General features: G+C 40.9%; 7 protein-coding genes across 13 annotated transcripts; 5 read left to right on the top strand and 2 right to left on the bottom strand.

The window, feature by feature from the left end:
• Positions 1–2,207: 2,207 nt before the first annotated feature.
• On the bottom strand, positions 2,208–6,051 carry LOC6549292 (UDP-glucuronosyltransferase 2B13). Its single transcript, XM_026981059.1, has 4 exons — positions 5,850–6,051; positions 3,767–4,022; positions 3,254–3,700; positions 2,208–3,193 (listed from the first exon to the last, which is right to left on the bottom strand). Exons 2-4 carry the CDS (start codon positions 4,020–4,022, stop codon positions 2,304–2,306), a joined length of 1,593 nt encoding a protein of 530 aa, XP_026836860.1. The 5' UTR covers positions 5,850–6,051; the 3' UTR covers positions 2,208–2,303.
• A 5,272-nt stretch (positions 6,052–11,323) lies between these two features.
• On the top strand, positions 11,324–28,530 carry LOC6549290 (chondroitin sulfate proteoglycan 4). 2 transcript variants are annotated; one of them, XM_026979898.1, is made up of 12 exons: positions 11,324–11,637; positions 14,077–14,777; positions 20,001–20,197; positions 20,264–20,494; positions 20,588–20,769; positions 20,829–21,417; positions 21,632–22,660; positions 23,119–24,518; positions 24,577–24,730; positions 24,794–25,457; positions 25,526–26,429; positions 26,495–28,528. In XM_026979898.1, the coding sequence occupies exons 2-12, from the start codon at positions 14,690–14,692 to the stop codon at positions 28,200–28,202; spliced, it is 7,146 nt and encodes a 2,381-aa protein (XP_026835699.1). In that variant the 5' UTR covers positions 11,324–11,637; positions 14,077–14,689; the 3' UTR covers positions 28,203–28,528. The 2 variants fall into 2 exon arrangements, with proteins under 2 accessions (XP_026835699.1, XP_001974379.2); XM_001974343.2 differs by having other exon boundaries at positions 11,475–11,617; positions 26,495–28,530.
• LOC6549293 (protein grindelwald) lies at positions 28,520–30,830 on the bottom strand. The gene is made up of 3 exons (XM_001974346.3): positions 30,008–30,830; positions 29,223–29,531; positions 28,520–29,148 (listed from the first exon to the last, which is right to left on the bottom strand). Exons 1-3 carry the CDS (start codon positions 30,402–30,404, stop codon positions 28,967–28,969), a joined length of 888 nt encoding a protein of 295 aa, XP_001974382.2. The 5' UTR covers positions 30,405–30,830; the 3' UTR covers positions 28,520–28,966.
• Positions 30,831–31,764: 934 nt separating this feature from the next.
• Positions 31,765–43,401, top strand: LOC6549294 (putative mediator of RNA polymerase II transcription subunit 26). Of its 5 annotated transcripts, none has more exons than XM_026980540.1 (10): positions 31,766–32,409; positions 39,101–39,163; positions 39,227–39,365; positions 39,707–39,821; positions 39,880–40,221; positions 40,288–40,851; positions 40,914–41,033; positions 41,986–42,449; positions 42,864–42,972; positions 43,032–43,400. In XM_026980540.1, the coding sequence occupies exons 1-10, from the start codon at positions 32,334–32,336 to the stop codon at positions 43,146–43,148; spliced, it is 2,109 nt and encodes a 702-aa protein (XP_026836341.1). In that variant the 5' UTR covers positions 31,766–32,333; the 3' UTR covers positions 43,149–43,400. The 5 variants fall into 5 exon arrangements, with proteins under 5 accessions (XP_015012076.1, XP_026836341.1, XP_026836343.1 ...); XM_026980542.1 differs by having other exon boundaries at positions 31,767–32,409; positions 39,880–40,122; positions 40,609–40,851; XM_026980541.1 differs by having other exon boundaries at positions 31,767–32,409; positions 40,609–40,851.
• An 18,261-nt stretch (positions 43,402–61,662) lies between these two features.
• On the top strand, positions 61,663–66,755 carry LOC6549611 (leucine-rich PPR motif-containing protein, mitochondrial). Its single transcript, XM_001974348.3, has 5 exons — positions 61,663–61,907; positions 62,358–62,883; positions 62,944–64,252; positions 64,314–66,035; positions 66,101–66,755. Exons 1-5 carry the CDS (start codon positions 61,768–61,770, stop codon positions 66,640–66,642), a joined length of 4,239 nt encoding a protein of 1,412 aa, XP_001974384.1. The 5' UTR covers positions 61,663–61,767; the 3' UTR covers positions 66,643–66,755.
• A 629-nt stretch (positions 66,756–67,384) lies between these two features.
• LOC6549612 (pre-mRNA-splicing factor CWC22 homolog) lies at positions 67,385–71,921 on the top strand. The gene is made up of 3 exons (XM_026980417.1): positions 67,385–68,121; positions 68,350–69,655; positions 69,722–71,921. The coding sequence occupies exons 1-3, from the start codon at positions 67,519–67,521 to the stop codon at positions 71,782–71,784; spliced, it is 3,972 nt and encodes a 1,323-aa protein (XP_026836218.1). The 5' UTR covers positions 67,385–67,518; the 3' UTR covers positions 71,785–71,921.
• A 3,900-nt stretch (positions 71,922–75,821) lies between these two features.
• LOC6549613 (40S ribosomal protein S26) lies at positions 75,822–76,583 on the top strand. Of its 2 annotated transcripts, none has more exons than XM_026980928.1 (2): positions 75,822–75,941; positions 76,022–76,583. In XM_026980928.1, exon 2 carries the CDS (start codon positions 76,033–76,035, stop codon positions 76,375–76,377), a length of 345 nt encoding a protein of 114 aa, XP_026836729.1. In that variant the 5' UTR covers positions 75,822–75,941; positions 76,022–76,032; the 3' UTR covers positions 76,378–76,583. The 2 variants fall into 2 exon arrangements, with proteins under 2 accessions (XP_026836729.1, XP_001974386.1); XM_001974350.3 differs by having other exon boundaries at positions 75,830–75,941; positions 76,025–76,583.
• Positions 76,584–107,647: the final 31,064 nt, after the last annotated feature.

Below are 107,647 nucleotides of genomic sequence, written 5' to 3'. Positions count from 1 at the left end.
CGACATTTTACTTTTCAAGATCTGAACGACACCGGCTTCAGATATTTGCTATTTTGATGTTGCTGCTGTTTTGCCACTTTGATGTCGCTTCATGGCTAATGGACGCCCCTCACATGACCTTGCAATGGGCCCTAATTTGTCACCTCAGTTGACCAAAACAAAAACTCAGCTTAAATTACATTTAAACGACCATTTCAGTTGCCGCTCGCTTAATTACAGTAGATGTGTCGACAAACTTGAACACACAGCGAAGCCTCGTCTCTAAGAAAATATTTCTCTAAGATATTTCTCGAACTACAGAAAAATGGCAACACAAGTCTTCGTCACGTGCTTAATGCTAATCTCGATTTGGAATGAGCGTTTTGAGCGTTTTCAACCTCGTGGTGGCCCTCTGCAGCTTGGCCCCAGCATTTAGTAGTAGTAACAGGAACCAAGCCCCAAAAAGAAAACATCGAAATCCGAAGTTGCTTGCGTGGTTTTTGATTGTTTTTGCTAAGACTTAGACTCATGTGATCTGTACAGCTCCAGCGTCGAGTGGCGACTTTTATTTCTTTGGTTAACAATAATTAATAACTGCAATGCCGGGCCATACACATGTATTACTTTCGGCTATGGACAAACACTTGCTAATTGTCAACACGGATGTGGGGCTCATTGCCCCTCAAAAATCCTTATTTCATGTGACCGATAAAAAATGAAGGGGAATTCCTAAGCCGGTTCTAATCGTTAGTGTACGGCGCCAAAGTTACGAACTTGAACCTGGTATTTTCGACGGTTTTTATAGGTTTCGGTATCAGAAGAGCCTCTCATGTCATACAGCGGCCATTGGCCAATCTTCAGCCTCGAGAATATAGTGTGCCAGGCACTAAATCGACTTTTTTACTGCTCTTCAAATGGCGTCAAGATCTGCCAAGTTTCGAGGTCCGGTTTAAAGCATTACGTAAAAGCGACGCACACAGAAAAATAAATAAATATCGATTTAATGATATTGAAAACAATTCATATACAAAATGAGGCAAAAACGAGTATGGATTCCGTTAGTCAAAAATAATAAAAAGCTGCCTCCATAAAGCCGCTCAAGTGTCGAACATTATGCCAAACTAATTTCATGATTGAGAGATGGGGCGAAGATGCGGTTGGTAATTTATGTATCATTCAAGTTTACAATTCATAATCCGCAAACAAAATGTATTTATTTTAAATGAATTGCACAGACTTAGTTCAACCGGTTCCTCTTTATCAGCGCAAAGTATGGTGGCCATGCAGTGAACATTTTAAATACCTCAAATAATCTTGAATAATAAACGGACAATACTTTTAACTAGTTAGATCTAGCGGCTTGCCATTCAAAAAACATAAGAATGTAATACATGCAGACTGAATTTCCGAACTCTTTTGTTGCCACTCTTTGCTCTCCACTTTATTCTTAACTGCTGCATAATTTAATTTTGTTTTCTATAATCCACGAAACGTGCTATGTGTGGGTGTAGGATTCAAGACTGGATTGTTGATTGGGCCGGCAACAAACAAACCACTTTCAGCTTCAAAAAATTTATTGGTATTTTACGATTTTTGTAATATGTTATGTCTCGATTTCAATAGCAATAATCATTTAAATATTAAATTGGTTTAAAAGTTATTTGAGTAACAGGCTGGAGTGCTGATGTCTCAATATAAATTTTAAGCCAAAAATCTACACAAAGACATGTAACAGATCAGGCTTTCGTTTTAATTAATTCACCTCAGCCACGTTGCAAAATTGTTTTTAGGTCCAATAAGCATTGTTATTTGAATTATTACAATACATACATAAAAAAAATCTGCTGGTCGAGTTGCTTAAGCTGCTTTAACTTTGTTAGCTTAAGTCATTTTACTTACATTTTAAAACCTTACTGCTCCTTAACTTAAATTATCCAGTTTTGTACGAAACCTAATTTTACATTACATACAGTAAAATGACATTTTACAATACATTTCTTATTTTTCTCGCCCCAATAAGAATGCTAATAATATTTATACCACGCATCTTACGACCCCACTAAGTAGGCAACAGAAAATAATATTACTAACGAATGGCCGAAAATATTTGCATACTTCGCGGCAACTTATTTAAATAATATTTTAAATTTTGTATTTATTTTATTAAATCCTACACTTTTCTGATTCATTGAATATCAATTATTACTATCAATTGAAAACATTAAATATATTAGCAACAATCAGCCCGTGTAATTGTGAACAATGTGATCTAAAAATATATCACAATAAATAATCTCTGCGACTAGTTGAGACATAGCCCTCTCCTACAATCGCTTCTTGCTCTCGTTCAGCTTGCCGGAGGATTCCCCTTTGAGCCACCACTTGTGGACCCTCCTGATCATCCGCCATGGCAGCCAGATGGCGAGGAATGCGCCCAGCAACAGGCAACCCAAGACGTCGAGGAGCAGATACTGATGCAGGGGGATGAAGGCGCCCTGGGACTTCAGATGCCGCGCCCCACGATGCCGGATTATGTACTCGATCCAGAAGGTGGCCTCGTCCAGCGGATGTATGGGATTATCGCGGAATCTCTGCGAGACCTCCAGAGCACTGCGTTTGTACTGAGGATCGTTGATCAGAGTCTCGATATTCCGCACCAAGTCATCAACGGTGAGTTTTGAGAACACCAGGGACCGGGCATAGCCCTCCCTCACCGATTTGATAGTATTCCGGTGCTGATCCCCGTACAGGGGTATACACAGCATCGGAACACCCCAGTAAATGCCCTCCTGGGTTCCAAAAATACCGCCGTGCGTGATGAAGAGCTTGACATTCGGATGGGCCAAAATGTCGTTCTGGGGCATCCATTTCTTGATCATCACATTCGAGGGCAGTTCACCTATGGAATCGTTCTCGAACTTCCAAATCACTTGCTGCTTGAGCTGGCCGAAGGCCTTGAGAATCTGAGCCGTTGTTTCCTGTGGCAAGTCAGTGCTCTTTACATAGGAGCCCATGCTGAAGTAGATCACACCGTAGGTGGCATTATCCAGGAAATTCTGCAGGTCAGTGGGCAACTTTTTGGGCTTCTGAATGTGCGCTCCTCCCACGTCTATGAGTCCTGGCATGCTGGGCCTCGGAAGATCAACACTGCGGTGAGCATTAATCAGGACAAGCGAAATATTTCGCTCTAGGTCCAGAACATTAGGTAGAGGGCCTTTAAAGTAAGAACGGGAATAAATACACAAGTTGCTAGGGTTATGCCACACTCACTCACCTTCTATCGATCCCTGGAAATACTTCTCGGCCAATTTTTGCATTTTGGGCATGTAAACCCATCGTCTCATGACCACATCGTACAAAGATAGATAGGCATTATAAGCTCGCTGGCCGAAGGTCATGCGATCTGTATGGGAAAGGAGTAGGTGGGGAATCAAGGACCATGGCGTTAGGATTCCCATTGCATGATCTATATTATCAGCATAGCCCATGGTGCCAATTGTGACCACTGGGCAAGTGAACTTCCTGCCGAACATTAGAAAGGCCTCGTGGAAAAACTGCTCTAGGATGACCAAGTCATAGTGAACGTCCTTGCTCTCAATCAGTTGCTTCACTTTGGGATCCTTGAAAGCGTGCTCCGTGGTCATAAGTCCAACGGTCCAATAAAGCTCCAGGTTATTGAAATCGCTAGCGAATCGCATCGTGAATATGTTCTCCTTTGGAACTATATTAATATAAATTATGTATTTTAAATACAGCAATTTGTATATGTTTTGTATATATTACTCACAGTGTTTGGGTATATCAAAGGACGGACTGATGATAATCTCCGTCAGATTTTCGTGGGGATGCTTTGTGGGATGGTTATTCACACTGGTCACATGATGTCCTTGTCGCAGAAGATCGTTCTGGAAGTGCTCCAGCCAGAGCCAATGACTTGGGGCTGGAAACGGGCCCATAAAGAGTATTCGAGAGGCAGATCCAAATTCCATTAGTCCGATCAGGAAGATCAACATCCAACATTTCCACTGCAGCTGCATCTCCATCTGATTTGAAATCAACATTGACAATTAACAACCTCAATTAAATTGTACGCCGTCGCGTTATTAGCGTCAAATTAACATTAGCTGCAGTTTATGTTCGGTGTTTGATTTCGTTATTTGCATAAAGCACTTTGCTTTGCACATTCTGATTGCAAATGAAAGTGTTATTGATGGGATTTCTGGTTTGATGGATCGCGAGATCAGGTGAAAAATTAGTATGTTGCACATGAAAGGGAAACTGCTACAATGGCATAATTAATTACGCCCATGTTCTTTGGTAACTTGGCATAAATAAATATTAAATCTATATCGCAACTAATATGGAATTCATATCTGATCTGCTCTTTGTCGCATTTGATCAAGCTTTTCAGCGGCTTATAGACTTAGTTCGTTAAATGAACACACCTTTCTGTCAGAGAATTGAATCTGATTGAAATGCAGCACGGTAATTTCATCATTTTGAAATTAGCAATTAATATTGAAGTGGACCAGAAAGCTGGTTAGTTTACCTGCCTTATATGGTTAGTCTCCCATTAATACCATTAATACCATTCAGGTGTTAGTTTCCAGACATCGTAAAAATCCTGCACATCGCAGTTTTATTATGTTTTGCCTTTTCTAATCTTATTTTCCATGTCGCCATTAGAAAGATAGTCGACATAATTGGACAATAAAAAGATTGTACTTGCTTACTTGACCTTAAGACCAATTTATCGAGGCGTTAAAATAAAATTGGGTTTAGTTAAATTTAAACCTACGTTTCGTAATTTAATCGCATTACGTTTGAGTACAACCATTCGCAATGTATTTGGGTATTTTGTTTAATTAACAATTTAATTTTATTCAACAGTATTCAAGCGTATGTTATTCCCGCCTTAATATAATCTATTTGACACACTGTAACAGAAAGCTAACTGCAATTCAAGTAAACATGCCACAAGTTGTCGTCATTGAGGCGTGCTGATAAATAGCATGTGGAAATAATTTTGTCATCGCAGCCCGCATTTCGCATTGCATTTTACTGTTATACTTAATAGCGAAAATCTATTTCCTTATAATACAGCTACAGCTCAGAGCATTTCGGTGCTGTATTCCAACTGAATTCCAACTGAAATGCAAGCTGTGTAACTATGTTTTTAGAGGCTTTGGTCAAGGTTGCACGTTGTGGAATAATTGTTTATAATTCGTTTATTACGTGCGAACACTAATTGTTTATAGTTGGGATTCAAATTATTTAATTTTAATGATTTTGAGTGCTGGTGGATAAGTCTTGTAACACTTTTAAAGGAATGATGTAAGCTTTTTGAAAGTAAAACTTTATTTGTGTGTTAGCTGAATGTGAAAGTTTTTGTGATTATGAAACGGCTACTTTTGTTGTTATTTTTATATAAAAATCAACAGAAAATACTCTATAATGTTTAACACAACCATTTTACATTATCGGAATTGAAGAATGCAATAAAAACTGGCTACGAGTTTTTTAATGACCTAATTATATCAATTATAACAATTTAATCTAACAGAATAATTTTTAATATTCTCCTCTAGCTCGAACTAACTAAAATTGTTGAAATGCAGCTTTTGGTGCTGGATTTAAAATTTAAATTTGAGTGTTTGTAATTTCTGTAAATCAAATGTCTTGCGAAAAATTGTTGGGTTATGCAAAAACATTTAAGCGAGTCAGCAAAATAATATTCAAAAAAAATAGAAAATTCAATTTGATTATTGAATGTGGTATTGCAAGACTTATTTTCAAACACAAGAATTGTAGATTTATCAACTTATTTGCGCATTTCAAATGCATGAATATTTCCAGACATATGTACATACTTCAGGTATGATTTATATTCCTTGTTTATTTATTAATCCCAAGTGTATTCAGCTGCACAGCAATAGCACCGGAAAATAGTTACACTTGGAATTAAACAAAATTAGCACGTTTCAAATTCAAATGCAAGTTTACCGCGCAACGCGACCGCTGAGCACCAAAGTGCGGTTATCACTAAACTCGGCGGCACAAAGCCCCGAACACCTCAACTTAATCAGCATTAGCCTCAGTCGAAGTCGAAGTCGAAGTCTCAGCCGACGCCAGCAGATACATTATGCATATACAGACAAAAGCTTAGGTGTATCTGTGAGATTCGAGTGGTAGTGCCGCCCTGGCACAGAGATATAAAAATACAAAAGCAAATAAATCGGCGGCGCTCATTGTTTGCCCTAATCTTATTTGATTTTGATTGTCTCGTATGTGCGCTGGGATAATTGCAATATTGATACAGATGATTGCAAGTGTTGCCGAAATAATTATTACCTGTCAATTTCACCCCTTCCACATACTGATGACCTCTCACGTATCGATCGACAGACCAGCAATTGCAAACATATAATTTGTACTGCGAAATAGAATTGGCCAATGAACTTTTGAAAACCGGGGTTCAAAAATTCATCGGAGTGCGAGTTTTGACAATTAACAAACAACGAACAAGTCAAACAAGAATTTGGTGTTATCGACAGAACAAAGAAACCAATTCTAATGCATTAGTAATTTAATAAATTAAGCGACAGATTCTGAGGTACAAAAAAGCTTTCTTCTTATATCCTTTTTTAGTCAAAAATGATTAGTAGACACGAAAGTAATTGTTAACCTGCTAGAAAAATATTGTTGTTGCACAACATTTCGAATATAAAGAGAAACGTTTTAAGAACGATAACATAAAGACTTTATTTCTAGCATTCAAAGTCTCATTAACCAAGAATACAATTAAGAAATAAAATATTAAAATATAACCCTTTTCAGGATCTTGGATAAAATCACGATTTGGTACGTGAGAAAGCCACTTGCTTTTCCAGGGGATTTCCGTAGCCAATTACTAACCGCATTTCCTTGTTCGTCAGAATTGAACAATGCCCATCGATTGAGTTTGTCGAAAACGTGTTTTATTTGCAAGCGGAAAGGAAGCCCGACATTTTTGATGGGTACATTACATTTAGTATAACACGAATAAAATGCAATGTTATTTGTGCATTCACCTTGGGAGCGGTCAAGTTCACTCCACGATAACTCATATCATTTAATGATAATTAATGTTTGTTGACTTCTTATGGCAAGAGAGCAAATAGAGAGGATAAATGCCAAGATAACACAAATGTCATAAAGCCCACTGAGAACATGCAGCAAATTAAGAAAAGCAAAGAAATGAATATAAGGCAAACTGGAGGAACGCGAAGTCGCCTAAAAAAGGGCACACAACACAAGATGCCGAAACATTTCATTGAAAATTGGCACGCTTCATTGAAGCGAGTCACAAAAAGCTGAAACCGCTCTTCGAAAGAGGCGGAAGGGGCGAAAGGGGCGCAGGGCGTGGCTGGGCATGGGCGTGGGCGTTCACCCAAACCGGCAACGATGATGGACGACCATGCTCCAGGCGCAGTTTTGATGGCAACTCAAGACATGGCCAAGAACGGCACTTTTGATGCGAACGATCGCCAGGAGAGACCACCAAACCGAAAAGAAAATGTTCATTCATAAGATCGCAGTGGACATGCCACAATGAAAATGAATGGCCTGTAACAAAAATGTTGGCGGAAAAAGCGAGGAGAAATGGTGGTGGAACAAACAGCTCATTAATAAATCATTGAATATACCTAATTCAGCAGCGTTATTGAAAAGGTATTGTTGATATAATTAAATAATTTGACTAAGTTAATAGAAAATATGTTTTGTGGCGGTTTTAAACGGAGAACTACACCTTAAAAAATGCGTATAATGCGAAACTCGTAAGATATCTGCATTCTAGGAGTAAAACTAGCTTTGAATCCAATGATTCACTCTGAATCATTTACGAGGTGCAAACGACAAGTTGTCTAAAACACCAGACACCATAAAAGATTGCTGTGATCAATGAAACCGGACCATTAACCATTTCAGCCCAGCCCAGCCCAAATGAGGTGGACTAAAATGGGATTAAAATACAGAGAACTATTTGTCAGTTTGCGCCAATTTAATGTTTACTTTGCACTTCACTCCACAGCCAAATTAGGGTAAATCAAACATAACCATAGACCGAGACCTCTGTATCTCATGCTAGCCATTAGTCTGCATCTATCTATGTATCTATCAATCAATTAAGGCAACGTGCGCGTTTCCCAGGCGCGCTTTAGATAAAGAGACCATCGAGCATAAAATGGGAACCAAACCCCACGATGACACTGACGATTTCCAGCAAACGATGGCCTTACAATTCGATCGTGTTGCGTTGCGCGGGGCAATTAAAAATTTCACCCAAATAGCAAACGTTGCGCATGATTAGTCAACGAATTTGAGAAGTTCGATCCGAACCCGCATCGGGGAAAACTCGAATCCGACGCAGTCAGCGGGTGGTCGAAGTGCCCACGATGGCGGAAAATTGTGCGCTTGAAGGGAGAGAATCTTGTTTTGGCAGCTGTCAATGTGTCAATATTAATTTAATATGTCGAAAGCAGAATTCAGCACAATTTAAAATTGAGTTATAATGTGACAGACGAGATGGTCTCGAGATGTGTGCTACTCTAGGGGTTGTGGACAGAACTCAAGTGGTTGCAGATACTCGCTGGTTCAGTGACCACCCCGCAATCTCAATCTTTCGCTGTGTTTCTGTTGGCCTTAAGCTCCACCAATTTGTTAATGAGCAAATTACATGGTCATTGCATATAAATCCCTAGTTCACTACCTTTACACAACATAGAACATGAACCAGAACACAAGACACGCCCTGAAAGTGATTCACTGCCGAAGGAACTCCCCTATTTACCAGGAATTTCTAGCATTTGGTAACGTATAGGCAAACAACTATAAAAACTGTTGAGGCGTAAAAGGATACCCCATGGAATCTACTTATGCTAGGTGTACTTGCCACTTCCTTTCTAGATAGCACTTCCAGTGGTTACAAGAAAGTACACGATTGGGAATCCTTCAAGGTTTGTGTGAATTACTTCTCAAGTGGATTCGGAAACATTTGAACAATTTTCCTTAAAACATTATAAGTCTTAAGGAATTGCTCAATTAAATTTGCTAGTTTCTGTCTGTATACTCCTTGTATAATCCCATCATCCAATATTCTGTCAAACTAAACGCCCCTTTTTGGAGGTAGAACTTTGACACATAGCCCCTGTGAGTTGTCTTTATCTATTGGTATATAGAACACAAATGTTAGCAGTGGATTATGATAGTCTATGCAAATACCCTGAAACATGGCTGTACCACTTGACAACACTGAATGCAAACAGCACGTGAACATTGAAGTTTTCCTGCCACAAACATAATGCATTCGAGAAACATTTGACTGCGTATCTATCTCACTGGGGCTTTATCGTCGATTTTGCTTTGAATGTTTTTTGGGATTGCACCCAAGGCATTTTCAGCATTTCTCGTTCTGTTTTCGACGGTGGTGCTCTTTGCTTCCCTGGAGCAATTAGTAAAAGTGCAGTTTTATGTGTTTATTTTTACATATGCCACAGCTGTGTGGCCTAACCTAGATCCACGTAGACGCTCTCGCAGCCACTCCTCCGGAACACTTTTCCCGAACACAAATTGTGCGTGATATGGAGCCGTTGCTGTCGCCGTTATCAGGAACAGCCCCTAAGGGTTTCCTTTCGCGCTGCAGTTGTTCTCAGCCTTAAAAGAGGGCGTGTGGTCGAAGGCACACTGGGAGAAATCGATATGTTCAAATCAGAGGGTGCAAACTATATTGGAATCAGTTTATAGAGGAAATGGAAGCACAGTTAAGGAGCCACTACCACTGAAATTCTTGTCCTTTTTGAATTTTATTATAGTAATTATATGTTTCCAGCATTTCAATTTCAATTTAATCTTATGTTGACAGATCATCATGTCATTTAAAATCAATTTCGTTAAAGCCATTCTTTTCTACGGTGCAATAGCTTAGGAGTTTCCCTAGGTGATTTTGTGTGATTTAATGCACTTAATTTATTAATGAGCTGACCACGGCGAATTCTTCATTCGCAACGCCTGATTTATGTGGCATCTGCTGTAGTAGGAATTTTTGAGGGCCGTCAGGGAGGTCGAATGATCGCTGGGTGCGGGTCGCCGTTCGCTGGTTCCTGGTTCCTGGTGTCAAAGGGTTCATTAGCACGCCAAAAGGATATTTACACAACAGGACAGACGGTGGGCATAACAGCGAGCAGGGACCGTGTGACTTATGTAACTTAATAGGCTGATGAAAAATGGTTGAGATTTTTATCACTCGGCATCCAGAGACATCCAGAGAAAGGCAAACAACATGTGGCAGAGTCGAAGGCAAAGGCGATGGCCCAGCCAAATTGAAGCCACATGTGTGGGTGCACAGAAAAAAAAGTCTGCTGCACAATGAATCTAAAAGTTGGTGTTCTGGTCTTATAACAATTCCAGCTATAACTTCAATATATCTATTGTGTTAGAACTTTGATGGGTAGTGAAATTACTACGATACCAAATTCGGTGAAATACATCATTTTCTTAAGCTTTCCTTGATAATTTAAATTATATTGTTTTTTTTTCCATGTATGGGACCCCTGCTATCCACAATGAAGATGAAGATCATCAGAGAGCAGCGGCCAAGCACCGCTAAACAAATTGAAAAATTTCAAGTCCTCAGCCTCTTGGCGCTTGCAATTGCTCAATCCGCGTATTTTCGCGTGCTGCTCAGGAAAATGAAAACGAAAAGGAAATGGAAAAGGAAAAGGAAAAGGGGGAAAACGCGGAGAGCACCCAGCAATGAAAATGAGCAGCTGAACGGCAGAGTGTCATCAGCGACGTATCAGTGATGAGCAACGAGTCTTCCAATTTTGGCAAAGGGGTAATGGTTTTTCGTAGAATCCTATAGTATAGAATTAATGATGCCTTAAGTTCTGAAGAGTGTACACTTTAACAGCTATGATTCACTTGTAATACCAAGAATATGTGACACACTGTATCATATAAAGACAATGTCTAAAATTTGAATCCCTTAACTTTGAGTTGATAACTCTAATATTCCGAGCTCAACTCAACTGAGACTAGTAACTATGCTTACTATTATAAAATTTTCCCTTAATAAATGAAATACTGAAACTTTTGATGGTGTCTTTGACTGAAAGCTACATTTAACAACCCTAAAGCGTGTATCCTTATCCCGACCTGCCAGTGGATTCCCACACATATCCCTTTCGCATCCCTTGCCTGCGAGCGGCCAGCTCATCACTGCTATCTAGATAGAGATACATTTTGGGCCCGCGTTCGCGTTTGCGTTTGCGTTCGCGCGTTCGCAGAGCGCACAAAAGTCACTCGCGGGTGCGCCATGGAGTGGTGGCACCAAATCGACATCGGAGGCATCGAGGCATCGGAGGCCTTTCAGGGAACGGGAACCATGGGGTCTGGTCCGGGTCTCATTGGGCACTTCGAGCGAGCGCACTACTGCGTGCGGAATTTTCTTTCCTCTCGGCTCAGTCTGTGAGAAATCGTTGGCGTGTTCGGTTCGTTTGCTTATCGGAAAGTGGAAAATTCGGTTGGTTCTTGGCGCGGGTGGCGGCAATCGGAAAACGCGGAAAACTCTGACCACGCGCCCCTTAGAGTTTTTCCAAACGTGAGTGGCCCAGTGGATGTGTAAGAAATAGAAACTTAATTTATTTTTAAGTTTCTGGTTTTCCTCCCCATGTTTACGGTCGGCACTCTTCTGTCAAGAATTCCGGCTAAAAACTCATTGTGAATGAAAGCGTTTGTTGTTGTGCGTTGGTAGATAAATCTTAAAATACGAAAAAATACGAAAAGATACAGAACTTTGCAAATTGACCGTGAATACCGCACGTTCTGATGAATCTGTGAAAATTGCCAAAGGGCCAAGTCAAACAAAGTCAGTGATCTCAACGGAAGTAAAAGAACGATGTGTGCACAAGCAGCTAAGAAAAATTAAATATAAATCATTTAATTTTAAGGCAAGGGTGTGAAAAATGAGGTGCTGAAATCGCGGACAGCAAGTCGAGAAAGTGAATGAATAAAAATGTGGAAAATAAAATTAATTGCCAAAAGACCAATGTTAGACACAGAAATGTTGATCTAATTAAATAACAACTTGGAATTAAATTTAATATGAATTAAAAATCCTGAAAATGGCATTCAAGCGTTGCTATCGAAATAAGATGAATAAAGAACAATTGGTTATATAACCCATGCAAAATAATGATATGAATGCAATATGCACAAAGTATAAAATTATTATTTAAAATATTAAATATTTTTTTACATTGCAAAAACTTTCCCAAACTCAAACTGTACCCATTTGACTCCGCCCGTGGATATATGCACCAATAAAATTCATATTTGTGACATATGGTGCTGAAGTCGCACCAGAGCACAACTCCATTCATCAATCGCAGTACTCGGCGATCATAAATCAGAGTGCCCGAAAAGAGTGTGACTAAATCACCGACTGCAACTGAGATGGAGTAGGAAAACTCTGCACACCTTGGAGGCCTTTTATGAGTTAGGAAAGCGTACAAATCGGCGTGGGTAGCGACGCCTACCAATTTTCCAAATGAAAACGCCGTTTTCATGGCTTATCAAATCAATTTTCGATTCTGTAGAGCGGTATTTTGTTGGCCTTTTGTTTTCACAAAAGTTTGTGTGCCACCAATTTTTAATTACCATAAAAAATATAAACTAGTATGAAAGAACTTTCCCAAAGTGCATGTAGCGGCAGCTGGCAGACTCCGACTATCCGGTAGATACATTTATTAATTTTTATGTTAATGGGGAGAAAAAGTTTGGGCGCAAAGAGGGAACACGCGTCTGTCATAAAATGCACCCTGCCGATTGTCACTTTATTTTTTTTTTTTTTGGTTTCGGTGTCGTCTGCAGCGGCATGGCGTTTCAAATTGTGTTTTGACTGCTGCGACGGGCTATAAAAGTATTCAGTATTCGGAACGACAAGAACTTGGGTGGTGCTTATAAAAATTAACAAGCTGAATTAGCAGAGCGAACTTAACGAGAATGCAAGACCACGACGGATTTTCCTGGAGGCTGTATCTGTGCAATTGACCTCATGATGTCGAACCTGCCGCGGTTTCGTGCTGCATTTCGCGTCGGAAAATAAATGCATAAACATAAGAGAGTCTGGCGCAGTATTTTTAGATACCCCCGGCGTAAATAATTCATTTTCCAGTCACAGTTGTTGACGTTTTGGCGTCGCCCGAAGTTTCCTTTTCCTCAGGGGACTTCTCCCTCCGAAATTACGAGTCCCTCTCGATTTGCATTCTAAACTTGAAAGAGTCCTATTTTTGGCCTATTAACGTTTCTCGGCTATCGGGAATGAAGGCCCCTGAACTTTGACTGCTGTTGCAAAATTTTGAACTAGAAATTCCACTTTATACAAGACCAAATCCCCAGTATTGCTGCGAAAGAGCTTAAGCTGTCCGGCCACTTAAGGCCACTTTTTATGGATGATCCCCCGCTCCGTCACCACCAAAAAAATACAATAAATTTTACTCAACTGTGCAGCAATTTCCACTGAAGTGGAGGAGCAGAGTCAATTAAGTCTCCATAAAGTATCTGTAGATACGCTAATCAATGGTATACATTCGTATCTTCATATGTAACCCCGAAGCATCGGGGTCCCGGGTACTTGAATTTATTTGAGATTTGTTTGGCTTAAAATCTACGGCAATTAAAATAGCAAATGAATAACTCAAGTGGAAGCTGTATATAATAACCAAGGAATATACAATCAAATTGAGCATATCAATGAAAATAAACATGGCAGAGCGAGCGAATGAATCTCTCTCTCTCTGTGTATCTAAATAACTCATTATAATTATTATAGTTTATTAAAAAAGACTTACAAACGAATTATTACGAGGTTCCAAGGGAGTAGTGATAAGCATTTTCCACTATCTTGAATCATACATACTTAGTGGTTAATACTGGTAGATGGCTTGTACCCAACTGACCAATTAAAAATGCATAAAACGTGCCATATACATACCAGTGAAAATTTAAATAAAAAGGAAAGCAAAGTCGTAATGCCCATAAATCTATTTCCAATTACAGTGAAGTGCAGTTGCCAAGAAAAATAACAAATAAACGACTAGGCGCATCAGTCGTCGGTGTCCAATGTGTTTATGATAAAACTCGAACGGAATTGAAACGTAATCGGGCGAAAGTTGGCTGCCAAAGTGTGCGTCTAAAAGGGCGAGCAAGTTAAGAGGAGCAGCCGCTTCAAAGCAATCCAGTCAGTCAGTCAGTCGGCAACATTCGAGGTGATTCCCCTTCCTGTATGACTTCTGTCAACGAAATGACATGCAGCATCTGTCTATGTGGCCAGCGGGCCAGGACGTGATGCTGTGCCGCTGCTAGAGAGGAAACCTCGATGTTCCGATGTCTCGATGCCCCCGATGATGCTATTTTTATGAGGCCCCCAGACTACGAAGACGACGACGGATGCGTGGCCCCATGAAAAATCAATTAACACGCAAAATTATTAAAGACGAAAAACAAAGTCGAAAACGAACGAAGCGCGAGTGGTACTTGGGGTTCCGGATCTGTGAGTCCCAGTTCCCCATCCTCCAAAGCGATCCGATCCAATCCGATCCGATCCGCTCATCCTTACCAACAGCCACACACCATCTTCTCGCGTTTATAACTTCAAAGCAGCTGCAACGGAATGTCGCGCCTCCGTGGATTAGGATTCGGATGGCTATGGCTGGCATGGCTCGCCATATTGCAATTGCAAACTGTCGCAGCCATGAAAGGTGAGTTCAAAAAAATCAACTTTTTAGTAAAAAGCAGCCAACAAGAAGCTGCGACACAGAACGTACAGTTAATTAAATGTTACGACAGTCAGGTAGCCAGAGATACGCGCCCCAGAACTTAATACCGCGCATAAACATGAGATTTATCATGGCAAATGATCAACGCACGATTTATGCTCATTACAAATATGGCCAGCCACGAATTGGCTAGTAAAAAAAGAAAAAAGCGGTCCAGAGAGGCAGAAGCAGCTGAAGCCAAATTGCATTTACTTTGGCTGCCATCGAAGCCGACATAAATAAAAGTCAAAATAAAGAGTTGCAAATGGTGCAGTGCCACATACATTTTGGTGTTACTCGCGTGCGCCAAGCCACAGATACAGTGGGCCAGCTGAGGGGAATTCCAATCAAAAAAGACTAAAATATCAAAAACGTAACATTTTTGTATATATGTTTTTTTATGATTGGATGTACTTTCTCAGAGACAAGATTTTATTTAGTTAAGCTGTATATACATTTTATTTTGGCTTGACCGAAGATTTGATTCCTTTGAGTTGGCCCACACTTAAAGCAAATCAACTGGCTCTGTAGCTATTCCCACGAGTATTTCACAGTGACCTGTTGAACTTTGAGAGATTTATGTCAATCCATTTCTCTGACTAATTTGACCAACTGGTCGCTGTCGGCAGAGGCCCACAGGCTTCCTTCCTGTTGCTATCTATCCCAGATATATAGTATTTATGTATAGCTATCCCCGCAGTTTGGCATTCGCAATGCTCCATGGCAACCCTGGCAACCCTGGCCGGCCCATAAAATCCAACTACTTAACTACAATGCGCCGCTGCAGTGCACTTAACGCATTTTTCACGCTTGACATTTGACTTGGGGCGCACTTTTCTCGTTGTCGTCGTCGTTTATGCTGCTCTGCTGCCTTTTGTTGTTGCTGGCCCTGGGGAAACGCAGAGTATCTGAAACTGAAAAACTCAAAGTATCTGTGCGGTGCACCGCAACAGCCATCCAAAGTCAGGCGTGCTCTTAATTTTCGTTCTATCTGCACAGTCAGGGAGACACATGCACGGTATATATTTTGGTCTTGGCGCAAATGTGTTTTTAATGATATTTTTAGTTGGCATGTGACGTCACTTGGGGGCTAAAAAGCCAAACGTGAATCATCCGCGGCAGGCGAAAATTGTTTTCATCGCTTCTTTTTAGTCTGCATTTTTTGATTTTGTACACAAAAATAGAATTCCATTTCCAAAGGAATAATACATACATACAGTTTTAAATGGGTTATAAATACTGCATAACTCTATTTTTACTTGAAATATATCTATCTGCTTATCAACTGTGTTAAAATAATTATCTCTCTAGAGATATTCTTTTTGATGTGTGCATGTAATTATATATTTTCATTTATACGTGAAATGTAAATCATTTACACGCGCAAAGCGTTGTGCCAATTTTAACATAGACGTGTGTGGATACAAATGTATCTACACTTTTGTATCCGTATTCGTATCTGTATCTGGTGCGCGCCATCTGCCAAGCTGTGTGTCGCCTCTTGATTATTCATTTGCATTTGCAATATAAATATCAACACATGCCCAATGTTAACTGCAGTCGCAGTAAAAAGCGGTTGCCTGCATATAAAATACAACAATTTATTTTGGCGACAATGTGTGTTCTGCTCTTAGAGCCCCCTGAGTCATGAGAAAATGTGTCTTTATGACTGGCCGATGCGGTGCTCAATTGTCGATAGTTGAAGCCTACCCTTCGCAGATAATTGTATAATTGAGTTTTATGCGGCCCCAGAGTCTAATTATGCCGAAGATGCTAGCAATAGCTACACATGTTCGCCCATTGAAGATTATAGAACAAGGGAAGCGGCAGGGAAATGCCGCCTCAAAGGGGTTTTCTAGTGTGGTTTTTATTTGATTTAGATTGATCTCTTAAGCCATCCGAGGGCCTTCGGAATGTGGATGCGATTGTGAATGGGCGAAGAAACTATTTTAATGTCTGCTTGGAAGATCACAGGAATTACTGCAATGATTATGGCCAGCGAAGAAATTAAAGGAGTCTTTTGGGAATTCTTTAGAAGCAATATTTCGAAGAACGAAACTTAAATGGGTTCCATCTGTGGGAAATATCCAACATACAGCATTTTTAGTAAAGATTTACCAAGCTGAAGGAGAAATCTTCATACGATCAGCTTTTGTTAGCCCGATCACCCAAACTGTTAGCCAATAAAGCATACAGCTCTTGCGCGACCATCAATTTGCCTATTAACGTCCATAAGCAGAACTCGCAGCTCCATAAATATAAAATGCACGCAGCCAACGAAAATCCACTCAAGATCACGTAATAAGCCCACAAATCACGAGCTCCACTAATAAACTCTGACATTATTAGTGAAATGAAAACTACGAAAGGAAAAAATAATTTATAAATTGCCAATGTCAGATAAAGTTTTAATGAACAGCGACTTCAGCGGGCCACCAAAGGAGCATTAATTAAAGACCAAAAAGAGAAGCGAAGCAACGACATGATCATAAAACCTATAGAAACCCGAATAGCTGCAAAGCTATGGGGACACCGAGCGACATATAACTCAAATAAAATAAACATTGGCCATAACATAAATATTCGCTGGCTACCTAGCCAGCTCCACCGCCGTGCTGCATAAAAGATAAACATAAATTTAGCATTTGATAGGGGAGTTGCATTTGATGTCGGGGTTTTCTTATGGTTTTCCCGAGTGGGTGGAGAGGTGCCCGGCATCTGTGGCCATAAGTCTTGCGTCGTGTGCTCGCCACCGATGTTTTCCCCATTTTTGGACGGACTTTTCCTGATGATGTCTCATTTGTTGCCGCCCGACATTTGGAATGACTTCTGACGCTGATGTTGATGGTGATGTTGGGGCTGCTCCACTCCGACTGCACCGCATTTTGTTGATGCAAATTGCATTTATTGTTAAGCATCCAACTTCCTGAAAGGCATGTGTTTGCCCTCACAAAGGGTGTTTATTCCTCGCGAGATTGGCAAGAAGAAAGGCAGTTTTTGACAAGCATTTAGATGTTGACTTTCCACTTAAGGTCAAAAACTGAAGTTATAGGATTGGTCTATGTCTGTCTAATTGGACAGTGGAATTATGGGCTTACAAATTTATTTCTATAAAGGCATTTTTATTAATTGCATTTAATAGCTCGAGGATGTTTTATAAACGAAATATTAAAATAGTCTTTTCTGAATTGCAACAAGTACTATTTTATTGGAGATACACGTTTCTTGCTGGTTTCATTGTTTATCACGGAAAATATGTCCGCCACGAAAGCTTTTAAGCCTCCATTATATTATCGCAACAGTGGACTTTTTAAAGAGTATTCAAATGTTCGGTGACGTATGGAATATGGACATGGCATATTCCGTGTTATTGTTTCGCCAACGATAACGCCTCCGCATCTCGGATCGCCTTTGTTTTGGGTTCAGGCACGCGCATCTTCTCAAAATGAAAAAGTAGCATTTACAGCGGCAGCCGAGCATTAATGTGGGTCAACTGCCTGGGCCGCAGATGGGAAAGTGTTTTTCCTATGTTTTCCGCCGCTTTTGACGCCTGATTGCTGCTAATTGGCGTCAAAATGGTACGGCCAAAGCATCAATAGTTGACCATTTGTTGCCCATATCGCTTTGTGTCTGTTTATCCGGCAGTCTGCTGCTTGTCTGCCATTCGTATGCAACTGTTTCATGTTTATCCTACGATTTCTATGTGGGTTAGGTCAATATGTCGTCTTAACAGCAGCGAAGAACCCACATAAACAAATGGCCAGCAGACATTTTCCCTTTTCCCGCAGGGTGTTAAGAGAAATTCTTAAAATATTTATCGCGTCCCGCGCAAAGTTGAATTCCATGTTTTGACAAATGTGTGCTTCCAAAATAATTTATTGCACAAACGTACGACAGAATGTAGAAAATCATTAATCATGCAATTTTTACGAGGTGGGATTGACTCGAAAGTCAAACGAGAAATGGGAAATTATTCATACAACGTTCGAAGTTGTCAGGTTCCTTGCTTTATTCTTGAGATACGTATGTTCCCCAGAAAAACACGCTCCACTCAAGCCCACTACTAATTACGCAAATCAAGATACAAAAGATGGCTCTCAATAGATAGCCTGATAAATGACTGACTGACTGAGTGACCTCGACAGACATTGACTGACAGCCCGACAGCTGATGGCCTGATCTAAAACGATCCACCGATCTGGACAAATTTGTATACGGATTGCAATAGAAGGCGGTTGCCAATCAAATTGGCGGCAGCTCTTGCAACATTATGAGCACTGGTCAGTGTATCTTATTCCATCAGCTGCAACTGTGTATATATCTATGTCTATCGGTGAATTGAGTGTGCATATATAATTTGAAGAAATTCAAAAATGTAGTAAGTGTAAAACTTATATATATGAGATTCTTATCTTAGTCACCACAGCCAGAATTCATAAGAATGCCATAATTATATTTATACCGGTAACTCGTAGAGTAAAAGGGTATACTAGATTCGTTGAAAAGTACGTAACAGGCAGAAGGAAGCGTTTCGGAGCATATAAAATATACATATATATTCTTGATCAGGATCAATAGCCGAGTCGAACTGGCCATGTCCGTCTGTCCGTTTGTCCGTATAAACTCAAAATAGTTTTGCCACGCACAGTCTACCGCCCACAAACTGGCCAAAACTGTCACGTCCACACTTTTAAACATTTTTTTTTTCATTTCCTAATTTTATTCGCAATTTTTACCGATATTCCAGAAACTTCCACTAGCTGAGTTACGGGTATCTGATACTAGGGGATCTCGACTACAGCATTCTATATTTTCTTTTTAATTTTTTTTGTTGTATAATGTAGAAAAAAAATTAAAAACTGTACCAAGGCTGAAGTTCTATACTCCATAACTCAACTTATCTTAATCGGATTTTTAAGTGGCATAGTAGGGGAACTCGAATATAGTTGTATTGTAGGTATGATCAATCAGATATTCAATAGCTCTGACTTAGGCATGTAATGTTCTTAAATTTTAAATAAATATTTTTAAAATTTTAAAACTCAATGTGGCTTAGCTCGAAATAGAGATACATACCGCAGTCCCCCACATGCCACATTATCTCCGCCAACGAGCGATTTCAATTGCATGGGCAATCCTATCCATGTCTATCCTATCCACCCACAGTGTCCCTCTTCGGCGATGGCTACGTATCGATGCCGCTGCAGGAGGCCAAGATGTCAACGAACATCCGCGTCAAGTTTCGCACCAGGCAGGAGAACGCCTTCCTCTTCCTGGCCGCCGGACGGACCGACTACTGCCTGCTGCGCCTGGAGAGCGGTCTGATCAGTTTCAGCTATAAAATCGAACGGGATGTGGTGCAGGTGAGCCATCGATCGAGCCATCGATCCCCTTACATATGAGCGCAATTACAGCGATTCCGGTTACAGTTGCGATCGCCCAAAAAGCAAAAACTCAACGATTTGGAATGGCACGATGTGGCGGTGCAGCGGTTCGAGAATAATATCACCTTGCAGGTGGACGGCTACATAATGCGCAAACAGCTTCCAGGCGATCTTGCTGCCCTCAATATCCACTTTGGAACATTTCTGGGCGGCGTGGGGGACTTTACGGCCGAGTTCTTGGATGGTGTTATCGGTTTTCGGGGCTGCATATCGGATGTGAGTAATAGTCAAGTGGTTAAAAAGTGGGTTGTGTTATAAATTTGGGATGCTCTGTGGCATAAGGTAATAAAATGAGTTATTTTTAATTAGGTCTTCTACAACAACATCAACATCATCAAGCGCGCCAAGGACCGCACGAGCCACACCACCAGTACTGGAGTATCCTGGACTTGCAGCACTGAGTTCGATGGGTCCAGCCAGGACAGCATTAGTTTCATGAGGAACGATTCGTATTCACTGATGATGAAGGAATCGCACGCTGTGGGAGAAACGTGGGTTCCAGGGAAACCAATCTGCTTTCCTGCCTATTTAATATTTCTCTTTTTCACAGCCTTTCCTTGCAATTCCGCACTATGGCTACTGCTGGCGTTATTTTCTTCAACGGCGGCTTTGACTTCATACTCCTCGAAATAGAGGATCAGCACTTGAAGGTGACCTTCAACAAGGACGGCAGTCTGGTGCAGTTCATGACAAATGAGCACATATCCGATGGCAAATGGCATCGGGTCTTGTTGCGCTACAACGCCGCCATTGCGGAGCTAATCCTGGACGATGCCACGAGCGGCTATCGGGGAACTCACGCTAATGAGACTAAGGCGAGCATAAATCTCGAGAAGAGCGTCTTCTTTGGCGGCGTCCAGGAGGAGATGCGCCGCCGGCTCATCAGCAAGGGACTGCGGATAAACGAGATCAGCTTCAAGGGCTGCATGCGCGACATCCGGGTCAACGACCTTCCACTGGGCTTCTCCGAGATGGCCATCTCGCGCAGTCTGGCCCTCAACTGCCTGTGGCAGTATCCGTGCGTGGAGTTCAATCCCTGCCTGAAGAGCGGAATCTGCAGTCAGCACGGAGTGGACGGCTTCATCTGCTACTGCGATCAGTCCTACTGCATCAAGGCCGATTTTCAGGGACCTTTTAAGGTATGTACAAAACCTTCAAGTTAGTAGATACATTTAGTAGATACATTTAAAGGTGTAGCTTTTTCAAACTGTATTGAGTTAGTTCATGCGAGATCGAATTTTGATTGGGCTAATATATGTAATGCTATTGTAGCTCCTGGAATCTTAGTAATAATCTCTTTATTTTAGTAACTAACATAGTTTTGTATCCATTTTCATTTACATTCCGCCACAGATCTTCACCGAAACGAGTCCAGAGCTAGAGCTCCTCTATGTCTCACCCATGCAGCTCCTAGAAGGTGGAACTGCCTTTCTATCACCCCATTTCATAGACATTATACTCGACCTACGACGCTATCCAAGTCTGAACGAACAGTCCATTATTTTCCATGTGGTACATCAGCCGAAGTATGGACAACTCTTGCAGTACTCAGCTGAAAAAGCCCTATTTGTGCCCTGCCGCACATTTAACCTGGTTGATTTGGCCACAGATAAATTGAAGTACGTACACAATGGCCAGGAGAACTTCAATGATCATGCCACATTGGATATGCAGATCTTTGGCGATGTGCACAAGATACCGGAGAATATATTGGGCAAACATAGGTTTCTTTTACACGCCAATATAACGCCCATTAATGATCCACCGCAATTAAGACTGCATTCGCATAAAATCCTGCGAGTGATCGAGGGAATCGAAAGGGTACTGGACGTGGATTTATTCAACATTGACGATCCGGACAGCGAGCCTGGAAATCTGATCTACACCATATTGCCGGCACAGAGTCCGCAGGAGACCTTTGGTTGTTTTATGGTTGGAGGTGCGACCACATCAGCCTTCTCCCAGGCCGAAGTGAATGTGGGAAAAGTATCGTATCTGTACAACTCCACTACAGCGGAATCCTTTAGCTATGAACTGCAACTGCAAGTATCCGACGGCATCGAGACGAGTGAAACTGTTTATCTGCCAGTTTCGGTACATCCGCTGGAGCTTCGATTAGTCAATAACACGGGCCTCATAATGATCCACAAGAGCTCCTTGCCAATCAGTCCCGCTAATCTGTCGATTGGCACCAATGCTGTAGATGACCACATCGACATTCGGTACGATATCGTAAAGGCCCCGCAGCATGGAGTTCTCCAGCGGCTGAGGCAGATTGATGGCTCCTGGGTGAACGTGGACTGGTTCAGCGATAGCCAGCTGCTCCTTGGCCACATTCGCTATTTGCACAGCAGCGATTTTCCCTGGCAAGACGAATTCAAGGTGTGTATGGGGGATAAAAGCCAAACACGAGCTGGGCCGTAAATGGGCGGTGAGCCAACACTAGACTGCATGTTTTGGGCAGATGAAAGTATTTGGGTACCTCAGTTTGTGTGTCCAGTTTTAGAAAAGTTTTTTATGAGTCGGTCAATAGGACCATTCTATTTTATTATTTTGTTTTAACTCAGCTGCATAAAAAAGTGCCTAAATTAATCAAACATATAATTTGTTGTGCATGTTTGCCAATTATTTGGTTCTTTAGGTATTTATATTAATACCTAATATTATTATAATATTATAAGTTTATATTATTAAGTATATTATTGAGTTTGCCAATTTTTTCGTTCTTTATGTATTTATATTAATACCTAATATTATTATAATATTATAATACCGGTCTCGGTCCTGCTTGTTTGCTGTCCAGTGTAGCCCATAAATTTGCATTGATTTCACTTTCACAGTTTATTGCCTCGTTCGGCTTTGTGACCACGCAAACTTTCGACTTCCGCATCACATTCACGCGCCTGCGCATAACGAGCACCAGACCCTCGCAGATATCGATCAATGGCAGCCGGGAGATTCTGCTGACCAGCGATATACTCTCGTACGAGACCACGCCCATCGGGAGCTTTTCGCGCAGCGTGATTTACAAGATAACGAAGCCAACTCGCTACGGGGGCATCTATGTGGAGGGCTCGCGGAAGGCGGCCAAGAAGCTGGACTCCTTCACCCAACAGGATATAGAGAAGCGCAGAATCCGATATCAAACACATCACACCAGCTACTCCAGCTTCAGTGATCGTCTGGAGTTCGTGGTTTCGGTTGCCGAATGCGACGATGTGGCGGGAGCTCTGGAGATTAGCTACAGACCGCCCGATGAGCTAATCCACAAGCTGGGCTATCAAATCCACGAGGCTCTGCAGGTGCAGGAGGGCGAAAGGGCTCTCATCACCAAGAATCACTTTGGGATACGCTTCAATATCTACGAAAGTCTGCAGTTTCAGGTTTCCTCGAGCCCGGAGCATGGTGTTATATGCAAATACGATGAACAGACGGGTCTCACCACGCCGGTGGAAATGTTTACACTGGAGCAACTGTTCCGAAATGATATATACTACTGCCATGACGATACCGAATCCACGAGGGACACATTTGAGTTGCTCATCCTCTCGGGAAACGAAACTGATCTTCAGTTTGTCTCCAATATAGAAGTGCACATAAAACTAGTAAACGACAATGAGCCCTATCGCACGGCCATCGAGCGCGTATTCCATGTGGTCAGGAACGGCATTCGGACCCTTAATCCCACAGTGCTTCAGTATCTGGATGCTGATGTCAATACCAATCACACGGATATCCACTATATCCATGTATCTAGCACCAATGGGGCTTTCTACAAGAGTGGTCACTACATCGATAGCTTCACTCAGGACGATATAGCAAACAGGAGGATTATGTTCCAGCATACAGGGGCGGATTCTGGAACGGCGTCTTTCATAGTCACCGATCGTGAGCATGAGGTCAATGGCTTGCTGGAGATCCGTGCCTCAGATCCCTTCGTCTCCATGATGGCCACTAATGCATCCATAGTCCAGGAGGGTAAATTTGTCGTTCTCAAGAACAAAGACTTTATTTTGGAAACAAATTTGGATATGAAATTGGACGAAATCTACTACGAAGTGATTAAGCCCCCATCGTATGGCATACTCATGTACTTGAGCAGGGCAAATGAGGGAGAGAATGGCACCACCGTCTATAAGGCAACGAATTATACGTCCCTGAGTAATTTTACCCACTTGGATATTGAACGGGAGAGATTGGTCTACTGGAATACGGAAATCGCCTCAATGGATAAAGTTCGGTAAGAAATAGACCGATTTTATTAAACAAGTTGTGTTCAATTTATGTTTAACTCACAGATATCGGGTACATATCAAGAACATTACAGCTGAGGGAGAGGTCATGTTCCGGATTTATCCATCTGCGTATTGGGAGCCCCTGCAAGTGAAACAGAACCACACGCTTTACGTGGAGGAATCCACAAGTGTACTTATCTCCAGAGATGTCTTAGAGGTAGATATGGCTATATCAGAAATCATATATATTCATTACCCTTCAATTACTTTTCTTCCTTAGGTGGTTCATCCCAATATTTCCCCCGGAGACATTACTTTCCTAGTAACTTCTTCTCCCATGCATGGTTACTTGGAAATGCAGTCCATGTCTTTCGATGATGAATACAACTGCAAGGTGTTCGATCAGTCTTCTGTGAACACTGAAAAAATGTTTTATATTCAAGCAGGAGTTAACCAATCCACAGACTACTTTGTGTTCGATGTTACCAATGGCATTACGTGGCTAAGGCAACTGATGATAAAGATCGTGATCATACCAGAAAAGCTGTATATGCACTCAAATATTATTTCGGTTGTGGAGGGAAAGACCGTCCAACTAAATCCCACGGATATACAGCCTTATTCTGAATACTACCGGGGAAAGATTCTGGAGTACATAGTGACCATTATACCGAATTCCGGCCACGTTTTGGCTGGGAATTCGAAAGTCAAGAGGTTCACTCAAAAGCAACTCGAACAGGGTAGCATTCAGTATGTGCACAATGGAAGCGAGAATGCCACCGATAGCATTACATTGGTGGCCATGGCCAGGAACAAGGAAAGTGTGCCTTTCGAGCTGGAATTCGCTGTGGTCCAAGTGAACGATGAGGAGCCCATGATGGTCACCAATACGGGTCTGCAAGTGTGGAACGGAGGACGCTATGTCATCAGAAATACTGACCTGTGTAAGCTGCAAAATATTATTTAACCTAACTCAAGTTAAAATGTTCAATTTTGTATGATGATTTTTCAGTGGCTCAAGACTACGACACTCCACCGGAAAATCTAACCTTTGTGGTGCATCACATATACGGCGGTTACCTGGCAAGAAAATCCGCACCTCACCAAAAAATCGAACAATTTACCCAGGCTCAAATAAACCTAGAAGAAATATATTTTATGCACGACTCCAACTCCAGGAGAAACGAACTATCCTTTGTGGTAACAGATGGCTTATTTAACACCACCACTCAAATGCTGAATATTGAGATTAAGCCGATTGAAATTCTGGCCGAGCACAATGAAAATCTTCATGTTTTTCCCCTAACCAAGAAGCAAATTCTGCGAGATTACCTGCACTTTAAATGTTCCGATGAGGAGCGAGAGATCAGATATAACATTACAGTTCCTCCAAGTCTGGGTCGCATAGTGAATGAGTTTATAGATAATGGTTTCACGAAGGAAGTCAGTGAATTTACCCAAAACGATGTGGATAATGGCCATATATTCTATGAACACACAGCTGTTATCATGGAGTTCAGGACCAACGATTCATTTTACTTCGATGTGGTTGCTGAAAGAAGCGATCGTCTATTGAATCAGAAATTCAACATTGAGATATCGGTTTCCTCAGGAGGCTTACTCAGATTTCTGCCAGTTAATAAGCTCAACGTAGACGAAGGCGGTTCGGTGCCTATTAGGCTGGATTTTTCAAAGATCTTGGAGTATCTGAAGACCAAAGCTGGCATAAATAATCCGGAGTTGTTCATAGAAGCCATCCAAAAACCCACGCACGGCAATATTGGTCTGGGTCATGAGTTCAAGCACATGCAGAGATACCACCCAAGCGATTTCTTTACCAAGAAGGTCTACTACATACACGATCATTCGGACACTTTGGAGGATACCATACTCATGTCGGTTTACCTGACACAAGGGTGAGTCTTCAATGCATTTAACTTGAGTAAACAGTTATTGTAATAAGATATGTTTACATTTTCAGGAACATTTTTCTGTGCAATTTGACAATTCCCGTTTCCATCAACCCCATTAACGATCAACCCTTCCATTTGATCACCCACCTGCCCCAAATGACAGTCGTCGAGGGCGAGAATCGCACTATAACCAGAAATGACTTGCTAACCGAAGATGCGGATACACCTCCTGAAGAAATCATATACGACGTGATGAGTGGTCCTACTTTGGGGGTACTCAGAAAGATTACAAACGACGGACACCCTGAGGACCTATTGGCTTTCTCCAATCAGTTCACCCAAGCGGATATTAACAACGATCGCATTATTTATGTGCACTTTGGAATGCCACAGTCCACGACATTTTGCTTCACCGTATCCGACGGGCAATCGAATCCTGCATACGAAATATTTACCATCAAAATAGATTCCATAAATCTGAGACCGTCAGCAGTGCAAGCACCAGTGAAGGTTCAGCAAGGAGCTACCACTGCACCCATGAGATTGGATCATATCGGAGTGTCAACAAATGTGCATATGGAGAGGTTGTCTTACAACGTCACAAACTCGCCGCTTTATGGCATTATAGTTTACAAACATCAGCCAACTTTGAGGTTCACGCAGCAGCAGCTGGAAACATCACAGATAAGCTATATGCAAACGGACCTGAACCGATCCAATGACTCCTTCCAGGTGAGTGCCTATGTTCCGGGCACCAACTACGTTGCTCAAGTGGATGTGGTGATGGAGGTGGAGCCCGTCATACAAATCAATGACATAGTAATGAAGGAAGCTGATTCCTCAGGAGGTAAACTAAAGCTTATCACCTCTTTGGACAACGATAATCCTCTGTCGTTGAAACTCAACAAATTCAACCCAAAGTTCGTGATCACTAGGATGCCGTCAACTGGGCAAATCAGAAAGATAATTCGCAGCACTGGACTGTCAGCCGATGGCCAGAGTGATAGATCCACGAACATATTCTCCTATAAAGAGCTTCGAAGTGGCGTGGTCTATTTTGTGCCCCATGAATCTGTCGAGGAAACAGAAGCTGATAATGACAGTTTCGATTATCAGTTGCTCATTAAAACAGTTCAGCCGGCACAGGCCACCGTATCGATTGAGTATAGAAGTCGTGTTGAGGAAACCGAGACGGTTCATTTGGGCAGTGCAGGATTGTCCATAAACTATTTGGCCATAGGATGTGCCGTATTTATCCTGCTGATCTGCCTGTTTATCGTGCTGTTGATACTTAAAATCAGGAAACTGAGGAAGCACAAGGCAGATATATCCAAGGATCAGCCGCCAGCGCTACCGTGTCCACCAGACTTGACTTCTGTGAGTCCGCAGCACCACCTGCACCACCATCATGGCCACCATTACGCAAGTTCCGAGGCGGATTCCGTGCCGGCGACTGGAAATTCAACACCGTTACCGGGTTTCAGCAATATTCCCCATTGCAAGATAATACCCGTGGAGTCGTATAAACATGAGTATCCCGATTACGATCCCGATGAGGAGGAGACGGACGATCAGTGCGATCCGCAGCAAATGATGCTGCCACAGAGGTATAATCCCTATCACCTGGAGCACGATGCCTGGAGCTCGTCCTGCGATATGGCGAATGATTTTGCGGGCTATGCCTCTGTGCCGCAGAGTATTTCCGGATCGGTCAGCTCACCGCCCTCGGCCCCGCCCACAAATCCACTACTTAGGCGGAATCAGTATTGGGTGTAGGTATGGCCGTAAGCTCTGCAAAAAAGGGATCAATGTAAGTGTTTCCAATTCGATCGGAATTAGTCCTAGGCTATTTATTTACGTATAAGCTTACGTTTAAGGCTGATTTATGAGATTCGTTAGGAAAAGTGAAGCATTTTATACTCGAGAACATTAATTATAGTATGGAAAGAAACACACATACATATCTGGCGTGTCATATACAAACGATTAGCATTAAGGACGAGAACAAGAGTTATACTCAAAAAGCCAACTTAACTTAGCCTTAGAATTGTGTTTGCCAACGTGGAATACTTTATACAATAAATGACAATACCTTTAAGTGTAATTCCTGGTTTTATTTCCAAATTCAAATATATCTCAGATCGATTTATTTTGCATTCGATACCATTTTAACCGGTAGGGAGCTAGAATATAATTCGTAATATTTTTACAAATTAATCTTCGATCATAGTTGTGATGTTGTATTATTGTTTTTTAAGGAAAATAGTAAATGTATAATTCCTTAACTAATCATATACAGATCGAATATAAGTTTTCAAGGCCGCATTGGTTTATCAAACATATGTTGCATGTATAGAGCAACATATATAAACCTCCTGTTTTCAAATTACACCTACAATCTACGGATATGCTTATGTATTACATATCGAAAGAAGACTTCTTGCTTAAGAACTTATGAAAATATCACTAGTTTCAATGTGGTGCACATTTTGCTTTCGCTGGACTGATTTGGAGTAGGAGTTTTAAGTACGTTTATGGCCTTAGAAAGCGACGGCGACTGTCGCTGCTGAGGGTTTCTCAGAAACCGGCGTTACGACCATGGCCTGATTATCGTATCCATATCCGATCTCCGTCATAACCGTTGTGGGCGTGGTGCTGTTTTCCGCCGGATAGCGAGTGCTCACCGGCGTTGTCATAGTCACCACGGAGCCCTCGGCGGCACCTGTAATAAATCATTGCAGTTATAGTGGGTACTCTTTATTGGGAAAACCCGGACAGGTAGATCCTTACACTTACCTGCCACACTATAGATCTGTGATTGCGCTCGCTCAAGGTCGCTGCCAGGATGGTTAATGGCATTCAGGTTCTGTATGGTGGTAGCATTGAGATCCTTTCCATTTGCAGTGGCCGGATGGGGGTAGGCCTTCGACTGGAGACGGCGCAACAGCTTCTGGAAGCACCGATTGCTCATCAGCCATCGGAGGAACTGGAACGCACAGCGAAGCGCAATCAGGACGAGAAGGATAGTCAGCAGCAAGAGGATCAGCTGCTGGGTATTCTGGATGTCCAGCATCTCCGCTTTCAACGGCTCGAATGTCTTGTATGCTGTGGGTAGATTTTGAATCATAAGCGAAAATTTTTATTATTATTAACAGTATCAGTTTTAAATAAATAATTCACAAAAGACGGGAACGTTTTCTTCCCCATCTAACATTGATGGCTTGATAATAACTCTGTGTAAGTAGCAGATAAAAATTGCCACTGCAAATATGAACTGACTGTATTTTGCCGATATAACTTTTACAAGGCGAGTTCCGTAAGATAGTAGATCTCTTTCAAAACAGTTATAAAATACTATTATAAGCAAATCAATTTAAATATGCACATACTATAAATCTTTAAATTAGCCTCTTTTTAGTAAAGTCATGGGTGATGAGTTAATCACCCGCTCAAGCCACTGTAATTGAAATACAATTGAATCCGGCTGGAAAAACCTGAACTCGCATGAAACCTGCCAAATTACCCTATGTATTGTGAGTTTATCTGAGGTAATCTTTGGGGAATCTTTGGATTCTACTTGCCTGAGCATTCCTTGGCGCACAGGAACGCATCGTAGTTGTGGGTTTGGTTATTGCAGACCGCGATGCACGGATGGCAGCTCTCCGTTGCAACATAGCAAAATTCATTGACCGGATGACAGATCGTGCCATGGCAGTCCTTACTCTCTCCATTTGCCGCAGCTACCAAGGAAAAGCTTGGGATCAACGGAGCTCCACCAATGGAGAGCGATAGGGCACTCAACTTCCTGACCGACATTTGAGGTGTTTTATAATGGGTGCTTAATTTATTTGTTATGGGTTTTGTTTGGGTTTTCAGCGAGCTCGTTCCGCTAAGTGTGATCGAAGCACTGTTGCAACTCTTTCCTCCTTGGATGGCTTTTGTTTTGTTATTTTTAAACGTATCCAAAGTATGATTCATACACCAGTAACGCGGCCCAGACGCTAACTGACTAACTTCTTTTTTAATTGCTGGCTTCTGGAGTCTGAGTATTTTGCGTTGCCCTTATACGTACAAACGTGTGTATTGGTGCAAACGAGTTTATCTTGGCCAAGTTTCACGGCATGCTTCATAGTATTCCTGCTAGTTTCTCCACATTTTCACACTTTTTCCTAGGGGATATCCGAAGACTTCAATTTCTTATTTATTTCTGTATTTTATGCACCAATATTATATGATTTCACTCCGTTATTTTAACATTTTACGTTGTTAGCCAGCGCTCAGCGACGCGTTTTGAGCCACATTCAACTCGTTACTGGCTGAAATGCGTCGATCGCTCGTTGTTACCAACCACTCAGCACTCACACCGAGGCATCTATCTCAAATATACACTCATCCGCACCGTGACTTGACTTTTGTTTACCTTTTTCACTTCGATGACTTTGTAGATGCAAAAGTATCTCTATATCTATGCTGTGGCAGGTAACCCAAGTATTTGTGTGTCTGCTATCGACTGTTTATTTTCCGACTGTTGAGTGAAATACTTCCCGACTTCGGAATACTTTGATCCCGGCTTCAGTTGCTTAAATTTCGGCAGCGATTTGACTAATAAAAACAAATAACAACGCGGGAGCAGAACCTCAACAAGCTTTATTAGAGAATTTTACTGACTCACTTACAATACAATAATGAATGAAATTGAAATGGATATTTTAAACAAATTTCCAAAACTCGTTGATAATAAAATTACATATTAAAACAACAAATAATTTTAAGATATCTTTTTTTAAAAATATGTATTCTATTGACGCTCAAAACTGGTTTCTTCAGTATCCCAATATAATTTATTTTGTACGGTTTTAAAGTTTTCTTTATAAAACTTTCTGTATAAAAACTGGACATATTTTTTTACATTTTAATAGTAATACCCTCTTTTTACAACTAACTTGCAGTCAAGCATTTTATAAATAATTTTTAATTTACAAAATTTCTATTAGCACGATTATTTATCTGACATTTTTGTAAGTGTAGGATTTGATGAGGATGGAAACCTGGCTGAACTAACGTGATGGTGCATGTCTTTACTAAATAGCGAATGCCAGATACATAAAGAAAACAAATACACATAAGGAAATTCGTAGTTCCGGGCTTATTTATGCAAAACTAAATAAATAAAATACAAAGATAGATATATATAAATATATTTTAAATGCATTTATAAATTAACTGTAAAATGGCATCTTTGTGGATTTATTTTTGAAACCTTTTTGAAACTTGGCAGCACTGTTTGGTTTTTTTCTCTCTCTCCTCTCTCATAAATTTATGCTCGCTTCCATTGCAGTGCCGCTTTCGAGATACATTTGTATCTGGTTCCAGTGCCGCTTGCAGTATTATTGTGGCTTCCAGTTTGCTGGACTGGATGGCCAAGTCAAACAACATCCATTCGCTGAGCGGCTTTCGCTGTTGAATGAGCTGTTTTGCTGCTTTCGTGGAACGACGACCGCCGGTTCGTCGCGTATCTTTGAGATACAATACCTAAATCGAATCGAATTTTGTACTGCAGCTGTCGTTGTTGCGCGCGTGTTGTTAATTGAAATGGTGGAATTATAAGCATTATTTCTCGTGTGGAAGTGTGAAAGTGAAATAGTTGCACCAAGAGCGACGCAATTAGATGAAAATATAGCTTACTCACGCTCTGTATCCCCGTGTACTTGTATCTATTTTGCGAGCCCGCTTCAACAAGTAAACCAACATAAATTAAAAACCACTGGAGTGGAAGGCGCGTCCTTGAGCTACCCAATTTAAACACCTGTTTTAGAACGAGATACAGATATTCAAAAGCGATTTGAGCCACCGAAAGAGACAGCCAAAGGCTGTTAGAAAGAGAAGGGCGGCGAGAGGCGGAGAGAGATGAATAATTTCACAACCACAACAGCAGCCGCACCACCAAAGGAAGCGCTGCCCCGATCAGGACATGTTAATGAGGGTAAGCATGGGTTAAGAACCGAACCGAAGCAAACCATTTCGAAATCGGTTGAACATGAACAATTTCGTACGGGGCCTTGGATAATTGGAAATTGATTGGGTTTGAGTGAAGCTATTGAGATGAAGGGGCGAAAGAATTGGGACGGGGGCATGAGCACCACATAGATGTGATTAGTTTGAGGTATTTTAAAATTCCTCTTCAACGTTTCCTTCCCCTGACTTGATATATTCTTAACGATATACCCTCTTACCGCGATCAAATTTATTTTGTTGTATTGTTTGTATTCATTCATAAGGAAGTCAGTGCCCATAGTCTTTTCAGGCATTCTTAACCATTATTAACTTTTTAATTCGTAAAATATATATTGACTATTTCTTCTTCTTTAAAAATGGAAATGAAACAAAAGTTTTATTTTACTTTTAATTAATGCAACTAGAAATGGCTTAAGTCCATATATATCCAAGATATTTCTTATTAAAAATGTTCTTGCACTTTCCATACCCCACTTCAACATCTATATCCCATTAATTCCACCTATCCGATGTCTTTGAATACCGACATCAGCCAAAAACAAACACTCGGATTCTCAGAACTTTTTCTGTGTCGTTTGCGCCTGGGCGTTTGAGGGTAAGCTATTTTCCTGTTGATTCACATGTAAACAAAGCATATGGTGCACGTTTTCCCTTATCGCATTCGACTTGACCTTATGTAATAACGAAACATTTGCATAGAAAAAATGTTACAACATGAAGAGCTGGCTCATTCAACTCCCTGAATAAGCTCAATTAATTGAAAACGAATACGAAATGCTCGATGACAAAGAAATGGCGGTTGTGCAAATCTCTCTCTCTACCAGGTGAATAGTATTTGTTGTTATGCTAATGAAAAAGATTGCCCAAAAACGAAAAAATAATACACAGAAAACGCGAGCCCACAACAACTTTCTCGACTCACAATCACTAGAAGTTGGCGAGTTTCCTAATTTTTTGGGGGGCTTTGAAAGTCTTCATGAGACGATAAACAAAAACAAAGACTGCCAGTCAGCAGCTGAAGAAACCGCAAAGTACAGACCAACGACCGAAAGCGGACAAAGCTGTGAAGAAGAGATTTCAGTTGAGAAATAAACAAACAACGCGCTCTTATTTAGTTTTCTTTTAGAGCAATTGAGGGGAAGCCGAGCGATCCCCGCTACAGAAAGGGAAAATACGTACTCATTTTCTTCTTTTTGGAGGTGCAAAAAATGATTGCCGCGAGCACTTTCCATTTAATGAATGCACCCGAAGAAAAATTGGTAATCCACCATTATAAGCAATTTTTTTCATAAAAACTTTAATCGATATAAAAAATTTCGCATTGCGACACTGTATTACGATACTTTAAATAGCGATGAATATAGAATCGGAAATAAAAGACAAAAAAATGAGTAAAATTCAAAGCGCTTGTAACTTTAAGTTCCAGCTAAATTAACATTTCTGGAGAAGGCTTATGACTTTAAAATCATTTTTGTTTTACTAAAAAATGTATTTAGTAAGGTTTCTATTGAAGTTATAATGCTAATTTTTATCAGATTTTGCACAGTGCAAACATGCAAAAAGGCTGTTTCCCAGCATTTGTATCTTAAAGATGCAGCGCGTGCAGCAGGCAACAGCTGACGGTTAGCCGAGGGGATTGCAGCCGCTTCATTTGCGCCCAAGCACGCATGACAAAAGACCCCCACAAAGAGTCGGCCCTCGGTTTGAAATAGCCGTGCCTCCGACTGAAACTCACTCAACTGCTGGCCTCTTTTTCCCCTTTTTTCGCCAACCAGCCTGACTGACTGACAAGTGAAGGGGCTTCCTTGGGAAGAGGGGGCCAGGATGGAAAGGGGGCTTCGGGGGGTTTGGGGGCAGCCCCAACGGCAAGAGAAACAGCAGCAGTTGCATGACGAGCCGCCTGAATGCAGTTTATTTCTTTCTTGCGTTTTTATCGCAGCATGCCAGGAATGATTCACTTGCCAGGCCACGATGACAGGATGTGCGAGTGCCAGGAAGGAGGTCTCCTCCATTTGGATTTGGTGCTTAACATTTCTATGGGGATAGCACTTAAAGGAAGCACAAGCCTCACTCTGCTCCTCTCCGTTTTATGGCGCTTTGTCCTGACTTGCGTTGGCCTACAAAACAACTTTTCTTGAAGCCCAAATAATAGAGTTTCCAAGGAGCCCGAGGAGTTCCAAGCTGCCCACCTCAAGTCCTTGTGCTTACAAATGAAAGTATGAATAACTAAATCGAGCTAGGCAAAATATTGCACTTGTACTTAAGACACACATTTAGGTAATGTAAGGAAGAAGTAATACTTCGAGGATAAATTGCTGTCCCCTTTAGTGGGAGAAACTTATTCATGATTTATTTTCTTAACTATGCCTGATTCAAGCATTTGTATTTAACATCTTAAGTGGTTAAGTGAACAATATAATTTTGTTTGAAAACAGTATATTTCTCAGGTATATGTTTTTGTTTATCATAGCTTCCAACAAATGTGACTCACAAGATTAAAGCTAAGAGCTGGCAATATGTAACGAATAAATATTTTCAGGGTGTTTATTGATGTTTACAACGGCCTTAGCGACGTGTAAAATAAATAACTACAAATATTAAGGAACCAACAATTACTTACTTGTTTACAAACTCTGAATACTTACAGTTTCAGACTGTCAGACTAAAAAGAAAACTTCTTCGTTTTAAAAGCAGAGAAAGCTTGACTGGCTTAATTCATAAGTATCGTAGCATGAAACAGAAATTAAGGCAATTTGGACTTTGTTTTGTTGCCACAACACCGCACTTGAATAGACAATTATTGGCCTTTCTGCTTTGGATATGCATAACTTGGCTTATGAGTGCCTGAGAGGCAATTCAATCAATCAGCGGAAACCGAAAATGAACCCGAAATGTGAGTTCATTTGAATAAAATACATTCGGGAGGTGATGCAGCCGGGCTAAGGTCAATGTGAGGCTGGCTAAATATACTGCCGGTGTGCATCCGTATCTGTGTGTGTGTGCCGTATCTGTATCTGTCAGATGCAACATTCAAATAGTCGACATTGCGGGCCGCATTTCTCGTCCAGTGGCAGTGGCAGTGGCATGTTCAACAACCTTGAGTCAGGTTTTTCCACTTTCGGCGCCGCGTCTTCGCTGCTGCAGTTGCAGTCGTTGCAGTCGCAGTCGTCAAGCGTCAACAGCATTTTTTTCCACGCCGCACACACATATTTTCCTGGATTTTGTTCGGGGGCTCTCTCATAAATTTTCCCGTCAAACTGCTTTCTAATTTTGGCTTTCCTCACTTGTTTATAGTTTACTTAATATATGCATATGCAGAGGCTTGTACATTCATTACCATTTCGGATTGTGTAACTCTTCACGCGATCCGCGGGCCATTCATGCGGCTCAACCATCTGAACTTGGCTGCCAATCAGGAATAATGAATCGGCGAAATGGGGAAAACCAGACCAAAAGTAAGGTGGCGAAGCCCTACAAGTGCCAAGAGGCCCATGCAGAAACACTGTGGGCTGAAAATGGACTGGCCAGCAAGGTTAATTGAATGTGGCAGGCAAATTTGTAAAGGTTGCAGTGCAAGCACTTTCGGCCAAATTGCAAAGAGACGGCAGCTAAGCAATTGTTGCTGCACCTAAATAGTTAGGGCCCCATTTAACGGAGTTCCTCGGGAGTGAATAGAAACCATTTGATTATGGTTATTGATTTAAACATTTTAATATGGTTATGATTGCATAACCCGAACTACTTTCCTTTATAATAAATAATATAATAAATATATGTTTAGATCCTGGATCAACATTTAGGCACATTAATTGAAACAAAAAACTAAAAACAATATTTTACATCCAAATCAAACAAGAGACCATTATCAACAGTTTCGAATCAACCTTCACTCAAACGATTTCTTCAGAAAATTCTTCCCCTCCCCGCCACCTGCTTTCACCCCCGCGGAGCGAATTCTCCAGAAACCTTAAGCTCCATGAATCATGCATTTCTTGACTTACTAACCCGTTCTCAGGTCGTTCTTTTGGTCATGTCAATAAAATGCTTTTGCTGACCCACATTGCACCACCCATTGTGGTGCGAATTTTTGGGGCAGCAGAGGTTAGGAGTTTTTATTTTGTTTTTGCCAAAAACTCGTTCCATGGCCGCTAAAAAATGTACATATATCTCTCATATGGACACCCACAAAAAGTCAGCTGTCAGCGCCGGAACAGGAAATCGAAAGAATTTTAAATTTGTCGTGTGACTTTATGGCTCTGGCAATAATTTTCCTAGACTTATGTTGCACGATTTTAATGACTCGGTCATTTCCTCTCTGTTAAAAAAGAAGAATTTTGCAACGGCCAGCGTATGGAGTACAGTAAGTTAGTTTCAGCACAGGTTTTCTTTGTGTTGTTCTCATACACACATTTTTTTCTGTATTTCTGTATAATTTGTTTTCGTATTTTGCCCGTTGCCCGTTGTGCATAATAAAAAGCCGCGCTTGGACGGGGAATTATAACGCAAAAGTGCAGAGACGTAAGAACAACGAGAATATCGTATACACACATACCGCCACTTATTCGACACTTTGTAAGCCATGCTGCATATGCTGACAGTATAAAACAGCAAGACTGAGCTCACTTTATGCAATCGAAGATTTGCATACCCTATAAAACTCGCCCAAAAAGGTAAAGGAGCCGCCTAATGAGGAATATACAAGGGACAACCAAGTTCACAAAACATAAGAAGAGATTATCCACACACTTGTGCCAAGTCAGGCAGATTGTATTCGGATTCATGATATATCCAGCATGGAAACCCCCTCTTGAAGTCAGTGCAAACAACTGTCTCGAATTACCACACTCTTCTGTGGCATAAGCATAGTGCTGAGAGATCTGGGGGAGGCGAACCAAAGTTGAGCATGGGATTTGGGGCCGGTGGGGTAAGCAACCTGAGCTGAGCAATCAGGCCGAACCACTCAGCGGACCGAGCGGGCCAAGAAAAGCGCGAGCTGGCAAAAAATAGATACTTTGTATTTCTTGTATTTATGCAGCGGCACAACATACACTGTTTTTTTTCAGTAGCATGCCCGTGCATATATATAGAATCCGCTTAGCTATGTACTTACGGGTATATAGTGCTTGTGTGCAGTCAGAAATCAAACAACTAAATTGATTACGAGTATGTCTGCCATCGTTTCTGTGCTCCTGCTGCAAGTGCAGTTTAATTTCGAATTGCAGTTAATTAAGTGCAATCGGCACTAAATGCATTAGCTGCCCTGAAAGTCCGAACCATAATTCATTTTCAACTGGAGTGTTCTAATTGCACTCGCCCTGGTGGCGTAGAAATCTAGGGCCAGAGTTCAACTAATTGCCAGCTGACAGTTTCAAGTCAAAGAACCTTTAAATTAGTGTCACCATGGGGTGATCGGAGTGTCCAGATAAGGAGGTTATGTGCGTTAATAGACGGGCTGAATGGAAAAAGCTAAGTGAGCTAAAAGTGTGGGAAGTTCCGGAAACTAAGGGCTCTACAGTGATTAAGTAAGAGTTTGCTTGTAAAAAATAAAAAAAGTAAAGAAGCTAAAAAGTTGGTACTTAAATAGTATTCATAAGGCAGAAAAAAACAATGACAACATTTAAGATTTTTTTAACGTAACTAAATAATAAAAGTAGAATATATATTTCATGCACTCAAAAGAAAAAGTTGAGCTTCACCCTCTTTTTTAAGAAACTCCGCTGTCATTGTCTATCTGTAGATAAATTACATATCTACCTAAACACAAACTATCACTTCGATAACAAGACCTACTTGAAAATACAACAACTTGCCCACTTTGCCACACTTCCACTTTCCACAGACAGTGACTGAGAGTCGAGGCTTCCTCACTAAATGAAATGATAAATGACAGCAACTCAGAAGCGGACAAGAACACCAAACCAGACGGTTTCAATTGCGTAGATCGTCCATGTGTGCAGTGGAAAAAAATATATATGACCATATGAATCATCTGCTTTTAAAGATTTACCAATATTTTTGTGTATTTATTTAGAGCTGTTTATGCACACAGTACTTTATTTTATTTAATTGTTTATAATAAGTGTGCTTTTGAATAATGAAAAATTCGAGTTGAAAGCGCTCAAAGGCTATACAAAACTATAGAAATAATAAAGCATATCGGATGTATTTTTTCTGCCTGTGTAAGCAAATGAGCACACCACCGAACTCGAAAAAAGCAAAGTATTAAAAACATATATAAATAACCCCAAGCGAACCCCAAACCGAATTCTACGCACACAATTAAGAGGCTGTTTATACCACGCTTTCGCTTATCAACGAGCACTGATCGCTCTATGGCGGTTTAATCGATCAAAATGCTACCCCAACTTCTTGATAACTTTCCCACTCCAGCTGCATTACATCTTCAATGGAATTCCTTTGTTTAAGGCCTGGTTTGTTCCCGATTCGAACGACTGCATCTCGAAGGTGACTCATCGGTTTAGTGAGGCATCAAGTGGAGCAAACCGAATTTACGATCTTGCAGGGTTTCATTAGAGATTTGGCCGGTAATCCGATAGTTCCAGCATTGAATATCACTTGTTATTAGACACTGCAACGAACTGTCATAAAAAGGCGATTCAAGGTACTCAACTGTTTTTTCCATCAATTTCCCATTGCAGTGTGCAAGGAGTGGCTCGTGCGTGAGGATGGCGCTTTGGCCTATAAACTCCAGTCCCAAGAGAGTAAGTACCCGACTAAACTTAATGGCTAGCCATCAAACTAATGCACCAAATCATTACCCCCAGTTAATGACTTCTACAAGGGAAATCGGTACAGAAACGCAGTGGTTCGCGAGGACTTCCCAACTGCCCTGCACGAACAAATCAAGGAGAAGGAACAGGCACAGCGAAGAGTCGATGCCTACAGAAGGCGTCTGACAGAGCAGTAAGTTTTAGAAATATTAAAAAAATAAAATACAAAATTTGAATATCTTTAAAACCCGGACGAACTGCACAAACTTCATTTCTATGCATAAAAGTTGCAGCATAACTATTCAATGGAAACTGGTATTCCAGTTCTTGTACGCCTATCATTAATAACACACCTAAACAATTTGCAGTTTTCCCTATTCAAGACTGGAAAACATGTTGGCAGTTTCTTAATTACCCTATTTGTAATCAGTAATTGTTAAAAGAACAACAGCAGTGACTTTCAAAGACCGAAAATCGTAAAAGTCATGCGGCACTCTCTCAGTTTCAATAGAACTAATCACAATATCTCGACAGGGAGGAGCATGACAAGCGAGTGGCCAAAGAAATAGCTGACAAACTGGAGCGAGATCTGCAGGAGCAGCAGCAAAAGGAGCTGTTGCAGAGCGAGATAATAGCCAAGCAAATGCAGGTGGGTACCTGGGATATCTTGCCAATATCTTATCCCCGCGGTATTCACCCCATTGCAGGAAATCTATGTGAATTTGCCGCCCGTACCGCCGCCTGCAACACGGGACAAGAGTCGTCCGCCGCCCCGTCCCGCCAAAGCAAGTATACACCTGCAACAGCAGCAGCAGACACAGCAGACACAGTCGACACTGCCGCAACATCAGCCAGAGCCGAGCACCTCGCAGCAGGCTAGATATCACAGTCAGCAGCAGCAACAACCGTTGCAGCTGCAGCAGCAACACTTCTCACAAACAGACAACTATGTAGGGCTATCGCTTATACCAAATATTGTTGAGTTGCCAGGGGCAGCGGCAGCATGCACCACTCCCAGTAGAAATGCACAGGCACACAATCAGCTGTTGGTGAGTGATGTGTTATCATCGCCACAGCAGCAGCAGCAACATCACTCACGTTTTCACCATGCACAGCAGCAGCAGCAGCAGCAGCAGCAACATCAATCATCATCGCCGGCACGTCGGGCACCAACAAATGCCACCACATCCGCAATACCTAACATGCCCAGCACTTCATCCATAACTCAGCACCCACCCACACACACCGCACACTCGGCTGACATCGATGAGCTGGTGGACTACGCCGATGTTGCTGACAGCATTCGCGACTACAACATCGCTGCCACGACCAACACAGCAACATCGGCCGGCGTTGTCGATGCAGCTGCAACATCACTCCAGAAACAACGCTCCCCGTCACACGAGAATCTCCTAAGAACCGAACCGAAATTTCAGAAACTGTCGCCCGAGAAATACGATCAGCTGGTGGGCAATTTCGGTTTGGGATCTGGAAATGGATCTGGATCGGGATCGGGATCGGGATCGGCCAAGGCAGCTGAGAGACACATGCAGCAACACGCCGATGACATTGAGCTCTACGTTGACCCGTGCGACTATGCGAGTCTGCGCGAGATCGGACTGCCGCTGGAGGAGATTCAGGAGATGAGCAAGAAGCTGAAGCAGGAGCAGAAAGATGAGGTAACAGTGTTGGTTTTGAATGACTCAAGAGTTCCCGGTAGCTAAGTTGGCCTTTCTTTTAGTTGCTGGCTCGCCGTCTGCAGGCCATTGAGTCGAAGGACTGTGTGCGTCAGGAGCACAGGGATCGCCTGCTGGCCATTGAGGCACAGGACAAGGAACTGGCCAAAATGCTTCAGGATAGGGTAAGGCAGACGATCTACTTAAAAATTACAGACTAATACGAGTCTAATGTAGATAAATAAAATATATACTTGCAATTCTCTCAAATGTAATAGATACAGGATCGTTAGTTTTATGTTAGAAGGAAATTCGGACTTACTTTTAAACTAACTAAGCTTTTCCCTTACTTTATTCCAAATTTAATTTCCCTACTGGTACTCAAAACCTAGATGAATTCCAAGAAATTGTTTTCCTGTAGGTACAACTACTTAGGAATCCGAAAGGTAACGTGTTTCAATTCAATGTAACATAATTGGATTCTATCCTACGATTGCAGCTATCCATAATAAACACATATCAATACTCAAATTATTTTAGTCTTGGCTTGTTTATGATTTTTATTACACTCTTTCAGAGGCTATATTGATTTCATTCAGTAGTTTGCAGGAGACATTTTCGACCATATAAAGACGAGTTGATTAAGTCATGTTCGCCCATTTCTATGCAAACTGTTCTATAATTTTAAATATATCAGCAACAAGCAAACGTCTTCTTTCTATTTGTAAATGGAAAAAAATTACATTCCTTGTTTTTGAGCATAAAGAGTTTTAAAACTGGTATTTTTTGACCATATATAATTTTGGTTCGAGCTTAAACAAAATCAAACAACGTTATCATATAAATAGCTTCATAAAATCATTAGAACATTAATTGAAAATATTAAAAAGGAAATAATAATTTCCTTGTTTTTGTTCATACAGAGATCTTATACGGTGTATTTCGGTTGTTCTAAACATGTAGTTACTGTAAGGGTATATAAACTTCGGCTTGGCAAAGTTTATATTTTCTTGTCTTGTTTATATTTTGTGGTTTTCATGTTTTTCTTACACATTTTCGCCGATATTCATTGAAATTTAAATTTGAATTGCTGTGTGCAGAGTTGACATTACAAAAGCAAGTTTAATGTCTTTCCAGGAAAAGGCCAAAGCCAAGAGGGCCAAGGAAAAAGCTCGTTTGCGAAAATCGCAACAGAAGGAAGCCGCAGAGGCTGCCAATGGAAACGGTAGTCTGCTTTGTGGCACCAATTCCCACTGCGGTCCACTGCTACCACTGCCCCCGGATTGCCTCTCCAGCAATACCAATCAGTCGCAGGCCGACATCGATGTGGAGGCCTACTCCAATCCCATAGACGTGCTAAACAGTAGTCGTGAACAGCGGCCCCACAACGGACCTTTGACCAATGGCAGCCTGACCAGAGATGGGGGCTCGGGCTCCAATCACAGTTCCATGCAGAGACAACAAAGGAACATGGTGCCCATTAGGGGAGAAGATGATATCTACACACTGCCCGTGGACAGCTGTAGGCCAGGTCCAAGGCCTCTCTCCTTGCACGTGACTGAGGCAATGCAACCAGTTCATAGCCACAACTCCATGACCAGGTGAGTTGAAAGTGGTGTACCCATCAGTCGTAGTGTAAGTGGGTGTACTAGATGGAATGGATGTTTCTGACCCTCTAAAGCCGCCTATAAATTCTTAATCTAAGAGTTAATAGGTGATATAAGGCAAAACTAACAAAACTGTCCACAAAAATTGTCAATTGTCCGTATCTCTGCAAGATGCTCAATGAAGTCAGAGAGGCGCGAGTAATAAATGTAACCACCGGTAGGTGGCGCTCGTGGCTACTCTGGGAAGCAAGCCTTTTAGCCGAGTAAGAGGTATCTGATAGTCCAGGAGCTGATCTATAGAGTTCTCTCTTGTTTTACACATGTATTTATCTACTCCTAACTGAACTTCCTATTGCCCACAGTGATTTACAAATGCTTTGAGTAACCTTAATATTGGATTTACCACAGATCCGAGCATTATGGATCAGAAGCCGGATCGCACGACAGCTCGCATCAGAGTGGCCAGGACGTTTCGCCCAACATGAAGTACTCCAAGTCCGGCAATTTCGGTATATATGTATAAGAAGGCCCTCCGTAAAATGTATCGCTATATATTGATGTATATTTCCATTTCAGATCAAAGTGCCAGTCCCACGCCGCCTTACATGCCAATTCAAGGTACTCGAAGATCAAATTCAAGTGAAGATCGTAAAAAGAAGTCCAAGGACAAGTGCACTCATCAGTGAACCATAATCACCTATTCATTACAATGCCTATATACATACATAAGTTTTGTACTCTCTTGACAATGAAATTGTTCAGATCGAAATCATAACTTTTATCGGTTTATTCAATCTTTCTCACATTGTATCTCTAGAACTTAGAAGTAGCTTGTAGTTTAAATTCATTTATATCATGTATAGTTAAATATGTGGTTTCAGTGATAGTTTTGATATACAAAATCATTGGCCTAACAATAAATGTTTTTTAAAAAGAAAGATAAATCTTATATCTGAAAATGGTGTTTTTTAAAGAACTATTTTAATTGAACTACAGCGGAAATAAAAAATAAAACGTATATGCGTATTAAAATGATATAATGAAGTACAATCTATTGTTATATTTGTAAAGCTCGATCAAGTTCATTCAAGGCCAAAAGTATTTGATCTGCGCTTTAAAATCACCATCACATTATCTCAATAAATTTTGTGGATGTTGTATCCTATATTTAGTTATGATTTTTTGAAAATTGAACTCCATTCACTAATAATTTCAAAATGCTATCAAAATTCTTCCGGCCTCCATTGCAGATATATTTTTAGCACGCACACTCTGAATAACTTCTGTTTAAGAACTCCAGCTTATGAACAGGGTCAGTACATCCGATCCAAGAGTAATTACTCCAAGAGTAATATCCAATCACCCATAACGAGCAGAACAGCATTTTTCTGTTGAAGAAATTGGGATCTTAGGTTATACAGTTTGTAATAGTTTTGTGTGAGCGTTTACCTTCTGGATAACTTTTCTGAACTTCCGATACTCGTGCCTTCAAAGTAATTTTGTTTTTGCCTTATTTTTTACTAACATCAGCAAGTTTGCGTCCAATACCGGAGATCAAAACTTGTGAAACTGGTATTAAAAGTCACAAGTTAGGGTCTCAGGGAATCAGCCATACAAACATTTGCACATGTCACCAATGCCAATATTTACATATGCCCGGTTGCATTTACATACTTAAGGCATTTGTAATGAAAATGAACGAGAGTCCGGCTCAGAGCACTTTTTTGTTGCCCACAATCAAAATTTGTTGCACCACCAACTTTTGTATGGCTGGGATTGGGTGGAGCAAGTGGTGCAGTTCGATTGGGATTCTTTAATCAAATGCGGCTTGTAGTCAAGCAAAGAAAGCTAGCACATTGTATAGTATGATGTGTAATTACTACTATACAACCTACTACCTCAATTTGCCAGAGAGAAAAAGGTCCTTGGTGTAGTCCTTTTTGCTAGGTGGTTTGGTTTTTAAAGGATCTTCTGGATTTCTTTGGTTCGGTTTTTGGTTGAAAAGATGTTGGCAAACAAGAAGGAAAATAATGCGGAGAAATCATACTGAGAAACGCCTATAAAGGAAATATGTTCAATTTGATTGGCAAATAATACATACATAAGATTAGTCTTTGAGTTAATTATTTGTTGTGTAATTGAAATTGAAACTGAAGTTTGTTATAACATATCAGCTTTCTTTTTATGCCGTTTTTAATTATATTGTTGGATATTTAGTTAAACTGATCGTTTTAATTTGATTTTAAGATTAATTATTGCATGTTTGAATAATAATTATTATTTTTATAATTCGTTTGGCCTTAAATGGATCTTTATTGATCTTCTATTTAGTCAGCTGTTACTTTGGAAGTTATGTGTTTCCTTGTAATCCTTTTTTAACTTGAACTTTATCCATACTCCGCCGTTATTTGATTTTTTAGTTTGTCATTGATTTTGTTGCCAAAAACCAGTTGTTTGCATTGACAGACTCCCATAATGCCGGTCTTGTAACAGATATAAAACAGCACAAGTTCGGATTTACGGGTTTCTGTTAATGGTCCATATGTAAGTATGCACCATTTCATGTTATAAGAAATCATTAGGGCGGTCGTGAAATTCAATTCGTCTCGATGAATCAAGAAGCAACCCCTTTTGTACGAGTAAACGCTTTTATCCATTATGTGAAGTTGTGAAATTCCGGAGGGAAACTAGATGTGGAATCCTCCAAGTGAACTGTAAGGTTAAAGTAAAGGTTTAATATATATCTAACTATTAAACGTTGTATAATAGTTACCTTGAACATAGATCTTCGATTAAGGTAAAGTCTGTTGTCAAAATCTGAAAGGGGATTTAATTTTATTCAGAAAGAATATTTTTGGTTAAAATTATGTTATTTATCTTTTCCTCTAAACAAGTAAAGTTTCCAATAAGAAAATATTATTTAAAAAATGTTATCTAGACAGTCAACGATTTAATAGTCTAGATAATCGAATTAAATTGAATTGAATTTGATAAAAGCGTAAATGGAAAAGCTAAAAACAATTAAGCTTATTCGTTATTACCCCTGCGTTTACCATTTATGTTTATGGCAATTTGCTGATTGTTGTCACATCAGTTTCGGATAATCTGCAAAAAATAGAAAGATGAATGCAGAAAATTAATGTCACAACATTTGCGAAAATCCATATTAGATTGGTTTCTCTCGTTTAAATCTTAGGCCAAGCGTTCCGTATATTTGAATGTTTATTATTTGCTTGCACATTGACCATGAATAAGCACCACAGAGAGCGTTGTGAAAGAACAATTCCACTTGACTTGGCCTAATCCCCCATAGATTTGCTCCTCGGCCACGTAAGCCGATCGGGCAGCTCGCTGCAGTTCGATTCAATTGCAACAAAGAAAAGCGAGCAATGGAAAAATTGCATTACATATTCATCTTTTTGCACGAACGTGGAAGAATCACCAAAAAAAAAGTAGTAAAAAAAGAACATAAGAAATAGTTGGACGCGAAGCTAACTATGTAAGCTGCACGGAGAAGGGGTATATACAGATGGGGGTATACGAGTATACATTATGTGCAGCTGTGGATTGGGTGAGGAAACGTTGCTGCAGCTGAAGCTCAGAACCGAAACTGAGGCTGAACCTGAAGCTATAGCTATGCCACTATGCTCGGCTGAGCGGCGGCAGAGCGGCGACTGCGGCTGTATCTATCGAGTGTTTTGGCTATATGTGTGTTGTTGTCCCGAGTTCCCTGTTCCCTGTTCCCAGTTGCCAGTTGCCAGTTCCATGTTGCAGCTACCATACTACATATGTACTAGTGGGGGTACCGGGCTCTGGGTTCTGGGCACTGGGCTTGGATTCTCGGTGCTGGGTACTGCTGATGCGATTCTCTAGCCGTCTTCACCCATTGGCCCTGCCACTTTTCCACATGTTTTCAATGCTTCTTTCGGTGGTAGCAGACAGTCGTCTGGAGCGCAGTTCGTTGGCTGTACCTATTTTCGCGTATTTCAGCCAGGACCTGCCTCAACAAATTCACAGCAGACAGACGCTACACACACACACCAGCGCACACCAGCGCACAAGCACACAAATACCAGCATGAGGGGCTGCTTTCTGGTTTCCTTCCTATTAAAAACCGGTAACAGTCCGCCGCAGCAGCAGAAGCAGCAGAGCAGCGCTGCAAATTTTTGCAACATGCTTTTTTTGCAACTCGTTCTCGGTTCTCTTAAGCTCTCTTAACCCTCTCGATAGCGCTCTCTGTGTGTTTACCTTTGCTATTTAACTTAACATCAATTTTATCAAAAATATCACACATACGCCATGTGGGCTTCCCTCATAAATTTTTACTGGCCAAATTTAAATTCATTTATTTGTTGGTTGGCCAATTGTATTAAAAGTTCGTTATGTACGCTCGGAAAAAAGCGTCATCCATTGGCCCTTTGCTCATTAATCAAAAATACATTTTCATTTGCGTCCAGTCGGCAGGATGCAATCATCTGGAAACTGTTTGCTTTTCCTTCACTCGCTGCTTGTCAAGCGGCGTTTTCGCCATTAATTTTCTTTTATCGCTGTTAGCAGAAAATTAAATTAAAACTGCGACATTTGCAATGTTCATTTGCTGTGATTGAGCGCTTTTGGTGCTGGGATAGTTTATTAAAATGCCTGAGAACAACTAATATAAAATATATAATTTTGTTTATTTAGAAATTACGGAAAATGCTTCCAAAATAGGTGTATATTTCATTGTACGCAAAAAGTCTTTCTTGATTTGTAATTTACTCTAATAATTTTCGATTTCTGATATATTCAATTATGTATTAAATTTGCTGTTAATGCGCAAATCATCCGAACGCGTGATATTTGATTTGATTTCCCCATTAACGACGACACCATCGTGGCAAAAAACCAAGGCCAAAGCTCCTACACACAAACAAGCCAATGCCACACACGCATACACATGCAGAGCGAGGAACCTACACGCAGACAGATCAGAAGCGCCTATCTGTGTGGGAGTTGCACGAAATTATGCAATACGCTAAGCTCTTTGTGCACTTCTAACTCTTTGGCTCTCTTTGCAGAGAGAGACCTGTGATTCTTACTCAATGCCATTGTCATGGGAGTCGAGGGGGGTGGAAAGGGGAGGAAAACAGAGAAGGAGTTGCAGCTTGGGGGAAGCGGGAAGGGGGTGGGCAAAAAAGAGTGGAGCAGAGTCAACATCATCCAACCAACCAATTCAATTAGACTCCGCTGCTTGGCCTTCGCTGCTCCATGCCCCCTCCCTCCTCCACCTGCAACAATCCCCCTTTTTCGCCCTTTCCTGCCACAGACAACAGCGAAATGCGGAGTTGCGCGATGGCAACCCTGTACTGCAGATGGGAGAGTCGAGAGTTGCAGAGTTGATTAACCTTTGGGCGTTCTGTTTTGCAACTCCGTTCGTGGAGCTGCTCCGATTTAAATGCTGTCCCAAGTGGCGTTTGTGTTGGTGTGCCACGCTTGTTTGTGTTGTTGTGTGCCTTATGTGTCTCCTTCCGCAGTGTCTGATGCTCCTCTTTTTCTCCGTGTGTACGGCTGTGTGTGAGTGTTGTTCGCAGCCATGTTAGCAGCCATTTTTAATGGCCATGTACGACTATACGACGGATCCAACAACAGCGGAGAGAATCCGGAGAACGAACCTCCATCTGCAGTTCAGCTCACTTATGCTTCATTCACTCTAAGCCGCCAAACTCCTTCTAGCCCACAACATAAACATACACACTGGGAGAAAAGCTATTGGTCTTGGATAGGGGAAAATACTTGTTTTCTCAATAGTTTGAACTTGAGATAAGAAAGAACTATACTCAAATTTATTTTGCCATTAAAGGACAATTTATATAACAATTTATTTCACTTTTTGTTTTTTAAAGTTATTAAATTGCCATTATTATATTACTATAATAAGTGGTAGTCTCTTTAATCATTTTAGCAAAGAAAAAGTAAGCAGTTCCTAAGTCGAAATATTTTTTACGTTAGAACCTGCTTTCAGGCACTTGTCCTTTATCCTTGTGATGTAAACTTTCTACTTTTCCTGCACTTTTTCGTCCTTCCAGCGCGTTGGTAATTGTAATTGAAATTTGGCGTTGAAGCGAGTAAATGCCGCTCTCTATGCACACAGCCCCTCTCGCTCCCTCTGGGCGCTGCCATCTCACTCGCACCGTTCCTGCACTTTTATTACAGTTGCCGCTTTTTGGCCAAAACTTGTTGTTGTTTTGGCCTTTCGCTCCGCTGTTTCGCTCTTCCTGTTTGTTGGTGTGGGTCATGGCTGCCGCGTCATGCTACGGTTCCTCCTAACTTCGCTTTGTTTTTCCTCTTCTTTTTACGTTTCCCTTGCCTTTTTCATGTTTTCATTTTATTTTTTGGTTTTTGGGTACATTGACTGCTTTTTTTATGGCCGAGTCTGGGTCTGGGTCTGGCTTTTTGTGCTGTTTCTGGGCCTGGGACAGCCGCACTTGCCGTGTTTTGACTGGCGTTTTGTCGCTCGGTTGTTAGCTGCAGGCCCACAGTTGTGCAATATTTTTGTCGCCAATTAAATCATATGGCAGATGACGCGTGTCCCTCAACGTTTTGTAATTCTGAGATTCTGAGGGCATTCCTTGGATTTATTTCCATTCCTTTTCCTTGGGGAAACCCCATTGCTTTTTAAATATACCCAAATATTCACTAATAACTCATTTTAACAATGAGCATCCCAGATTTGCTAGGAAATTCCTTACACCTTCGATAATAATTAAAACCAAACCTGCCATTCAGTCTCCTAAGGATCGGCCAATCCCAGTGCAGAATCCAAGATATAAACACCAATTGATCGATCGATCCCAGTGGCCCTTGAGGCTGGGACCATCTCAACCTGTTCCCTCGGCTTCCACGCATCTTCGCCGTCTTGGGCTCTTCTTTGGGCCTGTTGTGACAGCAGGAGAAGAGTATCTTTGGCTGCGATTTGTATCTGCACACTCGTATCTCTTATTGGCTGCTGTTTATTTGCTCGTGCGTTCGCTTATTGAGTTTGCGTTTGCTTTATGTCTGGGCGAAGGCGAAGACGATGGCGATGGTGATGGTGAAGGCAAAGGCAAAGGCGTTCAATGAACTCGCAAACTCGGAAACTCTGCAACTGAAAACCCTGAGACAAGACTCTCCAGACAATCGCTGGCAAACTTTTTCCCTTCTTTCAGCTGCTTTCGTTTTTGGAGTTTGTCGCGAATTATCCGCCGGATGGTCAATGGTTCAGTGGCGGAACAATGGAGAAGGGCTTTATTGAATTTTATCCTCTTTTTAGTAGTTTTTTCCTAACTGGCAGTCTTATTACTATAAACATCAGGTTCAGTAAATACTGGTAGCAAACAAGAAAATATTGTTTTCACTTAAGCAATTTTTATCAGTCAATTCCTGCACGTATTTCAATTATATTTGCTTATTCCAAACATTTTTGGTTGTTGAAATTAGGTGTACAACGTGGGAAACTTTTTTATTTCCAAAATTTTTGACTTCAAGGTGTTCGTTATAGAAGAAGATATTAAATCCTTTGTTAATCATAATTTTTGTGAGAATTTAAATCTATCAAATTTTCATATTCAGTGAGTGCAAAAAATCTTTGTAGTATTCCAGGTCATTCTATTTAAACAAAAAGCTCCCAATAATTATTCTCAGTGGAAGATTAAGCACCTAATTGAAACCGAAAGAAATCCCCAGATATTGGACGAAAAAGTGCATTAAAACCTGGAAGGAGCAGAGCGGGGAGTGGGGCACCCCGGAGATATTGAAATAACTTTCGGGGCAACAATGGAGGCGGAAGATAAGCGGCGCAGTATTCCTTCCTTGATATTATTTGGCACTGCAAAGGGGAGCGAGCGAGACGGGTGGCGCGGGCGAAAGAGAGGGCGCACGTGAGCAACCAGACACGGACACTGGCAGGCAGGCTGCCTCATGTGGCAAGATGAAAAAACTTCAATGTGGCAGTGGCAGTATTCCAGTGCGAAGTAGCGTAGAATGACGTAGCCGGAGGAGAGCGGCGGCACACAAGCGAAATCGAGGAAGCGAAAAAGCGACGCCGGCAGCAGCAGCAACATGCAATTCCAAAGGTCAATGACACGCAACTTGCAGCGCAGCAGCAGCAGCAGCACAGCAGCAGCACAGCAGCAACAGCAGCGAAGCGCGCTGAAGAGAGCTTAAGAGAGTGCGCTCTTCGGCTCTCTTCAGCAACAGCTTTTCGTGCTTAAATTTTTTGCATTGTACAATTCGAACTATTTCATGTTTGCATTAAAAAAGTGATTGCTTACGTTATTGGGCTTTTTCAAAAATTATTTAAAATATTCTAGATTAGATGCAATTTGTTAATAAATTAGTTTTTAGGTTATACGATTTCATTTTAGTTAGGTTTAATTAGAGATAACTACTCCAGCCAATCCTTTCTCTCTTTTAGATGAGCTGTGAAGTCAATTCTTTCGGTAAATCCCAATTTTGCAATATTTTCTTCGAGTGCACTCTTGTTGGGGAGACCGCTGACGATTTCATTCACTTTGCATATTTGCGTACAAACACACAGGCAAACAGGAAATACGCGCAGCTTACACACATTTGCTGCTGTCTTTTTGTTTGTTGCCTTTTCATTTTTGTTGCACGTAATTTCTCATTGTAGTTGATTGCATTTCACGCCCCCCTTGTGGCGCCCACAACTGGCATTTGTTCAGAGCCCACCCACATGTGCCACAAATTACTTTTGCAAATTTTCATATGCCAGAAAAGCCGGAGAGAGCATCCGTTGTCTTTGGCTTGAGTGAGTTATGAGCGCGAGTGCCGAGATGCGGAGATTTCGATTCTGCTCGACTTTTCGGCCAGTGTGCGTGGGTGCAGGTCATAAATCTGGCACAAAATTGCAATTATTTCCATTAAAACGAGATCTCTTTCCTGTGGGAGCAGCAGTCTCCTCGCAGTTGACATGCCAAAGTTTGAACTTAAGAAGGGGCAGGAAAGTTGTCAAGAATGCCAGTGAAAAAAGGTGCAAAAGTGGCGAAATTAAATTAGTTTTTGAGACGTTGATGATATAAGTTAGTAATCAGTTACCAAAATTTGGGCTTAAGACCCTCTTCGAACCTCTTTTATGTAACTTGATTTAGCATATACGATTCTGCAGTTAAAGTGACTTCTGTTGACACATTTTATATTTTATTGACTGGAAACGATTAAAAAGAGACAATGTGGCAAGCTTTACTAAAGGAAAATCGGGTTAATTGAACAATTAACACATGCCACCGCCGATGAGAGATAGCCACAAATGCAATTTCCACCATGAAAACCCATAAAATATTGTTGATTTTTTCGGTTTCTATACCTTTTAAGAGTTTAAGAGTGTTGTGTGTGTGAAGACAACCAGCAACGTGCAGGGCAAACACAACAAACACAGAAAGGCAGCGAAACAAAGCGTTTGCGCTAAAAAGTTGGGTTAGGTTAGGGACGCCACATGCAATGGGCCATGGGAGGTGGTTGGGGGCAGAAAGGGGGTGAGCGAAACGGGTTCAAAATCCTATGCAACATGGCAACTAAACAAAAGCCAGAAGGTAGACGAACCAAAGTCGCACCACATCAAGAATCCAATAGAGCGTGGCAAGCGGAAGGGGAGTGCGGTGCGAAAGGGGTTCAAAACGGGGTTAGGCTGGGGAAAGGGGGCTTCGAGGGGAGCGGCAGAAGAATGTGAGTGTATGTGCCGAGGGGGAAGAACGGCGTGAAGAAGCGGCAAAAAAGCGGGAAGAACAGTGGCAAAAACTCGTTTTATGGCTGTTGCAGAAAATGAATGCAACGTCACTGGCTCGGGGGAAGGGGCTACAAAAAGGGGTCTGCAAAAGTCAAAGAGAAGGCCAACATTCTGGCGAGCCAGAATCCCAGGGGTCGAGGATCGTTTAGAGCCAAAACCTGAATTTCATCTTCGTCATTATCAACTTCGTTTCAATGCCAATGTCTGTCTAGCAACACGGAAAATCCTGAGCCCATAAACGGACCTTAGATTTTGCCAATAAACGCACTTTCAGAGCTACACACCATTTGGAAATTTAGAATCTCGTAAATCAACAAACAAGATCATTAAATCGTTGCATGTCGAGCTTTATTTGCATGTGCAAAGAAAATAGTAATTTCAAATACCTCGGATTTCAATTAAACAACACCATTAAACTATGCAGCTACGATGTGTGTATACAAATTAAACATCATCCTAAGCTACCGAATAATTTTCTTTAAGTGTATTTCTCTCCGATACCGCTCCACCAACATTATTCTGCCGCCTTTGTTAGTTTCCGAGTGCAATGCGCTAAGCAACTCTAGTCCAATTAGCAAACGAAGCTAATGTAAATACACAGATCTAATTACGCATACGCCGTGTAGACCAAACAAACAAATTTTCCCAGAAGCTGAGGAAAATTGTCTGCTAACCGGTTGCAGTTCCTTCACTTATCCTTTCGTCCCGTCTCCTTGCTCCTTCTGTTGGCCTCCTCAAGGCAGCTGCCAATTAACTCCACTTCCTCCTCCTTCATCGTTTCAAACTCCTTTCTACTCTGTCTTTTCTGCTTTCTTTATTAGAAATTAGTCCTATTTACGTATTTAGCCATTTTGTATCTTAAGTCGTATTATTAAGAAAAGGGTTCCAATAAACCTAATTATTTTTATTTGTTTAGTTTTTTAGTGCAATTTTTAATTGTGCTACAAATCTCAATAAAATAATAAATACTAAAGTTAGACCATGCGCGTCGAATCGATCCTATAATGTTTATTCAGAGACGTAAAAAAATAAGTTTTTACACTTTTGTATATTGCCTGAGTATTTAGTAGAAATGCATTCCTCTTTTTCACCAAAACTCGTTGAACTGCACTTCTTCTTTAACTCGAGTTTGGCGTTCTTTCCCTTTTTTATTCAACTTTGTTGCATTCAATTGGCTTCTTTGGCGAACTTCCGCCTTCTGTGGAGTTTTGTTCAGTTCGAGCTCATTGCCTGTTTTTCTGACTTTGTTTCGGGCCAATTCTTTAGAAGTTTCTTCCTTGGCTGGCGGCATAAATTAGTTGTACCGTTAAATGTAGCAACTTGGACAGCAGCAGAAGATCGGAGAAAGGGCTAAGGATAGCGACTATATAATTTGCAGGCCATTTCTGTTCGACACAAGCGAACGATTGCGTTTTTACAAGGGATCTGCTGGTGTTGAACGAAGGCAGTAATTTGGACTTATGTTTATGATAACATCTGATGAAATTGAGACCTACAAAATTGGTTACATGTTTCGGCAGTGGTCCACTTAATAATCAGAAGGCTCTAAAATTGCGCAGAAAATTACTTTGTAAGCTTCAAACGCATTTTACGTGCTCGATAGTGATTCACTATCTACAGTACGGCTTCCTTCCGTGTTCAGGGATATTCGGGTAAGTCCTTTTGATACATGAATAAATCAAGTAAAAGTTTTCTTAAGATGCGTATTATGTCACACAGCCAACAACCTGTAGAATCAAGAAAATTCACTTCATCCAACCCAAGTGAGGATCGACTCTAATTTACTTCTTTGATTTGAAGGACGCTAGAATCCTGTGAAGTTGATTGCGATTACGTTATCGGGATTGCATTGTACAACAATAGTCTGATCTCTTTAAAGATTTTGCTGGATTGATCCTTAGATGAACCGCGAAATGTATTCAAACTTAACAAAGATTCGACCCTCACACATTGTGGTAATTACCACCAATTACCAACTAACACATCTATTCGGAAATACTTGGCAGTGAAGTAACAGAAATGGCATGTTTTGTGGAACAAGTCTAACAATATTTTTTGGTGTACTGAAATTTATTGAGTATTTGTTTGCCGCGTAATCGTTTTTTGCCAGCACCAGCTTTTCACATCAATTTAAAGTTTACTCATTTAAACAGGGGCTTGTGAGAATTTATTTATTGCTGTCGGTTAGTCCACTTTTTTAACGATTAAAATTGCTTCTATTGTTTAGGGTCGCTCTAGGAATACATTCCGTAATGTACTGCATTTCGTTGTAGTCGTGGAATCAACTCGGATTACACACTGAACGAATGTACAGAATGCCAAAAGTTAATAGGACAAATATTTCAGCCATATGGAATTGTTATTTCTTTACATACTTTACTTTCCCATGCTCTTAACGAAATAATCATTTCATAAAAGTAGTAATTGTATTGTAATTGTCTATAGTATCTATGCTCCAGCTGGGCAGTTATCGGAACCGTCTCGATTTCAGACTTTTGTAGATATGTATATTCGAAAACTGGTGTGTAACAAAAACGGAAACAAAGCCTTAATGAAACCGAAGACCAAATGGGGAACCAGGCGAAGGAAGGGGTCATTTTCTATGGCTAATGAGAAACAGTTGGTTGGGCTATGCATGTTTATATTTACATATATGATTGTATATAAAACGCCTTTATATATTACACTTCGGTGTGTGTATCCAAGCTGGTAGTGTTTGCAAATGTGTGTCACAGTGGATGACATAATTCAAAGTGAAACGGATGACATTCATTACGAGGCATTTGAACGAGACCAGCGACAGCAGCAGAAAAACGTACATATGGAAATGTTTCGAAAATTGCAACGTAGACAAAGCTAACCCTTTATACGACCTGGAATGCAATCTCTATATGTTCGTTCCCCCTGACTCTCGTTCACTTTCTTAGTTCCTCTTGGCCATTCCCTTGTATCTTGCGTTGCGGATTCCCCCTTTTGCTTGATGGTCATGCTCTGAATACGGTTTAGTTTCTTTTTGCACAAGTACAGTTATGGGACAAGTTCGGAACCTTTTTTCGAGAGGGTGATCCGCCTGCACATGCGCACCAAAGTCAATCAAGCAGTTCGCCAAGGGTTAATCCGTTGTCGACCCTCCGGTGCAGTCAATCTACCGCTCTGAATTCATCTCCGTTCCAAGTGCTTGGCAACAAAAAAGATACGATGGGGGAACATCTGAGAAAAGGGGACACAGGACAGAAGGAGCCGCGGGTGACCAGGATTATGGTCGTTAGTTATTGATGACACAGCAGGAGACCGAGCTTTGAACAGGTGCATTTAGTGCGGCACTTTGTGAAAGTCAACATGGCGTATACGCAATTCTGACCAGCAATTTGTGACATCAGCAAAGTCACCTGAGGGTCTGTGTTTGCTGGATTACAGAATCTCATAACGTTCTATTGAGATATACATATTTAAGCACACATGCTCTGATGGCAAATGGAATGTTTACAAGCTTTCCGAGCAATTTAGGCAGAAATCACTTAAATATCGTTTACAGCTTTAGCTTAGGAATTTTCGCACAATTTTCTGAAAATTTCATAGGAAACGTTACTCATTTTTGTGTTATTAATATCTACATAGACCGCTTTGTCCAGCAGCAAACATTGTTCTTCACTCTTTCTGCATCTAAGCATCAGCCACATTTTTCAAACATTCCTTAGCAGCTTTTCATCAATTTCTGATGCATTTTGAACTTTTAAGCCAGCCTCCTAATCCGCTTCTATCTCACTAACAGGCAACGTGGCGTATGCGTTATATCTTTTAACTGAAATGCTTTGACAGAAAATAAAAGATGGAGAGAGGCTTTAATTGTGCCTTAAGCTGCTTATGAGTCCCGTAGCCTCATCTCTCAGCGCTATTTCGAATTTTTAGCGGATGCAAGTGGCGAAAAAACGATGCAGAGGAAGACATCGTATTCCGTGGATACATAGATACAGAACAGAGCCAAGAACATGGACTTTAAGGGGGCGACGGGGATTGAAGTACTAGAACTTGCTTTGTTGCTGCGGCTAGTTCTTAAGGGAATAATTTCTGTCCCCCATACTGGAGAAACTTGTATTGTCCTCTTTATAGTATCTTATCGCATCAAAAGTAGTTTCTTACTGCTTTGCGAATCTAACCCTTCCTCACCGTCTTACTTTGTACGCCCCTTTGAGACTTAATGAATAAATCAGATTTGAACTATTATGATTCAATATTTGCCCATATTGATTCCCAATTTGGCTGCATTTTTCTGGCGACAGAGAGGTGGAACGTGGAATCGGAGAGGAGGCCGCCATTGCTGGCTAGGTTCGGCATCTCAACGCACGACGATGATGCGATGACGTCGTTTCCATGGCTGCCGGAGTACAGTCATAGAAAGAGAGGGTCTGGTGGCGAGCGAAAGAGACGGCAGCAGATGGTGGCCAAAGGGGGCTGGGGAAAAAACTTTATATAGACAACGCATCGCATGCATAAACTACAGAATTCCTTTTAAAGCGTAAAACTGCATCCGATAGATACAAAGATGCTCACAGACACAAACTCACACACAGACCAAAGATACAAGCTGAGAGACTTTTCCTCGGTCTATTCACCCATCTGTGAGTGCCGCACTTCGTTCGTAGATGTGCGCTCTCAGCGACTTATTGGTGTGCGTTTCTCTCCGTGTATTTACTTTTCACATTGCATTGCTCATATTTACTTAAAACTCAATTTGCAAACATTTTCCTCAGCCCTTTGTTTGCTCAAGTTTCAGTTGTGGTTCTTGTTTCTTTTCACCAGCCAGCTTTCCTTTTATTTCGTATTTAATACACATTACATTTTTATAATTTATACAAGAAGGAGAGCATTGAAAATCTACAGGTAGTAACTCAGTTGGCAGAGAACGGCTCTTAAGCTAATGAATGTAATTGAAATAAATTTTGAAGTCTTATAATTAATAAGAATCCAGTTAATCCTGAACATATTTCAGTCAACAACTAGGAATTAACATTTACATTTAGTAATATGTTCTTAGCAAACTGTTGTGGAATAAATATATATCAAATGCGCCAAGGAATTTATAATTCAGAACTGAATGTCATTTTAATATATCAAGCGATGCACCTGTTCACTCAATGCCTACAAATTGTGTGTGGTGTGTGTTGTGTTGAATGTATATTGATCTCGTTTGAAATCCAACTGATATTCAAACAAGTTCTCCAGTTTCGAAAGCAGCTAATGTGGATTTCACAAACAAAATCAAGGTTATATATTATCCGTAAATCGATCCCACTCATAACTCCAATCCTATAGCAGCTATACTTTCCGCCTTTGAAGCTTTTATTTCTAAGTGCTTGCTAAACAATCGAATTATTTGTATAAACAGCCATGACATCAGCAACTGCTGACAGCTGAGTAGAGTCGAGTGGGAGTTGCATGGTTGCAATGGGAGCGGTGGCACCAACACAGCTGCAGGATGCACAAAATCAATGTCAAAGCCTGCTGAGTTTAGTTCGGCGGGGCAAGGACATGGGGCATGTGGCATGGGGACAGTGCGAAAGAGCGAGCGGCAAGCTCAGAATCACCGCTTGACTGGCAGCATATGCACTGTGGTTCAGTGTGGTGCTGTGTGGTGCTGTGTGGTGCTGTGTGGTTCTGGATGCCCCAAGTACCTCCTGTACCTCCTGTACCTCCAGTATTCCCCTGGCACATCCTCCTCATATGTGCTTCCCCAACTGGTTTCCAGCTGTGATGACTGCTGGGCGATTCGAAGGGCACGAAAACGGGTCGGGAGGGGACTGGACTGGAGAGACAGGAATAGTTCTCCAGCAATGTTAGTTCAAGGGCGGAATCAAGGCTGAGCTCGGTTTTGGAGCTCCATGCTATAAATAGCGGCTCTCTCTGTCTATCCAGACGGCATAGTGGCCTCTCTGTCGCTCAGTACACCACACGGCGTATACGCAATAGCTGCAACTCACCACAGAAAAGGAAATTGCACGGCATGTCCTTCGGCGTTCGCTCGGTCCTTGTTGTTGGCATTGTTGCATGCGGCTTGGCATCCTCTTTGCACTTGAACCATTGTCCTTTGGCACCTCTACCCATCCCTTTTGCACTTGCCCAACAAAAAATGTGCAGTTCAAATGGTACGAAAGCAGGAAGTAGGAAAAGTACTGTCATTTCTTGTATATTTTTTGCCTTTTGCTTGCAAAGTTTTCAAGTCCTGAAAGGATTCTATAAATTCACATTTACTTTGATTTTAGTTTTTCAAATGGTAAGCATTCCTGCTTATGGTGCTTTTATGTCCTTTGTTCGATATCATTTATATATCAAGTTTTATCGTCTCTTTTTTTATAAAGTTTCAATTTTAAAGTCTTTTATGAGCTCAGTAAGATCAGGTTTTGTTTTTAGAAATGTACTTAAAGTAGTCTAACTATTTTAAAGCTGATTGCAAGAAAAGTTTCAATTACAGCCATTCTATTTAATAATTGAACAGTCTCCGCAACTTTTGTTTATTGTTTTGAGTTCTGATTTCTATGGAAATGCTGATGATGAGTAATTCTAGTTGTAGATACACAACATGAGCCAATGGCCGAGAGAGGGACAACCACCAAGTGCAATGGAATGCCACTGGGGTTCGCAGAGAATTTAATAATTGCACTGCCCACTCCACTTTAAATACTTCACTCAAGGTCGAAAGGAAACGCCGTCGGACCATGAGTCAGAATTTTTAATTCATGGGAGTAAGATTATAAAATATGAACAATGCAACTCTTTCAGGATAAAAATTTCTACATTTTCTACATATCACAGCACAAGTTCAAAAACAAAAGAGTATCATAGCGGTTCTACTGAGTTTTGAGACTCAATGGGTTCTGAAAAGCTTTGAAACTCGAATGGAAACACTTTGGAAAGCCTTTTTACATATGGAAAGGAGAAAAGACTTGATTTTTATTCACATATTAGGTGTTCGCAATGTCGAAAACTACTTGAGAAGCATGCTGTGTGGCACAAAAGTGAAGCTACTGGCTCCACAGCTTGCTTTAAATACAAAAATGTATTGGAAAACGCGAATAATCTGTTTATTATCATTATCAGTCAAGGAGGAAGCCATTGGAGGCAAAGGCCGAGTGCATTCAACTGTCGTTGGCATGACGCGCATTTCAATTTTATAAATAAAAGAGGAAAAAGGCAGCAAGAGAAGGGATGGAGCGGGAAATTTGAAATTTATTAAAGTTCCCTACTTTTGTAGATATATTCGAATATTCTCCAGTAAATGTACTTTTAATTATATTTTTAAGTACTTTTCGAGCTGCTTTTTCTTTTCGCAGGCGAACAAAAGCGCCCGAACACCACTGCAATTTGCCTTGAGTTGGAGTATCTGTGTGTGCTGCGGCTGCCTATGTGTGTGTGCATGTGCATGCGCACTGCCAATTGCAATTTGTTGTTGTTGGCTTTCGTAGGGCCCCTGCACGTTGTTTTTGTTCTTTATTCGCTTTTGGCCTGCACTTTGCCTCTGCCTCTCGCTGTGTGCATGTGTGCATGTGTGCGTGAGAGTCGTGTGTGTATGGGTATGACTTCATTTCCTTTGTCGTAGGTCATCATCAATTGCACAGAAAATGCGTTTTAATTGCCTTCAATTGGGTTTCGGCCGGAAAATTGCACAGCTCCCTCTGTTTTATTTAAGATTGATTTTATAGCATAAATAAAAATGGTTCGTAAACATAATTCAACCATAAAATCTACTAAAACGTTTACAATTTAATAATTTACATGTAAGAAAAAAACAGAAGTGTGTAGTTTTTTAAGCTTTGTCACATAATGCACGATTGAAGTTCATTACAAAACAGGGTTTAAAATTCCGCGATTCCTTCTGCGATTGAGATTTAATAAAGGTTTTAAGTGCTCCCAAAACGGGTGTTATCAGAAAACAACTTTTTATTGCATTAATTGAGTGTTTAATTTGTTTGTTAATAATAAGTGGTATTTTGTTTTAAATAGTTGGTTACATATCACGCACGTTTTCTTCATTTTTCTCTGTTACCCGATCACCATTTTAAGTATGACAATTTGTCGAGTTCTTTGATTTCAGTCAATATTATTTGTTATTTATTAACGTTTTTATTGCATTTAGCGCTGCATTACCGCCAGCTCCAAGCATTGCAAACTCGCGTCCCACACTGACAAAAGGGTAGAGAACTTATTCACCAACGCATTTCGCTGTCGCTGCCAGGGTTGCCACCGCGCAGAAGGCCCCACAAAATAGGGAAAAAAGAGTGCGGAGACGGGCAAAAATGGTAATAAAAGCAAATGAATCGCACCAAGTGCATCCAATGCACACATACAAACACACACATACAAAGGCTTGGCGAAGGGGGTCGTCAGTGGAGGAGGGGAGGGGGAGGGCAAGCCGGCCGCTTTTTGCGTGGCAATTTGTTTGTGTGTATTGCAATTTCTGACTGCACTCTCCCGTTCTCTTGCTGTCTCTCCCTCTCTCTCTCACACTCCCTCTCGTTCTCTCTCACACAGACATGCACGGAAATACTTAAGATTTGAGCTACATATATTTTTTAATATATTTTCCCTTTGTAATGTGCATTTAATCAATTTTCTCGCTTACCAGTGGCGCAAAAGGAGAATGCAGCCAGACATCCAAGGTTGTTCGTTTATTTCTTATTTTTGATACGACACACTCGATCGCACCTGTCAAATGCAAGTGATTTCCCCCTCAAGACCACAAGAATCCGTCACAATTCGCAGTGTAGTTACGCACACACATACACGCAGCCAATACGAGTACACCCACACGCACACAGCTGCAGCGGGAAGAGGAAGCGCGATTCGCGAACCGCCGTGTGCAACGAGACTTTTGCAAATGAAATGCAATGTTCAGTTCCCAAATCGCCACAAAAGAAAGCTACGTCGACGTCGACGTCGACGCTGACGTCTGCTGCAAAAATGACGCTCCGCAACAGCGGCAAAAATTTTTGCGAGTTGAAAGAGAGCTTGCAGTTTCTCTTAGTCAGGTGGATTGTAATTGCATGTGTGCGCGAGTCCTCTCTTTTTTTCCGGTGCATTTGCAGCTCACTTTTGGTTTTGCAAACGCAAACACAGCGCTTATCTGCGGCTTATACGTTAAAGAACAACTTTTAGAAAAGCGTATGAAAATGTTGCGAGAAATTAATATTTAGGTCTAATTCTGCCTTTACATAAATTCCAATTTTACGCTTTACATTTAAAGCGCTTTTTTCTTATTTATCTTTCGATATTGAAACATCAAATATAACCAAAACAAAGGTATTTTTAAATAAAAGTCCTCGTTTTCACAAAATTCATTTGAAGTTGGCTAAGCTGACAGCTAGAGGGCGCTAGGCAATGCTCAAATATCCCTCGGTTTGTGTATCCGCTAGGCTAGATTGACTCATCACACCGAAAATATCGATTGTCGCAGGCAAACATCGATAAGCCCGAACAGACATCGGTTTCTGCCGCACTCGTGCGAACGTAATTTTAATAATAAGCTCCATTTATTAATTAAAACCGAGCGATTCCGCCATGGCATCCATCCTGAGGACGGGCAAACTACTGCGCTACTTCGCCGGCTTCACGCGAAACGTGCTCGTGAACTCGGTGCGCGAGAACGAGGCCAGCAACCTGCTGAACAATGCGCCCTGCATGTGCGGCCAGTTCCAAAAGTGAGTAAAATCTGGCCACAAAGTGCCGGCATTACGCAATGCAGTCGTGTATTTATGAAAATAGCGGGGAACCATCCACTTTCCAACGATTGAGGCCCGAAAAGTGGTGGACATGCCCTCAGGATCACCGCAATGGTAGCCGACTTGGGTCCCACGTATTTACATAACCTCATCCGGATTGGGAGCGCCTACTATGTGGTCATCCAATTTTGGCCCTAGTCGAGCGTTTTTCTTGCAGCATGTTGAGATCTGTGTGTAGCGTAGCTTAAATGTCTCATTTATATTTCAGAAAACATCACGATTTAATAACAATTAAGCTCAGTCGAGCAGATCATCAGAAAAAAGGTTATAAAGCTTTTAGGAGAAGGAATAGTTATAGCCAACTAATTTTTTCAAATTCATTACTTTCCCTGAATATTATAAATATTTGGTTTTTTATATTCCACTTAGTGGTTTTGCTACGAATGCGGCGGCGAAAGCTGAGCTGAGCTTGGATAAACAGATTCGCCGGCTGGACCAGGATGTTCGCCGGATTGGTCGCATCTCCCGACGCGATCTGGAGGAGGTGCTCGATGAGATCCGCACACACAGGACGGCCACCAGCTCGCAGTCGCTGCTGGTGATTCGCTGCTGCGGAAACCTGGTGCCGGAGGAGCTTCCCGAGGTCAGAACGGCTTTGGTCCAGGAGATCTGGAAGACGCTGAATGCGCTGAACGTACCCATGGACATCTCCCACTACAATGCACTGCTTCGGGTTTACTTGGAGAACGAGCATGGGTTCGCTCCCACCGATTTTCTGGCGGAGATCGAGGCGAAAGGCATCGAGCCCAATAGGGTGACCTATCAGCGGTTGATTGCTCGCTATTGCCAGCAGGGAGACATCGAAGGCGCCACTAGGATTCTGGAATTCATGCGGGCTAAAAGTCTTCCCGTCAATGAGAACGTCTTTAATTCTCTCATCCTGGGTCACTCGCAGGTGGGTCACAAAAAATACATGGTAGTCATGTTTTTATCTAACTTTTAAACAACCCGTTAGGCCAACGATTTGGAATCCGCCAAGGGCATCTTGGGAGTGATGAAACAGGCGGGCTTGGAGCCCAGTGCTGACACCTACACCACTCTCCTGTGCGCCTTTGCCCGCCACGGAGACCTGGCTGCCTTAAAGGAAACCCTAACCGAATGCGAGCAGAAGGAGATCATTTTGCTGGACAAGGATCTGCTGGACATTGTGTACACCCTTACTGTCAACGGCAATGTCGAGAACGTGGATGAGGTTCTGACAAAGCTTCGTCTCTCGCGTGGCTTTAATCAGGATGCAGTGAACGTGATTCTGCGGCTGGTCAACAAGGGGCACGAAGATGTGGGATTGAAACTCCTTCGAGTGATGCCAAGAAGCAGTCGTGTGAACGGCGAGCCCGTTGATGTCGGAGCCTTCTTTATCAGGCAGATGGTTAAGGCTAATCGGCCAGTGGAAAAGATCCTGTCCATCTGCAAGAGCCTTCAATCCGAGGGTCTCAATCCCAAGGCTTTGACTATTGCCACTGAAGCTGGCTTGACCAATGGTGTGGTCAATAATGCCCTTCCCCTGCTGCAAGAAATGAAAAATGCCGGTTTGCCCATTAGACAGCACTACTTCTGGCCTTTGATCTGTTCCGCGGAATCGAATCAGGTTTTGGAAATCGTGCGTCGCATGCAGCAGGAGTTTTCAGTGTTCCCCAACTCCGAAACGGTCAGAGATTATGTCATTCCCAACATGAAGGAAAAGAACTGGGAGAGAATCGTCACTTCTTTGAGGGATGCTGGAATTCCCAACTCCACTGCTGTCACCTCGACCGTCTATTCCGCCTTAGTGACCCACCAAATTGCCGAAGCAGCCAAGATTATGGAGAAGAACAGGGCTTACTATATGCCCTTCTTGTTCAAACAACCTTTGATTCTGGCCCTCAGTCACACGAACGATTATGCCTCCTTCATCCGATGTGTCCGCCAAATTCATGAGGGATTGCAATTTAGGCAAGGCAAGGAGGAGGAAGTTGAGCAGGTAGAAGGCGGAGCTGCTGTTCCGACGGAGCGCATCACTCCCGATGTTGTTGGTGCAATAGTCCAGGAGGCAACCACTTATTTCCGACGAGATCGCGGAGCCACGCTGGAGAAAATCCTCAATGGTTTGGTCAAGCAGGGATTGTCCATTAGCAGTGCCAAAGCCACCCAGCTATCCGAGCAATTGGGTTCCGAACTGACTCCAAGGATTTCCGAACTGCTGGGTAAACTGAGCTCGGGAGAACTTGAACCGGTTCCTCTTCCAAATAGCGGCAAGAGAAGCTTGGATTCGCTGTCCATCGATGGTAAGTTATGGCCCCTTTTGTCGTTAAAAATTATACCTAAGGCCTATGTATTTTTATACAGAACTCGAACGCTTCATAGTGAATGTGGAGGGCAAGGGAGAAAATGCCAACAACATCAAGAGGCAACTTCTGAACGCCTGTTTCCGTTCCCAAAACTTGGAAAAGACCCTCCAGGTCATCGAGAAATTCGAGGCCGAAAAATTCCAGATCCCCGTTGGCATTTATGCCCAGCTCATCGATCTCTACACGCATCACAAGAAAAGCTCAGAGGCATTGGAAACTTACGGCAAACTTAAAGCGAACGACGCCACTTTCCAGTTGGATAACTTTAAGTCTGTTCGTCTGGCTGATCTTCTCTTGCAAGAGGAACGCGTGGATGCTGCTTTTAAGGTACTGGAGGAGAACAAGAAGGAACTTCCTATTGCTGAGGCCGAAGGAAGCTTTAATTACGTGAGCACTGTGTGGAGAATTTTGAACTCACTAGCCGAGGCTGGTCAGCCGGAAAAGCTGCGTAAATTATTTGATGCACTTGTGGGTGCCAATTATATTGTGCCCACCAATGTGCTGCTGGGTCCACTGATCAAGGTTCACTTGGTCAAGGATGATATTCCCAAGGCAATCGAAGCTTTCGAAGAGATTTGCCAAAAGTATAAATCCACTCCTTGGAAGAACGAGCTGGCTTGCCGCCTAATACAGAAGGAAGATGCTACAAATCTGCAGAAGTTAACCGACTTGAGCACTGGCATCCATGGTGAAGTAAACAGCCTTTACGATCTGGTCTTCTCCTTCGTGGAGTGCGGCCGTGTAAGGCAGGCCAGGAAGATCCTGGAAACCCCCGGATTGCGTACCCGTCCTCAAAGAATCAGCAGTGCCTGTGATCGCTACAAGAATGAGGGACTTCTGCAACCCCTGGAAGGTCTTATTGAAGCCACGAAAGACCTGGCACATATCGACAGAAATAAAATTTACTACACCCTCCTTCTAAGCTACGACAAGGCAGATGAGGCGGATAAGGCTCTTGGATTGTGGACTAAAATGCAGGAGGAGAATGTGGCACCGAATGATGCTTTCCTCTTGAAATTGGCAGAAATCCTAAGGAGGAAAAATATTGACGTGCCTTTTGTGGTGCCAGAGACCCAAAAAGAACAAAACAAAGCTAAGAAAAGTAAAGCACAAGATGCAACGACAACAGAAGCTGCAACAGAAACAGCTAAAGTAGCAGAGGAACCCAAGGAGAAGCCTGCGAGAAAGGAGCCAGCTAAAACGGAAACAGTAAAGCCAGCCAAAGCCGCCTCCCATTTGACAGGCTTCCGCAAAGCAATCCTTGCCAATGATCCTGATGCAGCTATTTCGCATAGGCAAAGTGTTCTGAGTGGTGAGAAAGTTGGAGTCTTGGACACCTCTCGACTGATTGAACTCCTGGTTCGAGCTGATCGCTTAACAGAGGCCACCAAATATGTCGAGGAGCTCCTGGGAGATAAGCTGCACCCACAGCCAAAGATCTTCAAGTTTTACCTGAACAAAATTGCTGCTGCAGGCGATTTGGAAACACTGCAGAGAATTGGCAAGCAGCTCAATGAGGAGCAGAAGCGTCTGGTTTCTTTTGACAATCGATTTTGCCATGCTAATATAGTGGCTGGAAAGACGGAGCAGTTCCTCAAGCACCTGACCACGGAAATTGAGGCAGCCAAGACACCCGAGGAGGCAACCAAGCTGGCCGAGAAGTTCCCACGCGGAGGAGCCGTAGGCATTTTGGAAAAACACCCGGAACTTGTGCCGCAATGTAGGTCTTTAGAAACGTGGTATTATACAAGTGCTAAAATTATAAACATTTCATATCATTTCCAGATCAATCCCTCGCTGAGAAGTTTGCTGCTCACAATCAACTAGGGCCCATGAATGTCCTGTGGATGCATCTCATTTCCAGTGGCCAGGAGGCGGCTTCGAAAGAGATTTGGGATAAGCACCTGTCCAATGCCCCAAGGCTGATGTTCCAGCGCGTTTTGCAGACGGCTCGCGAGCAGCAGGACGAAAATCTCGCCTCCACAATCATTTCCCAGCTGAAGAACAGCAAAATCTCCGAGGGAGCGATCGGAAACGCGTACTCCTGCCTCATCGACATCCAGACTACCAAGGGAAACTCTGACAAGGCCATGGATGTGTTGGCCAATGCCATTAAGGACGTCTCCTTGGAAAACATCAACAGGACAGCTCTGCTTCGCTTAAAGCAGGCGGTGGAGGAGAAATCCCAGAAGTTCCCCTACACGATCCCCGAGAAGCGAACGAAGGCCGACGACTCCAGCTCGTCGTCCTCTTCATCCTCCAGCGACGACGATGTGTCGCCATCGGTGCCCGAAACCGTTCCACCCAAACCGGACAGCAAGGCTTAGAGACTCCTGAGAAAGGACCTTCGTTATTTTAGCCCGTCGTGATTAAAGCCTATTTTTAAAGTATGTACTATGGATAAACGCTTTGTAAACTAAAATAAATCTAGTTGTTTTGTTGCGAAAGTGTGTCAGTTATTTTTCTGGGGGATTAACTGGGCGATAAAGGATCTTTTTTACGAACTTTTGAGATTCGTAAAAATTCAGTTTGGATTTCTGATGAAAAATGCATACTTAAAAATCGTTTCAGTCTCCCTCCCAAAGGAAATCCTCGAAATAAGTGGAAACACGCATGCTGTTTTAAGATTGGAGTTAAAATCAGTGTTTTCAAAGTTCGTGTTCTTTTTTCCGGAATCCTTGGTTAATTTTCGGGACGATATTTGAAATTTCTGCATTGTTTGGTTCCCATAAAAAAAAACTTAATTGAAGGACCCATATAACAAAAATTTAAACGCATTTATGTTACATTATAGCAATATGTATATATATTATAATATATTATATTATATATAAATATATATTATATTGCAATTTAAATATTAGGCATGCAAGTCATAGAGACTCGCTGTGTTCAAAAATGTATGAAAGAGTTTAATTTTTGAAATAATTTTCAATAATTTTAATGTGACATTTTTCTATCAAGAACTTGGGTATAAGCTTATATTTAAATATGTTTATTACTTATAAATTCGGATGTGGTTAAAGAAAAAGCACTATCGGTGACTATCGAAACTAAAACGTCGAAATCATAGATTTAAAACTCATATATCGATAACGCCGTCACTGGTGTCCCAGCTCTAGTTCAATCGCCGCGTTGTGTTTTTTGCTGCAAAGTAATTTTCATCGCAGTTTTCCCAGACAAATTTCCGACTTAAGCGCGCGATGGGAGAAAGCGAAGCCGAAAGCGACTCTAGCAGCAATTCCAGCAGCAGCGACACTTCCAGCGGCAGCGACAGTGACGCCAGGAGCGAGTCTTCGTCCTCCGAAAGCAGCGAGCGCGAGGAAGAGGAAGCAAAGCAGAAGGAATCCGCCAAAGATGCCAAGAAAACTAACGATAGGGACAAGGGGGAGAAGCGTGACGCGGAGAGAGAAGCTGGAAAGGATGAGGATCCTGCTGAGCAGAAGAAAAATGCTGCCGAAGAGCCCTCTTCGGAGCGCCAGCGCATTTCCCATTCTGCTGGCGTGGAAAAGCAGCAAGAAGAAGCAGCAGCTGCGGCGGCGGAAAGCGAGAAATTAAATGAAGCGGAAAAAGTAGAAACACCTGTCCAACGGAAAGAGGGAGGAGAAGCCGCAGGTACTACGAAAGAGCTGGAGAGCTCGAAGACCCAAGGGGATCATGCTGCTCGGGAATCAGAAGAGCGCAGGAAGGATGAAGACCAGCCGGTGACCACCAATGGAAGCAGCAAGGAGTCGCCGGTGGAAGCAGCTGCTGAAACAGTTGAACCTCCCACTGCAGACCACATAGAGGAGGGCGAGATAACCGACGTAAGTCCTTAGAGATCCTAATGTTTTACATGATTAGTTAGGATGCAGTATTCTGCAGTATTCCGGTCTACTATGTATTTCGTCATCAATGAAATTCGATATATTTTTTATCAAAAGGTAAACATATGTAAACATTTTTAACAATATTTCTTAGTTCAACGCAATATTTGATGAGCTAGTTTTTTCTAAGAAAATCCTACATATAATTTTAATCATTTTATTTTTCAGAAAGACGAAGATGACAAACAGACAAAAGAGAGTAAGAATCCCGTCGCGGCTAAGAGTCCATCCGAAGAAACCCACCGAAAACAAAGCCGCAGCCCGGATGGCAAACGACGACGGCCACGATCATCCAGCAAGAGTCCATCACCCAGCAGCCGACGTCGTCGTCGCTTGAGGAGCAAAAGCAGCAGAACCCGGAGTCGCAGTAACAGTCCCATCCGTCGGAGATCGAATTCATTGGAGAGAAGGCGCGTTGAACGACAGAGACGTCACGAGGAGCGAGATAAACGTGATGAGGAACGGGCCAAGGAGCGTGAAAAGCGACATCAAAAGGGTGACAACTCAGGCAGCATGCGTAGAGATGACTCCAGGGAAAAGAAGAGGTCGCCAGATCGCAAAAGAGATCGATCCTCCTCCAGTCCTGGATCCAAATCATCGAAGACCGCTCGCAACACCGAAACCACGAATGCAGATAATGATACCGTTACCGAACCGGCTGCAAAAATTACTGAGCGGCAACGAAAGACCGTGGATGTGTTGACCTCTAGGACTGGAGGTGCCTATATTCCGCCGGCAAAGCTGCGCATGATGCAGTCGCAGATCACGGACAAAGCATCCGCTGCCTATCAGAGAATCGCTTGGGAGGCCCTTAAGAAATCGATCCACGGTTACATCAACAAAGTCAATGTAACAAATATAGCCATTATCACCAGAGAGCTCTTAAGAGAGAATATCGTCAGGGGAAGGGGCTTACTTAGCAGGAGTATCATCCAAGCACAGGCTGCTTCGCCCACATTCACCCATGTATACGCCGCTCTGGTGAGCATTATAAATTCAAAGTTTCCGAATATAGGAGAGCTCCTCCTCAAACGTCTGGTCATCCAATTTCGTAGGGCGTTTCGACGCAATGATAAGTTTGTTTGCATGTCGGCCACACGATTCATTGGTCATTTGGTCAACCAGAGAGTGGCTCATGAAATTCTGGCTCTAGAAATCCTTACCTTGCTGGTGGAAACGCCAACGGATGATTCTGTAGAGGTAGCCATCGCTTTTCTGAAAGAGTGTGGTATGAAACTGACTGAGGTTTCGTCCAAAGGCATTGGGGCCATCTTCGAGATGCTGAGAAACATCCTACACGAGGGAAAGTTGGACAAGCGAGTACAGTATATGATTGAGGTGCTGTTCCAGATTAGAAAGGATGGCTTTAAGGATCATCAGGCTGTTGTTTCGGAACTAGAGCTCGTTGAGGAGGATGATCAGTTCACCCATCTGATGATGCTAGATGAAGCCACTGAAACGGAAGATATACTAAGTGAGTTTATCTATGAAAAAAGTTAATTTACATTAAAATTCTAACCCTTTTAACGTTTTATTTCAGATGTTTTTAAATTTGACGACAATTATGCCGAAAATGAGGAAAAATACAAAGGGCTGAGTCTCGAGATCCTGGGCAGCGACGATGGCAGTAGTTCAGGGTCGGGCTCTGGATCAGATTCGGATAGCGATTCGGACGGAGAATCAGGATCCGATGCGGAAAAGAAAGCGGAAGGTGGTGACATCATTGACAGCACTGAAACCAATCTGATTGCCCTGCGACGCACAATATACTTAACAATCAACTCTAGTTTGGATTATGAGGAGTGTGCCCATAAGCTGATGAAAATGCAACTGAAACCCGGACAAGAAATTGAGCTCTGTCACATGTTTCTCGATTGCTGTGCGGAACAGAGAACATATGAGAAGTTTTACGGACTGCTAGCCCAGCGGTTCTGCAACATCAACAAGATCTACATACCGCCCTTCGAGGAGATTTTTAAAGACACCTATCAAACCACCCACAGATTGGATACGAATCGTTTGCGGAACGTCAGTAAGTTCTTCGCACATCTCCTATTTACCGACGCCATTAGCTGGGATGTGCTGGAGTGCATCCAACTGAACGAGGATGATACCACATCATCGAGCCGGATTTTTATAAAAATCCTGTTCCAGGAGCTAGCTGAGTATATGGGATTGGGCAAACTGAATGCAAAGCTGAAGGAAGATGTTTTGGTAGAAAGCCTAGCTGGTTTGTTTCCCAAGGATAATCCACGGAATACCCGCTTCTCCATCAACTTTTTCACCTCGATTGGTTTGGGTGGTCTAACGGATGATTTGAGAAGATTCCTAAAAAACGCCCCTAAAGTTGTGCCAGCAATAAATGCTGAAATTCTGGCCAACGCCGGGGGGAATCCTTTCAGAGATGGCTCTGCTCCCGCTGGAACTAACAAGATTGCACCAACTTCGTCCTCCTCGTCATCGTCGTCTTCGGACACCAACAGCGAAGACTCCAGTGAAGAGGACAGCAGTTCCGAGTCTTCCAGTGAATCTTCAAGCTCCGATTCTAGCTCGGAACCTAAAAAGAAACGCAAGCGCAAGGACAAGGATAAAAAGAAATCTAAGAAGGCTACTAAGGAGAAGGCCAAAAAGAGCAGGAACAAAAAGGTGGAGAAGAAAAAAAAGGCAGAAAAGGAGCGAAAAAAGTCAGAGCAGGAACAAGAAAAAGAGAAGCAGAAAAAGAGCAAAAAAGAGAAGGAGAAGGATAGAAAACTTGAGAAGGAGAAAAAGAGGGCTGCCAAAAAAAAATCAAAGCGCAGGAGAAAAAGTCAAGAGAGCTCGGATTCCAGCGGCAGTGAAGATAGCGATAATTCCTCCTCCGAATCGTCGTCCTCGAATTCTTCTAGCGAAGAAAGCGACGCCGAGCCTCAGCCGAAGATCAAGCGCCAGGAGAATGTCCAAAAAAATAAGTTCCGAGGAAAGCCTCAAGATAGTGATGAATTCAATTTGGAAGGGCCTGGATCTAGAGAACGCTTCCAGTCAAATGGAAATGGCCGGAGACGCAGAGACAACTCAATTGGCAGAGAACGAAACCAGGAGAATTCTTCGTACGGCAGAGAAAGAAACCGGGAGAGTTCATATGATAAAGAACGGAAGAACCGGAATTCCATTTCCTACGATAGACAACGAAAACGGGATCGATCACTTTCTTATGAAAGGCCACCAAAAAGAGAGAATTCTACTTCTCGCGAAAGGCGGGTTGGGAGTAGTCGCAGTGAAAAAGACATCCGCCGCGGTGACCGTTCTTCCAGAAACGAGAGGCCAGATCGCGGTGAGCGTTTAGATCGTGGCGAGAGATCAGATCGTGGCGACAGATCAGATCGTGGCGAGAGATCAGATCGTGGCGAGAGATCAGACCGAGGAGAGAGGTCAGATCGCGGGGATCATGAAAAGGAACGCATTCGTGCCAAGGAGAGGGAACGGGAACGTGATCGTGATCTGAAGGGACATAGGGAACGTAAAAGAGAACGTGACCGGGACCGTGCTCAGTCCCGTGAGCGTGACGGATCCCGTGAACGCTCACGAAGAGAGCGCAGCTCACACCGTTCCAAGGGACGCAGCTGAATCTGGAGACTGGAAACCGTGACGTGACTAACAAAGGCATATGAATATTTGTGTTAAATATTTTACTTTTACATGTGTACAAAGAAACCTTACTAAGCTGATAAAACAAAAATAAATGTACAAAATGCAAATTTGAACAAATTGTGTAACTTTTGGTATAACAGAGATAAAGGCAGATTATATCCATTAGATGAGTTAAATTTACCAATTGCAAAACATTCAAATGAAGAGAAACAAATCTCCAAGCCACATAAATTTCAACAAAAAAATTGTAATTTAAAATACCAACCAGAGTGAACACTGAAAAAAAATAAAAACATTTTTATAAATTGATATAAACTTGTATATTGATTATATACTTGATGTAGACGTACATCATCTTTTAACTTTAATCTTAAATTGCAAATTGTAATTGTAAATTTCTAGATTTTACAATTCTCGAGATCGGAACGTTCATACCAAAGACACTAGAATAATTATTCTATTCAAAGACACTAAAATAATTGCTCATACGGACATGGCAAGATCGTCTTGGCTAGTTACTTAAAATATTTATACTTTTTAACGAATGAAGTATACCCTTTTACTACACTAGTAACAGGAGCAGATATTTAGAGCAAAATAAATATCAGTTTACTGACTGTAGTATCGTCCTCCTTCCTAAATATCATCCAAAATTTGAATCTTATCTTTAAAAATAAAATGAAACTTAAGACCCATCCAAAACTTACTTTACGACTATTTAAAAAAAATTTTTTTTGTGTTAAAGTTAATATGATTGTGCAAAAACGCTTTTGCCTTTCCATAAATAATAAAATGTAAATTTATTTTATTTACGTTTTTTTCAGTACCTTATATTTTTTATTTCCTTTGTAACAAGATTTCGAAAAGTAATTATAATCAATATGTGGAACCAAAGACACTAGAATAATAAGATGCGTAACGGCCATACATATGCAGGCACTTTTTTGGTGGCGGCAGTAATTGCTCTCTTCCCGCTCGCATAAAATTGAGAGCATAAAAGTCTAAAAATAGAATTCACTTGCTTGTGTGAGTGAAAACAGTAAACAAAAAAGTTGTGCTAGAAGACGATTTTCGGTCCGAAATCAATTTTGAATTTGATTAATGTTTTGGTCAATTTCGTTGTAATATGAGCTAAATATTATTTAAAAATTGATGCCGTGACTATTATTTTTTTTTAAGATTTTTTTTTAATATTCTTTAGTTAAAATCGCCGCTCGAATTAGCTACCGTTTACATATAAATATTTTTATTATTAATTATCTGTAATATATGTATTTTTTGGTACCCAGGGAACACCACGGGGAGGACATTACAATTGTAATGGGGTCTTATATTTATATGACCTTCGAGTCATAATAAATGTAAACATAAAATATTTCCATGTTCCCCAACTAAGCTAGTTTTCTAACTATTGCTTTTCGATATAATTTGCTACTTTTTTTAAATTCATTTTATTAAATTTTTGTACTATATATATACATATATATTTACTTATAGTCGTCACTAATTTTTCATATTTGAGATAGAATGCTGAGTTTGGCTTGCTTTTTTTTGTTTATCAGCTGTCACAGTCCACTTGCAATGCTTAAAAAGTAAAACTTTTATAATTTTGTTTAAAATATGTATCAATTTTATGCACATAACAGTCATTATTTGAGTGAAACCATGATGAGAAATCGCTACTTTCATTTGTGCACTTTATGCATTGCTCTACAACAAATTGTTTTATACACCGTTGTTTTTTATTATTTTTAAAAATATTTTCAAAAACTTTAATGTGTATTTTGCAGATATTAAAAAAAAGATCAGATGGTGCCTTTAGTTTTCCAAAGTCCGATTCTATCGAGTAGTTTTTCTCATGTATGAAAAGCTCAGATGGAACTGTTAAATGCTAAAATTGCGAGGTTTTTAACAAATGATCATATTTAGGCAATCCAAAATTCGAGTTTTTACTTTTTACTAACAAGTACTTTTTCCTCGATTGCCAGAGTACAAATAATATAGATTTTTGTTTAGGAAACATATTTTCTTGTAGCCCTATAACTCCCAACTAGTTCTAGTGAAGACTGTAAGGCATGTCTTCTAATTTAGAGTCTCAAAATATTTCAAGTAATCTCTCTTACCGGTCGAGCAGTGAGTGTAGTGTATGTGTATTGTATGTACCGGTGTATGTATGTGTGTATGTATGTATGTATGCATGTATGCATGTATGTATGTATGTATGTATGTATGTAGTGTATGTGTTACTTGCACAAAGTAGTATAAATTGTCTTAATTAAAGCCTGAAGAATGTTTAACTTACTGTCGGAACACATTGTTATTGCCGCTTTTAATATTTGCTTAGGAAAAATATTGTCTTGTAGCCCTATAATTCCCAACTGGTTCTAGTGAGGGCTGTAAGGCATGTAAGTCATTTAGAGTCGCAAAGTAGTTCTCTCTTACCGGTCGAGCAGTGAGTGTAGTGTGTATGTAGTGTATGTAGCGGAGTATGTATGCATGTACGTTATATGTATGTATGTATGCATGTATGTATGTATGTATGTACGTTATATGTATGCATGTATGTATGTATGTATGTATGTATGTATGTATGTATGTATGTATGTATGTATGTATGTATGTATGTATGTATGTATGTATGTATGTATGTATGTATGTATGTATGTATGTATGTATGTATGTATGTATGTATGTATGTATGTATGTATGTATGTATGTATGTATGTATGTATGTATGTATGTATGTATGTATGTATGTATGTATGCATGTATGTATGTATGTAGGTATGTATGTAGATATGTAAGTATGAAAGTTTAAAAGTATGTATGTATGTATATACATATGTATGTATGTATATCTTGCACAAAGTAGTAAAAATTGTCTTAATTAAAGCCTGAAAAATGTTTAACTTACTGTCGGAACACATAGTTATTGCCGCTTTTAATATTTGTTTAGGAAACATATTTTCTTGTAGCCCTATAACTCCCAACTAGTTATAGTGAAGACTGTAAGGCATGTCTTCTATTTTAGAGTCGCAAAATAGTTCAAGTAACCTTTCTTTCTTACCGGTCGAGCAGTAAGTGCAGTGTATGTGTTCTTAAGTGTGATTACTTGCAAAGATCAAATTGGCATCCCTCTTGAACAAATAATAGGGCAAATGTTATTCATACAAGTGTTTGAAATGTTCTAATATTTATTTTAAAATATTTATTCATAAAAAATATTTAAAATACAATATAAAATGAAAGGGATATATATTTTTATGTTTATTCCTATACAAAGTGCTACCAAATTAATCTCGAGCTGTAAGTAATTAAATAATAAACTATTATTTTGTCATAATTATATTAGTGAGGTCTTTAAAATGAGTAGTAAAAATTGTCTTAAGTAAAGCCTATAAAATGCCCGAAACGTATTTGAAACGCATTGACACAATGGCAACGTATGAATCAAAATCTATCCTGTTTTTTCATCCTTTTTGAAATTTTCAGCATATATTTTCCGTTTTTTTTCTCAATCTGTCCTTTTTTTTCAGAAAAATATTGGCATCACTGATGCGTACAAGAGAGCTGCTGGCTTTAGAGCGCTCTCTCTCTGCTAAGTCAAATGATGTTTAATAAACAATTATGCATAAAGTGAAGTTTCTTATTTATATATGTTATCCTAAAACTTATAAATTAAGTGATCGCAATAAAAATGATTTAAACAATTTTACGATAATTTAATTTTCATGAAATTAAAAAAAAATACCGTTGAAAAATCTGGGCACTTAGTGTCGCGTTGCCAACTTACGATCAGATTAAAGCTGTAACTAGCTGAAAGATGGGTAATAGGGCTAGAAATGTGAAATGCAATATAACATTTTTTAATGGATATTCGAGTAAGACGCATTTTAATTCAGGAAGTAAAACTACCTAAAGAAAGTGCAAAGACCTTAGGAAAGCAACCCAGAATTGACGGAATAAACTGGCAGCCCTGGTTGCCAACCATGCTGTTATCGCCGGCTCGGTATTTTTTAGCCCGTTTATTCGAGTTTCGCCGGGTGTGTCCACACTATTTTCTTTCTTTTCGTTTCCCGAAACGTGAACACACGCGGATTTCGCTGGGCGGATTTTGAAAATCGATAAATAAGGTAATTATGGCAGCCATCCGCACCGCAAACGCAGTGATACATGCTAATGGACGTGCAAACTGTTTCAATCCACTGAAAAGCAGCCGGCAAGATGACCAAGAAGCGCCGTAACGGAGGACGCAACAAGCACAACCGCGGCCATGTGAAGCCCGTGCGTTGCACCAACTGCGCCCGCTGCGTGCCCAAGGACAAGGCTATCAAGAAGTTCGTCATCCGCAACATCGTGGAGGCTGCCGCCGTGCGTGACATCACGGAGGCCAGCATCTGGGACTCGTACGTGCTGCCCAAGCTGTACGCGAAGCTCCACTACTGCGTGTCCTGCGCAATCCACTCCAAAGTGGTGCGCAACCGATCCCGCGAGGCCCGCCGCATCCGCACGCCGCCACTGCGCTCCTTCCCCAAGGACATGGCCCGCAACAACCAGAATAGGAAGTAGAGGTCTCGTCCAGCCGGAGAGGAGCACTGGTTGCAGCCCCTGACATCTCTATATGGAGTCTGCCAGTTAGCCGGAATCCCGCTTTAGTGCGTCCCGTACTGGGATCGCGGAATCGCCAAGATAAGCAGACAAAATATATGCATCCGGTTCTTTTTTAATTTCAAATAAACAGCGTGCTTCATTGGGAAACAGCTACTACCTACAAACATGTAACTACTTCTAATTTGGAACCACGCGACACAAGCGTCTTGGTTTCAAATCCACATTGTATTCAGTGTGTTGTATCCTCAATCACTACCAATTAAGTGGAACCACATAGCGATTGTTCGGAGCAACAGACCAGCAAGTAGACCCTCTAGAATGCAGCTTTCCATCTAGTAGTGGAATCCGGCTTTTTGGCGGGCTCTCCCAAGCAACCGTCTTTTCGATAAGGAACAATCCGAAGGCAGATAAGGTTTGCGAAAAGCTAGTTCACCCCAATCACCTGCACTTGCTAGCCATTACCACACTTAGTCATTGGGAATCCAGTTTAAGGAGTGATTTACTTGGCCGGTCAGTGACATTGAATCTTGAGTGAGGCCTGAGTGAATAATGAACTTGGGTAATCATTGGCATTCCCATTTCCAATTTATTACCATCTCATTGCTTTTACATCAACCATCCGATTGGGTAAATAAACATAAACCTAGCAGATTACTAATTGGATGTGCAGCGCGGAGTATAAATGCATTAGCAATTATTTTCCAATTGTTAAACATGCTCGAGGACTGGATAAGTAAGGTGAGTTTAAGGTAAAATAATAGGGAGTTAATGCTGATTTTGCATGCACATTAGTTAGTGCAATGGAAAAAGCGGCTGTTGTGTGATAGTTTCTTTCCTAAGAAAACCCTTTAGTAACAACCGTTGATATACAATCTTTATATTTTTATAAAACATGGCCATGCAATTTCCAGCAGGTGTTCTGACAACTTAACGGGGTTTTTAATACCCGTAAGTTCAGTGGTTAACTCTTACCTACTCAATCGTAGCTGACTCGCAGCATTCGATTCCAGGCGATTCCACCTGTTTCCTGTTCGGCAGTGATTAAGTCGTGTGTGATATCTCATTTCCGCCCTTCACCTACTTAAAATCCGGGAATCAGGAGGAGGAGCAAACTACTGTGAATTTAACCAATAAGATAACCGTTTAATGTGGGCCACATAATTGCAGGACTGGCACTCATAAGTGAAATTGTAAGTAAAATTCAATGTAGAAATGCAAAGCTTCGATGTTCCGCCGCAGTGGCGCCACAGTGCCATGTAAAATGTAAATTACACATGAACGAACATCAGTAGTCATTGAGATCTAATTTAAAGAACAGCTTATTTAAGATATTCTTCTATACCCTAATTTGAGTGCGGCTAAAGTGTAAAATTGTAAAGCGTTGTCCGACCGAGCAAAGCTTTTCCCAGGCTGTGTTTAAAAGGTCCAATATACCCACCGCAAATGTGTTTTCCCAGGGTACATCCTTGCATACTGTTTTTTGGCATAAATTACACAGACGTGAGTGCAAAGGCAAATGAGTGCGTGGTCGTGGGCGAGGGGGGAAGTAAGGACCTGCCTCCAATGGGTCCCATGCGTGTGTGTGTATGTGTGTGTGTACACTTCCTTTTCCTGCTTACCCTTTTTCATACATTTTTCTTGAGCCTTAGCAATTTTTTCGCCGCTTTCTGCTGGTTCAGCAGCAGCTCGCTGAGCTGAATTATTGTTTTCGTTTTGCCGGGCAAATAAAAATAAAACGTAGACATAAGCAACAGCCGTTGATCATTTAGCATAAATTAAATAGAGCACACACAAGTGCTAATGAAAATTATGAGCCGAATGAGCAGGGCTCACAGTTGAACACTGATTTGATTACTCACAGCAGGAAATGCGTTTAATGAGTATATATTATAATTATGATTATAAAGAAGATATTGGCAAGAATTATTTCCCAACTTGTATTCGCCAGCAGTTGGCAGGACAGCATTGTTTTGGGTTGAAAAAATTGATTTAGCCTTGTGGCATCATTATTTTCCTGCTAAGACTGGGAAATCAACCCAGCATCATTGGATTAGGGAAAATGATAATCGCTGTATTAACAACATTTCTATTAAAAACACTTACGAATAGTGGATTCATGTAATTAAAAAATAACATAACATCGGGATGTTTACCCACATCTATATTTACCACTTTTAATCTGTGTTACATCTATACATAACATTTAAAATGCCTGCCAGCCCACTTATTCCACTTCAGTAAGCGTGTTCTAAAGTCAAATACTCGATTTTTTATATTGCATAGCTGTGATAACTTTTTGCCATTGCTCACTTTCCCATTTTCACATTTCCACTCGCAATTGTCTCGTCCTCTTAGTTCTAACCCTCAATCGCTCATTCTGCCCCTCAGACTCCTGCCATATTTTAACTTTAATTTCCGTTTCATTTTTTGCCGGGTTGGAGCCTTTCGTTCGCTTGCGAATCCAATATCCCCTTTATTTTCGTTGTACCTATCCATACGTATATACATGTATTTTTGCGAGTCCCTAATGCCAGGGACAGAACAAAACACTTTCACTGCCTCCTCCACCGGCGGTCCTAGGATTTTTTATTTCTGGCCTTCTGTGCTGGCGACTCGCTGTATCGTAAATAAAAACGTTAAATGTTTTTTTAACGTGCGCCACTTAACACTCGGCACAATTTAAAGGCAATTGGGCACACCAGAGAACAGCAACAGCACCAGTAAAAGCCAGAGCATCGACAACAGCCACCGAGCAACAATGGCCACAAAAAGTCAATCAATGCACATACAATATCTCTTTATATACGAGTATAAATGGGTATGATACGTATATGTCTATGTCATGGGATGCCCTTTAAATGGGTGTATTTGCTGCCACTGAACCAGGACAAGGGGCAGGGGAAATATTTTACTGATTTTACTTATTACATTGGCTATTAAGTTGTATTAAAATTGCATGGTAAATTACTTCTTATAATTATTTAATACCATAAAAAGAACTCGAATTGCTCATATCATTCTTAATGGGATAGTACGAAAGACTTCTAGGCTGCGAACCATCTGCAGCTATATACTGAGCTTAATATGTTAGGAAGTTCCTTTCCTTTATACAATATATATCCTACATAAATTATTTGAATCAAACGGTATGCAGCTGCCTCTACCTTTTAGTTCACACAATTGTACTCTGCTTTTACAATTTCTTCTTTTTATTATTATTATTTTGACATTTTGTTAGCCGGCTTGTAATTTAATATAGATTTTTTCCCCCAGCCCAGCCAGCATCCTTCCATTCTCAACTTGGACTCGCTCATTTTTTATGTTCCGAACAATAAATTGTCAATTGATTTCTGGTCTCCCATTTATAAGACTGTCATATATTTGTGAACTTTTCATTTTTCTCTGCCTCGGTGGAAATGAAAAATTGTTGCACGGGGAGGCAGCTTTTCCTTTTGCCGCCTACTTACATCTGGCTTTTTGTGTTGCTTGATTCCATGTCAAACAAATCGTAAAAACAACATTGTTTTATTTATATACAAATAATCAAATGGCGTTGGCTTTTTCTTCAATCATGGCAGGGGGGTCGGGTAGAAAATGCTCGTGTGGAAATTAAAAATGCTTTTTTATGTATTTTTCCTCTTCAATAATCAAAGTGAAACGCGAGTGACGACGCCAGCAGCTTCCTGTATGGTATATGTGTATGTAACCTATACATAAATATGACAATATAAAAAAATGTTTGCATTGAAATGCATAAGCATATGTATTTTCCCCTTCCATTGTTGGGTGTTTATATTGTTTATATTGTGATTGATAAGAACCGAACCAACGAAAATGTTTGATTGCTGTTGCTTTTGTTACTTTCGAGCACTCGATGGGTGTTATTATTTTTATTGCCGATGACAGCTGCGGCTTTTTTATGCCTTCGCCGTCACCTCTTCCCCCCACCCAGTGTTCACTGTACTCGCGTGGCCTTGGGCTCTGACCGGTTTTCCCTTTGACCGTGGGAAATGTTGCATGTGTCCGCTGTAAAGTGGAGCTGAAATGAGGGAAAAAGACGGAAAGTAATATTTATATGCATATGAATGTTAAGCCTTTATTTGTAATCGAGTGGGCGTACATTTTGAACAGAAATTCAAGAAAAATACAAATAGCAGGATTGAATGCAGGTTTTTAAACTTTAATGCTCGATTGACAGCTTCTGCATTCAAGTGATGCATTGTTTAATCGTATAGTCAATGTTTGTGTGTATTAAAAAGTATTTTATTGAATTGAACAAATATGGAAAACAACCCCATCAAGAATTTATTAAAGGACACACACGCATTACCATTTTCTTCAATCATTTTTATCTCTTCTCGTTCTCTTCCTTTGTCAATTGCACTTATCGCACTCAACTTCCATATTTGCTTTATTCATTCCCGAATCGGTCAACTGTGATAATAAATAAGTAAAAATACAAGAAATGGACTCATTTGCTGGCCCAATTGCGAAATGGAACCAATTCATTCGCATCGATAAGGGGCGAGAAAGTGGGGAAAACTGATGTGGAACAGGTGAACATTTCTCCCTTCTCCCTTCATTTCAATACAATTAAATTTCCACGCTGCTTGATTTTGAACGCTTGACGCATTTTAATTATTTTCAATGAGAATGCTTTATGAAATTCGAGTGGGGCGACGACCCAATTGCTCAACATTGAAGCCCCCGCCTCTTCGATTTTTAACTCTCATTCTCCACCCACCAAGTTTCATCCTGGTTGCATCCTTTGGCCGCCTTCCTGTGTGTGTGGCAAGCGGAAGTGCAGCAAAGACAGTGGAGGCGAGTCGAAAATGAATGTCATTCATTCGAGTCGTGCATTTCGTGCATGCAATTAAGTCGCTGGCTCCCACTTTTACATGCCGATGGGAAGTGGCAGGAAAAGTGGGCAGGTGGGGCAGGTGGGGCAGCCGGTCAAGTTAATTACAATCCACATTGTTTATCGGTCTTGAAACCTCCAACCACTTCCGTCGGCGAGTGCCTGGGACGCGTGAAAGGGTTTTCAAATATTTAACCCATGCTCCTTTTGGGCAGCGCATTGCTTAATTATACAAGCATTTTTTAAATATTTCACTTTTGATTGTTTGAGGCTAATTAATAATTCAGCGAATTCACTGCAGAACTTTTCACCCAGCCCCTTCATCCTTTGTGTGTGCAGTTTTAATGGACCAGACTTGCTAATGGCCGAGGCTTTTATAGGTTCGTTTATGTTTCTCCGCTCACCCTCGCCTTTGTATTGAAGTCTAGTCTGAGGTCTGGACCTGGACCTGGACCTGGACCTGGTCCTGGACATCATCTGCATAATTCTTCATTAACGCGAACTTAATGCGTTTATGGTTAACGCAGACAGCGAAATGATGTTTCATAATTCAATTATCGTGGGGCACGTTGGTTGGTTGTCAGGGTTGTGGCGGCAAGGGGGTTGGGGGGCGGTGGGAAATTGCGGTTACGGTTCGGTCCTTAAAGGTGAAAGTGTTTTGGGATCGGCAGCAATGTGTTCTTAATTGAAAAAGTTGCAACTGATTGAGTTACAATGAAGCGCGAGGCAGAAACTTTTAATTAGATTACTCCGATACGTTTTATATTATTTAAAAATACCATCATAATAGGGCTCACAAATATTTTGGTCGTAAATGTGGTAGGCTTGCAATTTATTTATGCAACTCTGATTCGTAAACACCACTGCTTTAATAAATTAAACTTACCATCACCTAAATAACACGCAACCACTGGCTATCTCACTTAAAACGGGAAATCCCCAAATGGCCTGATAAGAATTTCATTTCCTATGCTATTCACACTCATCCACCGTTTAATCCCCATCCCAGTGGCCATAAAAATTGATACGCACAATCAGAAACCCTTTTCCACTGTGGACCTTTTCTTGGGTAGGGTCGGCCATAAGGCCCAGCATAAACAAGTTAGTCAAATAAAACATTTTGTTTTTAATAAAAAGCCAAACAAACACAAAAAAGCGAACCATAAATGGATCAAAGTAAAAATTGGCCGAAAAAATATTGTGCCACATTCACATACGAGTATATGCATGTGTGCGATGAGTGTGTGTGCGTGTGCGTGAGCTTAACCCAAATTATCCATAGCCCAGGGCCTAAACACCGACTTTCACTTACGATTGCGTATACGCAGTGTTGTGTTAGCGGAGGCAAACAAAAATACCAGGAATCATGACATGTTTCGGCCTGGACTCGAAATCATTTATTGCTGTCCACTTGCCCTCTTTTTTTTCTCCTTTTTTTTTTTTTTTTTTTTTTTTTTTGATTTTTTCCTGTTGTTATTATCTCATGAATGCTAAATGCCCAGAGCGTCTGCGGGGAAAAATATGATAAAGGGACATTGCGAGAAAGCCTTTATGCCTCCGGCTATGATTACGCAGAAAGAAATTATGTTTAATTTTGAAACATTATCACAAGTCTAAATTTTATGTACAACTACTATTTAGATGTATAATATCGAATTATACGTTTACGTAATATTCCGATAAACAGTCCTCTTGCCATGCTTTTCGGGTATTTTTGGCAGTGCGAAATTATAAAGTACAATGTACATATGCAAGAGTCTGCCGTGATATCTTCTGCAATTTATCATACTGCAAAGTGAGTTGTGCGTGTTCCAGGACTCGCTCGGCTCGCATTCTCCGACTGCGTGTGGGGTTTTTCCGGTGCGGGACATTATCCTCCGTCATTATCATCACCGACATCATCATCGTGACGGCAGCCACTTGGATATCTTGTGGCTTAGTCTGACCCATTATCCCACTTATGCACATTGAAGGCATTCAGTCAGCCAGTCAGCCAGACTGTTGGTCCTTGCGATTCCTTTGGCTTCACGCTGGCTTTCCCAGTCGGCGCTCGTTTTTGAATAGCGCACGAGTTGAGCGGAGATCCTGTGGCGTCCTGCTTGTATTTACACAGAGAAAAACGCCATCTATTTTGATGTACTCCTTATTTATAATTAAAGACATCAATGTACCTACTAGCCTCAGTGATTTTTAAAATTAATAAGCTAAGTTAATGCCTATTTAATTGCAGCCAATTTTTTTGTTATAGAATCCCGAATTGGCCATCAAATGCTGACCAAGTTTTTCTGCGTGCCCATGTGTCTGTATAGCCTTTCCGTGTCATTGTAATGGCGGCACATCCGTTGCAAGTAAATGCCATTTGTCGAAATAAATTTCCGTTTTATTTAAATCCACGCACAGTCGGCCGGGAGGAGCGGAGTAGAAGGGATAGCTGGGTGGGAGGTGGTGGTTAGGGCCCCACATGTGGCCAAAATACACGCACACAGGCAGTCAGACAAAACGGGGCTTAAGTGTATATTTTATTATTATTTGGACTGCTTGATGACATTTCTCGTTGTACGGCCAGAGACCGGATGTCCTTCTGTGCAGGCGCTACCTCGCTCTAAACTCCCACCCATTTTCTCCCAGTTTCCTCCCTAATTTCCCGCCCGCTGTCCCCAACCGCTCCCCCCTGCCATCCACCGAAAAAGCTCCTTTGTGCGTGTTGGCTTTTGATTGCCGCATTGCGTATGTTCATTTGTATTTTGTATCGCTCTCTATCTAACTATCTATCTATCCATCTGACTCACTCTCTGTTTCCCCACTTCCTTCCGCACTTCGTTTCGTTCCCCTTTCTCTACGGAGTCTGCACTGGAAAATTCCCTCATTTTAGCCATCAAATGGTCTTATTTAATAAGCCAGTTTAATTTAACTCATGCTGTTTCATCTTGGGAATAAAAAACAATTCGAAATTCCAATATAGCTATCACATATTTAATACATGGCCGTCATATTGCGGTGGCACTATCTAGATTATTTTCGCCGTGCATAACAACTGTTGCCTTCGTCCTGTTTGGCTTTTCGTCAGCTGGAAATCATTCGGCAACGTTAAATGTTTGCCTAAGCCCAGAAACCCTTTTTAGTTCAAGCTCCCTGCTAAATGTTTATTGTAGTGTTCCCCCCAAAAATGTCCAGCATTACTGCATTGCTACATATATCCTTTTGTCATCGATGATGAGATATTTCCTCTATGTCCAGCAATAAAGGATTTAAGAGTTTATTGATTTTGCTGAAGGTCGAAGAGTATATCAATTTTATTGTAAGCAAAAAAATGTTAAATATTTTAATATCAAAATTCTTAGAATTTTGGTGCAGGTTTTGAAATGGTCGTTAAAACGAGTTATGTTTATTTTTTAAGGAAATTCTAGCAAATAAATGTGTTTCTTAACATTAATTTTTCTCTAAAAATAGGCAATGTAATTTAAGTTACACGTATCTAGTGGTTTATGTCAAACTAGTTTATACACGCGGTTCATTTTCAAGCCCAAAAATCCACAAGACTCGTATCCCTGAAACCCTTTCCTTCGACCGAAATTCGGCACCGCCCCTCGGCTGATTTTCCGCTTTTCAACATATTCATTTGCATATATGGAAATGACAAAAACATGGCCCAAAAATTGAATTGAACTTGTGTCCGAGCATGTCCCACGTCCATGACAATCTCCCTGTCAGTCAGTCGGCCACTCGGCGGGTGTCCTTTCGGTCTGTCCTTTTCGCACTCCGGCAATCTGTCGGTTTTGTTTTATGGCCCTGCCTGGAGGTCATCTGCCCCTGAACCTCCTGCCATCAGGAGCCATCACTCCGACTTTACCGACACTGCTGCCGTCGATGGTCATGATGATGATGATGATGATGGTGATGGTGGAAGCCTGAAAACGGAGACCTGGAACCGGAACCCTTTCCCTCACACTTAAAATTAAATGCTTCGTTATTATTGTGATATGATGCATGGCCAAAAGCGGGCAAAAGTCGAAGGAAAATCCTTTTCAGCCCACCAAATTGCGTATGTCAAGCTACATTTGCCTCGAAACTTGTCCGCCGGTCCCTTTGGAATGTTTCAAATTTTAATGAGTGGTACATTTAATTTTAATGTCTTGCGAACATGTGTTCATTAATGTCAAACTGTGACCTCAGCCCAAAGAGGGCCAAAATGTTGGGCTGCTATTCACGACGATTCAAAAGGGAACTTAAGTAAGTTTACCAATTTTGATAAGTTTCTTTAAACATTTTTTTCCCAACATTCCTTCCTTCCTTTCTGACACACACTTAAAATAATGAGCGCTTAATTTAGCACAAAACCAGCAGCAGAAATTGAAACTTTTTCTCGGTTGAGGCCAACGCAATCATTACGCTCGATTAGATCCTCAATTCGTTGGGCTGCTTTTTTCTCTGGCTCTGGAGTTTGGTGATTGATTCGAAATTGGTTGGCGCTGATTTCACACAATCTATCTCAACTTTCTATGAAGGTTAAACGCTTAATGCCAATGCCAATGCCAATGCCCCTTACCCAGCCAACTCATTTTGTTGGAAAATAATTACGGAAAGGCAACCAACGGCTTCGACAGGATTAAAAATAGGCGGTGTTTAATTGGGCGTACTTGATTTGCGGCCTTGATTGTCATAAAAGGAAACGCAACAATCATGTGCTTTGGGGAGATAAAAATGTTTGATTTGATAATGGAACAGCAACGTTAAGGTTGAGATAGAGACTTGGAGAATTATAGTGTAAGTTTAAGTTGTCGATTTTGAAGAAACTCTGGCTCTTCCACAATCGATTTCCGACCGAATTGAAAAGGCTACATTGAACAGCTAAAATTGAAGGCTAAACATTAAAAGAACATCTGATGTCATTTTCCCACTAAAATTATGTTACTCAGCTTGAAAGTCCTTAGAACTTGCAGAGGAAATGGGACATCATGTGTATGTGGCAAATAATGTAATATATGTAATTATGATTACTGACCTTCTTAAATATCAGTTCAAGTCCCTGAGCACCAAAAGTTGGCAATGAGCCGAGAGTAGATTATAATTGAATCAGTTGAACGCAATACAACATGAACCGAAAGCCCTTGACGCCATGCACCAAACCGCAAAAACGATGAAACCCATTAAGCCCTAACTTCTTGCCTTATCGCTGTCATCTGTCTTGGCCAACAAAAGACGACAAAAATGCGAGAGTCCTATGTGCAGTCACTCAAATATGCAAATTAGCTTCTTGGAAGTTGGGCTAAAACCTGGCCTAGCTCGCATCGCTTCGTGTCCCCCCAAAGTATTTGGGTTAATGAATAGACAAACTTTCGACAACCTCAATGTGCCAAAGTTTTGCTCTCAGTTCGCCCGCGACGACTGCACACAGAATCCTACAGTTACACTGCAACAAACTTCTACGTTTCATGAAAAATAGTTTTGGAGTTGGCCATCTCAAATTGTCCTCTTTAATATTGTTACAACTTTCTTAAATATACAAATGCTCATTTCACAATCATAGTTTTTGTTTTACATACATAGTATATGTATGAATTTACTTCTTTGGGAGGGCACTGTTCATTTTCTCTGTGCACACATGTGGAAAGGCAAATGCAATTCGAGAGCAGCAGGATAAGGTTGGGCTAAAAGGATATCTGAAGGTGGACTTGGACTGCTTGTCGTGGCATTATCAAGTGAAATATGTGGAAAGCCAAGGCGGCGGGCCGAGGAAAATGGGGAAAAAAATCTTGTGGAAACTTGTGTTTGACTTGCAGCTTTCTTGGCTTACCCACCTCTCTTCTGCCCACGTGCCACGAGCTTTTGAATATTTCATCATTTTTCGGTTGCAAGGTAGCGTCTCTAAGCCTATTAAGGACATCAAACAAACATTTTGCAAAATTAAATGGCCATGCAAGCCAAGCACATGTGAGCGCCCTTGGTCCTTTGGCTCCCTTCGTCTTTTGTGTAACTTTGCACAAAATATTTTAGATATTATGTCACACTTAAGGGAGGCCGTGTGTAGGTTGCCGTCTTCCATTTATGACCCCACATGAGTGTCCTTGCTAAAAGGATTCCATCGGTCCGCTCCGACTCGCTTTGCAGCACCAAAGAAAATGCAAAACATTTTCAAATATTTATGAGCTATTAACACTTGGGCAAATCTCTTAAGGAATTTTCCAGCGAGAATGTTTGCCTACTCGCATGAAAATCTTGCGGTCATTTTAAAATTATTTATTGTCTTTTCATGGCTTTTCCGGTTATTTCGCTTCTAATGGCAGCTGACTTGTTGTGGTTTGTCATTTGGTTTGCTAAACAGAAAGCGCTTTTGCACTCTTCTTCTCGTCCTGTTCATTAATAAGAAGTTAAATCATAAAATTATTTTGAGCTGAGTATGTGTTATTCCGGCAAACAGCTTAGCATCTTTAATTGTGGTTAGGCTTTGTCAGACTTGCAAAATTTTAATCTGGGTTCGTCTCTAAGCTGATAAGTTAATTGCGCTGGCGTTTATGGTAAATGCAAAACGTATTTAACATAAAATCGTGAACACGTCAGCTCATAAACTAATTGAAAACCCTTAGCATTAAATATAAATAAACAAGATATTGTCATACATTTTAAGCTTATTGTTAAGGTTCGCCCAGGGAAAGCAAATCAATAAGAACCCTTTTAAAAATATTAATGTACACCCCGAGTCAAATCATTTAAATATGATTCCAAGAATTTTGGCATCCCAAAAACTTTCACCCATAACAGTTTATCAGGATAATCTCCGTGCTCCATAGACTAAGGACAGATAACCATATAAATTTCTAGGTTCTATATGCAGCTATTTCTTGGCTGGCCAAAATGTTTCCGTTTGTTCCAGAAACTCATTGAACTTTATGCGAAAACGAAATCAATGTGAAACTGCCCATTTAGATGTATGCACTTTCCAGGCGATTGTGAGCGCAAAAGTGGGTGGAAGAGTGCGGGAAAAAATGAAAAGCGTTCGTTTAAAATGCGGTCAATGAACACATATGTATGTGACACAAAAGCAGCGACCAACAAAAACCAAAAAACAATAGTCATTGCCGTTATCGCGACAAAAGGCAGGAGGAAAAAAGTCCTGGACAGGACCTTTGCCTAAAATGCTGTTTATCTTGTCGGCCCATGAATGAGACGGCAATAGGGCGTGCGAGGGAGATGGCCGGCACCTACAGCTGGTGCCAAGAATTTTCCAAACGATGGGAAAAGCCGAGAAATGCGGGGAAAAGCGCATTTAGGTTCGCTGGCGTCGCCTGTGCTAACGATGGAAAACATAAAGCTGAAAATGAAGTAGCCAGCCAACGGGATCCCAGTGCCCCTTTCGCAGGACATGCATACATTGTGCGACAGCAGGAGGACAGGAAGCGGGGAAAATGCGGGGAAAATTCGGCAGGGAAAGCCCGAGGAAAGAATAGACCCAAGCCAAAAAGAAAGTTGAGACGAGAACATTTTTGTGGTCGAGCAAATTTTTGGGCTTCGATGATGAAATTTGGCTGCCAAATAGGTTACAAGCAATTTCTACTTGGGGTCGACCAGTTTATGGAGTTTCGGTCCGCTCTGAATTTGTTGTTCTGGTATTTTTTGGCCGGCGATTTTCATATCTCCTTTTCTGGCGTTTGGTTTTTATATTTACTTTTTCTCTTTTTGGCCAGTAAATGAAACGGAAATATGTTTTGTAGGCCCGCTGCACATGGCAAGCAAACAACTTGGCCGGCCGGACAACTGGCGGGGTAAACTGGCAACTCACATGTTGCCAAAATTCTTTGGAAAGTCTTTAAGTTGGTGCAAAGAAAATGCTAAAAGCTGTAGCCAAAAACTGTACGTTAAGCGGCTTAGCGAAATCATCTTTGATGACGGTACCTCAACGAAAATCTGCAAAAATATATGAGCCCAAGTATGTTGTCTTTAAAGTTTATGTTTTTTGGGAGTATAAATATCAGAATTTTGAGTCCTAAGTTCTGAGGAGTACCCATAATAAATCATCTAACTAACAAGCTAATCGACATTTTATTTGGATTTTTGTTTTTCAATTCTTCAAAACCTAGCCAGAGTATTTTAGACCTACAACTCACTTAAGCACTTCATAAGCTGGATAGAAAACACTTAACATATTCGCAAATTTATAATTTCTATTAGCGAAAAGTTTTGGCAGATAGTAAAAATGTCCCCACCACTGACGTTTGTCTGACTGCACTTAGTCTAATTTAACCACTAAACAAACACAAAAAACAGACAGGAGTATACATACGAACATAGTTATAGGCGAGGGAAACACATTCTGTCAGTCATTTGGCAGCTCTGGCCAACCATTGTCACAACATTTGCGCCATCTCTCTCTCGCTTTTCCGACATTTTCTCCCGCTTTCCGCCCCACCTTGCTGCTGTCCAGTTTTCCTCCATTGGCAATTTAAAGTCAGGAAGGCCGAAACCGAAATTACCGCAAAATGTTTACATTCGAATAAAATTTCATTTGATTTTCGCCAGGGCGAGGCAGAGGTGGTTATTTAAAATCATTGGCCGATTATTTTGCAGGAAATTAAAAACCACAAATCTAAAATGTTTGAAATATCCGGTGCAACAATTAATTCATTAATGAACAGGATAAAAAAACTGCAATTTTTCGTGCGCACGACAGTTGAAAACGGAAGTGAAATCAGGCAAATGCATAGCATACTCGTATATATTTATAATGTATTTGGTTTATAAAATGCGTCATCCGATAACGCGAAAGCAATGGCAATGGTACGTTTTCGATCTGGTGTCGCTGCATTATTAATTTAAAATTGGTGGAATTGGAGAACTCATCGGGATGCATATGGATGCACTTTTAAATGCAGTCCCCATGCCGGCTGGCTACCGTTTTTTCAGGCAATTGATTAAGCCAAAATGTAATGCAATTTAGCCGCTTGGGCGGGGTGGTCTGCGTTTTTGCAGTTTAATAACTATTTAATGACTCAATTTTTTTTGCTGCAAAAAGGTTCACTCACATTGTTTACGGGCACAATTTGTCGGTTGGTCAAAATTCTCTTGTCTGGTTATCCATTGAAATGTTTACGCCTCAATTGGCATTGGTTTGACAAATAAAAAATTAATTGCCCATTAATGCACCGTACGATGGCTGAATATAAAAGCAAAATGCAACGAAATGCCAGAATAAATACACGAGTAAAAAACGCGCACATGGAACGGCCAATGAGAATCCCATTCTCATACTTATCGGTTTATCTGGATTTCTCGCAATAATCAATAGAATTGTCCCATAATCAAAGCTGTGTTAATTGCTCCATTTATTGTCAATATGTTATTAATTAATTAAATATTATTTCAAGCCTTGTTTTTCATTTGTTTACTTCAATGGATGTAAAATTATTTTCATTGATCAAAATCAATTAACCATTACTAAGGATGATAGGATGGGCGGAAGGGCATGAATGGCAAATATAATTGCGGTTTTTCAATGCACTTTTAATTGACAATGTAATCAAAGTGTTGATACCACAGCGGAGGTGTGTTTTCAAATGAAAAATAAATAAATGGCTCAAAGAAACTGGAAACGGCTGGGTGAAGAGGTAAGTCTAAGTGGTTCAATTAGGCATAAATTCTGAAACAGTATTCTAATTTACGGACAGGGAAACTGAAAAATTCAGGTGGGACTTGGCGTGAATTTAGAACATAAACTGTACTCCAGCAACTCCCTATAAAATGGCCACTTCATACAGCACCTACTTGAACCCATTCATTCTGCACCCAAATTGAATTCTTGCAAACTCAATTCGAGCCAAGAAAACCAACAAATTTCTCAACAAAAAGCCCTGTATCGCACCGAATAACCCGAGAAGTGTCCACCGGCAAGAAAGGAGATGCCAGGAATAGTAAAGCCCTGAGTTTTATACGCTGACGTTTGATTATCGACACGGTTCTGGGATTGTTGCTTACCAGTAAAAAGTGCTGCCATGTGGTCCTGGCAAAACAACAAATGCCCAAGAAAAGGAAATCCAAGGATGCCAAACATTTCGCATTGTGCAGGCCGGGCAAAAAGTGTAAGAAAATACAAAAAATATCTTTAGAAGGGACTACAAAAAATATGTTGAGATGCCGGGAACTCGGAATTGTGTAGACCGAGCTGGTGGACGCTTTGCTTGACAGTCATTTCCAATAACTTCATTTTTCCGTCGTTGAGCAGAGATTGTGTTGCAGATTGCAAAGCCACAAGAAGGCACAGCGGAAAATTCCCTATGCTGTGGCGATTATTGAATAATGTGTTTCAATATGTTATCATAAATATATTAAATTTGAAAGCACGGTCTTCTACAATTAATATGTGTGATACGTGAACAAAAATGTGCTGCCTAACAGAAATCAGCTGGAAAACCATTGTTCTGCTGTTAAAGTCATGCCAGTATCTTTAAAAAACAACATTACTGTTATTTTTATTGCTTCGCCCGGATTGATATTTCCATTGCACAAAAATTGAATTTTCCGACCGTGTACCGGCAGACTGTCATGTGAGTGCCACAGGAGCAGAAAAAACCACAGATAACAAAAAGCATTGCATTGATAAGGCCGAAATCAGGTCACAAATGTGAATCGTATACGTAATATGAAAAGTATTTCGCTCCGTTCTTGTGTGCCTTCTGTGTGGGTTGAAAATACTCGTTCTTTTGCAGCTTGTTTGTCTCTGTTTGTATCTGAAGCTTGCAGCTCAAACTGTCAAAAAAAAGGGTTGGTCCTGACAGAGTTTTTGTATGGAAAAGAAACTTTGCTGGGACTTGGCCTTTTGGGCTCCCTGGAAAATGGCTTCCAGCCGCTGCGGTGGCTGCTTTTGATTTTCCAATTAAATGTTGTGAAATTTCAAGGATGCTTTAAATACACTTCATATGGTTGGCACATGTATTAGATCCTTTTAATTGGATTTTTCAAACGTGCTTCACTTGTTCAACATATTGTTTTACATGAACTTGTTCCACATTTTAAATGAACTTTGATTCCCCCCTATATATACTTGTAAATATATTTATTACATATTTTTAACGATTTTAACCTGTAACGTAACCTTTACTGTAGAAAAAACTGAAACTAGGTTAGGCTTAGTAAACGTTGTTATTCCGATTTCCATTTAAAAATGCCAGCCACTTTTCCATCTCCTGTCTGCGAAGTTTGCAAACAAATTGAATTGTTTTTTGTGCAAAGTTCAAAAGCCCGCAGAAGTCATGACAAATGCATAAAAATAGCTAAAAGCGAAACGGGAACCGCCCTAACAAATAAAAAAAAAGCAGCGGCTCATAATATTTGGAAATATCCTGACCTCCGATTTTCCGCCTTCTGTATAGTAAATTCATTTTTGGTTCATGTTTGCATATCTCACGCCAAAAATATTCTTCATTGACATGCATTTTGGCTTACACACAAAAGCTGCCTGGGATCCTGTTGTCGTTTTTCCCCAGCTCCCCTCCCGATTTCCGCCCCCCCATAAGCCAAACAATATTCCGACATTCAGTTCGACATTTGTTTTCGGGGCTGTGCAGTTGTTGCAATTCTAAGCGCAGACGCCACCGGATGTTGCATGCCAATTTCATCTGGAGTATGTATTTGCATCTGTATTTGTTTTTGTTGTTTATCGTATGCGTCGGCGGTATGTTCGTGGGTTAAATGTGTGCATGTGTGCGTGCGGCGGCACTGAGGACGTTTCAGATAATTTATTTTGGCATCGGCGGCTGCTACTTGTATTTATGGGATTTGCGTGTGAAATTTTCGCTGGCTTTCCTCTGCGGCTGGGAATCAAATTGGAAATGCTAAAAAAATACACAGAAGTTCTAAATAAATACTGGCAAACGCACTTGACAGTTTTATATTATATAGATCGATTAAATAACAGTAATTTAAGCATATTACAATATTCATAAATTGTATATATAGTTCATTTTGGTCTTTTTTTGTTTCGAGATATTTCGCTCTTGTAGTCCTGTTGCATAACACAAATTAATTGTTTGAATAATTGAGGAAACGATTTTTATTGTCATTTTTATACGCCTTTCAAGGTTAATCAATTTTCGTTTTACTTTTTTTTTCCGTTTCCTAAGTCTGACTGGATTACAAAACATTTCTTCCACGAGGACCTTAATCGATGGGTATTGAATGAGATTTTGAACCAGGGTCAAGACACTTTGGCTTGGCTCTGATAAAAAACGGAAAATGGTTGAGGTAAGTGAGTTAAATTTAAGAAGATAATATTTTTGTTATCCAAGCTAATTCGTTGAACATCCAAGAACAAAAGGAACTCGTTTTCCAATATATTTCAAGTCATTTATGCACTAATAAATATTTAAAGTTTTCCCTCCCCTTGTCATGGATTCCGAAACGATGAACTTCTCACCTTTCTGTGACCCAACACGAATCCATCTCCCATCTGATTTCAAGAGAAGGATTTTCCCACATTTCTTGCCCCTCTTGCACTGACTTTTCCTTCCCCACATTTTCCCTATCTGCGCATTTCTCATTCAATTGCAAATCACGCAACGTTGTAAACATTTGTAAAGCTGCTTTAAAAGGGTGGCGGCGAAGAGGTGAAGAAACAACATGGGGAAATGGAAAACCTTAAATTTTTTGTGAAAGAAAGGAATTTTCTTCTTTTTCCAGTTGGATGATGAGGCATCAATCACGAAGCTGCGCGTTTGCCATTCTCCCAAAAGTACGCACTGTCAAATTCACTCAAAGCCACGCCCCTTAAAGTTTATACATTTTCTGAATTTTCTCACACTTGTGTGAAAATATATTTTTTTGCAACCATTCATTTACCTGCAACATTTTCTAATGACAACGACGCCAGCAACAACACGCAAAATTTGTTGTTTGTTGCTCGTTTGCGACATAAAGATTGATTAGTGTTCTCGTCCTGCAAAAGTTTTTCCCTTGAAGAAAAAAGAAAATTATGCGCTCGCATGATGTAGGAGTTTTGTGTGTTTGTAAAAATAATAATATTTTCGCTATCGTTTACATAAATTTGTGTCAGTCCAAATAGCTGTAATAGTCGAATAATTTGTTTTTAATATCGTTGAGAAATAGTTCCTGAAACGGAGAACTGGAAAAGCGTTTCATCATCACCTAATTGTTTCAGCTCAAGACGGAAAGTTAATGACTTTCAAGTGTTACTTTGGCCGAATGAAACATTTGCTTTTTGGGTCTGTTAAATGTGTTACAATTTCAGTCTACTGTTGGCCGAGATATTTAATAAACCGCCAGCAGTTCCCCGGTAGTAATGGCACTCCCATTTGTGCCGAAGTTATTAAGTTGTCCTCAAGTTGCCCATAAAGTAGGTCGTTCTTTTGGGGTAAACAGTGTATCCGCAATTTCTGAGTAATTTCAGTTACACTCACTTGTGGGCTTCTGTAATTACTTATACAAATATTTCAGATGCCCATGAAGCTGCACTGTTTCTTAATTTTAACAAGTTCTAGAACTGTATATCAAAAATAGAAAAATAAGTGGCTGTAAACCCACGCTTTTTAATTACATTTATCAGATGTGGAGCTTCAAATTAGCATTTATATTTATATAAAGCGCTTACATTTTATTCAAAATATTTCCTGTATTGCAGAAGTGCAGTTATTAAAAAGCATTAAATTTGTGGTATTTACTTACCTAATTTGTATTAATATAATCATACAGACCTGAACTTGATAACTACTTTGCAGTTATGTTAATTGAGCAATTATATGCCAATTTATTTTATGCCAATTATATTATATGACAATTTCGTGTAAAATGGCTGTGAAAAAAATTTCCATGAGCTCTTCAATGCACCGAGTGTGCAAAACTAATTTAATGGCTCGACGGTACAATCGGCAAAACTCTCCCTAAACCATTCATCTATAGCTATAGCGCAGCTATTCCCGGCATTTATTTAGTTTGCGAAAGTTGTTCCAAGCTGTGTTTGCGCGAACTAACAAAATTAATTAATAAATCGAATCTAATGCCCACACAAATTGAATCACATCGATTGCATTTACAAGTGCGCCATGTGCAGCTCTTGAGGCAAAATGTTGGCAGGGAAAAGAACCAAAAGAAAAGTGGAACAATGTTTTACGCTCAAATGAGTTACAAGCTAACAATGAAAACACCCGGAGAGAAAGGAAAATGTATGTTGATGGGGGAGCACTTCCTTCTATTCCCTATTCCTCAGTAAAATTAAAATTCGCGCAAAAACATTTTATGGTCAGTCATAAAAAAAATCAGGAGAAAGTAAGGGGAGCACTGGGAAATTGCAACTATAGAGCTGGCTAATTTGCTCATCGCCTCAGCGTCGAATCAAAGAAACATTTTTCTTCGGATTTCTGGCGTGTTTTTATTGCAACATTTCCAAAGAACACGACTCTGGGGGATTTCAGTGGGGTGGGCCTGAATACGTGATGGGTCTTTGGCATACGAAATCAATTTCCTGCTGATGCTATATCGCCCCTGCCATCGTTCTCAAATCGATTTGAGTTTGGTTAACCTGGCAAAGTTTTTGTTTTGCTGCCTCGAAAAAAGGACGGCGAAGTAAAAACTTTTTACGATTTGAAACAAACAAATTTTAACAGGATTATCGTAGGTGTGACGCGAATGAAGCATGGGGACACAGCCAACAATTGTTTGCGATAACAAAGAGAGAACAGCGTAAAAACAGGCTCAAGCGGTTTCCAAATTCGCAACTGGACTAAAAAATGCCTATCTCAAAATGTGTAAAAAAATCTGAAATAAATTCTACTTTGTTATGTGATTAAAAATATATGTGCATTATAATATATGTAAACGTGTTAGTGTTTTGTTGAACAAATATCTTATTTAAAATTTTTAGTTTATTATGGAGAGAAACATGAAAGAAAGCGGTACAATTTTTAGTTGTTATTTTGAATCTCTTATGTGATTTAAAATATATGTTACGTTATAATACTCGTATTTTTAAACGGGTTAGAGTGTATTTTGCTGAACAAATACGTTATTACATGAAAGAAAGGTACAATTTTTTTTTTAAGATTTTAACGAACGCGTTCTACGATTCATCTGATACATCCTACCACCGAACAAATGAAGGATACCAAAAAGAAACAAACTTTTCGACGCTTCTGTTGTTTGCCTTCACTTCCTGTGTCCCTTTACACGCTCAAATAAATCAAAAATATATTTATATATGCTTTACCCATTGTTGTTGGCCAACTTATTGTTGCGTTTGGGGTAACCACTTGTGCGGCTTATTTGTTACATAATCAAATCGAGAGTTCGTGAGAAGGAGGAGCAAGAGCCGCAAGCCCAAATAATATTACGCATACGCCACGTTGCTTCTGCTGCTGTTGACCGAACTCATTTGTTTGGCTTTACCGAAAGGGTTTTTACTTTTGTTTGGATTTACCCGGCAGTTGTTGCCGCCCTAATTGTAGTTGTTGTTGTTTTTGGGCTATCTGTGTCAGGGCTGGTCAACAATTAGGCAGGCTCTACTGTCGGCCGATGGCTGATGGCTGGGAAAATATCAACATGAATACAAAACGAGCAAATTAGTAGCGTTTTCTTGGTCTGTCATCGTCGTCATCATCATTGTTTTCATTTGCCTTTTGGGGTTAGCTTGTACAACTTAATTTTTCGTTCACTGAGTACAGAAAAGGATAAAAAAACGAGCAGTAAAAGAAAAGAAAGCAAACCAGGACACACAAATAATAGCGATGCCGAGGTTCTTCTTAGAATACTTACTACTTTTCGGGTGTTCGTATTTTGACAAAATTCTATAACATCTTAAAAGGGATTTGATTTTTATATATACATATGTATATATTTATTACAAATTTATCAGTATATATGCATTTGGATTGTGTTGCTCATTTATTATCGCCATACACTATAAACATTATTTAACTGAAAGAGTATTAACAGTTTCTTATTCCTAAACACAATATTCTTGCATCTGCTTAGTTGGGTTGCTGTTTTGTCCATCCTGATTTCGAATGCATTCTACTAAAACCGACCTACTTGTTGGACTAGAATGAAAGAAGGGAAAAACTTATCAAAGGAGAGCAAGGCCAAGGGCTTTTGTGAAGTCATTCAAAGAACTTGGTCAAAAAGTCACTTTTTAAATATCCCAATCAAAGAGTTTTCTGTATGGAAAGTTTAATCCTTATCGCATTGACTGTTTTATGGGCCATAAACAGTTTAATCAAGTCAGGGCCACATGCCCCTTTGTTGCCCATTTATGAATGTCCAGGCCAGATTCTGTTTTGCAGTTTGCCGTTATGGCTCATGAATATTAAAATATATCTCTGACCCTATGTCCTCTTAAGCAGGCAGACACAGACTACATTTTGTGTGCATTTGAGGCGTTTGGCAGCTGTGAAATAAACTAGTATTTCAGAATGCAATTAAAATGTTCGCCCCGTTTTTCGGAGGAGCCAATGAACTTCGCACTTTTTAGGCCAAAAACAAAACCAAAACTCGCTCTCAAGAATGGGGGATGTTGTTTTCCGCCTGTTCTTGATTTATGGGAGTTTTCCCTTGTTTGTGCAATATTAAATAATACGTATACACAAACAGAAATATGCAGCGTAAAAATTCCTTAAACACATAAAATTGACGGGACTAAAGGGGATTCGAGTGGTAAACAGTGGGTGGTAACTGCAGCTTGCACGTCATATAAACGGAAAATTATGAAAAGCCGCTTTTCGGCGAGGGGCAGTCGGAGTTCTGCTCGGCTGTTTCTGAAAAATGACGAAGCGCAGACAGTGACTGCAAAAAGTATATATACTTGCACACCAGCCAGCGCTTTCTTCATGAATATCGGATGGTGAGTGGGTGGTGGTGGGTGGGTGTGGGTGGTGATGGCTGGATGGGCGGTGGGGCAGGGCCAAAAGGCTAAAGGACAGTTGTGGAAGGCTTAAGTTGCCGCGCCAACTGAAATGAGCTGTGGAAGAGGAAAAAGTAATGCAAAAGATACACCTTAAAATAAATTAAGTCATAATTAATTAAGTTTCAAGTCCTTAAAGTCATTAATTAGAAGTATTATCAAAATACGAAAAACTATTTGTTAAGAAAATATATAATTAATTCCTATGTCCAAAATCAAATGTGAATGGAAACGATTTGTTTGTATTCAGCTCATGTAATTACTTTCTATTCAATTAATACTAAAAAATAATCATGACTATTTATGGTAATGGAGGAGATAATGTATTTAAGTGGATTCAAACTCGTAATACTCATTATAAGGTCCACCGATGATTATTTTTCGCCGTGCATAATTCAACGGTCCAAGTCCGCAGGCTGATGGCAAGGAAATGAGAGGACCTCCTCCCTTCGGAGTCTGGAGGCCATGCGGTCGGCATAATAAATAATGACCGGCATTCCTTTGTTGTAATTGAAAATGTTGGTCATTCCTAGATGGGGCAGCTATGGAGATGGAGCCGTAGTCCGTGGATCTGGGTCCAGGAGCTCAGCGAGGGCCTTAAAGCAAAAATGATTGCCATACTTTGGTGCAGTTTGGTCCTGGGACCGGGCAATGCAGTCACTGATGGCAGGGGCTGGTGGGGTGTTTGATAAGGAGAGGAGCCTGTGGATGGAGGGAGAGAGAGTCCTTCACGTACTTTTTGAAAATTCAAAACAGGCACCAGCCGTGTTGGCATTAGCCGGGCAACTGAAGCGACTGGGCGCTGCTGCCAATGACGCTGATTGGTGGCTTAAATGGTTGCGGGGAAAATAAAACGGGAAACGTTGGAGTCACTTGGAAAAAAGTTATTTCAAAACTTACAAAAACGGCTCAAATAAATATTATGTACATCGAAGCAATACACAAATTAATTTTTGCTTTTACTATTTTCCTAACAATCATTTGATAAACAATCATTGCAATCATTAGCTTATATTTTATGTATTGACAATTGGAATAATCTGGAATTTCACATTATTTCGAAAATAGCTTTTAATTTTTCCAAGTGTATAATGGCCAGGGGGCGTGGCAAGGCCGGACTTGCCTTAGGATCATGCATAATTATGCACGCTGTCGTCGAGCATTAAAAATGAGCCTGTCCAGGCAACACTTGCTTGGAGCCTGAAATTGATATTGGTTTTGTTGTCTGGTGTGGGATGAGGTTCTGGATTACCAACTTTTGACAGGTCCCTGGAATAGATGGGTGAATGGAAATGAAGAGAGGCAGAAATTTCGCCCCGGATTCTGCACATTGCGCTGCTAGATTGCATAGCTGCAAAGTGCTGCCTGTCATGGATTTCCATTGCAGTGTGTTTCAATTGGCTTTAGGTAAATGCGGATAGACGGATGGACCTGGCTGAATCTATCCAGATACGCCTATCGACCTGGTAAGAGAATATATATTGTGTAACTCAATGGGTAAAGGTATAAAAAGTGCAATTAAAGTGTGAAATTTCGTTTATTATTTGTGTTAATTTGGCTGTCACTTCAACAGATTCCGTGAGATATTACAAATTCATTCGTTTAAATGTCATTTAAGAAGAATTTCTTCTCTTGACTTGCACCTGTCACCGGCAAATGTTACTCGAGATGATTGATCGCAATTTGTTACCCACAGACGCGTTGATATTTGCCCAGAATCGAGGGTTCTCCATTGTCCACTCCAGACTCTTGCCTCAATGGGCAAATAAATCGTAGACATTCTTTGCATAGCTTCTTGAAAATCAAATAAACCTTTGGCTAATTGTGTTTGTAATCAACTAAATGACAGACATTTGGCTTTTACGAGCGAAGTGAGCCTGAGATCCAGACTCCGGAGCAAATACCGATGCGAAGGTATATAACAGTCTTCTCGGCTGGTGGCTGCCACGCCCCCGCTTCACCTTCCACCCTCCACCACCCACTCTGACCCCACCTTCCAAAGTGTGTAATTAATGACGTTGAAGGGAAAAAAAGAAGAAAAGGAAAATTTACATCCCACAGCTAAGTCAACAAAACAAAGGGGAATTTTTTTGGTTTTCCCATTTACCACCCACTTCCTCCCAATTTTCCGTGGTAGCTTTGTCATCATTTCATTACCGTGCAGAAAGTTGTCGCTGTCCCCTCCCCCCCTCACTTTTTTGATAATTTGTCTTCCAGGTGCGCCTTGAAATTTGTCAACAATTTGGTCAGCGAAACTTGTGATTCTTTTTACTTTTGACCATCCTCAACATGCCCCACAAAGTGGCAGCTATTACTGATGAAAATAGTCGCCCGCCCTGAGAAAAAATAGAACTCTGCCGGACAAATGGGACATAGCCACCAGTTGTCTGGTGACTCAGCAGTTGCGCTAATGGGGAAAGCACGCCGACAGAGGAAAAGCTTTAAGAAATATCTTCAGATTGATAATAATCAATATCAGCACTAAGACTATTCAGCATTGGTTTTGCTAGCTATGTATCTGATGGTTCTCTTTTCATTTGACTTAATCTTTTACTTACATGTGAAAAACTTTTTGTTTAATGTATAGGGAAACCTTAAGTATGCGCATAAAATATATACAAATATATTTCCCATGTTGTAAATATTTTTCCGTGTGTCTTTAATAACGCCTTAAGTCTGTCAACAAGGAATTGCCGAAAAATTATTGGCATTTTAAACCAGAGTTTCGCAAAGAGTACATTTCTTTGATTACCTGGGGTTAGGGTGTGCTTTCGGCCCTCTGAGGCACTTGACAAAGCTTTTGGCCACCTTTCTAATACCGTCAATTTATGGCTCAGACATAACGACAAGCCCGGCGGCCACGTGGCATTTCTCCCCGGCTGCCATTAAATTATAACTGGAACCATTTGGCGGCCATAAATGGCAATGGTTTTTGTATGGCCAGTTAAGGATTTTCCACCAATAAACTAAGTTTGAAAATGTGACCCAAAGGGATGGAATTAATGAGGGAGAAATTAATACTTTTCAGGTTGATGGGGTTTGAAGATACCTTGTTTAACCAGAATGAAAAGTTCTGAAGAAAATAACGAAAATGTATATAAGTATATACTTGTGTATTAGCTTGAAATAATTATTTGTTATTATTAATTATATTTTTTGTATTCATTTTTGAAAGACCATTTGTATAACATATTTAGGCCATGTGGATATAAAAATATACTGTAATTAATTTGCACAATTTGATAACCACAATTTGCATGTGTCATTACACCGACTTGCACTGCTTATTTTCATAAAGTAGAATTTTTTGTTTAGCCACCAAACATGTTGTTTTATTGTGGCCTATTGAATTGGCAAATTGGTTTTTTGCGTCCTACTATTTATGTTAAGTCGTTTTAATTAAATGCACATTTCAAACTGTGTATAACTGGCCAACGATTGGTTTTTAGCCTAGCTGTTATGTGCGTGTTTAATGCAGCGAGAAATTTGTTACGTGTTTTTAAATAATGAACTGGATAATTTAGATCTCGATCTGCATAATTTTATAAGGCTTAATAGCAGTAACTTGTTACTAGAATCTGGCTATGAGTTTAATTGGTTTCACTATCAGCGCTCATTATTATTTACCTAAATTCGTTTGCTCTCATTAAGACAATCGATTTTAATTTCGTCAACCGCCGCAAGGACTTGTTGAATCTGCATCCCTGATTCGTCCACACTTTCCTATTTTCCGGCGACAGAAAAAATTGTGTCAATTTCCTGTCTGGGAGATAAACATATTTGGGGAAATGCTCTGCCCACCCACTGATCACAATTCGCCTAATTGAAGTCTTTTCACGCAACCCACACACACGTACGAAATTGCAGAGTTGGGTGGAAAATGGGGGGATTCTTCATCATTATCTGCAGTGCGGAAAGCAGGCGAGTGAGGCAAAAAAGTAATATTTGCAGCTGATGTAGATAAATGCGTAGACTTCGTGTTTCAATTAAAGTGATTGAAGTGAGCCAACGTGTGTGCCTGTTTCCCTCTCTGTCGCGCACTCTGTAGCCATCTCTCTCTGCACCATCCTCTACCTGTCCTTTCTTTCTGTATCTTTCATCTGCCCCTCAAAATGCTTTTGCTGACAAAAAGTTAGTCCGCCATTTCAATGCCATTTAAACTTTACCCAGCAGCTGCTGCTCTTTCAGCTTCCTAGCTGATGCAAATTAATAAGCCAAGTTCTTTAGCCAGATCAATCTAAATTTGCCTGTGTAGTGCCATGCAAAACTTGTGTCAAGCTAAGCGAACTCAGACATAACAATCCATCAATGGTCTAAAACGAAATCGTAATTTCTTTTCTATGAAGTTTTCGACCAGGACATCTCGGTGTGTGTGCATGTGTGTGTGTGTGTGTGTGTGTGTGTGCGTGTGTGTGTATGTGTGCGGGGAAAAGTTTCTCCACTATTGAGTTTGCTCTGCCTTATCGTAATTTTTAAGAGGAGCATTTGTGCTTTCCGAAAGTTTCCTTTGTGTCTCGTTGATTGTCATTGGGGTCAATGCGGGCTTGGCTAATGGAACACCTTGAAAAACTTGTATGCTCTAAGCGACAGATCTGATTTCAAATATCTTGAAATGGTGCGGGAATGTAATGGAATCTAACGGCACCTTTTTGGTCTTGACCAAATATGAATTCAACAACTAGAAAACGCTGATATTTAACAGCGTACACATTCAGTGAAGTTAATTAGGCTTTAAGCTGCCAAGTTCTGTGGCCATTATATATATTGAAATAAAGTTTTTTGCAGTGAAATATTTTGCGGAATAGCTGCTATTCCGCTGCCCCTGCCCCATCTCCATACCACCACCCGCGCTCATTTGCGCCGAGCGACTCCTGCGAAAGTCATTTTTATCTGGTATTGCAAACATTTGCATGCGAAATGCATCTAAAATTTTCCACCTACCTGCCGCATGCACTCCATCTTCAGCGGGCTTCCAGCTTTCAACCTTGTGCCCGGACCCGGCTTTTGGGTGCTGGGTTCTTGGGTCTTGGAGCGTTGTCTGCTCCATTGCAGTCGTCGTCGTTGTCATTATTACCCTGCTGCTGTCATCATGCATCAAGTGTCGTTGTCAGTCTCCGTCTCGCTCTCACTGTGGCGGCTATCTCCCTCCCGCCCGCCACGCCGGTTATAAATGAGCCAACGCTCTTTCCCTCGTATTTTCTGTTTTCAGTTTTCAGTTTCCACAGAATTTGTGTTTTCCTTTTTATTTTTATTTATTTTATATTTCTCACAGCAGCGTTGCGCTTGAAAAACTTTGCACATAATAATAAAATGGCTGTTGGCTGTTTTAGAGTCACTCGCGCCTTGGCTTATGCAACACAAAATGTAACACAGCAATCTGCATGTGTGACTGTGTTGGTGTCTACAGTCGAACTTCTATAGCCTTGCCTGTACTTTTAATCATTCTAAGTGAACAGGAAATTATTAAATTTGCCTGATAATAATCATGGTAATCTTCAATTAAAGTAGTCCCAAACAGCGCGAAGACATTCAATATCTTAAGGCCAATATCTTAAGGCCAAGTTGTTTGGCTAGGATAGTCGCAACTACAAAGTTCGACCCGTAGACGTTTGACTGTACCTGTGTCTGGGTCGCAGCTGTTGTTGCTCTGATAAGCAAGCCGCGTGTTGAGGTCGCTGCTGTTACTTTTGCTGTTTCGCTCCCGTTTTGTTGCCACTTCAATGTTGTTGTCGCCTGTCAGTGTTTTAGGGCTTTAAAACTGTTTTTGGCCAAAAACGACGGAGGACGGCGGCAGTGGCAGGTGAAGTACGTGAGCTGTGTTTGTAAGAAGCAGCGCCAAAGCTGATGAAATGTTAGGCAAATGGATTATAAATTCAGGCGAAAGAGATTGCCCCTGTATCTCAACATTTTTTTGGGGCCCTAGGACAAAATTATTATACTTGGAATTTTCTGTAAAATAAAAGCTGAAAAGCCGGGCGAGACTTGACACTTGCTTATCAGTTTAGGCATTTTGGTCGTCATATTATTATACGAGTATTTATTCAGCACTTACCGCTGCTTTAACAATCTTGGTTTTGCAAAGACCTCTCTACGTTTTAAGCACGAAGTTAAATTCTACTAAGCGCGTGAATAAATGTCTTGTATCGTGAATTGTTTGCGACTGGAATGAAGCATCCCAAAGATGCACCATGCTCATTGTGTTGCGCTGCAATTTGAATGCAAAGCAAACATGCTAACAGGCAACTGCCCGAAATATCTCAAAGCAACCAACTGAAATCTCAAACTGCATCTACGCATCTCGGCGGGCAAAAGTGGAAGGATGCTGTTTTTCCTCGGCCTTTGCGAAGTTAAATTGTGCACAGCGTTTTAATTTCTCTAACTGACGGCCAGCTAAACAATTTGCACAGCACTCAAAGGCTGATCCCGATGTCTGGCAATACCTCTTTTTCAACCTGCCCATTTTTTGCGGGTCCACCTCCTCTTTTGGCTGGTATTTGCTAGAGGCCTCCGCTTTTCACACAAACATTTGCTTTGTGTCACATTTTTTCCCCTTGCCTCCGCTCTTACCGCTCGTTTCCATCGCCTCTCACTTGCTGAAAAATTGCTGGCAACAATTTTTGTGTTCAAATAGTTTGCCTCGGGGCAATTGCTTGTTGGCTGGCCCATGAAACCGCCCCAGCACCACCCACCCAACCATCCAACCACCCAACCTAACCACCTAAGCACCAAGCACCTAGCCAGCAACCACCACCCACTTATCCATCTATACTTCATTCTGCAACCTCTTTTCTGTCTGCTGCTGCTTGGCACATTTACCTTTTTAAATTGAAAATAAATTAGAATCTGGCTACGTATTTCGCACCGATTTGTGTTGTTAAGTGATAACAGCTAGCACACACAGATGGATGTGTTCGAGTGTGTGCGACTGTCTACACGTGCCACGCAGCGTGGGGAGAAAGGAGAAGGCGGTGGGGAATCGGGGAAATCTGCCTGCGGGACAGCAACATGTGTTTTGTCGCATTTCTATTTATGACGTGCGACGGATGCACAGCGCCGAAATCTTGGTCTTCCTAAAAAGTTATTAAAACGTACATATAATACCATATTTTTCCAATTCCTAATTGATTTAATGCAGTATATTAGCTACAAAAAGGGTTAGTTAGATCTGCAATCTTTTATGAGATTTTTGGCAATTGAAATGATGCAACTGATGATTCGTTCTTGCACAATCTGATGAAACATATAAATTATTTCGCATAAAATACATAAATTATTACTGAAGATAGCGGAGTGTGTTTCAGTGCAGGAGCGGCAGGCGGGGAACAAAATGGGTTGGAAGGTGTGAGAGCCTATTCGCTCATTGAGTTCTGGACTCTGAACACAATTTTTGCATGTGAAAAGAAAATGGGCTATGAAAAGCAGGCAGGAAAAACATTGCTGATGAAGTTGCTGAGGAATTCTAAAAGCGTGCGACTGAAATGCGAGTTGGAGCGATGGGGCGATGGGGCGATGGCAGGGGCAAAATATGAAATGTTCATTACAGTTGACAAATATTTGCCCTGGCTGTTTGTTGGTTTTTGATTTTTCTGCATTTTATGCCCGGATCGCATTCTATTTTTCCTCTCCCATTGCTCGGGGCCACTATGTAGGTTGACTTGCACCCAAAATCCCTCCCGGCTTTGATGCAATCCCGTTCCAAATGGAGGGGATACCTTCTGCACAGTTTTTTGATCTCTTGCATGTTTGATTAAACGCATTTGTTGCCTTTCGACGCGCGTTTGTTTGCCGCTTGTTTATGGACGGGGCGGAAAAGCCGTGCTTTATTTTAATTGAAAGTGTTGAATGGGGCGTGCTCTAGTTGCCAGCTAGTTGCTATAGATTTTGTTCTACAAATATCCAATATTTATTTAGCCGAGGTGTAAGAATCTTTGCTCTCTAGCTTTGTGCTAAATTGTTTTTAGGTTTTGAGTAATTGTTCCTCGAACCAGAAAAAATATGTCGAGCTGAATTTGTGCAATCTAGCAGTGTACACTTCTGTGACTATATTTTTCCTAGAATAGTTTTTGAGCTGGAGGTATGTGTTTTTCAATGAATTATCCAAAAGATTTTTCGCTAGCCAAATTGAGTTGTTTCAACTCAAATTAACCCATAAAACTTTTGTGAGTGACAAACTTGACGTTTTTGAACTCCCAGCATAAATCCAACATATAACAGCAAACTGTTGAACCCAAAACTATTAAATCCGGCCATGCGGAAACGGCTCTTAAACTCCACTGGAAAATGACTAAAGCATGGGAATTGCGAAAAACTTTGGTGTTTATTTTCGTGCCGTCAAATTGCCGGGACAGCTTTAACCCATGGTGGCGATTGTATATTGTGGAGAATGTACAAGTAATTTCTAATAGACTTGCAACGCTTGGACGCATAATATGGCCAACTTTACGGAGCACACAAGAGGTACGAGCTTGAACTTTTTAATACAACTTCAAAGTTGCATTTGCATGACTTAGGCAAAAGTTTTGTTAGCCCCCCAACAACCCCTTAACCCCCTGCTGCCCCGCGGCGTTGACGATCTCTGGCAGTTGTTCGACTCGGGCAAATAAACAATTTTTCAATGAAGAAATTCTCTCTGGCCAAAAATGCAAAAATCTTTATAAATATTCAAATTCCGTGCAGAAGGATTCAACTCGAACTTCCTTTTTATGAACTTCTTAATGGTGGTCACACAAATACCTATGGGCTCCGGCCACATTTTTTCGAAGTGATCCAAACGCTCAAAAATGTTTTGTGAAACTAAAAAGATTTTTAGCAGGTCTGATTTTTCACAATGTTGATATGTTTAGGCCATGCAAATGGTGCTATTGTGTTGCCCACAACTGTTTATATGCATTTCACAGGACTTGCGATGTTTATTTTAATTCTCGCTCTCTTTCTTCGGTCCGCTTGAAGTAAGAATTATTATATAAAAATAGTCAACGGAGGAAAAGGAGTGAACTTCTGGCAAAAGTTTTTCTTGGCAATTGAAAAGCCAACTTCAATGGCACTCCCCTACGATTGTGTGTGTGTGTGTGTTATTTTTGTGTTAGCTGCAAGTGCTGTGCAAATATCTTTTTGTGTCACGTCTGGAAACCAGTTAAGAGGTTGAGGTCAATACGAATTCAAAGGGGAATGACAGGTGCAACTAAACCAGATGCAAGTCTTGGTGGAAATTCCGTTGTAGTGTTGGAACATAATATCAAATATTCGTTGCAATTGCTGGGATAAAAGTGAGTTTATTGGCGGCTTGGTAAAAAAATTGAATACTACTTATTATATCATCAATTAAATTGCAGAACTTGCAGCAATTGTTTAAGCGTAGGCTCTGCCTGCCTGAAACCTTCGCGTTTTCCCGCTGTGGCGGCTTCACAGAAATCTGAACCACCATTATCAGCACCGCCACACCACCGCAGCACTTACAACATGTGGCCATGTGAAGT

This window comes from Drosophila erecta, unplaced genomic scaffold (assembly GCF_003286155.1).
Source record: "Drosophila erecta strain 14021-0224.00,06,07 unplaced genomic scaffold, DereRS2 tig00000092-arrow-pilon, whole genome shotgun sequence".
NCBI lineage: Eukaryota > Metazoa > Arthropoda > Insecta > Diptera > Drosophilidae > Drosophila > Drosophila erecta.
This window is presented reverse-complemented; position numbering and strand designations above follow the sequence as displayed.

Excerpts from the sequence above, each read along its gene's own strand:
- LOC6549292 (XM_026981059.1), bottom strand. The coding sequence starts at position 4,022 with ATGGAGATGCAGCTGCAGTGGAAATGTTGGATGTTGATCTTCCTGATC. Across the intron at positions 3,701-3,766 it reads CTTTGATATACCCAAACACT|TTCCAAAGGAGAACATATTC; the intron begins GTGAGTAATATA and ends ATATTAATATAG. Across the intron at positions 3,194-3,253 it reads TTTCCAGGGATCGATAGAAG|GCCCTCTACCTAATGTTCTG; the intron begins GTGAGTGAGTGT and ends CTTACTTTAAAG.
- LOC6549290 (XM_001974343.2), top strand. The coding sequence starts at position 14,690 with ATGTCGCGCCTCCGTGGATTAGGATTCGGATGGCTATGGCTGGCATGG. Across the intron at positions 20,198-20,263 it reads TCGAACGGGATGTGGTGCAG|TTGCGATCGCCCAAAAAGCA; the intron begins GTGAGCCATCGA and ends TTCCGGTTACAG. Across the intron at positions 24,731-24,793 it reads TCTCCAGAGATGTCTTAGAG|GTGGTTCATCCCAATATTTC; the intron begins GTAGATATGGCT and ends TTTCTTCCTTAG.
- LOC6549293 (XM_001974346.3), bottom strand. The coding sequence starts at position 30,404 with ATGAATCATACTTTGGATACGTTTAAAAATAACAAAACAAAAGCCATC. Across the intron at positions 29,532-30,007 it reads GTGCGCCAAGGAATGCTCAG|CATACAAGACATTCGAGCCG; the intron begins GCAAGTAGAATC and ends ATCTACCCACAG. Across the intron at positions 29,149-29,222 it reads ACAGATCTATAGTGTGGCAG|GTGCCGCCGAGGGCTCCGTG; the intron begins GTAAGTGTAAGG and ends GATTTATTACAG.
- LOC6549294 (XM_015156590.2), top strand. The coding sequence starts at position 32,334 with ATGAATAATTTCACAACCACAACAGCAGCCGCACCACCAAAGGAAGCG. Across the intron at positions 39,366-39,706 it reads AGAAGGCGTCTGACAGAGCA|GGAGGAGCATGACAAGCGAG; the intron begins GTAAGTTTTAGA and ends ATATCTCGACAG. Across the intron at positions 39,822-39,879 it reads TAATAGCCAAGCAAATGCAG|GAAATCTATGTGAATTTGCC; the intron begins GTGGGTACCTGG and ends ACCCCATTGCAG.
- LOC6549611 (XM_001974348.3), top strand. The coding sequence starts at position 61,768 with ATGGCATCCATCCTGAGGACGGGCAAACTACTGCGCTACTTCGCCGGC. Across the intron at positions 64,253-64,313 it reads GGATTCGCTGTCCATCGATG|AACTCGAACGCTTCATAGTG; the intron begins GTAAGTTATGGC and ends ATTTTTATACAG. Across the intron at positions 66,036-66,100 it reads CCCGGAACTTGTGCCGCAAT|ATCAATCCCTCGCTGAGAAG; the intron begins GTAGGTCTTTAG and ends TATCATTTCCAG.
- LOC6549612 (XM_026980417.1), top strand. The coding sequence starts at position 67,519 with ATGGGAGAAAGCGAAGCCGAAAGCGACTCTAGCAGCAATTCCAGCAGC. Across the intron at positions 68,122-68,349 it reads AGGAGGGCGAGATAACCGAC|AAAGACGAAGATGACAAACA; the intron begins GTAAGTCCTTAG and ends TTTATTTTTCAG. Across the intron at positions 69,656-69,721 it reads TGAAACGGAAGATATACTAA|ATGTTTTTAAATTTGACGAC; the intron begins GTGAGTTTATCT and ends GTTTTATTTCAG.
- LOC6549613 (XM_026980928.1), top strand. The coding sequence starts at position 76,033 with ATGACCAAGAAGCGCCGTAACGGAGGACGCAACAAGCACAACCGCGGC.